Source organism: Antechinus flavipes, chromosome 1 (assembly GCF_016432865.1).
Source record: "Antechinus flavipes isolate AdamAnt ecotype Samford, QLD, Australia chromosome 1, AdamAnt_v2, whole genome shotgun sequence".
NCBI classification, from domain to species: domain Eukaryota; kingdom Metazoa; phylum Chordata; class Mammalia; order Dasyuromorphia; family Dasyuridae; genus Antechinus; species Antechinus flavipes.
The window spans coordinates 91873204-92017382 of NC_067398.1; the positions used below are offsets into that span (position 1 = coordinate 91873204).

At 34.2% G+C, this 144179-nt stretch overlaps 1 protein-coding gene across 2 annotated transcripts; it reads right to left on the reverse strand.

Annotated features, from left to right (window-relative positions):
- Positions 1-23726: 23726 nt before the first annotated feature.
- RAD23B (RAD23 homolog B, nucleotide excision repair protein) lies at positions 23727-111644 on the reverse strand. 2 transcript variants are annotated; one of them, XM_051986900.1, is made up of 10 exons: positions 111237-111644; positions 72055-72136; positions 64111-64190; positions 58551-58825; positions 40709-40764; positions 36130-36257; positions 32553-32691; positions 29275-29402; positions 28731-28916; positions 23727-25464 (listed from the first exon to the last, which is right to left on the reverse strand). In XM_051986900.1, exons 1-10 carry the CDS (start codon positions 111327-111329, stop codon positions 25351-25353), a joined length of 1281 nt encoding a protein of 426 aa, XP_051842860.1. In that variant the 5' UTR covers positions 111330-111644; the 3' UTR covers positions 23727-25350. The 2 variants fall into 2 exon arrangements, with proteins under 2 accessions (XP_051842860.1, XP_051842869.1); XM_051986909.1 differs by having other exon boundaries at positions 28731-28898; positions 111237-111643.
- Between the last annotated feature and the right edge of the window lie 32535 nt (positions 111645-144179).

Genomic DNA, 144179 nt, shown 5'->3' on the forward strand with positions numbered 1-144179 from the left:
TTATTAAGTGTCCAAATGTAAAGTACTGTGCTAGGAAATGGGTAAATGAAGACACAAACAAAAAGTTGGATTTTCTTTTTTTAGGTTTCCTCCCTTTTTTATTAAAGCTTTTTATTTGCAAAACCTATCCATGGGTAATTTTTCAACACTGACTCTTACAAAACCTTTTGTTCCAAATTTTCCTCTCCTTCCCTCCACCCTTTCTCCTAGCTGCAAATAGTCCATACATGTTAAATATGTTAGAATATATGTTAAATCCAATGTATGTATACATATTTATATAGTTATCTTGTTGCACAAGAAAAATCAGATCAAGAAGGAAGAAAAAAACTGAGAAAGAAAATGTAAGAAACAACAGAAAGATTGAGAATGCTATGTTGTGTTCCACCCTTTGTTCCCATGGTTCTCTCTCTGAGTGTAGATGGTTTTCTTCACTGAACAAGTGGAACTGGTTTGAATCCTCTCAGTGTTGAAAAGAGCCACGTTCATCAGAATCGGTCATCGTACAGTATTGTTGTTGATGCATATAATGATCTCCTGGTTCTACTTATTTTACTTAGTATCAGTTCATATAAGTCTATCCAGGTCTCTCTGAAATCATCCTGCTGGTCGTTTCTTATAGAACAATAATATTCCATAACATTCATATACCATAACTTATTCAGCCATTCTCCAACGAAGGGGCATCCATTCTGTTTCCAGTTTCTTGCCACTACAAAAAGTTGGATTTTTAAAAGACTGTTGAGCATAAACAGTGATAACTGAGGATGAGGACAAATACATAGCATTACCATGAATGAAGAGTTCAGAAGTGTTCGAGTTTAGAATGACCTCAATTAGTCATTCAGCAGACATTAGGCACCTAATATGTGCCAGATAGATGATTAAGCACTGGGGATACAAAGACAAAAAAATAGTCCCTGTCTTCAAAGAGCTTACACTCTAACTGCACTGAAGCTCTTGAGGAAGGCTAAGAAAAGCAAAATGATAGTTTATTGCTATATTGAAGAAAGAGGAGAAAGAGAAGGGACCTACTTAGGAGGGAAAGGCAGAAATACTGCTCTCTAATTTAGCTTCTGTTTTCTCTGACAAACATAATAACCTTTAGAGTGGGGAGGGAGAATTTACAATAAGGGAGAGGAACAGGACAAAAATGGATAATAGAGATATGAAATTCGAGATAGTAGAAGAACATGTAACTGGATGCCTTGCTGAGTTCACTCTACCTGGTCCAGACAAACCACATTCCAGAGTATTTAAAGAACTGATGGATGTTGTTACTGAGCCACTATTAATGATCAAGGAGAAGAGGAGAAATATTGCAAGATATAAGAAGAGTACAACTGGAGAAATGCAAACTAAGCAATTCTCTCTGGCCCAAACCCTTAATTATAAGTCTGGAAAATTGAATAGGTGCACAAGGAAAGTTAAGGGTTGACTGCCTAGTAACATCAAATGAAAAATTCCTTTTTGGGGGGATTCTTACATCTATAAATACAGAGGATTAAATAGGCTCCTAAGAGAAATTAGCGCTCACTGGAAGAGGCCTCTCAGCCTCAAATCCAGATGACTTCCAGAGACCTCCTCAGTTATAGAAGATATCAATACTGTATTAAGGATTGGACATATTTTTCAGGGAAGATGGAATCTCCTAGAGGAAAAAAACCTCCTAGAGTGTTGTCTTGACTTTATAGGCTCTTATGAGTCCTGTAATATATAAACACATACATATTTATATACATATATATGATTATATATTATGGCATAAATATATGTAATATTAGATATATAAACATATAAGTATACACACAAAGTTACATATATAAAATATGTTGTGTACATGTTATATGTGTGTGTACACATATATGTACACATATGTATGTCTGTGTATGTACATATATGTAGTTCGCTTGAATACCTACACAGCACATAAGGCCCTCACATAATTAGAAAGTGAAACACAAGCTATTTTTTGAAGTTGTGAAGGAAAATCCTCTATAGGGGCATAAGCCAAAGAATGATTTGTGAATGTCAAACATTATTTGTGTACATCCAGACCTGTCTTGGAGATAAATGAATAAATGAATCAACAATAGGGTATTTTGATGATCTGGGATCTCATCAATAGAGACATTTCTTTCAATAATGCCATTTATCAAAATCCATGCCCTCTCATCACATCTATTTTCTCCTGAAAATTTTCTAGAGGATCCAACCAACAAGATGACCACTACCCATTAGATCTTTCAAGGAATCTTTCTTTGATTTTAGCATATGCTTTGGAGGCTATTGTTGGAGAACAGCCTTTAGAGAGACATTTTGCTCTGCTAAGTCAATGCTTTAGTCAATAACATTAATCCATTAAGTTCTTGCCTTTGGGGCACACCAGTGAATTGTATGATTATTAAGATATGGCCGACTATAGGATGTCATATGTGGGAGACATTGTGGGAAGATTGCAAAGTATACCAGAAACCTCCATAAAATGAATGTAAAGCAGCAAAAAATAAGGGCTAAAACAGCTATCCTCCAAAAATAACTTGAAAAGGCCTCAGAAAAAACAGGACCTCCAGGGGCTGACTCCACCAAATCAACAAAGAGTAGGCCCTCTGTCTGGAGGCAATCAACGTCTCAACTTTCACCTTAATTTTCCCCTCACAGTTTCAGGAATTTTCACTTCATAAATTTTTACTTCCCCAAGAACAGCAGATAGTGTGGAGGAGGGGGGTCGAGAATTGGAGGACCCTTCTTTTTCTGGAATCTAGGACTCACAGTGGTGACCAGACATGATTCCAGGTTATGGTTTTGGGTGAAGAGAAGTGAGCACATGCCTGATGAGTGTGGTGCTGCAGGGAGAAAAACATTTTGGGGATAATGTGTCTGGGGGCCCAAACACTGGCTTTGGGGAGAAAGGAAATCTCTGAGGTTGAGCTATTGAACAGAATTCAGAAAATAGCAGCAAGGAGAATTTGGGATTAAAATCTGATTACAACAAGAAGCTGCTAAAAATAAAACAAAAGAAAAAAATTTTAAATGCATAAGTAAAGAAAAAAGACCCAACCAAAGATAGCTCCTTTGGTGTAAAAGATCTGGGTTCATATTTAGAGGAAAACTTTGAGATAAAAAAAACCATTTTTTCCCAGAGTAATGTTGAATGGTCACAAGCTCCACAAGAATTCTTAGAACTTCAAAAGGAATTAAAAAATCAAGTTAGAGAGATTGAGGGAAAATTAGGGAAAAAAGCCAAAAACAAGCTAAGAAAATTATGAAAGGAAAGTTAATCAATTAGAAAGAGGTCCAGAGTCTTAAGGAAGAAACTAACTCCTTGAAAACTAGAATTGAATAAGATGAATTGAATGATATAAGAAACCCAGAAATAAAACTAAAAAAAAAAAAAAAAAAATAGAAGAGAATCTGACATATCTCATTAGAAAAACAACTGATAGGGAGAACAGATAGAGAACAGACAATATAAGAATTATCAGACTATCTGAAAATTATGATAAAAAAGAATCTGGATATAATAATACAAGAAATTATCAAGGAAAATAGTAAGCTCTAGAACAAGAAGATAAAGTAAAAATCGAAAAAAAAAAAATCTACCATTCACCATCTGAGAGCCCAGGAGGAAAACATGCAGAAATGTGATTACTAAGTTTCAACACTTCCAGGTTAAAGAAAAAATATTGCAAGCAACAAGAAATATAAATTTAAACTGCAGAAATACAGTCAGAATTTCACAAGATCTAGTAATGTCTATTCTAAAAGACTATAGGGTTTGGAACATTATATTTCAAAGAGCAATAATATTGGAATTGCATCCAAGAATAATTTACTCAGCAAAGTTGAATATAATCCTGAATGAAAAAAAAATAGTCATTTGATAAAATTTTACATTTGTAATTAAAAGACCAGAACTCCATGGAATTATAGGCAGGGTAAAAAAGAGAGGCTGAGAAAGAAAATAGTGAGTAAAAATAAGACAAAGGGAAATTCATAAATAAAAATAAATTATAAATTTGAATGTGAATAAAATATTATATTTTTGTAGTGGCAAAGTACTAGAAATTATAGGGATCTCCAACAACTGGTGGTTGTGATGTATGGTTGTGATGAAATACAATTGTGGTATAGGAAATGATGAGCTCAATGATCTTATAAAAGCATGGAAAGACTTGCATGAAATGATAAAGAGCAAATTGAGTAAAAACAAGAAAACATTGTATATAGTAACCATAATATTTTTTTAAAAGAACAACTAATTTTTAACTATCATAAATGCATAAATTAAAAGTAAATGACATATAAAGGAAGATGTTATTTGTATCCAGAGAATAATTTTATACATATTTGTGTTGTGTGCATTTTTTTTTTGAGGGAGTTGGGTCAAGGTTTGAGTAAATGATGCTTAATGATGAGATTAGAAGTGATGAATTTATACTGGGAGGGGCATTTTGTTCAAACCAGGAAGATACTAAAAGAAACATAGATAAAACAGACTATTTTTTTTTCAGTTAATTTTGTGTTCGGTGGATAAGGTTTATAGTTTTTTTTGATTGTTGTCAAATTATCCATGCATGTTTTGAAAATAAAGAGCTTTATAAATTTTTTTCTTTTAAGCTGGTATTGATGTTTATTTTTATCCTAAGTTCATAGTCTAACTTTAATATTGCCAGCTTATCTTCTACTACATTAGAAACTTGTCTGCTTGGTCATGACATCTTGGGTGTAATAATGGATAGCATCATCCTATCAATGAAGAGTTCATTTTGAGGCTTCCTCATCTCAGCCTTCCCTGGTAGTATCCCAATTAATAACTTACATCTTCTAGGTAACAGGTAAGATTGAAGCACATTAAATGATGAACAGGTGGCTTTCTCTAATAAATAGGACAGAAGCCCCTCAATCAAAAGCTGTGATCCTTGAAGAGTCATCCGAATGGTATTGAGAATTCAGGTTTGTTTATCAATGGAGCAAGAGCTCCTTTACTTCAAAAATTCTTGAAAAAGGGTCATATTCTCCATTGATCTAATAGAGCTCAGAACACAGGAAATAAGATGTTGTTTCAAGCTTCAGACTCAATGAACGAACATTCTAGCTAGTAGAACATGATTAAGGGGATGTGACCTCACTATTTATCACAGTGTATGTATGGGTTGGGGATGAAGGTGAGGGTGGATTTCAAGTCCAAGGTCTTCCTCTTGATTTTTTCTTTTGAGCTGGCTGGTGAGATCTCTCAGTAGGTATGGGATCTTAGAATTTTAATCATCTTAAGCTCTCTCTGTCTCTGCCTGTTTTTCTCTATCCTATTCCCTTCTCCTTTTGTCTGTTTCTGTCCATCTCTCTCTCTGTCTCTCCCAGCAGATATAGTATCTTAATATTTTATAATAGTCTGAAAAGAGCAGTAGTTTGATAATCAGAAAATTTGGGTTTGAATCCTGGATCTGGTATTTATTACCAAACAACCCTATAAAGTATTGCAGAATTACCGAAATTTAAAGTTGGAAGGAAGCTTGGTCTAGTCCAAACTTTACTGAAAAAATCTCAATACAAAATATATAGTCATTTAGCTTTTGTTTGAAACCCTCTGATGGGAAGCTCATTACCTCCTGAAATGACTGTTCTATTTTTTGGATTGCTCAAATTAGCAGGGAGTTGGTTGTGTTTTTTGTTCTGCATCAAAGTAGATGAAGCATTGTTATCCTTATTTAATACATAAGAACAGAAAGGCTCAGAAATTTTAAGTAAATTGCCTTTGACCATATGATAAATGTGTCAAAATTGTGACTTAAATGGATATCTTTGGACTCCAGTTTCAATATTCTTCATTATATTACACTGTCTCTCTATTCATTTCATATAGTCTCCACAATACCTAACAGAGTTCTGAAGACACAGGAAACTTTAATAATTGTTTACTTGACTTCATAGGATTGTTCTTAAAGTAAAATGACTTATACATCTTACAGCTGGAAGAAGTATAATTTTCCCCCTTTCAAATTGTCTTTAAATTTAGTTTAATTTTCAATGACAAATTCTCTCCCTCCTCCATCATTGACTCATTTGGAATTTATCTCAGTATAAGGCATGAAATGTTGATCTACACCTGCCAAACTGTTTTCTAGTTTTCCCAATTGTTTTTGTCAAAGAGTAAGTTCTTGTCTGGATTTATCAAACACTAGGTTTTTGTGCTGTTTTATTTTTGTATTTTTGTTCATTTGTTTTTAAGTCATATCCAACTCTTCATGACCCCTTTTCCTGGCAAAGATGCTGGAAGTTTGCCATTTCTTTCTTTTATACCTGAGAAAATGGAGGGAAACAGGATTAAGTGACTTGATCAGAGTCACAGATACTAATAAGTATCTGAGGCCAGAGTTGAACTCAGGAAGATAACTACAGGTCTAGTGCTCTATTCATTAGACACTTAGCTATCTATTCCCCTAATCAATCTCTTTATTTTTTATCTAGTCTCAAATTGTGACAATTATGGTTTTGTAGTATTATTTGAGATGAGGTACCACTAAGGATGGAAGGGATCTTAAAAAGTCATCCAGGTTTTCTTCAGATATGTAATGTATTAATATCCTCATTTCACAGATGATACTTTGAAAGAGAAAGAAGTGGCTCACAACATATTATTACCACTATTAGGAAGAAAGGAGAGAGCTTTGATTTAAATGTGGCTACAAGGTCCTCCCTTTCCCTCTTGGCTTGTTGAAATCCTCCTCATCCAATAGTCATAGAATCTTTGATTTGGGAAGGGCTGTCAAAGGACATCAAGTTCAGTCCATATCTGGCTAATGAACTCATGCATCATCGTTCAGTCCTATCCAACTTTTTGTGACCCCATTTGGGGTTTTCTTGGCAAAGATCCTGGAGTGACTCAACATTTCCTTGTCCAGCTCGGTTTACAGATGATAAGTCCAAAGGAAATAGGGTTAAATGACTTGCCTAGATCACATAGCTATTAAGGATCTGAGGCCAGATTTCTACTCGGACCTTCCCCACTCCAGCCCAATGCTCTATCCTTAGGGCTGTCTAGCTGCCCCATTACCTCATGTAGCACCTGATTAAGTTCTCCAGAGAGGGAAAAATGTACTAGATACTGAGGCAATTCATTCAATTTTCACACAGTTCTAATTGGTAGAAATTTTATCTTTATATCAAACTGAATGCTGCTTTCTTTCAACTTCCACTCACCGATCCTACTTCTGCCTTCTGGGAGAAGAAGACTGACTCCCCTCTTCTACATAAGGAAGCCACAAAATGTTATCACTCATTATTTCTACTTCATCAAGTAATGCCTAAATCATCTCTTCTCGATGTAACTAAACATTTTTCATCTTTCATCCAGACCTTGCAAAAGATGTCCTTCAATCCTTCTATTGTCTTAGTTACCATCTTATAGATGTCTTTTAGCTGATCAGTGCCCAACCTAAAATGTGGATCTTAAACCACACCCAATGAGGCCTGACCAGGGAAGAGGACAAAGAGATGATTAGTTTCTGTATTCTGGGCTCTCTTAATGGTGTCTAGGATAACATCAGTTTTTTTGACTTCTATGTTACATTGTTGACTGGACTTGAGCTTGGATTAAAATTAAACTACATTAAATTAATGTACATTTACATTAAAATTTCCTGATTTTCTTACCCAAGGAGAAAAAATATTGTCTAGCCATCTCTCCCTAATGTTATATTTATGAAGTCATTGCTTTGAATCAAAGTATAAAATATTTTGTTATTGTTCTTATTGCTATTGAGTAGTTTGGATCATATCCAAATCCATCTGATGTTTTCTTGGGAAAATATTGGAATGGTTCTCCACTTCATTTTATATGTGAGGAACTGAGGCAGAGTTGAGTGACTTACCTTGGGCCACACAGCTAGGAAGTATCTGAGGTCAGATGGTATAGGTCTTCTTGACTCCAATCTCAGTGCTATATCCACTGTACCACCTGGCTGCTCTTTAGTTTCCGTGTTTTATATATAATATTACATTTGTATGTCTACATTCCTCCTATTATATTTTACTCTTTACCTTCTAACCTGCAGAAATATTTTTGAATGTTTACTTTGCCATCCAATATGGTAGCTATTCTCCCAGCTTAGAATCGTGTTCAAATTTGACAAGTATACGATCATATCAACCACTGATAAAAATGTTAGTGCATGAGTCTATGACAGATTCCAGGTAAGCCCTACTCTAAGCTCATATATCTTCATTAAATGTTACTCCATGAACTCAGTTATTCAGTCAATTTTCAATCTACTTAACTGTATTATCACCTAGCCTACAATCGCCAACGTTTTGGTATGAGGATACCATATGAGACATTGTTTATCAAGATTATAGATTTACAATTGGAAGAGACAAAAATGGACAGAGTCCAACCCTCTCACAAATGAGATAAAGGATAAGTTATTTGTCAAGATCAAATAGTCTGTAATTGTTAAGTCCACTGAACTGTCTACTGCACCATGCTGCTGATGTTTTGCTGAAATCTATCAATACCCAGGTGGGGAGAAATGGTCAAAATAACTAATAACCAGAGAAAATGCAAAATAAAGCCACCCTGAGGCATTTTTACTACACACCCATTAAATTAGAAAAGATGGCAAAAATCAATATTGTAGAACTCATGGGGTGACCAGCATGATAATTCACTGTTGGTGGAACTGTGAATTAGTCTACCTAGTCTGAATAGCAACTTGGAATTATGCGCAAAATATTACTAAATTCTGTATCCTTCGATCCAGAGAACCTACTGCTGATTTTATAGGAGATGAATGTCAGCAAGACAAGACTTGCATATACAAAACTATTTATAGAAGTACTATTTGTGATAATACAAAGCTAGAAATAAAATGGAAGTACAATGACTGGGGAATGGCTGAACAAAATATGGCAGCTGTATTTAATAATGGAACTTCTAATGGGTTAAGTGAGTGAATTCCCACAGGAGGTCAGCAGCCTCCTAATTCTAGGGCCAGAGAAAGACTTGAGTGGTAGAAAACTCAGAAGAAGCCTACAAAAAAGAAGACTTCTGATGTGATGAAAAGAATTATGCATGAATTCAATGGAATGCTAGGCTATAAAGAATAACAGGTATAAAAAGAGTTTGCAAAAACACAGGAGTTTTTGAAGTGATGAGGAGTTAAAAAGGCTAAGCTAGAAAAGAACTAATATATACATCAGTATTTATAAACACAATAAACCCAAACCAAATAAGATGGGCAATGTTGGTGTCATACTACCACAGTTGAAGCATATACCTGTCCTTTCTATGAACAATCAATAAATTCAGTGCCATTCAATACAACAAACATTTACCAAGAGCCAACTCTGGGCAAGGGTCTGCTAGATAGATGTTAGAAATAAAAAGGACAAAAGTAAAGTAACCTCTATACTTAATAAATTTACACTCTGATTGTGGGATGTAACATGCTAAAATAAAAATCATTAATACATAGGAGAAAGCAATATAAACTGGAGGATTCTGAGAAGACTTCATAGTAAAAGCAGCCATTGACTTGAGCCTTAAAGGATGAAGTCAAAATTTGTGAAAGTACCTTTCCAGTCATGGGAACACTGGAAAAGTATAGTTAGAGATCAGTTTGGTTGGAATGTATAATTCATAATGGGAAGTAGTATAAGATTGGAAAGGTAAGTGGGGACCAGATTATGATGACTTTTAAGAGCCAAGCTAAGGAGTTTATATTTTACCCTATAGACAAATAGGGACTCCCTGAAGGTTTTCATAAGCAGGGCAACAGACCTCTGTCTTAGGAAGATTAATTGACAGATAAGTAGATGGATCGGAGAAGAGAGAGAATAAAAGTAGAGAAACCAATTAGGAGGTTATGAAAATCTAGGTAAGAGGTAATAAGTGTCTGAACTAGGGTAGAAGTTATTTGAATTAAAGGAAAAGAATGGATTTGAGAAAGATTTTCTAAATAGGACTAACAAGACTTGAAAACTGATTGGACACAGAAATAAATAATAAGTAAAAGTCAACAATTATTTCTACATCTTGATCCTAAGTGACACAGGAGATGGTGATGCCCTCAATTAAAGCCATATATAAAAATAAATACCTTTCAAAAGGGAGCTGTTTTTTTTTTAATTAAGGTAAACACTTATTGAATACTTAATCATAAAAAAGTTTCCTTTTTCTTTAAAATAAATTTAATTTTAAAAAATTAACTGGACTTTATGCAAAAACAAATATTACAACGTTTCTGTCATGATGAGATATATATACAAAGATAGAGTTTCATATTGTGTTTCCTTTCCTGGGTAGGTATCTGAGCATTAATCTTAAGGCAATATATCCATGTTTTGTAATAGTTTTTGTTGTTCTTGCTTTCTCAAAAGTGGGGAAGAAAGGGAAATGAAGGAGAGAATTTGAAGCTAAAAATAAAATGGAATTAAAAAAATAAATGAGATATATCTAAACTATCAAATAGATTTAAGTAGATTAAATTCTAATAATGACCTACTGGCAAGAAATGCCACAAAGGAGTTTTGTCCAAGAAAGATATGCCTAGAAAAAAGAATATGTTATAATGTTATAATGGAAATATGGGCAGGACAAGAATTATCCTGACATTTCAGAATTATAAAAAGGTTAGAAACAGACATTCCATAAGATGATAGATCCTTTATGAAGGATTTACTGAATAAAAAGAATGAGGATTAGAAAGGATAAAAAAATTTAGGTAGTTAGATGTCACAGTGGACAGAATTCTCAGTCCAGTGTCAAGAAAACTTGAGTTCAAATGAATGTTCAATCCTGCAGGGAAGGGAAGAATCAGGGAAAGTTGGATAGAGCCTGAATTCTTGTCCTAGTTCCTTGTAAGACTCCTCAAGTTTCAGTTCCAAAAAATCTAGAAGAGAGAACCAGCTGAGATTCTAAGTCTGTCCACTTCCTCCTAGCCTTTAATAGGTAATTATTTCCATTAATGAGGACAGAGTCCTGGGCCAATGGGCTTTAGAACAGAGGTTACATTAATTTTTGTTGTTAGATATTACTTTGACAGTGAAGTAGGAGACTGGATTGAAAGGAAAGTGACTTGAGTCAGAGAGATCAATTAGATTATTTCTTTTTTTTTTTTTCATTTTGTAATATTTTTCCCTCCAATTAAATGTTAAAACAATTTTTTAAACATTAAAAATTTTTGTTGTTGTTGTTGCTATTCCAATTAAGTCCAATTCCTATTTGGAATTTTCTTGGCAAAATATTGGAGTGGTTTGCCATTTCCTTTTTCAGCATACTTTACAGATGAGGAAATTGAGGCAAATAGAGTGAAATGATTTGCCTAGGCTCATATAATATTGGAAACCAGAAAAATCATTCTTCCTGACTCCAGGCTCAATACTCTATCCACTTCATTACCTACTTGCCTTTTACATTCCTTTATTCAACATGAAGCTGTAAGTAGTGTCCCTTAAAGTCCAAACTAAATTGCAACCTTCTTCATGAAGTCTTTCTTGTTCCACTCATATGTAATGATCTTATGTCAACATTCCCTCATGGCATTTTACCTTGTATATTTCCAATACATTTATCATAGAATATTGTGCATTCTAGTTGTTTGTCTAGGAATCTGTGAGGCTCATGAGTACAAGGACTATGTTGTATTGGTATCTTCCCCAACATAAAACCTCGGCCTCTCTGCATGACTAATAATTTTAAAAATGCATAATTAACGCATAATTTATGATTTACATCATGCAAATTAGCTGCATGATTTCTCTAGAGAAAATGCTTACTTTTCCAAAAAAACTAATGGCTCACAGAATCATAGATTTAGAGATAGAAAGAATCTTAGAAATTATCTACTCCGATACCTTTATATTGTATGTGAGGAAATTGAGAGGTTGAATGATTTGCCCAATGTCACAACAGTAAATGGAAGAGTTAAAATTTGATGCATTTTCTGACTTCCATTCCAGTCCTATGGCCATTTACCCTCCAACTTGCCAGGTTCAACATTCTCGCACAGAAAAAAGAATCTGATGATTCACTTCATCTGTCCCTCCATTTTATTCTTTTATTTATTCAGATGGTAGACAACCCCAGATGGTTAATATTATTAGTTTTTGGAAAACAATGGAGTCACACATACAAATAACAATGACTAATTCCTCTCATTCCTTCACAATTTGAAACCCTTCAGCAAAGCACTAGAGTAGAAATGGAATATTTTAGCTTCCTAACTGCTTTGACTACAGGGTAGGTATAATTCAACAACCTTGTTTATGATTGTGTGAGCATAGTAGTGGGATACTCATGTTTCATTCTCAAGTGTCCTTCATATCCACCGTACTACTGTAGTCAAATAAATAAACAAAAAAGTCTAAAAAATGAATTATAGGTTTTACTCAGTAGGATTACCTATCTGGCCTCCCAAAATGAAGATTACGGCTGGGTCTTTTAGTTCCACAATAGGTATAGATGTAACTATTCTGTGAAAATGCCAAATATCTCTGGCCTTGGGCTAAGCCACATCAATTTAGTTAGACAAATAATGGCAGGCACATTAAATTGGTGGTTGAAACCATCGTCTGATATTTAGAAGTCCAGGAATTCTAGTCTCAAAGTTTACAATTACCAGCCAAGAGATTAAAGTTTACATGTCAATCCCTTTATAAAATTCAATTCCATTTCCACTTGGTACTTTTCATGCCATTGTTGAATTAAATGTCTTCCCTATCTCTCCAATAGGATATAGATATTTTTCAAGTCTGCTTCTGTATCAGCAAGATGAAAAGGCTATCTTAAAGTATCTTTTGGCTCTATTCTTTGAGTATAAGAAAATGTTTCCTTTGACTTCCTGGCCAGCATGCCATTAGGATCATAGGATTTTAGAGATGAAAGGGACTAATTTAGTCCAATACCCTTTATTTCAGATGAAGAAACTGGGGACAAGACACATATAAATAACTTGCCCTGAGAAGTAGTACAGTACTCTTCCCCCCATTTCATGTAGTATCTGAGTCTCACTCAGAAAGCTGAGATACTTTTCTTAAGAGTCACATGGATGGCAAATGGCCAAAGCAGAACCTGAACACAGTTCCTTCTGGTTCCAAATCTGTTCCTTGAGCCAAGGAACTTGGGCTCAAATCCTTCTGAGATTTATTAGCTAAATGAGCAGAGAATTGCTTAACCTTTCTTTCCCTTAAAAGGGAATGATGGTGCCAAAGGTTATAGAGAAGTCAAAAATGGTGAGGATTGAAGAAAAAAGCGATTGAGTAATAAGACTTCTGACCTCATCATTCCACCAAAAACTGCTCTTTTCAAAATCATTAATGAAATCTGAACTGTTGAATCCAGTGGCTTTCATGACACCATTCTCTCTTGATTTTCCTCCAACCCACCTGATCACTCTATCTCCTTTGCTGGGTCTCAAAACTGAATGTGGGAACTGAAAAATTGTGACTTATTATCAGCAAATGTTTTATTTGTACACATATTTTATATACCTGTATATTTCTTGGATGAAAAGGATGATGAGAGGAAAAAGCTTAAAGCCTTGCTCTAACAATATGTGTCCTCCAGATTTCTGTGCTGAGCCCTTTGCACTTTTCTCTCTAAGCTACTTGATTTGCTGATCTCATCAACTCCCATGGATTTAATTACTATCTATTTTAATAGTTCAAATCTACTTTTCTTGCCCCAATATCTCTGCTGATTTCCAATCTCAAATGAAGCTTCAAGTGCCATCTCAAACTGGAAGACTAGGAGACAGCTTAAACTCAACATGCCCAAATCCAAACTCATTATCTTTGCTCCTAAGCCCTTTCTGCATGTTTTCTTCTCTGCTGCTTGTAGGGGGCAACACCATCCTCCACATCTCTCAGGCTCACAACCTAGTAGTCATCTTGCATTTTTCTCTTTCACATCCAAGCTCTTGCCACAACCTCTAGATTTCACCCATACCTCATCTCCCAAATACACTCACTCCTCAGTTCTGATTACTGCCACTCCTCTGGTATAAGCCCTCATAACCTCATGCCTGTAGTACTGATATACTCTGCTGTGGGTCTGCCTGCTTCAAGTCTTACGCTATTCCAATCCATTTTCCTTTCACCCATTAAAGTGATTTTTTGAAGGCACAGGTCTGACCTTGTTACCCCTCTTAAATCTCACTATCTCTTTTTCAAATCTCAATTTCAATCTTTTCTTTCAATCACTTCTAGGATCAAATACAAAATCCTCTCTTTGGTGTTCAAAGCCCTTCATAATACAGCATTTCCCCTCTCCCCTCCTACCTTTCCATTCTTTTTATAGAACTAAGTAGTCTCAAAGAGACAGGTAGTTTCAGATCTATGTCAGCATATCAATCCAATTTGGAGTACCCAAAACAAGTTGAGTGGATCCCCTTTACTAAAAATATGTCAAGGCATTTGGCATCTCCATTAGGTACCTAGTTGCCAAGAGAAACCATTGACCATCAATTTGTCACCAAATTAACAAATTATTATTCATAAACTTGTCTCTGGGGTTCTTCGTTTGTCTCACTCCCCTATTACATTCTGAGCTAGGGTCATACAAATAAATAGGTAGGATTTAAAGTCTTCTTAACTCACAATTCAGCATTGTATGCCATTCACCTGCAGTAATGATTGACATCTATACAGTACTTCAAGGTTTGTGAAATGTTTTTACATAAATTACTTCACCCAATACTCACGTTATTTACTGTGAAATAGCACAAAAGATGTTATTTTCAATTTACAGATGATGCAACTACAATTAGCCTCTAAAGCTGGTTTCAAAATCAGTTCTGAGGGGCTGATCCAGTAGAAAATAATACTGGGTTTGGAATTAATGAAAAGTCCTGCAATTGCTCCTTATGACTTGTGTCTTTAGTCTCAGCTCCTTAATTATGAGGAAATGGAGTCACTTGACTTTTGAAATTATTTCACCACCTTTCCAAAACTTGATGACTACCATGTTCTACCCTTACAAGTCTGTCAGACTAAAAATTCCGTTCCTTCAACCACTCTTCATGTGGCATGATCTCAAAGTCCTGTAACATCCTGATTTCCATCCTTTGGCTATGTGATTATTTGTCATTTGTTAACATTGTTTGAACCTAACTTTATGTGGTTAGAAAACTCTAATCCAAAAAGTTTATGGCAAGAGTCAGACTGATCTCAGGATCACAGGGAAGATAGATGGTTTTAAAGAATGCTTAGATTCCATGATTAAATTTTTTGGTTTGGATCTACTTAAAGCTTGTTTGGAATTCCCCAAATGAGACTGATTTACCTGCTGATACACATATAAAAGTGCCCTCTTTTCTTTGAGACTACCTACTGCCTTGTTCAGTTGTTTCAGTCATATCCAATACTTCTGACTCCATTTGAGTTTTTTTTTTTTTTTTTTTTTAAAGCAAGTTGGGAGTACTTTACCATTTCTTTCTCCAGCTCATTTTACAGATGAAGAACCTAAGGGAAAGAGTAAAATGATTTACAGCCACACAGTATCTTAGATTGCACTTTGGTCTTCCTCACTCCAAGTCCATTATTCCATTCACTGTGCCACCTTGCTGACCCCTCATCTACTGCCTATGTGACATCAATCAGGCAAATGTTATGTCCTTGTTGGAACGCTACCTTTCTTTTCCAGTTCTCTCCCTACCCAAAGACAATAAATTTTTCTAACTTATTTCCAATTTGAGGGTTCATTTTCATGCCTAGATGGTTTCCAGCTTATTAATGCTTTTCCTAAAATGCATCCAGAATTAGACAAATATAGACCAGACCAAGAGAAAGTGATCCCTGATCTCCCTTGGTAGGTTCTACAGTGTCTTGGGCCTTAAGGAAATCAACACAATGGCAAATAAAATCAGGAGCATCTGAAATACCTTACCATTTACAGGGAATGCTTTCTCAAATCTGGACTGTGCATTGCTTTCTCTATCAGAGTTGAATGTTTTTGTTAGATATAACTTTCTGTTTTATGTCTAGGCTGATATTTATTATCAAAAGGTTGTTGAAATAGCATTTTTTTTTTACTGTTACTTTATTTTTTACTGATTTGCCATGTCCCAATATAAGGATATAACTATATAAACAATGAAGAACTTCCAAGTTCTTCACATAATGCCACAGAAATAAATGGAATCATCAAAGAATTGTAATAGAATACCAACTCGTTCCATGACATGATCAATAAGACAAATGCCAGTGGACAGAGTGCTCCATTGGTCTGTTGGGAGGTTGGGGACAAAAGAAACCTCTAGTATGTTGGTTAGATGCCCATGTTGAATTTAGAAGAGAGGACATGGACAGAAGTTGCCTTGAATGGAAAGGCAGTCCCTGGGGCTTGATATAAATTGTTAGAGGAAATTCTCACAATAATGAGATCTTTAAAATAAATTACACATCTTAATGCTGATTCCTATTATATATTGAACATTTCTTTACTTTCTCAAATTTGGGGAATGACCTTAACTCTACCTAAGTCACAAGTACATTTATCATTGGATGCCAGAGTGAGAATTTAATGAACCAGAGTGTGAGAAAAACGAGCCCACACTCCCCTATCCTATTCCTTAAGAGGCAAAAATCCCCAGGACTAAATCTAACCAGACTACATGCCTAGGAGATAGGGATTAGACTTGGTACCCTATGCACTGTGAGCCCTGCAGTGTTCTTCTGAGTGTTAGAATAACATTACATGATGACTGCATTACAGAACAAGTTTATCTAGCATAAATAGCTAAGGAATCCAAACAAACACTCAAGTCTAGGCTTAAGACAGCCTGATATTGTTCTAGGCCGTTAGGACTATACATGCATGGTAGGGCAGAATAAAGCAAAAATTCATTTTCTCTCTTACAGTCCACGTCACAACTAAACTATCAAGAGACTAAAAAAATTGAGTCTTTTTAAAAGTTGTATGGATGTCAGCCATGTTAGGAAATAAGTGAAAAATACAATTTCAGAAAATACACGTAGTAATCCAAGTGGCAAGCTGGGAGCTAATAACTCTGTGTGTGTGTCTACATATAACCCATTAATTCTGTTGGTTAAGTTCTAAACCTAAATTCCAAGCTCAAGCCACAGGCTGCTTAATTTTTACCAGAAGTATTAGATGTTTTTGAAATGTGATGCATTGATGTGAAATGACCCTCAAATGATTCTATGGAGTTGGCTTAGAGAAGCATGTGTAAACAAACAATAACTTCACCTTTCCCTAAAATGGTATCAAAAAGCTTCTGACAACCCTACCTATTAAAACATTCTAAGTGATAAGTTTAAAACCAGAAAACCTAGATTCAAATCCCAGGAACTTTTAACTGGATGAGAATGGTAGTCTCTGGGAATGGGCTAGAATTAACTCTAAAATCAAATACTGTTACTAATATTTACTTGGTATTACATTGGACAATTCATTTAAATCTCTGGAGGTTTAATTTTCTTAATTTGTAAAATGAGGAGGAGGGGTTGTTCTAGGTAACCTTGAAGGACTTTTCCTTTCTAAATCTATGATGCCGTACGTTAACAATAGCTCATCCCTTCTACAGTGCTTTCAGATGAACAAAATACTTTTTTTCCCCCACAATAATCCTGATAGGTAATGCAAATACTGTTTCCATTAAGAGGGAAAGAAATGAAATTTAACTTGAGAAGTTGGTAGCATTCAGATATCACTATTTCCTCCTATATTTCACAAGAGGTGGTTGTCTTGCCAATGCCAGCCTTTCTACACGGTACAAGCGATCTTATTCTGTCTTTTCTAGCAACTTGTTCCTTTTACCATTCCTACTTTCTATTTTTCAATAGCTCACTCATCTACTTGCTATTTCCCAACTACTTACAAACATGATCTATCCCCACTAGCTATCTTCCATTATCTTGCCTCTCTTCTTTGGTTAAATACCTTGAGGTTATCTGAAATTGGTGACTCAATATCCTAAATACTTCCACATTCTTCCCTCACTTTGATGCACTGACACTTCTGACCTCTTTATCATTTAAGTAAAGCTGTCTCCTCAAAGTTAATAATGATCTCTTATTACTCAATCACTTTTTTCTTCAATCCTCACCATTTTTGACTTCTCTATAACCTTTGGCACCATCAATCCTCCTCTTTTTAATGATAATCTCTTCATTACTGTGATCTCATTTAATTTTCCTTCATCTCATCAGTGTTCTAGATTTCCTTTTTCACCCAGAACATACCTGCTAACTTTCTACCTGCTTTCTCCCCAAGGAGAAAGAGCCCTCTTCTATACTAATAGTAAACTCATCTCCATGGAACCATGATCCAATGATCATCCTTAGATCATCTGCTTGCCCAGCCTCTAAACTCATTCCTAATCTTAGATAACATTTTTCTAATTGTCTGTCCCATTATTTTAAACAACATAAAAATTCACTCTCCCTTCAAGTCCTCCTCCAATTTCATTAATTACTATTACTTTCCTTTTCACTCAGACTTAAAACAATGCTTGAATTGCTTTCATTCCCACTCCCTATATCCAGTTTTTTTTTTTTTTTTTGGCAGAGGCAATTGGGGTGATTGCCCAAGGCCACACAGCCAGGAAGTGTTAAATGTGAGACTGGATTTGAACTCAGGTCCTCCTGACTTCAGAGCTGGCCCTCTATCCACTGTACCACCTAGCTGCATCCTGGCCCCAAATCAGTTTTTTAAATAAGTTCCATCATTTCTCCATTCCAAATTACCTCTCAAATATACCTTCTCTCTTCTGACACTACTAGTAACCTGGTGTAGGCTCTGTCTCATATCTAGACTCTTCAGCTGTCAAAGTGATGTTCCTAATGCAAAGGTCTGACCTTGCTAACTTACCCTTTTCCCCCTCCTCCCCAATTCAATAAACTAGTGGCTTCCTATTGCCTCCAGAGGATCATATAAAATCCTCTGGCTTCTGAAGATTTGGCCCCTTTCTTCATTTTAAATGGGACCCCCCCCCCCCATACCCCTTTGCATTTCCAGAACTTAGATAAACCTAGCACTTGGTAAGTGAAACTTACATAACATTGTATGAATGAGTTCTGACTCCTCTCTTTATAGTTAAATCGTGAGAATATACAGCACAAATATGTTTGGATGCATCTGTAAAGATAGTTGGTCCTTTAAAAAGGAACCTTAGAAACCTTCAAAAACCCAATGCCAATTATGTAATAGGTTATCTTATCGGAGACTCCTGTGTAAAATTGAGCCATGGCCAATAAAATTTGCCACTCTGGGTTTCACAGCATACATTAATTTGTGCATTGGTATAAAAGACGTTATGTCTTGTCAGGTCTTATCCCAGATAATTGCACTACTCGCTTAATCGCCTTTAATAAAATTCTAGCCACAAGCACTAGGTAAGGAGTAAGGCTTTGTTCTGGTTGTGCCGGGAGGTTCATTCACTTTATCATACTGTCTCCTTGATGAAGGACTGCTGCAGGTGCCTCTTTTGTAGCAAAAACTTATTTTCAAGGATTTCTGAGCAACTCTTTCCACCACAATGGATAAAGCCAATTCAACTTCTCTAAAAGCCTCTTGAGCTTCTTTTGTAAGCTGACATGTTGAGTTTAAAGCAGCGTCTCCCCTTAAAATGTCATATAATGGTTGTACTTGATAGGTAGTTAAGTCTAACACTGGATGTATCCATTGGACATATCCTATCAACTTTTGAAAATCATTTAAGGTGTTCAACTTCTCTGTTCTTAAAAGTTTTTGCACTGTAAGCACCTTAGGATATAGATATACTTCATATCCTAAATACTGAAAAGGAGTGTGCCTTCAAGTAAAGATAAAATGGCTAGTTCCATTTGAGATTGACTGTAGTCCTCCATCCCCTGGGAGATCATCTTTCAACCTTAAATGTAAGCCATAGAACAAAAGTGACTTGGCCCAAAATTGGAGACTCCCTATCTTAAATATTTGTAACTAGCCAAGTCTCTGGGACTCCCGCTCACTTCCGCCTTGATCTCCAGAAAGAACCAGTGACTCATTTGGTCATTAGGTGCATGCCTTACCTCCTTCCCTACCACCTCAGGAATTGATAATCAAATCAACATTATCATAGCCTCTGTTTCCAATCACAAGAATCTTAAGATTTTGGCTGCATGGTATTAGCTCCTTTTCCTGACCACCGATCCCTATCCCCTCAAACCTAACCAATGACAGTCCCTATATTTCACTGTGTCTTCTTGCATTTCCATTTTTTTGCTACCTACACTGATCTTTATATTAGACATATGAATGCTACTTACTATTAGTGAAGAAATGATCAAGGCCAAATTTTATGTATGCACCCTTTTCCCATAGTTTTCAACAGACTGTCCCATTTTTTATCTTCATTCTCTCATTATCTACAAGCATGTCTTTAATGAATGATATCCTAAAATATCCTCAGTCAACTCCATCAGACCCAGCTAGCCTCATGGCTCCTCTCCTTGGCTTCAACTGAGGATCTGAATTTTAATGCAGCCTCAGGCAATGACTCCCTGTATGACCCTGGACAAACTACTTTCCCTAGCTTGCCTTAGAGTTCCTTATGTGTAAAATGATCTGGAGATGGAAATGGCAAACCACTCTAATTATCTTTGCCAAGAAAACTCCAAATTAGGTCAGAGAGTTAGATACAACTGAGATGACAACAAAAATCAAAGCTCATCTTAAAACTCAGTGTAACTCTGTAGTATTAACAATTCTAATAATCTTAGGGATACGCTTTACAAGTTTTAAGAAACAATTCCTTTCTAATTCTCCTATCTCACAACACTTTAGCTTCCCTTGCCAGACCTTTATCCAAATCATGCTCATTGTGAGTATTCCATTATCTAGGCAAACTAGTCTCCCTTCTAAGCAGTCATTCTAAGTAGTCTTAGATGACCACTTCTGAACATCTAGAAATAGAAGTTGCATAGGCATCTCAAACTGTTTATGTACAAATCAGAATTGATTTATCTTTCTTAAACCCATCCCTCTTCAGAACGTTTAAGTACCACTCAGTATCATAGTTAACAATCTTGATTTTTCACTATTCTACATAATGTTATCAAATCTCTTCATAATTTTGCACCTTAATTTTTTCATTCTTAAAAATGCTTCACCCTTTTCCATATGGTGAATATGGAATATACCATATGGTATAATACGAATACTTATTGTTCCTCACATATACATGACTTTTCAATTCCTATCTTAAAGAATTTGCATCAGCTGTTCTCAAAGTTCTCATTAGTCACCTTCCCATTTCCCCTAACAAATTCTCATTATCTACTTTCAGCAAGATGCCTTCCCTTCTGAGATAACCTTATTTATTATTCTGTATATATTAAATAACTAGTTACATCTTTGCCTTACAAAGTGAACTCTTTGAAGGTAGGTAGACTTTCCTTTACACCACAGTGCTTAACAAAATGACCAAGGCACAGCAACCATTAAAATGCTTTTTAACTCCTCCCCATAGAATGCAAGCTCCTGGAAGGCAGCAATGATTGCCCTTTAATTTATCCTCAACACTTAGTTCCCGATATCATCTCAGCAGTAATTCACATACTTTGGATATTCCAGAGATGAAAAGTTAAAATCTCCAAAAGCTGGAATCAGATCAGGAAGGTAAGGAAGCTAGTGAGAAAATGTCTAGGGAACTGGGAAGTTTACTATTAAAATGATTGCTGAATCAGCCTAATTCTTCCAAAAGGTAATCACAGCTAATAAAGACCAGAAATGTTTCTTTCACTAAGATTCTTGCAATGTCAAATGGTTCAAACATTTAGTTTTATTAATTTAAAAAGATGCATGTTCAATTTGACTTGTAGTTGAAACATCCTAAATGGGCTGAATCCTCCATTATAGTGAACTTAAAACAAGAGGAAATTTTTTTTTCCTACTAGCAGAGATCATAAATATCTTTTTCATTCATTGAAATTTGGTGTTAAACTACATTAGGTGGGCATGTGTATGACCAAAAGGTTAATTTTTAAAAATTAGAGAAGCCAAAACATTCTACTTCTGAGGGACACTCATTCCACAATTTCAACCATCCAATTTCATTTTACTAATCTCAGGGCCAGTCTTCCTGCATATAACTATTTCACAGACGGTAGGATCTACATTGACTCACTTTCTATATTCATACATATTCCATTTTCACTCTCACTGTCTTTGTACAACTGTCCCAAATACTCAGAATGCACTTGTATCTTTATTTAGTCATCCCCACCTTTACCTTTAAAGCTCAAGTTAACTAATTTTTGGAAATATTTCTGTAAAATGTAAATGTCTTTGCCGTCTGGCCCGCTACTATAAAACAGAAAAGAACACACATTTAGGTTAACAAGGAAGCCAAAATGTATTAACTATTTAGAATTGTGCTTTTGATCTGATTGAGACCATTTGCAGTTTTTTGCAGGCAGATGATTAAACTCTGTCAAATATTTCAAACTTTGAGCCCAAGAGAAAAGGGATTTTTGAGAATTGACAAAAGTCGTATGATTTGTTCTACCAAGAATTATAAACTTCCTCTTTTTTTTGGAGAAATTATACAAAACCACTATGCAAATTTGAATACAGGGAAGGCTGAAGGAATAGTTTGGTTTATTTTAAAAAATTATTTTTTGGTTTGTTTTTAAAATCACAGAATCTCAAAAATTATTAAAAGATTTAAATTTATTAAAGTTATTTAGTCAACCTATACTGAATAATACTTGCTAAAAACATCAATAATCTCAAAACGCTTTGCTTGAAATTTTCTACCATGAGAAAATCTACTATTATAGGAAGCAGCCTATTCTTTTACTTTGGGATAGCCTTGTTCTCAAAGGCACTTCACTAGACACTCCCCCCCCCCCCCCCCCCCCCCCCCGAGGCAATTGGGGTTAAGTGACTTGCCCAGGGTCACACAGCTAGGATGTGTTAAGTGTCTGAGGTCAAATTTGAACTCAGGTGCTCCTGACTTCAGGGCTGGTGCTCTATCCACTGTACCACCTAGCTGCCCCACTAGAGATATTAATTCATTAATACTCTTTGGATACAGTCATTCAATCAGTTCTTAATCCATATAACTGTACTATAAAGCTCTTCCCACATTTCCCACAAAAATATCATGAGATAAGTCCTTGCATGTGCATAGTTGCCAAAGCTCCTTTATCATCAACAACTAATTTGCTTGGAGAGAATTGTTAATCATGACAATATCCACTGGAGCTCCCAAAAATATATCAGCAGTGATTATGACATTAAATCCTATCTTAATTCTTCAGTTCTTAACTTAAATAACTGTAAATTAAAATACTCAAGTAATCTTTCCATTTTCTCCTTCAGATGCCTCGTTTCCATTATATACCTCAAATTCATTTTCTATTGGCATAATATCTACAACAACTTAACATTTACTATTACTGTGTTGACATATATTTGATTATTGATCATTATGATATCATTGATACTTGAAATAAATAGAACAATAAAGATTTGTTTCTATTCTACTTTTCAGCATCAGATATCCTATTCCAAACAATGATTTTATTTACTTGTGGTATGCAGTAAAATACATATAATCTTAATGACAATGGACCTGAATTTTAGGTTTCTTCATTCTTTTAAACATATTAAGATGAGTATAGCTGGGATGGGATTAAGCCAACAATGATAAATACACTCACCAGTCTGCTATACTAAGAAACTTAAAATAAAATATTCACATTTTCAGATAGACATTTAAAAATTAAACTACATAATAGCATTGTGGGAAAAAAATCATAGTTTCGTTTATTTTCATAGGAGACAGAAGGTAACGAGTGCATGACATAGAAGCTCAAAAAAGCATCATCATCAAGCTGTGCTAAGGATATTGCAAGAGATTACTTCAGGGAAAAATCTGTGCAAACTTCATTTTCCTACTCAGCATCACAGAGTCAAAATAAATTCAAAATTAGTTCTTTAAATAGTTAAGTTTATGTTAGGCCAAAATATCTTTGAGAAACAAGAGTGTAGATGCCTGCCCCTTCTTAGGATCAATTACCAAGATTTACAAAGAGAAATAAAAAGAGTAAAACAAAACAAAAGAAAGCCAACACTGCTATTAAGATTTTCCTTTTAATATGCCATGAGTTACCTTGATTGTTTGTCTATTTTCCAAAGTTTTTTTTTTTTTTTTTAATCTTACCAGCTTCCATTTCCCAACCCTCCCAATAGGTTTTATCCTTTTTTTGTTCTAATGGAAGAAAAGTTGCTGGAGACAGTTCTATGCACTTAAAAAAAAAAAAAAAAAAAAAAAAAAAGAAAGCAATACATTGTCAGTGGCTTGAGTTGGCCATATACTCCTGTTTGAGAAAGGGGGAAAAGTGTTCAAGCATCAGAAAACTAGTTTTGAAATATTTCCTTCAATTTTATATTGGATCAGCTTTTTAATCAATTAAAAAAAAATAAAAATAAAAAAAACGGTAGCAGTTGGAACTCAAAACATTTCTGCTGAGGGGAGGGGAGAGAGAAGGGAGAGTGAATGCTACATTTCTCCATTGGCCCCAAAAGTGCTCAGATCACAATGGGATACACATCAAAAGCAAACATGCAATGGTTATTTTAAAACTTTTACTGCAATATAACATTGAAGTAAACAGTAATTAGGTTTCTACCATTTTTTCACCAAAAGAAAAAAAAAAAAAATCGTCAACAGGAAAATAACTTTGCCTGTATGTGTACAGCTTCTTAAATCATGTTAGAAGGGGTCTCACATTCAATGATCAAGGAATTTTAAAATAGCAGTAATGATTTTCATCAGAAAGGATTTCTCCCTGCCCCCCAGCAAGTAACATGAAAGAATGGGCTTTCTTACACTAATTTCATACATATTTGAAGCAGCAAAAATAACCACCTATAATTTGGCATTTATGTTTACAGTTGCTCCAAAAATCTTTTGAATTTCACCAAGCCATTATCCAGTGTTGCCATGAAATAGAGATTGTAGATTCTAGGTAGCAAAGGTTCTCTCCAAACCAATGTTAAGTCAAAAGAAACAAGAAGCAGGGCATTACACTAAATTTCTGGATCTAGTACACTAAAAAGAGTGAAAACCTAGGAAAAGTTACCTATAGTTTTATAGAAGGAACTAAATACCTGCAAAAGCTGATTTTTGGTTGTATAGTATTTTACACTGTGTGGATTTTCTGCATCTGCTAATTTAAAGCAGACATGCACTGTATTTATTCCTGCCCTATTTCCTATATCCCCTCCCACCCCACCCCCAACCACCTACTACCTTATACCAAGTATTATGGATATGAGCCCAAATCATCCCAGACAATCCAGTGAACAAAGTTAGTGTAATGCACTGGTGTGAAATATGAGATTAAAAAAAAAAGTCCCTTTCAATCTTCATCAAAGTTCTGTTGTAGAAGAAAATTGGCAGCCAAATTTTCATTCTTCTCACAAGCAAAATAAGCCTGTATCACAAGTCCTTCAGGGAATCCTAATGCCTTTAACTGGAAAGAGAAAAAATATATTTAGAAATGAAATCCAACATAATTGTTATAGCACATGAATGACATTATAAATTGTTACTGCACAAATTCAACTGTCATTGATCTTATGATTATTAAATCATTATACAACAATAATGTGCTGAAGAACACCAAACACTTGACTACTGTAAGCCTTATCAACTCAGTACATGGAATAGTCACTTAAACCAGAGACTACCTTTCAGAGCACCACTCTTATTAACTTTACATTTACTTATCCTATAAGGAAAAGAAAATAGTGTGGGGATCAGGATACTGGATGAACCAGATAAGTATATGGATTAGACACCCACATTCTTACATGAGCCAAGTCTGTAGTAGGCAAAAAGTTGAGGAATAGACCTATAGCAGTTTGATTTAACTTTTGCCCCAGTTGGGACTGATCTGAGACTCAGCTATTGGCTCTACAATATGGAGTTCATGAGTGCCAAGGGATCTTTTTGATGATGACTTTTGAACCTTCTTGCCACTGGCTTTTATTTGTGTTTATCTCCAGGCCAGCTTCTTTTATAATGCTTAGAGAATTGCTTCTACCTGGAATGATTTTTGTAAAATCATTGTTTGATGAAAACACATGGGTAATGGCTCTTATTCTGCCTAATTTAGTAGATTTGCATTAATACTGTACGTTAATTTTTCTTCTGTACTTTTAGAAAATGTCATTAAATGCTAACACACCTGGAAAAAATCATCACTGATTGTAATTTATCAATCTTTAAAAACTGAAATTCAAAGAGATAACTAGTTTAGTTCATTATCAGGTTATTATTGCAGCTTTTCACAAAAACATTATCTATTACAGACCAATCCTAACATCTAACAAATCTACCTATATATCTACACATAGCCAGATGTTAGCCTTAACAGGAATAGAAAAAAAAAAATGGATCAATCCCACTATCAAGTAATACAATTGATATTCATGCAAATTGACGAGGATTGCTAAAATTTAACAGAATCAACAGCTTACACACCTGGGAGATCTCTTACATAAAGAGCAGTGAAAGAATCAGATTGTAGAAAAGCAAATTAAGATTTTTTTGTTGAACTATCATAACAACTTACAACAATGAATATTTTCTCCAAAAGAATAAGTTTGCAGTATGAATTAATCATTTCTAATGAAAAAAAATTCCTTCACATTTCCCTGATGATATAAGCTTACACAATTCATTGAAAAAATATACCATTAATACTAGAAACAGTTGCAAAATAGAAAAATTGTACTACTAAAAAGACTCATCACTGACAAGACATAGTTACAAACAAGGGCTTAATATTAACATGGTTATGTCAGAATGAACATTTATTTGAAATCAGGAGATAAGGGTTCAAACTGTAGTAGTAGTAATAGTAGTGGTGGTGGTGGTGGTAATGTTGTAGTAGTAGTAGTAGTAGTAGTAGTCGTCGTCGTCGTCGTCGTCGTCGTCGTCGTCGTCGTCGTCGTCGTCGTCTACTACTACTACTACTACTACTACTACTACTACTACTACTACTACTACTACTACTACTACTAACTACTGCCTATGTGGAGCTAGAAGCACTCTCTTAGTTAAGCATTTATTAAATGTTTATTATGTGTCATGCACTGTATACTAAGCAATGGAGATACAAAGAAAGTAGGAAATATAATTCTTCCTCTCAAAGCTTTAATTCTAATGAGGGAGATTATATAAAAAGAACTATATACATATAGCATCTGTATAATGGTATGTCGAATGGAAGAAGTGAGAAAATGTACCTCTTACTTGCAGAGGTATGGAATCATGGGTATAGAATATTCAATGTTCTGCCAGACTAGACACCAGAGATAGAAAGGAGCTCAAAGAGTAAGTAGTCCAACTACTCATTTAACATATGAATAAGTAAATTCTTTTGTTGCTGTTACAACAGTATATAGGGGGCAGAGGTGGAGGGATATACCCAGAAATGAAGGTGATGTAAACATAAAATGTATCAATAAAAACAAATACAGTATGTTAAACATTCCCCTTTGAATGTTTACAATATTGATGTTTAGTAAATCCCCATTTAAAATTATGCAAAGTTCTGCTTTGTCCAAACAAAACTTTTAAATTGGTGGGGAGTATTTTCATGTTAGGCAGCTAGGTGACACAATGGACAGAGTATCAAGACACAAGTCTGAGTTCAAATTTGCCCTTAAGACACTAGCTTGGGATTCTAGACAAGTCATCCAATACTGTTTTGTCTCAGTGTCCTCTCATCTAAAAAATAAACTGGGGAAGGATATGGCAAACCACTTCAGTGTCTTTGCCAAAAAACCTCAAATGAGGTCACAAAGAGTCAAACATGACCAGAACTATATAACATGTTCATATTATTTTCAACAATGAAGATAAAGATGTTTTCAATGTAAATAAACATCTATAAAGGATTCTTAAAGCAGGTAAATTGATTAACCTTAAGTATAAAGGATAAATTTATTTATGAAGCGCATTTTGGATTATTTTATGTACATGTTATTCTACATTGTAATAAAATAAAATTAAAAATATTGACCAAAGTAGGATAATTTGGAGTATTGGCATAATACTTAGTAGGTATTTTGGCTCTGGGTCTCATTATTGACTATGATTTTCAGCTTTTCTAATAATGGTAATTACACACTCTCATTGACTTAATGACTATAATCCTGATTAACTATTGTCAACCATTTGGCTTTATAACAGGGAAAAGATGCCTTTACTAAAGTAATCCCCTCCCCTCTATTGGACATCTCTCGCCAAACATCAAACAACCACCCAATTTTCATCTAAAGCTAAAAATTGTTTTCCCTGCTCTTATGAACAACAAATTTTAAAGACTACTAGAATATTTTTGATATATAGTAATTATTAAAAATATTATTATATAATACTATTATTATAATGTAATATATAAAATACAATTATTTTAGTATGGAATGTTGGGTGTGATATTAGTTTGGTATTCAGGAGATCTGAATTTGGTTCTGGCTCTGCAGCCATAGGTAAGGAGGGTTTTTACATCTGTAAAATGTGGAAGTTAAATCTCTTAATTCTCTAACAGCCCTTACTGTTGATGATTCATAAGTAGAAACTATAAATTCAGCAAATCTAGACCTACACTGCTGTACAACTTTTTACCAAAAGGCAAAAAACCTCAAGATAGTTGTTAGTTTCATTTATATAGAAAGTCTGAAACAGTAGATAGGACTGTAGGGGGGAAAAGAACTAAAAATAACTTACCCTTTCTATAGCTTCTTTTTCCTGAGGTGTTACTTGAATGTAGTTCATGTGACCACTTCCAGCTTCAGCTATTCCTCCACTGCCACCCCCACCTCCTCCTTGACCACCAGATTCTTGAACTGGTTCATTTAGCATCTGAATAAAATGCTCTTGATGTTGGCTGATTTGCTGTGGTGCATTGGAGGACAGAAGGAAACAATACACTGAAATAAAGCATTGTTGGTCTTTCTGATTCATAGATAAGAACTATGAGACATATAGAATTTTACTAGACCTATTTTATATGCATAGCAAATTTCTAGGTAATTACTGTTTCTTCTCCACTGTTTAAAACATAGTGTTTAATTTTATGTTTTACTTGCGTATACTGCCCTAAAAGCCTTCTATTATTCAATAATGAATGCTCCTTAACTCATTAAATGAGAGGGTAAGAGTTTTAGCTTACTAGGGAATGGATTAGGGTTTCCAAGTAAAAGAGTCTTCTGCAAAGCTGAACAAACACCCTAAAACTAAAGATGACTGAAAATACTGCTTAAAAAGTCACCTGCAGTAATTGCGGGTTTTCTCGTCCTATTTGCTGTAACAAGGCTGGCAGAAGGGAAGGATTCTGTTGAATAATTTGTCTCATCTGCTGGAACTGAGGCTGGTTCCGCAAAAATTCAAGTGGATGTCCTGAAATTCATATAAAATTTCCCCATAAATCACAAGTCATAAATGAAAAAAGCCTGGTACCTTAAGGTTTATATGGATATCCAACAATGAAAACTCAAAATTTAAGTTCTTAAAAAGTTAAGCTTTTAAATCTAGACGTATAATAGCTACAAAGTTAGCATCAAATGGTTATTATCCAAATAGCACATATATTCCATTTAATTAAAATAATAGAATATATAAAGAATTTTCACTTGTCCAAGATTCATGAGAACATGTTATTTACTGAATGGCACACAAAGCTAAATGCAATATAAATTATCTTTTGTACCCTTTCTCCAAAGTAGTAAAGTACTGTGGGATTTCCAAATAGTTAAGATCTTAAGTCTTAGGAAATTTTAATTAGTGAAAAGTGGAAAAGGGATGTTTACAATAGCCAAATGTCAAAAAGATTTTTCCTCCTAATTTTTTCCTTTTGATTTTACCTGCATTGTTTTATTTTTAATTTCTTCTTAATCTTAGGTAATCAAAACGGTTTCTTACCTCTTTCTCTATAAGCCTATTTTGTTTAATTACGAAATCTTTTCATTCTCAATCTGACTGGCAATTTCTTCTATGTTCCACCAATCTGTTTATAATGTCACTTTTTATGATTAATTCAGATAGAAATCTGAAGCAAATCTTGATTTACAGCATGAGATGTTGCTCAATTCTGACAGACCATTTCCCAGTTTTCCCAATACTTTTTATTGAATGACTTCTTCATTTAAGAGCAGGGATTTTAGATTTATCAAACACTCAATTACTATGCTTATTTGTTTCTATATATTGTGACTCTAATCTGTTCCCTCATGTCAATCAACAATGTTTTTTTTTTTTGGTTTGTTTTTTTTAATTAACTAAGTACCAAAGTGTTACAATAGCAGCTTAAAGAAGAGTTTGAGATGTGATACTACTAGGCCCTTTTCCTTTCCATCAAAAAAATTTTCTTGGCAATTCTTAAATCTTTTATGCCATCACATGCATTTTGTTATTTTTTTCTAGTTCTTTTGAGCAATTCTTTGGTAGCTTGGTTGGTACAATACTGATAAAGTGCATTAAGTTAAGCAGTAATTTTTATTATTTTGGCTTGGTCTATCTATGAGCAATATTTCTATGATTATTTAAATATATTTTTTGTTTTGTGACTGTGTTAATATAGTTCCATTATGTGTCTTTGTAAATAGACTCCCAAGTATTTTATGCTGTCTATACTTATTCGTGTGGATGTGTTATATCCTGGAACTCTGTTAAAGTTAATTATTTTGATTAATTTTTTAGTTGACATGATAACAAGAGCCATACCCTAATTAATAATGCTCAAAGGATATGAATATTGGAGCTTATACTTCCTTTTCAAAGAAGGCCTGTAAACCAGTAAGTGAGGCGAAGTAGAGATGTGAGTAGGCAGTATTTAGGAAGAAATAAATCTAAGGTATTAAAGCCAATAGTAAAAAGACTCCAAATCACTAATAACTAGATAAATGAAAATTAAAAGAATTCTGAAGTACCATCTCACAGTCAGATTGACCAAGATGTCAAAAAAAGGAAAACAATAAATGCTAGAGGGGACTGGAAAACGTTCTGTTAAAGTGGTAGAACTGTAAATTAGCCCAACCAAAAAATTAATTTGTAGTTATGTCTCTAAAGCTATTAAATTGTGCATACCCTCTGATTATGTAATATTGTTATTAGGTTTATGTCCCCAAAAAGGGCAACTAGAGGAAAAGGAGTGATTTATACACACACACACACACACACACACACACACACACACACACACGATAGTAACTCTTTTTGTAGAGACAAAGAATTGCCATAGAGAAGATGCCCATTAATTGGAGAATGGTTAAAGAAATTATAGTATGTGAATGAGATGGAATACTATTGCATTTTAAGAAATGATTAAAAACTTGAATGGATTAAAACAAAGTAAAAAGAGCAGAGCAGAACAATTTATAACAATATTGCAAAAAAAAATTTTTTACTTCAATTTAGCAACTCTGATTGATACAATATTGCACCAAATTCCAAAAAGGTTGATGATGAAACATGTTATCCGTTTCTATATAGAGATGTGAAAAACAGCAGACTGAGACATTTTTTCTTTCCTTACCCCTCCCTTCTTTTTTTGGTTATAGTTGAGGAATTTCTATTGTATAACTATATATACTTATAATCAGTTTTGTATCTCTCGCCTTCTCAAAGGGTGAAAAAGGAAGGAGAGAATTCAGAACAGAAAATAAAAATGAATTTTAAAAATAATCTACCTAAACTTTAGCTCTAAATATGAATATGGGAAAGCAACTTTATAAAGAGCCAGTTGGTTAAAAATAAATTAGATTATAAGGCAGATTTTTAATCATTCTAGCAAAATCTCTATGTATGTATATTTGTATCTATAAATTCAAAAAGAAATGAACTTAAAAAAAAATCCTGTACTAAAAACAGCCACTGAGATTAAAATTAATCCAGTAAAACAAAGCTGAAAAATTAACACAATTTTAAAAAATTAGAATATGGGGAGTTAAGTAATTGGTTAATTCTAGTAGAAAATTTAAAAGAAAACATTTTAGATAAATTTGACAAAATAGAAAGACAAGATTAGATTAAATGAAGTAGACTGTCTTCATTCTAACTAAAAATCTTCAAAAAAGATAATAACTGATATTCATATTTTTATAACATTTCTCAAAACAAGCTACTAAAAATACAAATTACGGATTTTCTGAATTAATGGTTTAATTCTTCAAACACGATAAAATCTTATAACTGAAAAAAAAGTTAATGAAGTTTTGGGTTGAAGTTTTACTCAATAAGTGCAATTACTAGTACTTTGGTTGTACTGGGAGACAGAAAAGAGAAGCAAGAAAAGTATTAGAATGCAGATCAAGTTATTCTAACATGTAAAATCTATCACAAAATTAATAAAAGACAATCGTTATGAATTACAATGAAATATTATACAGACATTATTTATACTCATCTGATAGAACTTCTTTAATATTTTTGAGTACAAACCATGAGGACTCTAAAATGCTTCTGGAATGACTCATTTTTCTAAAGTATTTTCATTGAAATAAAAAAAAAAATATTCAGGAGTATTCCTTAATCCAAAAATGTTCACTTTACCTCCAGAAGTAGTAGTAGTAGTAGTTGTTGCTGTTGTTGTGGCTGCAGCTGCTGCCACTGCTGAAGACTGAGCAGCCCCTGTACTGGCAGCTTGAGGGGGATCCACCACAGCCTGACTTTCTCTATCTCCTGGGATACCCTAAAACAAACAATTTCTAAATTTTAAAATGCCTTAACATTAAATTAAGTAAAAACTTTAGCGTTTTCTACAACACTCACCAAATTGTTACTTCTATTAATGAGTAAAGTAAGTCTGTATCTATTGTCACTCTAATAAGTCTACTTAATATCAGTTCAATTAACTAGATCAAAAAGTAAGGGTGTATATTGCTAGAAGACAATATTTAGAAATTAAGATTTACAGATGCAAAAAAAAAAAACAAACCACATTTTACTTAACATCCAATGCTATCTTAAATATGGACATGTGCTCATTTTCTTTTCTTTTCTTTTCTTTTTTCCCTGAGGCAATTGGGGTTAAGTGATCTGCCCAGGGTCACACAGCTAGGAAGTGCTAAGTGTCTGAGGTCCTCCTGAGCTCAAGGCTGGTGCTCTAACCACTGCACCACCTAGCTGCCCCATTTGCTCATTTTTAATGGTAAAAATACTGGGCCTCATTTAAATTCCAAACGTAGAATATGGTATAAAAATGAGACAAATTTCAACTTAACTATTAAATACAATCCTGAAGTCAATGGAGATAATTTAAACAGCTTACAGCATACAATTTTTTGGGGGTGTTGTAACTCACAAATCTGTAGCAAAATTTAAGTCAAATTAAGGTGTTTTTGTTTTTGTTTTTGTTTTTTAAGAGGGTTGTTGGGAGGATAGAACTTTTCTACTTTGGGGACTCCTGGTATGGAAATCACCTCTATTTTTGCAGCCATAGATAATTTATTTATAACATATCTTTTGTGGGGATATGAGGAGAAAAGTTATATTCATGACACATCTTTAAAATTAAACTGAATTAAATAAGAATTGAAGTAAAATAAATCAAGACCTGATTTGTAGTGTTTGCATTTCTAGCTAGCTTGAAATCATAAGCTTCACACACATCCCTGGAGGAAAGCCATCCCATATAACAAAAAATATTTTCTTAAAGGGGAAAAAAAAAAAAAAGATAATGAGAATAATTAACAAACTTTGGAAATCAGAGAATATCTGCAATGTTCACTCTACTTTTTCCTACCATAGCCTCTTCCTATGTCTACAAAGGCGTAAGAAAATGGGATGGCTCTTATATCTCTTCTTTAGGGCCTTTGCAATTTTTTAACGCAAATTTTTGATTATTTTGTGGTACAAATCATCATATGCCCTTAACTCTGCATCAGCTCATATATATCTTCCAATTTTCACTGTAGTTATGTTTCTTAGCACAGTCATATCTATTACATTCATGACCACAATGTTTAGTCACTTCCCCCATTTTCCACCACCACAAAAATACTATATTTTGATACTTTTTTAAAAAATCAATGACTTTCCTTGGGGTACATGCCTAATATTAGACTCTGGGCTAAAATACACAGACATTTTAGATACTACTAATTCATAACTCTACCATACATTACAGGTACCTAATTTTCCTCTCACCCCTTGAACAATGACTACTATGATCTTCTGACATCACTGCTGTTTTGAACAACAATTCTTTCAACTAGAATATGGACCCTTTCCTTAAAAAAAAAAAAAAAAAAAAAGCACAGCAAACATTTAAATAAGAACAAAGAGAGGAAAGGAAGACCTTCTTGAAGGGCCCAAAAGGAATTCACTAATGGGAGAAGGGGATAGGCCTTAAAGAGAGATGTTCCATGTTGAGAGAGGCAACCAGAGATTCTTATATGTTCCAAAGCGAGGTCTTAGGTGTCAAAAGTTCTAGAATGAATATATCTGTGGTATCTATATCCCTGAACCATCTAGATTTTCCTGTTTAGCTGCCAAGGAATCTAAGACAATGTTCATTTTTGTTGCTTTGCTGGAAATCCAGACAGATATGATTCTGTTCAAATTTTGGAGGGAACAATTTTTTCACTAAAAATGTAACTAGGAAGGTATACAGTCTCAACATCCTACAAAAGGCAATACGGATCAACCCTGCTTCCATCTCTACCCAAGAATTTTTAGTTCATTTAGGGAGAAAATTTTTAATTCCATAATAGTGAAGTAAATAGGAATTTTTTTCCAAAAGAACAAAAAACAAATATGTAAAACTACAGTTTTACAACAGTGTTGTTCCCTAAAAAGATAATGGAAAGACTTTCTGCCTGCCAACCTAGGCTCTACAACTATAAGTGGGCAACATATTGAATAAATTCTAATCATCACACTAATGATGAGAATGGTAATACAGGTAAACTAAATAATGATTTTCATTTAATTTTGAAAAAGTTTTCAGCTAGCAGCTCTAATTTTCCAAAATATTCTATGCAGAACTATTATGAGTCTGCATTCTCTGAGTACCTAGAAGGTAAGGAGCTTAATATTGGGCTTAACATATTTACCAGAGATAAATAACTCCCTGGTAAATAACTTTATGATTTAGCATCAACTATTCTCTGTTATTTACAGAGAGTAACTGATGTTAAATCATAAAGTTATCTGAATTAGCCGGCCTACTTCTTTCAAAGAGGTGACCTGAGAATGTTAAAAGTAAATCTCTAAATAATGAATTCCAAAATATTTTCCCTTGGTCTGTAAGCAAAGGCTTGATAATGAACTACTAACCAGGGATGTTTTAAAGAGCGCTCTTTAATTCGAGTTGGATTAAATGGGACTAAACATACAGCCAGAGTGTCATATAAGCAAAATCATTTGGTCTGGCACTGCCAAGGCATCCACAAGCAACAACCACCACCCAATGCTTGAATTCTTTAAGTTGATAATTTGTATGGCCCAAGAATGATGTTATATATCTCCAAATGGTCCTTGGCAGAAAAAAGGTTCACTACCCCTGGAATAAATAATGAAACTTTTAAAACTCAGAGAAAGCAAGCAACTTTCTCAAAGTCAAATAAGTTGTAACTAGCAAATCTGATAGTCTATGAATCTGTACTACTTCTGGGTTCTTCTAGGAAAATGGGTAAAGCAGGAAACCAAAGTTCAATTTCTGTTCACTTTACAGAAGGCAAATGATACTTCAAACATTCATTACATTCTTTTTATATTAACATCAGATTACAAAGCCTCATTTATGTCATGTGGATTAGGAGTCTATTCCTTATAACATAAGGGATGAACACATAAGGTTCCTTCCATTTTTCATTAGATTCGGGAAGATACATTTATTTATAAATGGAGAGGCCGAGACACAGTGAAACATTTGGAGAGGGTTCAAGGGAGACATAGATGCTGAATGTAATCAAAATACAGGTGAATAATTTGACACTACACCATTTTGCAGATTGTAGCCTTTATACATTAGAAACCTTAGGAATGGTTATAATATTCATTATTTACACATATTTTTGGAAAGATAATGATTCTTCATAGTAGGAAATTGAGGAGGGAAAGAAGGGGGGAAAAAGGAACAAAGAAATTTTAAAAAGAAAGTTGTAAGATGAAACAAACTACTCACCATTAAAAGATATTCCACTGCTCTATCAGGGTTGTTGAAACTGGCTCTCAGTGCTGCAATTACTTGCTCTCGCTCATAGCCCATTGACATGATCTCAGTCACCATATTTTCATAAGATTGGCCTGTCACTAAATATGGAAAAAAAAAAAAAAGCTATCACAATGAAAACACATTAATAAGTCCTGATGTATTCAATGACTTGATAAAACCTCCACTGAAATGATAGATTTGGTAATTAAGTTTTGCTTTTTAGATTTTAAAAATTCTGAAGCTACTAAACTACACAGTAACAGAACAGAACAGAACTTTTCCCCCCAGATAAAGGATCTAGCTCGACTGTTACTACAGTTATCATGCATATGCTGTATAAAATTAATACTCTTGTTTCACACATGTCAACCAATAAGTTCATTTATAAATATTCAGCTAGGTTTCTAAGGATTGAAACTTAATCTAAGAGTTACAAAATATGTGCAGTTAGAAATCTACTGACAAAGGGAGCTGTAAGACCCTAAGATAGTTTAAAGTTCCATTTGAGTTACCTTTTAAGAAAAAACATCAAATCTACTGGCTCAAAGTAAGAAGATTTCGCTCAGAAGTTCAGAAAAAACATCTAAAGGAACCCTAAGATTTTGATAAGAAAGAAAGTACCTTTGCTCTAACTCACTAGCAGCTCAATTTTAAAAATGAAAGCCCTGTGTTTCTTTTCTATTAATCTGGCAGATGGGAAAAAACAAGTAATGTGATTTTTATATATGCAAGACAGAAAAAGGGCAACAGGAATTAGTCATTTCATATAGAAACAATGGTTTCTAGTGAATGCTAGTTGATTGTTATTCAAGTATCTAATCAATTTACTCAAACTATTCAGAGGGAAAAGACAATCAAAAGATTGTCTAACATTTCATCAGATGAAAGAATTCTGTCCAGGTTATCTCTAAATTATGGTGTTGTAGAATGGAATAGGAATATGTTTGGTGTTATCAGCATAACCTTCAGTTGCTGGAGAAAGAGTCCAGGAGCATGAACTCAGGGTCTAAGTTTGGATACACTTTCTTTGTTGTTCAAGGAAGCTAGGTGGTGGAGGTCCATGGTGAGGGAAGGGAACAGCTGGTAAGATTAGTTAGTTAAGATAATAACAGAAAAGTACAGTAAAATGTAGTTAGCTGAAACATGATCTGATTCTGCATGTGAAATTCATTCACAAATAAATTCTGGCTTCATTAGTAAAAATCAAAGCAACAAGAATTTATTAAGTGTCTGCTATTGCTAAGTTGTATGCTAAGTTCTGGACTACAAAAAAGGGGGGGAAAAGTCTCTGCCTTTTCAAGTAATTTAAAAATCTCCAAATCTTACTATCAATAAAATTCAGACTATTTGTTTCTTCACGTCAATAGAATATACTCTCTTGAGGAAAAAGACTCCTTTATGGTCTTTGTTTTCCTAGAGCAAGGTATTATCCTTATAAAGAAGGTGTTTAGGAAGTAATGAAGAAACACAGATTTATAAATGAGGAGCCGATTGGAACACAATTTTAGTGAACACAGAAAATAAATAAATATCAATTTAAAATTTTAAGGAGCTACCTCCTTCTATCAATGCAGATTGTTGTGTTATTAATGATAATGTTGAGTATTTTACAAAAAGTTTTAAGATTTGCAAAGCACCTTACACATAAATTATTTCATTTGCAGTATTAGATGGTATTTTCCTTACCCGACAGATCAGACTGAGAGGTTAATTGACTTGCTCAAGGTCTCTCTCTCTCTCTCACACACACACACACACACACACACACACACACACACACACACACACAACTTATAAATATCTAAGGCAGAACTTAATTTCTAATTCCAAATCCAATGAGCAGTCCATTAAACTAGAAGACCTCAGTGGATCTAAACTAATCTACAACAGCTTGGGAAAGAAATTAAATGACATATCTAGGATCACAGAATATATATTAGAAGTAGACTTGATCATTAAGGCTCAGAGGGGTATCTCTCTCTCCCTAAGCCATGCCCATCACTCAAGCAATATTTAATAGTACATATTCATTCGTGGAGATTGAGAAGTAAGATGAATCAGGAAGTTATATTGTTAGGAAATGCTCCTTATCCCCTTCCTCCAGGATCAAATATAAAATCTTCTGGCATTAAAAAGCCCTTTAGAACCTGCCTCACTCAACAAATATTTCCAGTTATCTTACATCTTCTACAAGTTGTTTCCATCTCTGCTCACATATTCTTTCAACCAGTGACACTGACTTCCTTATTGTTCCTCAAACAAGACACACTATTTCCTGATTCTTGGCATTTTCCTTCACTGCCCTCCATGCAAGGAATTGTCTCTTTCTCTCTGTCTCTTGGCTTTTCTTCAAATTCTAGATTTTCAAGATCCCCCTTTATTCCAAAGTCTTATCTCTGCCGATCATTTCCTATTTATCTTATATGTAGCATGTTTGTACATAGCTATCTACAATATGTTTTTTCCCCTTTACATTGTAAGCATCTTAAAGGCAGGGGCTGTCTTTTGCCTTTCTTTCCCCTGCACTTGATACAATACTTGGCACATAGTAGACAGATTTAATGACTGTTCTACTTGTGTCCTAAGAAGTTCTAATGGAACTAGACTAAACTTCAGAGACTTCACAGAAAGTACAAATGATATTTAGTGTAAATTTCTTTCTGCTTAGAAAAGGACAGATTTGGTTAAGATTTTATTAGTTTGTAGTGCAGCATAAAACAGAAGTGGGGGCAAAGAACATGTAACCATCTCCATTTTTATCCATCTCAAAAAAAGTTGAAAACAGATCTAAGGAAAAATAAGGATAAAAAACCAGAAGCTCATAAATATTTTTTAATTTCTACAGTAGAAAAATTAAGGTAGTGTGCTATGGGAATCATACGGACTTTTTTCCTCTGGGAAAAGGATGCTAAGGAAGTGATATTAAGAGTCTTTATACCTCCTGGGCAAAATATCAAGAGAGGAGGATGGAGAGAAATAAGTACTGACTAAGCAACATTCAATTTCCAACGATTATTTTCTGGCTAGGAGATAATTTGTCATTTCATGGCAGTTAAAGTTCCCAAATCTTTTTCTATGTTGTTTGATGAAAACAGAATGTCATTCTCTTAGATAACTAACAACAGCTTGTTGTGGTGGACTTTCAACACTGATTAAAAGAAGCCATGGCTCCCAGAATTCTGAATAATAAATATTAAGCTTTCTCATCAGTAAAACAGACCAATATACTTGGACTACTTTTTTCAAAAGATTGTAAAGAACCTGCTCCATAAACTTGAAAGTGTTATGTAAACATGAACTGCTATCATTATCACTATCACCATTACTAATATTTGAATACTTACATGACATTATGGTAGATGCAATAATAATTTAATCAAAGATAGTGTTTATCATGAAGGCAATGAAGTATAATGGTAATGACAAAAATGAATCCTTATAAGGTGTTTTAAGAAATTACAGAACTTTTCATTCAATAAATTCATTTCAGTTCATTTCATTCAATGAGTTCATTTGCACTCAAGAATAAGGTAGTACAAATATCACTATCCTCATTTTACAAACTGCGGAAATAGGCAATTGGGAAAAGGAAAGTCCAAGGACTCAAAAGCAGATCTCTTCATGTCAGACCTTTAACAAAGATAATAAAATACAACAGTAGCTACTGGTGTGTGTGTGTGTGTGTGTAGAGATATATATATGTCTGTATATCTGAAGCATATGATTGGAAACATCAGAAGTTCTTTCAATAGTCTAGATGTGAGAGGATAAGAATCTGAAGTAGAGTGGCAGATGTCTGAGCAAAGGAAATGTATTGGAAAGGTATCAACAAATAATCTTCAGGTAATGAGGAGTGTCTATTTTATAACCATGACTACCTTAGATAATTGTTAACTGTATAATTTTACTATTACATATGGCATGGCAAAAGACTTCTTTTTTGTACAAATTTTACCTTTTACAAAATAAATATTAACCTCAAAAGTTCCAATAAGTTACCAAAATAGAATGACTTCTAGGCTGGTTTTCAATTAAAGAAGCAGCATTTTTTGGGAACAATCTTGTATATTTGGCAAAGAAATTCAAAGACTTCCCTTTATTCACTTTATAAGCTCTTATTCCCTTCAAGAACTACTCCTTGAATGTAAAAATAGGACTCTTCCCAGGCATTAGATTTTATGAAAAAACAATATCTGATTTTTATTAACACCTTTTATTTTTATGTAATACATAAGATTTTAGATAGCAATCTAAACCACTCTTTTAAGCAACTCTTCTTGTCAAGAAATGTGATACATTAAAATCCTCATTTACAAATTGCATAATTTGGCATAAGATATTTGTTTTAAACAATGCATTCACAAAAAGTTTCCTTTACATGGTAAGGTTCTTTAGGAGGAAAAAAAGATTTATTTACAAAACTTTTATATTATTAAGGAAATAAAAACAATACTGTATTAATCAATATTGACATATAGAAGACCCATAAAGAAGTTATCTGTATTTTCCCATAATTAAGAAAAACAAAGGAAAGCAAGCAAAAACTCACCAAGAGCACTTGTTGCATCTTCAAAAAGGTTTGACCGAGAGGAGTCACCAAGGGTGCTGTAACAAGAAATTTTATGTTTAAAAATGTATAAAACCGAAAATCAATTTACAAAAGCTACATTTAAACACCAGGAAGAAAAAAGTTCCAACTTAATTAAATGACAAATACTCTCTTTAGAAATAAAATTAAGGAAGTATAAATTCTCCTACAAAGTAAAAATTTCTTTATAGACTAATAGAAAGGTTTTATTTGTCTCATCCCCTTTCTGGGAGTTTTTTTGACGTCCTTCTAATAAAGGCATGTTCAATCTAAAAAGCTATCATTCTTTCACATGATCTAAGAAATTAGCAAATACTGTCTATGTACATAATATTTGCTGAATTACTAAATTAGGTAAGGGCAAATGGATATGAGTCAAGTTTCCAAAAGGGATTTACAATATAGTTGGAAAAATAAGACAAGCCTATAAAAATTATCTAAGACAAAAAAAAAAAAAAAAAAATAATTCCCTTTTCAAGAAGTTTACAAGATGAATTCTCTTCCCTCAACAGAATATGAATAGATGAGTATGCATTCATTTGTTCGCATGTATGTAGGAGAAGAGAACAACTTATAAGAATTAAGGAAGCTTATTTCATGGGATATGACCTATGACATGAGCCATGGATGAGAACAAGGAATCCTAACAGAGGTGGACATTTCAGGAGTGGGACACTGAGTTGGAATACTATATTTAGAACAAAAAGGCCAATTTGATTGAAACATTGTGTGTGAAAGGAAACAATATAAAAATAAAATTGCAAAGGTAGAGTGGAGTGATAGTGAGAAGGATGTTAAATGACTTGTATTTTTGTTCTAGAGGTAACAGGAAGCCAGTGAGGGTTCTTCTGCAAGAAAAGGAGGAGTAAGACTTCTGACTGAGGAAGATTACCTAGGCAGTTTTGTAGAAAATGAATTACAAAAGCTTCAGGCTAGAAGGTGGAAGCCCAAATTAAGAGGCTATTCCAACAATCCATGTAAGAGGTGACAAAGGTTTGAAATAGGTTGGTGGATGTAGAAATGGAGAGATGAACAACAGAGGTATGGAGACAGAACTGAAAAGAATTAGCAATTGACTACATATGAGGATGTCTCCAATCAAGGTAGTGAAGTCAGACATATGAAGGGATGAATAGTGATACCCCTTAACAGAAGTAGAGAATTACCAAAAAAAAAAAAAAATTTAGGGAGAAAAGACAATGAATTGTTTTTGATGTTTTGGGTTTGAGATACCTCCAGAACCTGTATTTGGAAATGTACCAAAAGACAGCTGGTGATAAAGGATTAGAATTTCAAAAAGATAGGGCTAGATATATTCAAAATTTTATATCTTTTAGAGTTATTTTCCTGCATCTTTTAATTAGCTTATATCATTTAAGCAAGTTTTCCAAAGGTGCTCCAAATTCCTTATGTTTGTCATTTGTTATGACACAACAAAGCTTTAAGACATTCATGTTACAATTTGTTCAGTCACCTTCGCCATCAACACTACACACTAGTCAATGCTACAGTGGTACTTTGCATAACTGCTATATTTACTTTTTAAACAATCTACTTGCTCAGGCTGCACATTATATAAAACCAAAGTGGTTCCTTCAAGTCAAAGTTTTTAAAACCTTTTGCCCATACAATGAAATCCATCTTTCTTTGTGTAAACTGCTTAATCGAGGTCATCTCCAGAAAAATCTTCTTCAGCACAGTGGCCCAGTATACATATAGTATTCTATTTGATGCACATATTTCCTTATAGCAGTCAAGTTTATTTATCGCACCTATTTAATACACATTTATGTTAAAGCATTGTGATGTTTCCTTGAATGTCAGTAAGATCTGTGGACAAATGTTTCTGCCACAGCACAATGAATACAAACAAATCAATCAACTTTTCAATCCCCTAAGTAACCCTAGAAGACTAAGTTACAGATGAAATTATCATTTTCCACATAAGAGTTCTCTGTACACAATGAAAACATAAGTTTGAAATCAATAAAATAAAATAAATTCTACCTTATTAGAATAAAGTATAGTCCCCTTATAATTAGGACATAAATCAGAGCAAAGTGTCTCTTCATGTCGCTGACTTTGACGTCATATATTGAGAAATCAAAGAGAACTATATAGGAATAGAATTCTTTTACAAACCAGTTATGCTGGACAGAGTTATGTCCATTCACACTTACTCTTCCCCCAATTTATTTTCTCTGACAGGTATGTATGTTTTTGAGGACTATCATTCTTAAGGAGATTGAATCCTATTTTCACTATGATGCTTTTTAAGTACCTTCAGTACCTCAGAATTCCAGCTTCTTCAGAATCTGAAATCAAGCCAGTGAATGTAAAATCAAAATATTCTTTATCTCCCAAATCATGTTAAAATATTAGGTTTACTAATATTAATGTTCAAGTCATTATAACAGATATAAACACAATCCACTTAAGATGTTCATGCCAAATTTTTGAATATGAAAATACTAAAAGACTCTGCTTTATGTTAACCAGAACTAAAAAAGGGCCATATCAAAAATCTCGTCAATAAGAACTAGATAATTAAGTACCTGTTAATCCCTTGCACTAGGAAAAAGATGATCACAAAACACTCATATTCTAGACATAACGCCCTTATTAATGAACTCAACTTTTTTGTCAAATTACTTAGTCACAATAAATTTACAGTTTGTTATATCCTCCAGATCTCTTATACAAGAACAATAGTATAGACATATCTTCTCTGTAACAGTACCTAAGACTAAAAAGTATACCTGACAATTATTCTTTAAATCCAGAATCTGGCATCCATGTGTATGACCACTTCATTAAATGTTTTACATGTTAATTTGGTAAGTATAATATCTTTGCTTTCATCTAGGACAGACAAAAATGAACAACTACAGAAGGTCAAGGAAAAACTCATGGGAGCCTCCACTCAAAACACTCCTCCAATCCAATATTTATTATTACTCCATTGATTCAACCAAGTTGAAATGTATCTAGAGTAGAACTACAATTCTGTAATTGTTCTATTATGTAATTCATGTCTCGCTACTTTGTTGAAAAAACTTATCACAGACTCAAATGTCTTATTAAAAATCCTGATTCATAGTTGTTTTAAAAAATATTTTGCTGAGGTAATTGGGGTTAAGTAACTTGCCCAGGATCCCACAGCTAGGAAGTGCTAAGTGTCTGAGGCCACATTTGAATTCAGGTCCTTCTGACTTCAGGGCTGGTGCACTGTGCCACCTAGCTGCCCCAATACAAATTGTTTATAACATTTCTCTGATTTCTAAGTCTTTCAATCATGTCAAAAGAAAAAAGGAAAACAAAAAGAAATGTGTTACTCTTGAATCCACGTTTGCCTTTTTGTAATAATAACTTTCATTTAATAAGGTTTCACAGAAATTGTCAAAAATGGAATGCCAAAGTCACTAGTACATAGTTTGAAGTAAGAAAAGGAATGCAATAAACATTTAAGTCCCTACCATATATCAGGTATTGTGCTAAGGCCTTTCAACAACTCTAAAAGATAACTTCTATTATTTCCATTTCACACTAGAGACAGGCAGACAAAGGTTAAGTAATTTAGAGGAGGATCTCATAGTTTAGTGAATGTCCAAGGCTGGATAACCTTTCTCACAATTTTCAGTTAACTTCCTAACTGTTTTTTCCCCTTGATTTCAATTCCATGAACATCATGCCTCCCCCTGGATAAACTCATTATCTGAAACTTCATTTTCCTAAAAACTAATCCAACTTTGATACTCAAATTATCTTCTCAGCACCTTCTGCCCAAGGCTCACTTCACAGAACTTTCCGGTTCTCTGTTTACTTCCCTTAAGCTACTTTGCTTGCTTGAGGACTCTAGGATCATGATGTCCTTAGTTGGACCCTGTCTTCTTGCTCCCTTTTCAGATTATGTGTGTGCATGCATACTGTCTTTCACCATCTTAACTCTCTTAACCTGAATATCAGGTGCTGATACTTCTGTTGCTGCTTTTGCACAGGATAAACAGTTTAAGTAGCCCTACCTACTAATGAGAGTTTGGATAAAGGCCATAGCTATACAACTATGGCTTGTCCCTTTTCCCATTACTATTTATTAATTCTTTCAATATTTATTGAAGGGTCACTTTTCATTTGGAAAAGTCATTTCAAGTTTATGCATTTTAGGTCATATTCTGTATCAGAGGATGTGTAACTGGAAATATTAAATAAAAATCAATGGTGTTACCACAAAGTCTTTAAAATTTTAATACTTTTATTAATATTACCATTACTGTGAATAAATGAAATTTCAACTTAACTTGAAATTCGACAACTTCTTCAACTGGGCATAGCTATTTTCCCAGCAGTTCTCCCCTTAATGGTCCTTAGACTAGTCAAATTAGACTTCTAACTATGCACCTGGCATACTACTCTGTGTGCCCTCTTCTAGGACTTTTCTTCCAGATGGAACATTTCTCCCTCTTCTGGGGTGTGTTCAAATGTCTCTTCTTCAGTATACTTAAATGATCCTAGATGGACTTAATGATACCTTATGTAAAATCTTCTGGAGAGCATTATTTTATATTGATATGTGTACCTTCTTTCCCCACCCTCTCTTTCTAACACTATTTACACATCCATCTATATGTTTTTTCCTTGATAATACATGCTTAAGGGCTCGAATATGGATAGAACATATATATTTATAAATGAAATGAAGGGAAACAGGAGCAATTTTAACAGTGCAAACACCAATGACATTTTATTGCTGCCAACCCTAAGGAACACCGGAACTTTCCTTCTAACCTTTTATATGCATTGCTTCTTCATTAGAAATGTTAAAAGAGAAAGGATGGCTTACTTATCTAAGTTGTATTCCCACTGCTTAGCAAATTGTAAACAACTGATACTTTTTCCATTCATTTATAATACACTGGACATCTGACTCAAGAAACAAAAAGTCCTTTAAAAAGCTTCTACCAGCATGCTATAATAACAGTCTAGATGTAAAGTAACAAGAACCTGTATTAGAGTGGTGGCAGTGTCAGAAGGGGACACACATGAGAGATATTGTAAAAGTACAATCAACAAGAGATTGGATGTGAAGGAATTGGAGATGTGAGGGAATTCAAAATGACTCCTAATATAAGCCTGACAGCCTGGTGTCATACTGAATAGTAAAAAGGAAGGTGGCGATGGTTTAGGGGAAAAGATAATGAATTCTTTTCCTAACATACTGATTTTAAGTTGTCCGCTCTGACATCCAGTTTGAGAACTCTGAAAAATATTTGGAGATATAATATTGGAGGGTCAGCAAAGAGTTTAAGACAGTAAAGTTAGAGATGGGAATCAGCATAGAGATGGGAAATAATACGATCACCAAGTAAAAAATTTTTAAAAAGTAAAAAATAATAAAAAGAAAAGAAGGCCCAAGATAAAAAAAAATCTCTGAGGAACACCTATGATAGAATGTGATTTGGTGGAGGAACCAGTAAAGAAGAAAGAGAAACAGTCAGATAGGAGAACCACAAGAGAGTGGCTAAAGAACATCAAAGTAGAGTGATCAATAGGATCAAAGCCTGCAGAAAGGTTAAAAAAAAATGAAGACCTGAGAAAAAAGCCACTGGATTTGGCAACTAAATGATCATTAAGAGTAGTTTCAGTGGAACAATAAGTTTAGAAGCCAGACTGCTATAAAAAGTTAAAGAGGATGAAAAAGAGAAAATGAAGTCTGAGTCTGAGACACAGAATGAGGGGAGGATAGAAGTTTTTTTTTGTTTGTTTTTTTGGGGGGAGAAGAGTTGGCAGAAGAAAATCAGTCATAACAGAGAGAATTAAAATAAATTTAAGAGTGGGGATGAGAAATTCTGGGAGATGAATGACTATAAACCACTACAGAGAATTCCCAATCCCTCTATTTTTGTCTGCCTGCATTTTTGATTTCCTTCACAGGCTAATTGTACACTATTTCAAAGTCCGACTCTTTTTATACAGCAAAATAACTGTTGGGACATGTATACATATATTGTATTTAATTACCCTACACTTTAACATATTTAACATGTATTGGTCAATGTGCCATATGGGGGAAGGGGAGGGGGAAGGAGAGGAAAAAGTTGGAACAAAAGGATTTGCAACTGTCAATGCTGAAAAATTACCTTGCATATCTTGTAAATAAAAACAATTTTTATTTTTAATACAATATTTTAAAACAATTTATAATAATTAATAATAATTTTTTTTAAAAGAGTGGGGATGAGAGAGAAAATATTGGAAGAGATTGGATGAAATGAACTGATTTCATCATGTAAAGCTGGATAAGAGGAGAGAGTAGCAGGAAGGTGATGGACAAAAGATGAGGAAGAGGGAGTTCAAAATAAATGAGACAAAGTTCTTAGGTGAGTGGGTTGAGGGGCAGTCATGGAAAGTATGAGGGATATATTACTCAAAGACTCAGGTAGCAAATAAATGCTACTTGTTGAGCAGTAAATTGTAGGACTTAACACTCTCAGGTTTTGGTCTTATGTACCCTCTTATGTGCCTTATGTGCTTCTGTTAAAAGGCAGCTATAAAAAACTTAAAGGCTAATGCTCAGTATTCTAAATCTCTCCTATAAAGTTTGAATCTTACATGAATGAAAACCTATACTATTTGGATAGAGGAAAGAAGGCAGTGACAGTGAGGAGTAAGAAAGGAGATTCTAATAATCTCCTTTCTCTCCTTAAAATTGTCTCACACTACTAGTCAATTACTCTTACTTCTTATTAAAAAAAGAAAAGCTTTTAGTAACAGCTGCTTCTGGTTCAAAGTAAATATATAGGGTGCAGTAACAGAATATTATGTAAGGCAAACAGTTTTCATATCTCAAAATATATTTAAGTATAAGATAGTATTCAACTACAAATTTGATTCCAAAATTAAATGATCAAGGACCATTTGCAATAAAGTATTCGTTCTAGAAATGATTAGGAAATTCTAGAAATAATTAGGAGACTAAGATATTGTTTCTTATTAAAGCTTTTATTACAGTCTTTAAGCTGAATCTAACTGAGGAGAAATAAAAACACACATCTATCTCCTCCTCTCCCATACCCACCAATCAAGCAACAGGGAATTTATAATTGGTATATCTTTAAACATAAGATGTACATAAAACTGAAAAACAAGGGAAAATAAAGTATTTAGACACCAACCACAATACAGACATTCCTATTTAAGAGCTAACACCAAAATTACTATTTTATATGCAAAACTTGTTGAAATGGAATTATGTTGCTATAGTAAATAATAATAAAAAGTTAACTCTTAAAAAGCCGAGTCAAGAAAACTTTTTTTTTTTTGCTAAGGCTCATTAAAGTAATGTTAATTATTTTGGTCTTTTTTAATTAAAAAGAAATATAAAATGTTTAATTTAGAAAGGAGTGGGCAACATAAAATGTTATTCAATAAATACCCAAATTTACATTATCAGATAAATTAGAATTATGAAGATGAAAAGCAGATTCTGAAGCCCTAATATAAATCAAGCATTGGACATGAAGCAATAATTAATAGGAAATTAGAGAGAATGCTGTAGAAAGAGTTTGCTCTTCAACGCAAAAGTTACTGAGATAATAAATATTTTGCCTGTGTGCTCTAAGGGTATGTAAACACAAGAAGGGGTTTAATAACATATTCCCAATCTGGCTGTAGTAACCATAAAATAATAAATTTGTTAAGTTTGCTCAAAGTAGAAAGAAAATCTGGTTTTCAATGTATAAATCAATATCTTCTAAATTACCATGTGTAAACTAGTTAAACTTGAGATGAACGTGCTTTGTTAATTTTCTAGGAAGAAAATCTTGAGAAAATTCTCAAAGTATTTAATTTACTCTGTCTCCACCCAAGAATAAAAGACTTCCATCATTTTACCAGTTGTTTGGTAGTATACAAGAAACATTTTCCATAAAATAATCATCAACTTTAGCAAAATACCAATCCACAAAATCATAAACTATCACCACATTTTGGAGAAACAAATTTTATTGGTATTCAATTTAACAGCTATTCAAAGACAAATGCTGAAATACCTCATCAAAAGAACTAGCCTCGTTAAGGCGACAAATGCAGCATAGGACTTCAAATTTTAAAAAATTAGGTTATACACCTTCATTTATTCAGTCTCCGAGCAATAAAATGTTTCACAAATTAATTTTCTAGATAATTAAAGCTCATTATGTAAAGTATCAATTTAAAGAATTTAATCATTAAGATACAGTTTTAGACTTGTATCTTGTATTTCCCTAACTCTTAAATAGAGTATACCTAATCTTTTTTTTTTTGACCTAGGATAATAATGATGGACACCTATTATTATTATACTGTATTGGGACTTGAGGAAGAATATAGACACAAAAATAAGGTCTGCAGGATAATTTATCTTTAAATTAAAAAGTAAATTTTTTCCTTTCTGTTCTTTTGCCTGCTTTTTATATTGTTGTTACCTCTTGCTGTTAGCAATGTTCCTACCAAAAGGAGCTGATTTATAAGCAGGGTGATTAAAACTGTGTCCCAATTGAGCAAATAGGTTTTGAGTAAGAATATGAGGAATTTTCCAATAAATAAAAGGCATGAGCCTTACAACACCTATTTTGGCTGCTCAAAGGCCTCTTTTCTTTTCTTTTCTTTTCTTTTCTTTTCTTTTTTTTTTTTTTTTTTTTTGCTTACTGCCAGGTTCTTGGTGGTGTTCCGGATAGCTGAGGTTGCCGCATAGGCGGCCTCCGAATAAGTGAGTTATTACTGTATCCACATCAGCAAAGCAATGTTAGTATGAACTGTTGGCCAGGATGTGGAAATATCCTCATTACATAGAAGTGGACATCATAATGGTATTCATTAAACTGAGATTCTGTGTGCCCATAAAGTCTGAAAGATAGCAAAGACAAATAAATAAATAAATAAAGACCATTCAGAGAAAACAGAAGAAGTGACCTATAATGAAAGCTCCCCCAAATGAAAATAATTCTATTACAATGGAAGATGCCAATTCTGAAAACATTTTAAAAGCATCTATATCTTAAATAAAAAAGGAAAATCAAAGAATAAGCTAAAGTTAGAAATGTGAGACATATTCCAGTATTGCCGAACAGGAAATGCAACCATTTCAAAATAGAAAGGTAGTAAGCAAAATAAATAAATAAATAAATGAGTACGCAGGCAAATAAATAAATAAATAAAATGTTGTCATGGAAAAAGTGATTCATTTAATTAGGTTTAATTTAACTGAACAAATATTCATAGCATTGTTAAGAAACAAAGATAGATTGGATAAGATAGGGTCCCTGCCCCACTGAAATTCATTATTTCAGTAAGGGAATAGTACCTAAACAAAAGTAACTATGATATAAAATAACAAGATTAAAGGTATAAAATAAAGTGTTTATCCAATACAAGTCAATTGAACTTGGAAATATCATTAATCAGTGATGGGGTGGGAGACCAAGGTAGGGATATTATTTAAAGTGGACTTTAAAATAGAGAATCAAAAGACTGAGGGAGGAGACCAGAAAGGTAAACTAAAGAATGTGAATGAAAGCAGGAAAATTATGAGTACAAAGAGAAGATTATAATATTAAATAGTTTTGCTATAGTACACTATATATGGTGGGAAGCAAGATGAGTTAAGTCTGGAAAGGAATATCACCAGATTGAGGGATGGAGTAAGAGAATAAGCATTTATATAGTGTTGATTTGAATCAGTACTGTGCTACTAATACAAATACATTTGATTTCCCAACAACCCAGATTATGTGCTTAAATTGTCAAGAACCATCAATGTTAAGCTAAAGAAACAGAACTTTAAAAAGTCATGGATAGATTTTAACATAAGTAAATGACCTAAGGAAGAATTGTCTCACAATGTTAAAGAATGGATTGGAGTATTTGTAGAAGCAGAAAAACTTTTATGAAGTTAATAGAATATTCCAGTTAGATAATAATTAAGGCCTGAACTAGGGTGGTTAAAGTGGAAATGAAAGAAATATGTGAGAGAGTGTGTGGAAACTGAATAGACTGACCTTTGGAAATAGTGACTATGTGAGCTGTGGGAAAAAGTCAACTAACAAAAGTTTCTAATGTGGGAGAAACAGGTGAAGACTAGTATCATAGACAAATTATGGGAGTCAGGAAGGAAGGAAAAAACAAAACAAAACAAAACAGAAAATGATGTGGGGGGAAAAATGAAGTAACAAGAGGTAAAGGAAAAGATGGTGACTATTCAAATCAAGGAACCTGTGACTATTTTCAACTAGGGTGAATGGAGAATTCATGAACTTCCCTGCGCCTCAGTTTCAGCTTTAAAATGAGAGTTGGTGTAGATAATCTTTGAGGCCCTTTCTAATTCAAATGACCTCATAGTATAATCAGTTTTAGATATGCAGAACTTGAGATGATTGTACATTTTATATATATAGAGAGAGAGAGAGGGCGCGAGTGTGCGCTCTATAAGCAGTTGACTGGTTCTGGAGCAAAGAAGAAAGATTAAGGCAGGAAATATAATAGATTTGGGAATAATATAAACAGAAATCATAACTGAAACTGATAATTTGTACATGCACTCAAGAAAAGGATAATTTGTTGATGATGTTTTAAGTTTTGGTCTTTCCAAAAGACAGAAACTTGGTTCTCATAAAGATGACAACCACTGATCTTTTTAAATACATTGCTAAATATATTATGATTATACTTTACTAAAGTTGGGAACCTCTAATATTATAATTTAATGTGTTTTTCCCCCTATATGACTGCCTTCTGTAAATCATATACAGAACAAATATCCTTATCCAGGTAGGGAGCAGGGGAGAAAATACTTCAAAGTAAGGAAAAATCTTTGGACTGTGGATTCAAATATTAAATAGCCCTATCATTTATTATATAAGTATGGCTACAAAATAGCCATACTTATATAAATCTGGTATAGCTATGAACTGACCCACACCTAGTTTTAAAAATTTGAAAATATATGAAAAAAGTTATACAACTGTTTTCATCCTCTGACCTAGCAAACTACTATGTATAATCCCCACAAGTAAATAAAAAATTGGAAAGTCTTGTACATACCAAAATAGATGAAACAGTATTTTCTGTAGTAGCAAAAAAAAAAAAAAAAAAAAAAAAAAAGTGGGCCCACAAAAGTTAGTAAATGGATTAAAGAAAAATTGTGGTCTATGAACTATAGATTATTAGGGTAAACTAAGAGATGGCAAATGAGAAATTCAAAGAAAACCGATGCAAGAATGAAAAATTAAGCAAAACCAGAAAAAAAAAAAAATATATATATATATATATATATGTACACTACAACTTTGTAAATGAAAATGTCACTAAAATAGTTGAACTTGAGTTCCTAGAGAAGTATATAAGAATACAGAACTTTGAAGCTCTCTTTTGGTTAGGTGTTTTTCTCTGTCACAAAGGAAGGTGGGGGACACATAAGGAAATGAGTATTATGTGAAATAAAAGATGTGATTTTGTGGCTGTTAAACAGGAAAAATAGTATAGATGTCCCTTCCTTGAGCTTAAAACTCCACTGTAAAACTTCAATGAAGGGATGAAACATCATAGGTTTAGAGCTGGGAAAGAGTTTAGAGACCATTTAATCTACCTCCCTCATTTTACAGTTAAGGTAATCTGAGCTAGAAAGAGAGATGAAGTGATTTGCTCAATGTAACACATACATACAGTAAGCAACAGAGGTAAGATCTGATTCCAAGTTCTAACCCAGAACCAATACTCTTTTCCAGGATACAATGCTATTAGAAGCATACAGTGTGGCAATAGCATAGCAAAACATAGAAAACCCAAATGCTAAAATTTGATAAAACTTACTCTCCTTACAACCACTAATTCTCTTCTTATCATGTTAATTAACCTTCAGGTTCAAGAACACAGACCCTATATTTAACTGATGTGAAAGTTCGGCAAGTAAAAACAACTTAAAACATATTAATATAAAAACATAACAATACAAAAAGCTCTTGAAACATATGATCTGGATACATGGTGATGATCACAAAAATACACAAGAAATTTAAGTCAGTACAACATAAGCCAAACTCTTAGTCTACTACATATTAGAAAAATAATTAACATTTAGAACTGTAACTATAAAAAAACCTAAATTAGGACAATTTCAAAACCAAACATTATCTTAAAAAACTATATATATATATATATATATATATATATATATATATATATATATTCTAATTCAACCCACACATGAAAAAAATTGCAACTATAAGAAACCCAACAAATGATACTCTAAAACGAAGTTACATTAGCACTGTGGAACCTTATTTTTATGAAGTTCATGAAATGTGAAATCTTAGCTACATTTAAAACAAAACAGAACATTAAATACAACATGTTGTTCTAAGCCTTATTGATTTGATACCCTGTGACATTTACTTCCTTAAATCAAAGCTTTTTATAGAGGAACCCATGAAACAAGTACCGAAAAATCAAATTCTTTATGTTACAACCAAAAAGTGATAGCCTGAGAACTGGAAGTTACTTTACAGGCCATCTAGGACAACCCTACTCCCACACTATCCCTGTCATTACACATATAAGAAAAGTAATGTAAGGAGGTAAAATGACTTCTCTCAGGGCCCATGGATAGTAAAAAATGGAATCCAAAAATGCGAACTCAGTATACTTTTTATTACATCAAGCCTAATCCCATAAGTAAAATAAAAAATAATTAAATTTATTTGTTTGTTGATTTAAATTTTACTAATTACATTTTCCCCCAAGTGGAGCATGTTTTCAAATTGTTTTAAGTGCCATGCTCCTGTTTTGTGGCCCAAATGAATATAATATGGGATAAGAGTAGCTAGTCGACCTCATATCTTGAAGATCTCCAATAAAGAAAAATTCATTCAGTCCACCAATAGAAAATTCTTGCTATTATTAAGAATTTTTCCCTGATGATGTCTAACCTTCTTTGCTTCAAATTCCAACCTTTGTTCTTAGCTCTAATTCCTCTTCAAATATTATCTTTTCTGGCTACTTAAATGAATCTACATGCAGACCAGCTTTTAAGTCTTCAAATAACATATTTTCTAGTCTCCACATCATCCCAGGTGCTCTTACAGATAGGCTCCTATTTATCTATGAATATACTACATCCACTACTAAACACCACAATCTAGATGGAACCTGAACATAGATGAAATTCTCTTTCCATTTGGACACAACTTTCTTAATGCATTCCAATATTCTTTTCTGCTATCACACTGCTTATTCTTATTTAGTTTGAACTTTTTTTTTTTGTATAACTGCTGTCTAGCCATGGCTTTTCCATTCTTCATTGGTTGATTTGAGAAATCAGCATATGTATGTTTTTCCTAATTAAATCTCACTTATTTATAATTCAGTCTACTGTTGTAGATTGCTGAAATGTTTCTTTGTCATTTGAAGATTCAACAACTTGCCATCTAACTCATTCAAGTCACTGATTAAAAATGTTTACGCATAAAGTCAAAGAAATTTCTAGAATTCTCAGGCCTTCTAGTAGAAATCTGGCCGTTAACAACCGAGTCCAGTCATTCACTCTGTACTTCCTACAACTTATTCATAAACATAGCATGAAAAGACATTATAAAATTTCAAAGTTAGACATTTGTATATGTTGTCAGATACAGTAATATGATGCTAACACATTACCATTAAGAAATAAACTGTTAATTTTTACTGCTACAAGTGTGATGAATTTACATGAAGGTTCTTGCTTGGTGACCCTTGTGATTAATAGCATTCACTTTTAATATAGGCTGGAATGAAAAGAACAATTTGTGGTCATGGAAAATAATTTTCTGCACATAAAAACTTTTTTAAAAATGAAATCATTTCCATGCCCACCTTTGCATTTCAACTTAATAATCCATTTGTTACTGCATCTCTTTTTTTCCTCAAGTAGTCATGATCTAGCTATCTATGACACCGTAGGTTCACTGCTGTGGAAATAAGTGGAAAAACAGAGGATCATGAGAATTTTGTGGTGCAAACAACAGGTACTAATGGACTTGAACCTTAATTCTACTATCACTGCTAATAAAGAACAAAAGAATAGAATAGGTTAAAAAAAAGTAATCAACTGGGCTGTTTTAAAATTCCTTTTTGGATTTCAGTTAAATCCCTAAATTATTCAATTTGGAACCATATAAAACTTGTTCAAGAGTACAAATAACAAAGTTTTGATAATAAGAAAGAGAATATGATTTTTTTACTGTACTGCCACACCCTTCAATCAGTTATAGCCACCAGGAAATAAAGTGAGAACCACAGGAACCCAGTCAGAGAGATTTGATTGCAGGTGGGTATATTCAATGAAAATCCAATCTTGGGTTTCAACACTTAAGGCCATCATTACAATGATTAAATTGTTTCATTAATTTGTCAAGAGTCATTTATTTATTTTTCCATTCAACAAATCAATAAGAAATTTCCTAGAATACCATATTAAATAATGAAATTGGGGGGGCAGGGAACGACACCAAAATTTTCTGAAGATATTTAAAATCTTGGCCTAAGAAATGTATATATTTTTAATAGTAGTCTCACTTTCCACCTAAATAATTTTCTTTCTGCTACATTCACATTTCAACTTTCCTTTCTTATTTCCTGGCTTCTTATGCTTGAAATCAAAACCATCCAACATTTTTCTGTACCAAAAACAAATTTAAAGTTAAAGAGGTTGCTGATCATTATCTTTACATTAACTTGTCTCCATTCTCTAAAATGGTAATTTTCTCCCTCCAATATTCCCAATATTCACAAAGACAATTAACTAACTTGCCCTGTTTTTGTGATTCCTTTCTGAAAACAGCTCTCATAAACATTTACAAGTATCTCATGGACACTTCAAGAATCTTAATTTTGCTAAGGGGACTACAAAATATGAAGAGATCAGTAAAACACAGAATAGTCCGTGATGATGAGCAAAGGAGAAAAAATAGAAAAACCTGAGAAAATAATATAAGTCATAGATGAGCACCTGAGCTGTACTTTAAGGGAAGATAATTAACTCTAATACAAAGGAGAACAGATTTCAGGAATGAGGATGGGTGGGGAGAGGGGAAGGAGAATCATCTATGCAAACACATGGAAGTGAAGTAAAATCTAAGAATAATGCTTTAAGTTCAGTTTGATGGGAAAAATCTAGGGAAAATAATGTCTTAAGAGGTAGATGTGGGAACCAAAAAGAGAGAAAGCAAAGGAGCTAGTATTTTATCCTAGAAGCAATTAAGTGTTACTGAAGTTAATTATTTTTGAGTGGCTCTCTACAGTTTCAAGGATAAAATTCTTAGTTTAACATTTACTGTTTTCTAAAATCATGTTTTACTCATATAAACTTTACATAAGCATGAAAAGTTGGACAATCTATGGACAATTCATACACCTAATATAGGTCTTTAAGTACTGTATTTTCTATGTTCTTTCCTTGCCACTTAAAGAACTTTAAAAAAATGAAATTTTATTGGTGTGCATCATAAGCTCCTATCCATCATGACTATGAAATCACGCTCTTTGAGTTACCATGACTGAGGATTTCATCACAAGATAATCAATATTCCACATAGCCTTAGAGAACTCATGACCTCCTAAATGAATTAATATTAATAAAGTGAAAATTCAAAAGTGCAACTTTAGTGGAGAATAACTATAATAAAATAATGTGAAATTTGTATTCTACAATTTTTCTTAAAAAAGACTATTGGTGAGTGGGTAAAGATTTATGTTGTTCTTCCCCTTCTCCACTTAACCCAAGCCTCCAAAACATTTGTAGGCTTAACGAATTCAGTACTCTGAATTTTCTCTGTCTACTGCTTGGTTCCATTGAAAGTATGAAATATTTCATATTTAAAACTCCATATTGAACATCTCTTCCTAAATAGTATTACTCAAATTAATTAGATCTCAGTTAAAAATCCTTAAATCAGTCTCTCAGACCTTATATAATCCTTATTTCAATTCATTCTTTATACTGTTGCCAAATTAAAACTAAACTTTAAAACTTTTTATTTCACTCCTCAGTTCAAAAAGGTCCTGTTGGTCTATTATGTAACATCCCAAGTCCAAATTCTAAGTTCCTCTATCTCTAGTCAAACCAACTCAATCTTCTAAGAGTTTTATAATGTCAAATGAAACATTCTAGCCTTAAGTTTTCTCATGAAGAATGAAAATAACACTTCAAATCACATTTATTAAAAAAAAAAAAAAAAGAAAAGAAATGTGGAACTCACAGTGCTACACACTACAAAGTGATACTAATGATCAAAGGAGGCAATGCATATCAAAATGTATTTAAATAAGTAAAGTTTCTACATAAAACAGAAGCCATTAATATTTCATTACAGCATGTCAAAGTTTTATAAATTTCAAATTTGCCACATCTTTTGAAATCTTAATCAAAAAACAATGACACTAATATCTCATAAATTTCTATTTTTAAATCCTATGTAAATGAAGTTAGCAATGACATGAAATGAATAGCAAACAAAAGACTTAATTGTCCTTCATTTAATATTCTCTATTTTAAAGTGGAAATACATCAAATAACAGATTTTATGTAAACCATTGGGTAAAACAAATGTATGATCAAAGGGTACTAATACTACTTGATTCAGATGCAATGGTAACTATAGATCATTTTAAATGTAATGTCCCCATAATATTATTTTTAGAAATCATTTTAGGGGAGTGAAGAACCAACTACCTATATATGAACTTTACCACAAGTTTTGATTAGTTATACAAAAAACAAAATAAACTCAATATTCCTCCATCTTCTGGTGGTGGTAAGAGGGATTTGAACACAAAAATTTGTTCTGAAAATGTCCTCAACATTTTTACAAGTCTTCACATCCTTCCACCTTGCAGAATGCCAAACCCAATAGTTAACTGTATGAGCATAAATTCACAGAAACCTGTTAGTTTTCAATTATAATGATTCATAAAAAAGGAATATACAAAATCAAATTTAAAAGGGACAGACCAGGCCAAAGGATGAATGGTTCTAATTTTTTATTCTTTGCAGTTTACAAAATTCTTTAACTCATACATTATCTTGTTTGATCTGTGATAGGCTGTATCAATTATGAGAAATTTAGAATATATCTATGACTTATTAGATCAATTTAAAGGCACTTCTCACAAGAGTTTTCTCACATACTTTTTGAGGTTAAATGACTTATGCAGAATAACAACAACTATGAAGCCTTGGAGATGAGATTTTAATACAAATCTTTCTGGTGCCAATTCTAGTGCTTTATTATGCCATGATGCCTAAAAACTTTAGTTTACTATTATTTCTACTTTATAATTTAGAAAGGAGATCCAGGCTTCAAGGTCACACAGTCCAAAACTTGATGATGGCAGTTAAAATAATTTAATTTGCACAGTATATACCAAGGTATTTGGGGTCTCATATCCAAGTGCAAATACGCAATGAAGTATTTGGCTCTAAAATCCAAAAATTGTATCTTGAAAGCTTTTTTCTACCCTATCATTAATAGATGTCCTGAGATTCTGCTATAAAATTAAATGCTCTTAATAGTTCTGATGAAGATTTAATAAAAACAGATGATATATTACTAATACAGACCCTGACTTGCTATTATATTTCTATTTAAATTCTATTTAGTGAATCTTCAAAAGCTCTTGTAAACTAATTAATGTTTACTTCCAACATATTAACAAATCCAAACTGAAATTAGATGTCAAAACAAGCTTCCTCATTTGGAAGAGTTTTGATATATAATTTCCCAGAGGGTGATCATACCTGTCAGATGATGTTGGACTAATACCAACAGGAGCTTCTACTGGTTTCTCTGTAGGTTTCTCTTCCTTAGGAGTACTAGTAGGTATAGGTTCACAAGCTGCTGCAGCTGGTGTTGGAGTGACAGATGTAGGTGTAGGTGTGGGAGCCAAGGCAGGGGAAGGAGTTGGGGCTTGAGCCACAGATGCTGCTGAAGATGAACTAACTGTAGTAGTGGTAGCAGGATTTGATTGTTGAGTTGTAGCTGGTGATGGTGTTGACGTAGCTGCTGCTTTGGGCTAAATGGATAAAAAAAAAAATCAAATCTTAAGGAAAAAAATCCTATGCTATTTTCTCCATTACTTATATATTTATATTAAAGTTTTGTCCATTGCTATAAGAATCACCACTTAGAAAGCATCACACAATAAAAAGCACATTTTAAACTTTAACATGCATTTTAATCCTCCAACAAATGCTACTGAGAAATAAGCAAACGTATTATTGGACAAAAATACAATTTAACCTCTACCCTTTGAGAATCCCATTAAAAGGCAACTCAATTTTGAACAATGAAAACACACAAACATATCATTTAGATGAAGTCTCAAACATTCTGCTTATTTTACTCAAGATCGATTAATACACAAAGAGACTATCTATGTGAATAGTATATACCTTTACTAATACTGATCTGCATTAAATTCTCCATGTCTATAGTGTTCTGCTTCAGTGAGGTTTTATTTTTTTTTTAAAACCATTTAATTCTGAAAGGTTACCAAATTAAAACAAAGTTAAACCACTGCTTTAAATTGTTTAGTATCTGCTTCTAAAAACGAAACCTGTATTTAACAAAATTTGAAAATTTTAAGGTGATATCAAACAAGAGTTTCTAGAAGAAAAAAATTAATCTGACCTGTCTTTTATTTAAATCATATGTACCCAACCCATGGACAAGGATTAAGCTTTCATATCGAGAATTTCATTAGTAATAGGGATAACTGTTGTGGAATACTCACTTCCTAGTCCACTCCTCAAACACCATACAGAATGTACTCTGTAACTCTCATTGTTATAAAGGTGCATAGCAGTACTGAGGGGTTAAGTGCCTTGCTCATATCACATAAGTAGGTGTGACAAGGAAGTCTTGAAATCCATAATTCCATGTTGCCCTTTTAAAATCTAAATCTAAATAAATGTTATTTAACATACTTAGTAATTATCCTATATTACACTTTCAAATAGTAAAAAATACTAATATTTATTGCAGACAATATTCCTTGAGAAGTTTTATAAAATATGTTTAATTCAATATTTTTGAGAACCTATGGTTATACAGTTGACTATCTGTCCTTACCATCCACCATCCCAAACTAGAATAACTTAAGTCATCTACACATCGGACATGTCCCTACCATCCCAAAATTAAAATAACTTAAGTCATCTACACTAGTAATCTAGTCTTAATCTGACAAGACTTGCCACAGCTCCTTTGTCATAACCTCCAAACTCCATTGCCATAACCTTCAAAAATGAATGATGAGTCAGTGTCATGATAAGAAATGAGGTGACAGGATTAACCTACCAGATGTCATTAAATATAAATTTATAGTTGGTTTGTCAAAATTAAAGCCTCAAATAATCATGCTCATATTATAAAGCAGAGTTGTTCCTCAATTAATCAACATTTTTCTGAAGTGGAAATCAGAAGGCATCAGGAAACAGGACAAAAATATAAAACAATCACACAAGGTTCTGCCCTTCAAAAAGGACCAAGAATATACATGACTCTCGAGAACCAAAGGTAACTAAGGTCAAGAGTCACAAACATCTTTTGTTTCAAGTAAGCTATCAATGGAAGAAAAAAAGTAGCTCTAAGTCTTGTTTATTCCAGTTGATAGACAATGGGTTAACTAATTTGTACTCTCAGATTCAACTATGTTAGAAATTTATGGGAAAAATATTTGTATGAAAATCCATTTCCTACCTCTATGCCTTTGCAGAGATTGTCTTCCATGCTTGGAAGGCTTTCTCTCTTCAACTCCCACTCATCAAACGATCAGTTAGCATTCTCCAAAGCACAACTTAGGTATTTGTTCCCTTAGAAAGACTTTACCAGTCAATATATGCTGTCTGTCTCCTCATCCCCTGGTTTCCCCCAAAATCCTTTGGATTTATTCTGCATATGTTTTGTACAGATTTAATTATATACATATTATGGCCCACCCTTGAGCAAAACAGAAATATCTTTAGAGTAGGCACTATTGTCTTTATATAGCTAGCACAGACTGATTTCAGATGCCCAAATGCTTACTAAAGTGACCTTCTTCATCAAAACAGGTAGCTGTCCAATTATCCAACACAGTTAACTTTGCACAAAGTAAAATCTTAACTCCTTCTAGAGTTCTTCTACAAAATTAATTATTTTGAATAGCTGTGCTTTCTTTGAAGCACCATAATTTAAACTTTACAAGCTGCATAGGCATCTTTCTAAAATTCAATTCATAATAAATGTGTTCCTGAAAGATAATGCGGAATGTTGGAGGGGATGTGGGAAAACAGGCACACTGATACATTGTTGGTGGAATCGTGAACACATCCAGCCGTTCTGGAGAGCAATTTGGAACTATGCTCAAAAAGTTATCAAACTTTGCATACCCTTTGATCCAGCAGTGTTTCTACTGGGCTTATACCCCAAAGGGATACTAAAGAAGGGAAAGGGACCTATATGTGCCAAAATGTTTGTGGCAGTCCTGTTTGTAGTGGCTAGAAGTGGAAAATGAATGGATGCCCATCAATTGGAGAATGGCTAAGTAAATTGTGGCATATGAATGTTATGGAATATTATTGTTCTTAAGGAATGACCAGCAGGATGAATACAGAGAGGACTGGCAAGACTTACGTGAACTGATGCTAAATGAAATGAGCAGAAACAGGAGATCATTATATACCTCAACAATGATACTGTTTGAGGATGTATTCTGATGGAAGTGGATCTCTTTGATAAAGAGAGCTAATTTGGTTTCAATTGATCAAGGATGGACAGAAGCAGCTACACCTAAAGAAAGAACACTGGGAAATAAATATAAACTGCTTGCATTTTTGTTTTTCTTCCCAGGTTATTTATACCTTCTGAATCCAATTCTCCCTGTGCAACAAGAGAACTGTTCGGTTCTGCACACATATATTGTATCTAGGATATACTATAACCTATTTAACATGTAAAGGACTGCTTGCCATCTGGGGGAGGGGGTGGAGGGAGGGACGGAGGGGAAAAATCGGAACAGAAGTGAGTGCAAGGGATAATGCTGTTAAAAGTTACCCTGGCATGGGTTCTGTCAATAAAAAGTTATTTAAAAAAATAAAATAAATGTGTTTCTGAACAGAATAAAAATAAAGTAACAATTTTCTGATACTCAAATTAATGTGCATATTAATTATACTTTATAATACAAAACAGTTTCCTTCTACAGTAAATTTACATCTAGACATTAAACTGATTTTCTATGAAAAATCATAGGATCACAGAATTCTAGGAGGAAGGTATTATTTGAATAGCTGTGCTTTCTTTGAAGCACCATAATTTAAACCTGCTACATAGACATCTTTCTAAAATTCAATTCATAATAAATGTGTTCCTGAACAGAATAAAAATAAATTAACAATTTTCTGATACTCAAATTAATGTTGTGCATATTAATTATACTTTATAATACAAAATAGTCTGCTTCTACAGTAAATTTACATCTAGACATTAAACTGATTTTCTATGAAAAATCATAGGATTACAGATTTCTAGGAGGAAGGTATCTTACAGATAGATGTAAAACTGCAAGTAACTTTAGTGGCATCCATTATAATCCCCTCATTTTATAGATGTGAAATTTACATGTCTCAAAGACTTCTATGTCATTCAAAGTCACAGTGGTAGAATAGGATACCCACCTATGTACTCCCTTCTAAATCTAAAAGCACAGCTTTTTTTTTTCTATGTACTTTGCTCACTCCAGCCCTGGAGTGAGAAACACCTGGAGGATTTTCAAGTGCTGCCTGTGACATATGCTGGCTGTGTGACCACAGGCAAGTTACTTTATTTTTTAATATTTAAAGCCTACGAATTAGAGATGAGCTAGCAACCTGAATGAGGGAAGGTAGAATTCCTCTTTAAAATACAAGTCCCCTACCTTCCAGAGCTGAATCTCTTTTCTGAAGCTGGAGCTTCAACTCTCAAGTTCTCTGCTGCTATCAACTCCTTTCTTTTCCAATTATTTGTTTTGAAAACCATATAACTGTCTTTTATATACATGCATATAAACTAAAAATAAAAAAATCTTCTCTCTTAATTGCAAACCAAGCTTTAATGAACAGTTTCAGTTGAAGATATCATGAAGATGAAGTCATAGATACTTAAATTCCAGACAAATGAGGTATTATTGTAATACAATACAAAGTGAGAAGGAAAATCCAACATGCTATCAAATTATAATGTTATGACAGAGACTGTCTTATTTAAATTTTATGCCTCAAAGTGTTCTAGCACAGCACTCTGCACTTAGTTGGCCTTTAAATTTGGGGGGGAAAGGGGTAATGAATAGGTCCATTTCTATTTTTACACATTATGAAGTTAGGACATGCCTATCTGTTATTCCCACCTAAGGAGTTTGTCACACAATATATTCTCTTTTCTTAAAACTTAACAGTAATTATTGGGCACGTATACGAAACACAACAAAATCAATTTGTTAATATAGTACTGACTGATTGGATCCATAATTGGAAATGTTACACTGCACTCAAAATTGATGTTGCTTTCTAGTACAAGTATTCAATGAAAAATTTTACAGTGTAAGTTCTGCGGAATATTCTGCAAAACAATTTTACATTTAAGCTCATTTCCTTTCCCTTATACAATCACATTTCTTTTGCCCCCTGACCTCCATCAACCTTTTTTTAAAATTTTCTTATTAAAGGTTTATCAGTGCTTTGGAGAATTATTTTCTAAGAATAAAGTGTATGAAAAGTACTTTCACTCAAGTCCCATCTTTTTGTCATTCCTGAAAAAGGAGAGATATTGGAGACCCTGTTTTGTGGAAAGTTTTTTTTTTTTTTTTAAGACTGTAATTTCTCCTTAAAATTCATTCTATTAAATTATAAATAATTTTCTTGCTTAAAGCTTAAAACATTCTACTTATTAATTTTTTTGGTCTATTATCTATTTTTAGTTCCCATATCTGGTGTAATTTGTTTTGTCTTCAAATTAGTGAGACAAGTAAGATTTAAGCCAGATTCTTTAATTGGCCTGCTAATTTCAAAAATAAAAAACATCTGCCCCCATTTTATTAAGCTTACCCTTTTTCATGGCTATACAGCAAATTCCTCTACTTCAGCAAAATCCATGACCTCAGAAGACTTGCCAAGGCAGTACACTAACTGTAAATATGTAAAATCATTAACTGTATTATTACTCTGTTGTTAACTGTTATAGTCTGTGACATATTTATGTCTTTATTGTCTTCACTTATACTGAATAATTTAATACACATGCGTGGCATACTCACACACAAAATAAGAGGTCAAAACTTACTTTTGTCACCATAACCACCACAAAGTTCTTCTCATCAATTTTGTATTCTTTGAGAGCAGTATCATCGTTGAGGATTTTGCCTAGTGGATTAAAAGAAATTCGCTGAAGTAAATTAATATTTTTTTACCTTAGAGACTTATCTTAAATGCTGATTAAGCAGAGTAGCCCAAATGATTAAAGAGGCATATATAATGAAAGCACAACTAACTGGAAAAGTCTTTTAAAATTCCCCTATGTGAATGAAAACCCAACAGCCTCAAACATTTAAATTTAGGGCTGGAATGGGGTGGAGAACTCAGAAGGAATTCAAACAGTATCCAACACCATGTTTAAGATAGCTTATCCTGAAGGGATGGCCTTACTTCCACAGCCTCTGAATTAACAAAGTTATTTATTCTCCAAATAAGCAAAACGGAACTGCACTTCATTACATGCCATTATCTAGTCTGGTCAGCTATAATATAATAAATCATAACATAACAAAACTAAAATGTATGTTATTTAGTTAAAACATCTCATTTTTAATTTTATGAAATCCAAATAAGTCAAGTGACTAAGTGGCAGAATTGGGATCAAAGTTCAAAGAGCAACTACCTGCCATATTGCAGGCACAAAGCTAAGGTTTTTACAAAAATCTCATCTGATCTGAGGTAGATGCCCAGATGATCTCCATTTTACAGTAGGGGAAATGGAAGGAAACAACAGTTAAGTGATTTGCCGGGGTCATAAAGCATCTAAGACTTGGAGGCTGGAGTTTGAATTCAGATCTTCCAGACTCAAGGCCCAATCAACTGTATTACCTGCTGCCCCAAAAAGTGTCCCTTAATCAAAGCTTCATGTTTCTATACTAGAGTTCAACTTCTTCAATCCTAGACTAACAAAACAGACACAGAAGCAACTACTTAATAATTTCTCACTTATGGGAATTATAGCATACAAAGGGGGAAAACTGTCCCACAAACTCTTCTTTCAGATAGATAGATAATAGTATAAAGAATGAATAGAGAAGGCATACATTAACAAAGACCCACAACCTCCAGAGAATTTATGCAGATTTACAAGAATGCCATATAGATCAGTGACAAACATTGGCATGATTAGGCCTCCCTTTTTTGCTTCTGTACTGCCTCTAAGCTGCAATCCCAAATTCAAATGGCTCATCAAACACTGTCAAACAAAAAATATTCTTGGCTAAATCAATGCTAAAGATTATTTTTACCCTGAATACATGAAAGATGATTGGGAACAAAGTGGCCAGGCTTATTAGAGTCAACCTTCTCCACTTCCTACAAAACCCATTCTGACTTCAATTTTAAAATAAAGCAGATTCTTTGTTTTTCATTGATATTCTGATGCAATTTCTCTATGTGATACAAAGAGTAAAATAATTACTATGTTAGGACAAATTAATTTGGCTTTCTTCACATAGCTCTATCTTTAAAATTTGTTGCCCACATCCTAAATGTAGGTTCTTGACTTATACTCTGATTACCTAATAAAAACCAAGGAATGATCAATACTCCTAAGGAGTCCAGTTCTGCACTAACCTAAATGCCCTTTCTTTCACATGGAAAACTATTATTTTAAACAAATCTTAACAGAGTGGAGGAAAAAAATCAAACAATTTGAATGAAAAATGCTTACTGCAAAGTTTGTTTATTTGGGGGAACACCAATTTTCAAGTAAAGTTTAAAATCTTACAAAGGAAAAAAACAATACCTCATAAGAGGCAGTATGGTACAGAATGTGGAACTGAGTTGGAGGACCCGAGTCTGAATTCTAACTTTGCTATTACCATCTATAGGACCTTAGGCAAGTTAGCTGTTGGTCCAGATTTATACTCTATAATTCTTTTATTTTCTATTTGGACAATTATATAAGATGAATAAATTCAATTTTTATGAAAAGAGTAAGGACAGGAGGAGAATTCTTCACACTTAAAATGAAACATCTATAAGATCCTTTCCAGAGATTAAAGATTCTCTTTTCAAGAGAATCTATAATCTAGAAAATGATGGAGCTGGACTATGAGTTTCTACGGTCCTTTCCAGCTTTTAACATTCTGTGTAATTCTTTCCTACATTATTTCATAACAGAAAACATTTCAATGGAAAATACATTTAAAAATCTTAAGGATCATTTAAGTATTTTCTTCACCACTTTTAACATCTAATTTGATTTAGAATTTTGTTAGGCGGTTAGATAAAAATAGAATTTTATTACATTGTCGTTAGTGGCATAAGGGAAATGAAATGAAACAAAATCCATTCACTTTATTGTTTCCTAATAATTGGTTTATGGTTAAGATAGCCTTAAGAATACAAAGTTGAAAAAGACAGCTAAAATAAAACATTATAATCATACAGTTCCAATCACATAATACCAAGAATAATTGAAAATTAAACTATCCCAAATAAGATAAACTACTAATATATCTTTAAAATGTATTTACTCTTGTTCTCTCATTTACTCAACAATGTGAATAAAAATATTCTGTGATACACCATAGTTTCAGCAAAAACCAAATAAACTAAAGAGTAATTTACAACACTAAATACAATTTTTGCTGACAACCAATATATGTCCCCCCCAAAAATGTAAAATATTTGCCCAATGGCTCTAATACAAGGTTGATGGAGCTATAAACCAATCCAGCAATTCTGGAAAACAATTTGGAACTATGCTGAAGGGATATAAAACTATATATATGTCCATGATCCAGCAGTGCCACTACTGAGTCTATACCTCAAAGAGATTATAAAGAAGGGAAAAGACCCACATGTGCAAAAATGTTTGTCGACAGCTAGGTTTTTGTGGTGGCAAGGAATTGGAAATTGAATGGAAGGAAGCCCATCAATTGGAGAATGGCTGAATAAGTTATGGCATATAAATTTAACAGAATATTATTGTTCTATATGAAATGATGAATAGATTGATTTCAGAAACGTTTCAAATGACTTAAATATGAACAGATGCTTAGTGAAGTGAGCAGAACCAGGATAACATTGTACATATAGCTAAAGCAAGACTGTATGGTGATCAACAATGACAGACTTAACTCTGCTGCAATTCAGTCATCCAAGGCAATTCCAATAACTTTGGATAGAAAATGCCATCTGAATCCAGAGAACTATAGAGACTGAATGAAGATCAAAGCATATACTATTGCCATCTTATTTTCCCTTTTTCATGGTTTCTTTTCATTTGTTCTGATTTTTCTTTCCCAACATGATTCATATAGAAATGTTAAAAATGAATGTACAGCTGCCATCAGATTGCTTATTAGGATGGGGAAAGGGGAGACAAAAGAGGAAAAAAAGATTTGGAACTCAAAATATTACAAAAATTAAAGTTGAAAACAATCTTTACATGTAATTGGAAAAATAAACTATTAAAATACGAATATTTTTCTTTTTTTCGCTGAGGCAACTGGGGGTTGAGTGACTTGGCCAGAATCACACAGCTAAGAAATGTTAAGTGTCTGAGGTCAGATTTTAACTCAGGTCCTACTGACTTCAGGGTTGACTTCTACCTACTGCACTGCCAAGCTGTCCCCAAATAAAAATGCTTTAAAATAAAAAATAATTGAAAATGGAAAAAAAAATTTGCCCAATGCAATAGCCAAAAGTAATATGGATAAAGATTCTTTTTCTTCTCATCTACTCAAAAGCTAATCTTCCTGATATAAAAAGGTAAGCTAAAAACAAACCATGTCACACTTCCTAAGGAAAAATGGCAGATGAATATTTTCAATTAAAAGATTTCTCCCCAAGCCTTTAATGGCATATGGTAAAAAAAAGAATTAAATGGAATCGCTTTTCTTATTCTTCTATTGCCCTAATTATTGACTATTTCTCTAATCTAGTGGTATGACCCCATATTTCTAAGTATAATAATATTATGAAGAGAAACTTCATTTTGCATATAATCACAAAAACGAAAAGGTTTTCAGAAATCATTTAGTCCGACCTATACCTAAATAAGAATCTCTTATAAAATAACCAATGAAGTGAGGTATAAAAAACAAAAGGATTACTTTACCTAAAGAAGAAAGGACTAAAAGATGGGGAAGAGAATGTAATAATTGACCTTTGAAGGCTCTCATATAGAAATAAGATTAAATTTATTTGGCTTAAGATCATTGGAGAACCAGGAACAATGGACAAAGTCACAAAAAGGCACATTTGGGTTTAACTTTCTGTTAATGTTTTCTTAAAGTGGAGTGAGCTGTCCTATCCCACTGGAGGTTTTCAAAATGAAGACTGGACAATCAAATTCTAGGTGCCCTTCTTATTTAGAAATTTGAAGCAAATGGCCTTTTGGGGTACCTAACAAATTTTCAAAGTTAGTCAGCATACGTATCCCTTAAGTTAAAAAAGGGGAGGGAGGTTTATATAATTCAAGCTATGTATTTATAAGAGATCTATAACAAAATATTCTTTGAATTAAAATTTTCAAATGGAAGCAGTTGAAAAGTTGATGTGTTTCAGAAAGACATAAGTTAAGAATACAAGAGTGACAACTATTAAAAAAAAAAAAAAAAAACCATCGAAGGCACTGATGGATTGAATGACTTGTGCTGAAAACATTGGGAAAACCCGAGCTTGAAAGAGTACCTACAAAATATTTTTTTTTAATGACTATTATATTATTTTAAAAAGATACAGGCCAGAACTATCACAGATTTATAGAAGATAAGATTATAACAATTTGTTAGGAAAAACCAAACAAGTCTGGAGCATACTCTTAACCTTTAGGGTTGTGTCTGGAAGGGAAACATGATTAAAAAACAAAAAAAACTAACATTTATATAATCCTTTATATATACTAAACACCAATTTACTTTATTTTTATGGTCATTAAATTTTATAATAATACATGAAAAAACATTCATTTTTATTGTTAAAATATTCTTCAGATCTTCTTTTGCTTCTACATTTTAGTTTAAACAAGATTCAATTTTTTAGCCTTTCTGGAAGTTTTGCTTTCAATATTAGAAAAATACACATCTGTCGATAAATCCACAACTATTTGTTTCAAACATATTCAAAAGCAATCAACAAATTTTGGTGTTCCATTGAAAAGGGTAAAGATCCACGCTTTTTAAAGAAATATCCTAAATACTCAAACTCACAATAATAGAAGATCCAACAACTAAAAAATTCAAATTCTTGGGGACTAGATAAAAGATTGAAGTAGTAAAAAATAGCTGTTTGAACAGAAAAGGAAACCTGTTTCCAGAATGAAAGACTGGATCTGAACTTATCCCTGCAACTTTGAAAATTAAGTACTTGGAAATTTCTGTCATATTTCAAGTATATGATTTTTAATTACAATAACCTCGGAACTCAGCAAAAGTGATCAAAAGCATAGGAAGATTGCTATAACTTAAAGTTATTTAAAATGGATAAAACCAATCATTACCTCAAAGTTACATGGAATACAATATACTCATTACATGATACAGATAACTTTATGGATACTGCTTATTAAATACAAAGGATATGAAAAAGCAAAATTAGAAGTATAATAAAAATAATTTATACAGTGCTTTGAGGGTTTAAACACTGATTTCTTCATAATACTTTGTGAGGCAGATACTTTTATTTTCTCCATTTTATAACTAGTGTAACTAATGTGATTCCCTCCCCCCGATATTTACATAATTATTAATTTTCTAAGGGAAGAATCAAATCAAATTCTGCTGATTCCAAAATTCTATTATATTAGGGCACTACCTTTTGGAACTGGTTGCTAGTTCCAAATCTGTTGTTAGCCAGGCATGTGAGGATGTACAAGTTACTTAACTTGCAATGTCTCAGTTTTCTCCACATGTAAAACAGTAACTTTCTACTTGTTTCCCATAGTTGTTTTAGGGATAAAATAAGTTAATGTTTTTGGAAAATTAAAGTAATTTTATGGAAATAAAAAGAAATGCAAAATGCATGATACTACCCAGGGTATTTGATAGTCCCATACCACACAAAATGTCTGAAATGGTAATTAAATCTAGTTCTTCCTGACTATGAGGCTTGTTCTCCTTACTATAGCAGTGTGCTGTTTAGATTCAGTAGTATCATGCATTTTGCATTTCTTTTTATGAAAAAAAATAAAAGCGGGACAACACTTGCCAGATACTGAATGGCAAAAGGGATTTCATCATTGAGAGAAATTTCCTACCCTAATAAAAGCATGACTTTAGAAAAACTAACAAGACCCTCTGAATAGAGGCTAAGGGAAATTATAACTTATTGAAAGCTATATTAAATATTATATATATATATATAATATGTAAGTTGGTTGGTTGAAATGAGCAGGGTCTGTAGGTACTTTTGAGATGCCTTGACAAAAGCAAGTAGGAAGAGAACTAAGAATAATATCCCATTTCCCACTAAAGGCCAGAGACAGAGTACAAAAAATACACGAAAGTCTTCTCTTAATGTTCTTAATTACAATTGAGTGCACTAAAAAATAAGAGCTTCAGCTAAATGAATTAAGGTAATCTGAATTTAGGTGTGATATAAAAAAAAAAATCTTCTGTTAAAAATAATGTTATTGATGTCTTTCATTTATAAATAAGTTTAAAAAAAAGAAATACATCAAGTTTTTCTTCCTAAATGTTAGTCAATGCTGGGATTTCCCCCAAAAGCTAAACCAGATGTATGAAGTGTTTGGGCAATTCACTCATATTTTTGTAACTAATCTGCAAAATTTTTACCTGGCTGCAGTAATGCTATATATGTTCAGAATAAATATATTAGATATGTTATATCTATTAACATACACACACACACACACACACACACACATTTACTACAGAAGGATAGGACATATTCAAGGAAAAATAAAAGGCTAATAATAACTTAGAAGTTATATGATCCTTTATACATACTAAACTATATATATATATATATATAAATTATTCTAACAGTTGTATTCTGTTATATCAAAAGATTCATTTATTGGTTTTTTTTTTCCTTTCATTGGTTCTCACTCTGCAATGTCCCAGAAAGAAAATACAACTTCAAACGGAGGTTTTCATTGCAAGGAACCATAGAACTAAGTAAGACAGAAGGGATAGAAAAAGGAAAAGGGAAAAAAAAAAATCTCATAGTCTTGTTTCTCTCTATTCCCAACACCACTTCTTTACCAGGGGTCATGTTACACGACCGCAGATTCTGAGAAAAAGTCTGTGTATTCCAACTGAAGAACAGCAAAAGAAAATTCAAAGTGATAGTTACCCTGAGGGAGTCAACAAATTTGGAAGGGTAGCCTACCAATGAGGAAGCACATTCAATCCTTTTGATAAAACCAAAGTTCCAAAAGAGTAGGCCATCATAATAATTATTAATTAATTATTAATAATAATAATTCGGTGATATAAATAGTGGTCCCAAAAGACTTGATACAGTTTTAAGTTTTGACAGCTTAATAGTTTAAAACTTCATTAAGACTATTTAGAGACATGCTAGATGCCTTGCCATCCTTAAAATATTAAATCAATATTTTCCAAAGTCATCAATCAGGTGAAAGGGCAGAAGATAGAAGAGGAAAAAGTACTGATAAAGAAATGCTGAGACAAAAAGTAAAGTCAAAATAAAATTAAGGCTTTAACACACCAATAGCAAATAACAGGAAAAGACCTTCTTAAAGAGAGTTAATAAATCCTAAAAGATGTGTGTGTGTAGAGGACACACACAACACACATCTCAAAGCTTTGCAACAGCAAGATTCAGATATAAATGGTATTTCATATTTTCTAAATTGCACAATAAACCCTACCTAATAATAAATACACTCCATTTGTAAAAGCATTGCTTTGTGATGTTAAAACTATTATTTCTAAGTGCCAATTCTTTTAGAGAGGAATGGCTTAAGGATAAACATTCTCAATGTAAACAATTTATAGATTGTTTTAATCATTTGTAGAATATAATTAATTACCTGCATAAATTAATTTTTGGCCTGCTACTGGAAAGGCATCCTTTCCCTTTTCAGATTCAATCTTCTCTTTCAGTGCTTTAACCTAGAGGGAAAAGAAACAGTTAATTTCCTTGCTTCTATCCAAAGTAAGAATAAAATCATAGCATTAGATGTGATATAAACATTTATTTAATTTTATGAAAAAGTCACATTATTTTCTAATTACACAGAATACTTAAAAGTAGAATATCACCTTGTCCAATTTGTTGATTCTTATAACTTCCCAAATCTGTTCTAAAAACAATGCATCTAAACATATATTGTGTCTAGGATATACTGCAACATATCCAACATATATAGGACTGCTTGCCATCTAGGGGAGGGGGAGAGGGAGGGAGGGGAAAAATCGAAACAGAAACGAGTACAAGGGATAATGTTGTAAAAAAAAATTACCCTGGCATGGATTCTGTCGATATAAAGTAATTATTAAATAAAAATTTAAAAAAATAAAAATAAAAATAAAAAATAAAAAATAAAAGCAATGCATCTGGGGTACAATAATACAAGATTATTCATTCTGAGTGAAGCCTAAACCCAGGTTATTATTAGCTTTTTATTTTTCCTTGAAGATGTCCTATCCTTCTGTAGTGAAAGAATAGTGTTATATACTCCAGAAAAATAAAGGACAGAATAGGATCTTGTATTTTCCAAATGTTTTTAAAAACCTCATTCACAAAGAGAACAATTAACACATTAACACAATATGACAGAATCAACTTTTAATGAATACAACATTTAACCCAGTTCCAGAATACTTATGTGCCAATATGATTTTTTTTAGCATGACTATACATTATAAATAGGAAGAAAGACTATTGTAGTTATATTATAGAAAGGGAAAGTGGGAGAAATTGTGAATCTTTGTTTAAAAACTAACAAAAACAACTTTGTTTACTTCTAAAAACCACCTTGAGATATGATCATTGTCATTTTAAAGGAAAAGAAATTAGCTGGAATTACACTATATATTTTTAGTAAAATCTAGTAATAGGTTCTCTAATCTGAGGCCATCACTTGACTTTAAACCAATCTTTGTTTAAAAACTAACAAAAACAACTTTGTTTACTTCTAAAAACCACCTTGAGATATGATCATTGTCATTTTAAAGGAAAAGAAATTAGCTGGAGTTACACTATACATTTTTAGTAAAATCTAGTAATAGGTTCTCTAATCTGAGGCCATCACTTGACTTTAAACCAATAGTGTCAAGGTGAAATGGAAATAGGATCCCATAAATAAGGATTCCTTAAGATAGAATACTGACTTAACAGTATTTTATCTGTTTTAATGTATTGTTTATTTTATTACTTTCCAAATTCATTTTAATCTGGTTCTGGACGTACTCAGGAGTGTTATAGGCATTTATTCCATTTAACTAGCAAAGTAATGTGACAATCTTTTAAACACTCAGAAACATTTAGCACTAATATGGTATGAATGTCCAATTTGCCCAGAACATAAATAGTTGAATTAAACTGAAGAAATTTAGTGGTTGAGAATCAGTTAGAAGAGACTTCAGAGATTATATCTAATCTAACCCCTTATTTTACAACTAAGGAGACTGAGGCCCAGAGAAGTTAAGTGACACTTGGGGCCATATATGTAGCAAAACATCAGAAGGCAGACCAGGCCTTTGACTCCACTGTTTTTTGTTTTGTTTTTAAATGTAGTCCCCACAATGCCTCTCATTTTGGACTTGAAAATGTAACTCGTTCTTAAAAATCAGGTTATGTGTGTGTTTATTATTTTAATATTAGATTGTAAGATCACTGAGCTGTTTTTCATGGGAGGGGAGGGGGAGAAGGGAATCAAGAATAAATACTGGCAAAATGACCCAAAGCAGACCAAAAGGTAATGACTATGGTTGGATTCATCTAGTATTTATTCCACAAATGAACTGTGCAAGTACAGCTTGCTTTTTGTTTCTCATTTTTTGAAAAGGAGTGCTCTAAAACACTAGAGAATATAATACTATGAAACTTTACCAGAGGGCACTATGACAACAGGGAATTACCAAGATGAAAATTCCTAAAATATCTATCTGACATTGGGATAATACACATATACAAATAATTGCAAGTTCAGATCTGTCCTTAGACACTTAACACTTCCTAGCTGTTAGCTGAGTGATCCTGGGGGAAGAATCAATTGCCCAGGGGGATGAGGGGATTGGAGGGGGGGAGAGAGGGGAAGGTGGAAGAAGGAGAAGTAGGAAAGACCCAAAAGTTACTGAAGCTTACATGTTATATAAAAGAATGTGTTATATTCTCTAGTCTCTCTGAGCACTCCTATTTAGAAATAAGAAACCAAAATCAAGATGTACTTGTATAGTGCAACTATGGAATTCAGCTAGAATGAATTCAACCATGGTACCTTCTAGTTTGTTTTGGGTTTTTTCCACAATATTTATTCTCACTACCTACTACAAGATGAAAAACTTCGGGTGTATATTGAGTCTTGTCCCTAAGACTCACTCCCCATTACTTTTTACAGGAAGAAAGTTCTTGTTTCTAAAGGAAGGGAAGGATTTCAACAGGTGGAAGAAACACAAAGTATTAGATTTATAAGTCAACTTGAGGGCCATCTAGTCCAATTCTCTCATTTACAGACAAGGAAACGGAGGAACAAGAGGGTTAATTAACTTACTCAAAATTCAGGTTTTCTAACTCTAAATCTAGCACTGTTTTTTGCCCGAACCACACTACCTCTAAAGACAAAAAAATTGCTTGAGTGAATGCACAAAGGCAGAATGATATCAGGGAACAGTTAACTAGCAGTTCAGTATGGATAAAAGCAATATATAAAAAGAAGTAACAACAAGAAATTATGCTAGAAGCAGGCCTTGTATATTGAAACATTTTATCAAGTACACAACTCAAGAATAAGAGTTCTTGAGAGACATGATCATACTTTTGCAATAGCGTAATGATAGAAAAAATGATGGCCAAAAAAACTAGTTGAAGAAGTTTTATAATAACCCAGGTAGTGATGAGACATAAGGCAGTATCATTGGGAGTAGAGATGAGATAGATAAGAAATATTATAGAGAATGGAGAGGACTCATCAGTAGTTAGATAGTAGCATAAAGGCAAACAGACTTCACTGGTTTTGATGAGATTAGATTCAAGGAATCAAATGATGAGATTATATTCAGGGACCCATAATGATGAGATTAGGGTTCCTGGTGGTCAGGAACTTAGATGATGAGGTTAGGGGCAGGTTCCAAGTTCAAGGAACCAAAGAGGTTTGGCTCCCCTAAATTCCCTTAGGATTCAACGCAGAATAGGGAGTTGTGGGAACCCCATTTCATACATTGCAGAGGTCTTTCATAAAGGAATTTATGAACCTAAAAAGCTAGACTGATAAAAAGTTTATTCTTGGCATTGGGAAGTCAGCCTTTGCTATGCATGAATAGAAAGACTGAATTCCTTAGTAGCAAGGCCCAGGCAGAGAAATTTCAAATAGAGATTTCCCAACAGCAATACAAAGTCTTGTTTGGGAAATAGGTGAGGGAGATAAAGAGAGGGTAATGCTGAAAGAGAATATCATTTCAGTGGGCAGAGGTTTCTTTGGCATAGCGTGGCATGCATGGCATGGTGTGTTAGGTCCTCTGCAAGGACTGAGCTTAAAAATTGGCTCTTTTCCTATAAGCTGGGCTTGCTCTTGATGGGAGCTGTTGGTGGAGTTTGAGCTGGAATTTGAGACTTGAATGAGATTATAATCTCCAACTCTGGACTCAACTAGCCCCACCCTAGATAACAGAATGAAGCTGTTTGTCTCATTTCCCTCAGATGGGGTCTTTACAAAGGCCAGGATTCAAGCAGACTCTCTTTCAAGGAGCTTTTCAACTGCTTTACCTCATGGCTCACCCCTTAGGTCAGAGAGAGAAAAAGAGAAAAGGTTTCGGGGCTCCCCTAATCAATTTGAATCTATAGTTGATTGGTTGATGATAACCAATAGAAAAAAATTGTTCTGAAGAGGAACAAAATTAATTAGGTTAGGGCCACTTTTCCAGGGCTTTCAAATACCATGCTAAAGTGTTTAGACTTGATTTAATAGGCAGTGAGAAACTATCAGTTTTGACCAAGGAAGCAATGGAATTGTTGTTCCTGAAGATTACTCTGGCAGCAGTATATAGAATGCATTCCAGTGGGGAAAATATTGATGCAAACAAGCCAATTAAGAAACTACAGTCCAAACAATGATAATGAAGACATGCACTAGATTAGTGGCAATGTTAACACAAAAATACAGTTTTCATTTACTGAGAAGGAGAATTGATGGGAATGACTTGGCCATTCATTGGTTATAAGATAATAGTGACATGATTTTGGCAAAGTTGGAGACAAACTGGTTTCAAATCTGAATTAACAACAGGAAATTCACATAAAAAACAATCAATAAGTAACTAACATTAATGTAAATATTTAGAAAATGTGATTCAATGACATTAAGTGACTTGTTTCTGAAGCTATAATGCTAGCTCAGGTCTCTGCTAATTTCAAAATCAGTCAGTTCCACAAAACTATACTATCTCTCCAAATATCAACCATAACTTGCATAGATATTCGAAACCAATAATTATCTTTCCATTAGTATGTGCTAAATCATGAAGAAAACATAACCAAAAACAAGGTTCCCTGAACTCAGAGTTCACATTCCAATGAAGGAGACAATATGCAAAAAACTATGTAGATACAGGACATATAGAGTATAAATGGAAAAATCACATGACAAGTTACTAAAAATTTGAGTATGAGAGAAGTTGGGACTGCTATATATGTTTTAGAAATTAAGATGGTGACTAGTAGGTTCTAGCAAAATTATAGCTAATATGTAAAGTTAATTATTACAACTACTTAAAGACTTTTCTAGGCGAGTCAAACCACATAAGTTTAGAAAGAAAAATTGTCACATGTTAAATTGTATAAAAATCCAAGAATTGGGAGTTATATGAAAATTCTCTAGACTATTAAAAAAATGCATACAGAAAAATTCTTTATGTTTCCTTGAGCTATTAAACATTTATGTGTGTGTGTGGGAGGAGGGGAGTGGGGGGGAGAAGTTTGTATTGCTTTGGCTGACTATTAGACCAACTGTTTACTCAATTATATATCATAAGCTAACACTCTTCTTCCTTGTCTACAGAAGTGAAATTTCCTTTCTTACTATCTTTATCTGATAATCTTAAAAGCTATGGGGTGGAGAAGTTATGAGTAGAAACTGGAAGGGTAGGCAGTAGAATTGCAACTAGTTAAGGACCCAAAGGAAATAAGAATGAGATATGGGGAAGGAAGGAATTCTATAGCAAAGAGCTCAAAGGCAAAGGATAGAAAAGAAAATTGGAGGGAACAGAGGGATGGTGCCCAATAGCTCAAACTAAGGCATGCAACATCACATAAACCAACTAATTTATGACATGCCTTGAAGTTCTTTTTATAGAAACCTGTTACAAAAATACCAAATTATCAAAGATACCACAAAGATGAACTATTTGAAGTATTCTAACAATAATTTGTCAAGTATTCAGCCAAAATAAGACTATCAATTTTCAATAGGTTTACCAAATTCTATCTGCCAGAATAACTTCAAATGTGTCTTTTCTTCTACATAAACCTTTCTGCTACAGAGAAAGGTTTTAGGGGTTGAAAAAGGAAGAAATAATAGGAAAAGGAGACAAAAGATAAGAAGGGAGATGGAATAAAATATAATCTCAAATACAGGTGGAATTTTAACGCTTAAAGCTTTTGAATACAGAATTATTCAATGACAGCTAAATTGTTCATTGACCAAAAAAGTCAAAAAATTAAAATAGTTCTCTCTTCTAGTTGTCTGGGTCTAATGCATTAAAATATGTTGAAAATACATTATAATTTCAATTAATGATTAATCTATTCTCTTTTAGCCACACTTGCTCTTCGTCATCCACGTCACTCAAAGAATGGAAAAAATATCTAACAAACCCATGCTGGATCAAAGTATGGGCCTAAATTACATTATGTTCTTATAATCATTCAACTAAGATACCTTCCAACAGTTCACATAAATAAGACACGAGTTTTACTGGCCAAATTTAAAGAAAAAATGTAACATGCAGTCCAAAAGGGGGGGAAAAAAATCAAAAAAAGATGATGGCATTTAGAACTTTTAAATCTAGGCTAACCCTCTTATTTACAGATGAGAAAATTAAGGCTCAAACAGTTAAATGAGGCAACACATATAGCAATTATAAGTTAAATAGAGTAAAAGAAACTTAAGTGATCTCAGAAACCATTGAGTTTGACAGTATCCCCAATAAGTTTTAGTGAATGGAAACCCAAGACATTTCCTAAGATAGACCATTTTTCCCCCCAAAAAAATTATTAGTTTTTCCTCATACTACTCCTAACTTCCACCCATTTCTCTTAGCTCTGCTCTTTATAGGCAAGTGGCAAAGGGCTATTTTCTATTATATTCTAACATGCCAATCTTTCAAATACTTACTTGAAAGATTGATAACCTCTCTCTCTCCCTCGTTTGTTTCTCTTTCTTAGACTAAATTGTTCAGTGGATCCTCATTTGATAGAGCTTCTGATTCCTCTACTGTCCAGGATGAGTCTGAAATTGCCTCTTTCCTAAAAGATAGCACCAAAAACTGGACATAACACTTCTGACCAGTATAAGACTCATTTTTCCTCTCAAATACATGACTCCCTCGATGTAGCCCACAGTAGCACTAGAATTTTCTGCCTGTCATGTTAACAATAGTGGATTACAGAGATTTTCAGTGTTAGGACCAATATTCTATTCTTCTTTATAGTCCAAAGGACAAAGTCACTCAGTCCCATCTAACATCTAATATTTATTAATAGAAGTGTAGAACTGGACATTTTTCCCTAGTACACATTCCATCAAAGATTTTTATCCATCCTGACATGTTCCCTTTAATAACTACTATTTAAGTTTAGTTACTCTACTTCATCTGTTCAAATCCATCTAACTACAAATTACCTACTCCATCTCTCTTCGATCTTATCCTGAAGTATAAGCATGAAAAATTCTGTCAAATGATCTACTGAAATTTTCAGCAACCTCCAATGTACTATCCTAGCTACCTTGTCAAAAAAAGAAAATGACATTAGCATGTTCTTGATAAAGTCACATTGGCTTTTAGCGATCATTACTTCCTTTTCTACATGCTCACAAAACCCTCAATTTAATGTCCTAGAATTTTTCTAAGACTAGAAATCAAATTCATTGGCCACTACCATATTTTTAAAAAAAATTTTTTTTTAACTGGGTAATATCTGCCTTTCTCCAATCTTATGGAACATCATAATCCAAACTCTTTATAGGATTACCAAGGCTCAACAATCTCCTCAGTTTTTTTTTTTTTTTTTTTCCCTTGGAAGACCAGCCTGAAGTTCATCTAGAGCTAAAGACTTGAACTCATTAAAGGTGCTCTCTTACCATCTCCTCACTTATGTGGAGTTTCAACGACCTTATATTAAGCATTTTTGTTTTATCCTTCCCAAAGATCATCCTTTGAAGAAAAACAAAAGGAAAATAAGAGTTGACTAGTTTAGTCTACTATCATTTCATCCACTTTGAGCAGCAGGGATACCAAATTTTTTTATCCTCTTTTCATCCCAACATTAACTATAGAACTCCTTGTTTCCTTTAGATTCTATCACTAATCTAAGATTTTTTTTTTTTTTGGGGGGGGGGGGAGAAGAGGGTCTAACAATCCTGAAAGCACTTATTTTCATTCTCAAGTTACCTTTACGTTTATATATTTTAAGAGGATGAATCAGTTTTTGGAATAGCTACTCTGGTCTCTTTAGAAAATTCTCCACCACCTTTCTACACTCTCATCCCTCCAATTCCCACATAAACACCATTTCTTTTGTTTTCATTATTGAGAGACTATTATCCCCTCTGCAGAACATCCTTACCCATAATCCTACTTATCCTTTCTTTGGAAACAGCTCTCTGGAAAAAAAAAAGTATATTATTTCAGAGAATTTTTTTTTTTTAATTCTGTCACAAATTCTGTAATCATATACTCATTTGTCCCTTAGGTTTCCATAATTTCTTGAAAAAATCAGTTCTCCTTTTAAAATCAGATCCAAAATAGTTCCTCTTTCTGGTCTGCTCCACTTTTTGGACAATAATTTTAATGAGGGAGGTGAAAGTTCAACTATACATCGTCTCTACTGTTTACATTTTTTTGAAAACCTTGACAAGATGTACTGCCCCCAGAAGAACAGTTGGGATAGTGAATGGCCTAGGAGTCATTATATGTTAACATTCATTGAAAGAACTACACAGATTTAGCTTATTGAAGAAAGCTTTATGGGAATTCTACACTTAGCATCAAGCCTTTTAAGGTCTTTCTGGTGGAAGAGGAGTCAGACTTTTCAGGTTTGTCCCTGAACTTCTTTTTAAAGCCCCATGAAAGGAAAAACTTCTTAAAAGAACTAGAGTTTCAAAAAGTAGAACACAGGCTATTAAATGAGATATTATCTAGGTGTCTGAGTGGAACCTGGATGATCACTTGTCAGGTAAATGACAGAATTAATTCCATTTCAAATAAAAGACAACTTTAAGTCTGTATATTTTTGTATTTTGTATTCTGTTCGAAGTAGTTTTCTCTAGGAGATTCAATTTGTCCACTTGTAAAACAGTAACAATCCTATATGACAGAGATTCTGTGAAAAATTAACAAATTTATTCTGAATAATCTAATGATACTATGAATTAGGATTCCTAAGAATTAGGAAACCTGTGTTCTGTTGTAGCTAACTACTTTACTTCTCTAGAACTGATATCCCAGCATTAATTTGAAGGATACTCTTAAAAGTTTATAGTTCTGAACAAAACCTATCTTTCTCTTTACTCTTTCCCAGGCCTTCTAATGGCTCAAGTTACCTGACCCAGATGTCATTAAAATGACAGAAATACTATTTTTTCCTCCCAACACTGGACCTCATGAATTTCACTGTATGAGTAATTAAATGAGTAAATTAAATTCTAATTTGAATTAGAATAATTATATAATGCTGTAGGTCATAGTACTATAAAGGTCTACTTCAATAATAGCAATAATGGACAGGCTGTTAAATCTGTCTTCATATTAGTGAATACTGGCTAGCAAATTAGGCTTAAATTAAATTAAATACCTTTAAATGATGAGTGCTTAATGTCAACAACAGCAAACATTTGGAAAATTGTCAATAGATGCAAATAGAGAGAATACAACAGAAATCGCTTTGTTAACTAGCATTAAAGTCAACTTAACACAAGGTTTTGCAAAGATCGATGTTGAAAAATTATTCATGCATGTTTTAAAAATAAAGTGTTTTTTTTTTTTTAAGTCAATTTCTTTACAGGTTCTGAGAAAGAATCACTTACAAAATACTAGCTCTTGTCTTTGATGAGATCTGTTATCTTACTAAGAAAAAACAATGTGATCACTACCAGTACAGAATAATCCCTATCTGCCCTCTCAACCTCTACAATTTTTCCTGAGTTTTTTTTTGGGGGGAGGGGGAAGTTTGTAAAAAACTTCATAGAAAATAAAATAAATGTGCTAATAATTTTAATACATTTGATTCTGTGGATACTACTACAGCACTAACACTTCAGACTTAAATAGCCCTCCTTTTCTAATCATGAGTACTTTAATTTTTTTTTTTTTTAATGAAGCTTTATCTAGTGAAATAAAGTGGTTAAAATGAGGGGAGATTAACTATGTTCAGAGGCCACCAATTCAAATTTTGGATATTTTTGTTAAGAAACATATCCTAAGATCATGTCTAAATATGCCTTTCACACTTTACACTCACTGATCCCCAACTGCCCCCAGATACAAAACAGTTCTAATACATCTTTTATACGAAGCCCTCTTAAAATAACCAAAAATGAAGCTGGATACAAACCCATTTATTCCATTCAGATATGAATGGCTCACTCATGCCCAGCCATGCTTCCAGTATTGCCATCAATTGGAGAATGACTGAATAAATTGTGGTATGTGAATGTCATGGAATATTATTGTTATATAAGAAATGACCAGCAGGATGAATACAAAGAAGTGAAGTGAAGTATGTGAATACAAACAGGCTTGGAGAGACATATATTAATTGATCCTAAGTGAAATGAGCAGAACCAGGAGATCATTATACACTTAAACAACAATACTATAAGATGATCAATTCTCATGGACATGGCTCTCTTCAACAATGAGAGTATCCAAATCAGTTCCAATTGATCTATAATGAACAGAACCTGCAACATCGAAAGAACACTAGGAAATGAATATGGACCACAACATAATATTTCCACTCTTTTTGTTAGTTTGCTTGCATTTTTTTTTCTTTTCAGGTTATTTTTACCTTCTTTCTAAATCCAATCTTTCCTGTGCAACAAGATAACTGTGTAAATATGTATAGATATATTGTATTTAACATATACTTTAACATATTTAACATGTATGGGACTAGGGGAGAGGGTGGGGGGAAAGAGGGGAAAAGTTGGAACAGAAGTTTTTGCAAGGGTCAATGTTGAAAAATTACCCCATATGTATGTTTTGTATACAAAAGGCTATAATAAAAAATAATTTTTTAAAAAAAGCTAATAGTAAACAACACAGCCTGTCAAGGGGGTGAGGGAAAGATAATAAAACTTTGCTAAATTAACAATTAGGAAAGAGACATAATACTGCAAGTGTAAGTGGGCTTGTAAAGTATACTCCATGAAACATTTCCTCCAATGGTTGTCCTAACTTCTTGTTCCTAAATACCATTTAAGGTAATGAATGGCAGCCATGGATAGATATTCTCTGGGCATGAAGAGCAGCAACTGCAAAACAGATTATTATTTTCCTATATCAAACTTTAAAATTGCAGAGAAGTTTTTTTAGCTCCAAGCAGACTTGTGTTTTGTTTTTTTCCCCCTTTTTAGGGAAAAATGTTTAAGGAGTAATGAAGCATCCTTTCACTCACTCAAACTATTTATATAACTCCAATCTCATGGTAAGATGAGATGCACCACCTAGTATATGACAAAAGGAAACTGATTATGAATGTATTCCTACCTTACTATTTCTGACTTAGGCTTTTTAAATTTTTTTTTTAAACTAAATGAGTGAATTAATTTAACAAGTCACTTTTTATTGACAAAAAAAACTCCCACATATTTTAAGGATAGCTAGGTGGAGGAGCAGTGAATAGAGAACCAGCCCTGAAGTCAGGAGTTCAAAGTTGGACTTCAGACACTTAACACTTACTAGCTGTGAGATCCCATTAAATGATGATCCCATTTAACCCCAACTGCCTCAATAAAAACAAACAAACAAAAACACACATTTTTTAAAAAGAAGTTTACTTAACCAAGGTTAGAAAAACTATATGATTTTTTTTTTTGATAAGAGGATGGAAAGTAATACAAGAAATCCATAACTTATCAGTTGTCTTTCAAACTTATATGTATATCTATTATCAAAGGATTATGTCTAAAAATATCATAAATTGTAGTTCTTTCCAATTTATACCAAAGACATATAGACCACAATGTACCATACAAAAATAAAAAGATTATATGTAAAAAGATTCTTTTTTCAACTAAGTCTAGGACCAGAATTCTACTGTAAACCCAGCTAGAACAAAAAATTTTGTTTTCCTTCTTTTATCGTTCCTTTACAGTTATTTCTCTTTACTTTTTTGAAACAGACTTAAGCTTTCTGTTTGGCATTTATAAGTTTGGGCATTTTTGCTATATTTATTTTTCAATTTCTTCTCTGTTCTGATTTAGTGGATAGATTTTATTTATCTTTTTCTCCCTTTTTAATGAAGTTAACTAAAGGCTTACCAATTTTGTTAATTATTTTTTCAAAATACCAGTTTTTAGTTTTATTACTCTTATATTATTTTGTTTACTAGCAGCTATTATTTGTTCATTTTCTTTCTCTGTTCTATCCACTACTGCAGACACTGCTAAGTTTCATAAGCATGTATCTTTTTTTTCTTGTGCTATCTTGTATTGATTACTATTGCATTATGGTCTACAAACAATGTTTATTATTTGTACTCTACATTTATAATTGCTGTGCCTTGCACATGGCCTATTTTGGAAAAGGTATCACATCATTCTAATTATATATTTTAATGTTCCATTTACAAGACACCATAGGTCTTCAATTACGTTTTCTAACAATTTTCTTTAATATTTTCCCTTTTTATTATTTTTTTGTAAACACAATTGTAAATATTAGTTTTCTATTATTAATCACTTATCTTTTTTTGCAATTCAATTAACTTTTCTTTTACAGGTGGATATATGTATGTTTGTTTCTATAAATATGCATATATATGTCTACATTTAGTACTGACATATAATCGTTTTTCTGTGTATGACTGATACAGGAATTTTTCATTTTTTTCAGTCTTCTTAATGACATTGATTGATTTCTAGTTGTTTTTTTTTTGGGGGGGATTCACCTATCTAATACAGAACATATTTTGTTTTAGAATCTCATAAAAAAGGGAAAGCAGAGAAAAAATTTTGTATTATCTATCTCACATAAGGGTTTAGAATTCAAGTTGTAAACAACAAAACATCCTGCCCCACCCCTCCCACTCCTACCTTTAGATATATAGTGGAGATAAACAAGTCATTCTTCAATAGAGAAGTGTTCAAAAGTTACAAAGACTTCTCTTAAGAAGTGCCTACTGGATAATAATCATATGAAAGAATGTTCCAAATCATAGTAAGAATAATCCAAGTCAAAATATTACACTAATTACACTACGAAGATTTTTTCAGTGAAATCCATAACAATGTAAAAAGAGTTGTTAGCAAGTACAGAAAATGTTACCATTCTAAACAATTACATGCAGCTAGAGAAAAGCTTATCAAGTTTGTCCATCTGACACAAATATCTTGGGCACTACAAATTAAGTCCAGAAATTAGTGGTTCATTACAGATCAAAAAAAGGAAAAATACTCAAAGATAAAAATTTACTTCTAACAGATATTCTCCTACCTGTTATCTATTTAAAACTTAACTTGTGAAACATTATGATCTTAGAACTGAAATTACTGAGTTAGGTGGTGTGTTTTTCTTTTTTTAAAGATTCACTTCAATATTCATAGTTTACAAGGGATCTATAGATAGATTTGAACTTGGAGGGGGAAAAAATCACATCTTTATTCCAATACAGTTAATTTCCTTTGTATTTTGTTATATGCATATAAAAATGCAATTCTAAGAAGGAGTCCATAACCTCCACCAGACTTCCAAAGGAGTCATAGAAGTGGTTAAGAGTACTTACTCTAATGTTAAAGAAGGGAAAGGGATCCACATGTGCAAAACTATTTGTGGTAGCCCTTTTTGAAGTGGATAGAAACTGGAAACTGAATGGATGCCCATCAGGTGGAGAATGGCTGAATAAATTGTGGTATATGAATGTTATGGAATATTATTGTTCTATAAGAAATGACCAGCAGAATGATTTCAGAGAGGCCTGGAGAGACTTACATGAACTGATGCGAAGTGAAATGGGAAGAACCAGGAGATCATTATACACAACAACAAGACTATATGATCAATTCTGATGGACATGATTCTTTTTAACATTGATATGATTCAAACTGGTTCCAGTTGTGCAGTGATGAAGAGAGCCATCTACACCCAGAGAGAGAACCATGGGAACAGAGAGTGGAACACAACATAGCATTCTCACTCTCTCTCTGTTGCTATTTGCTTGCATTTTCTTTTCTCAGTTTTTTTTTTCCTTCCTTCTTGATCTGATTTTTCTTGGTACAACCAGATAACTGTATCAATATGTATACACATATTGTATCTAATATGTATTTCAACATATTTAACATGTATTAGACTATCTTCCAGATAGAGGAAGAGGTGGAGGGAAGAAGGGAGAAATGTGCAACAAAAGGTTATGCAAGGGTCAATGTTGGAAAAATCACCTGTGTATATGCTCTGTAAATAAAAAAGGAAGGAGGGAGGGAGGGAGGAAGGGAGGGAAAGAAATATGTATTGTAGATATCGAAGTACTTTAGAATACCTACCCTAAGGCATGACCGAGAACATGAGTTCTGGGTATTTTTACCCAGTTGCTGGGTAACCTTCCAAATCTGCCTCTACTGTGTCTCCCTCCTCCCCTCCTCTTTTCCTCCCCCCCTCCCCCACCTCCCCCCAACCAATCTATCTTCACTTTTGCTTGGAGAACCAACTTCAAATGAACTATTATGCTCTAAAGACACTGTTAACAGACTTGCCTCACTAATCCAGTGATTTCACAAACCAAAACACTGTTCCTTGGACATCATTTTCGTTAACATTTTCCTTCCCAGTTACAATGTAGAGTCTTTCAACAAGGGCTCTCTTTTTGTATTTTTATCTCCATTGTTTAGGAACAGGAATTGGCACACAGTAAAGACTTAATCCTATCATTCCTTTTACAGGACTTGTTTTTTAAGAACTATATGAAACATCTAGGTTCTAATTCTTAGATCCCATTAGTAAGTTACTTAATCTCTCCAAACCACCAATTCCTCACCTGAAAAATGGAGTTATCTGTAGTATCTGTTTTGGGAATTGTTGCAAGGATATAACAGATCGCTGTAAATTAGTTTCCACAGCAGCAAAAGATTTGCAGTAAATACTAAGGAAAGGAGTTGTAAAATGCTAATGTTCATTTATTTATTGGCATAGGGCTAGGTTGAGCACCTTGAGGATGAGGAGGTGTCAGTGGTTATACACAGGAAAAAATGTCAAATACAACTATATTACAGAAAACCATGGGCTTATAAAAACAAACCATAGCTTCCTCTCTTTAACTGCATCCCTTTTTGGTGAGGCATACCCAGAAAATCACTAGGCAGATTAAACATCAATTGCTGGAAAACAATTTTTTAAATTTTTATCCCATTGGGGCAAAGTACATATTGTGATAAAAATTTCTGAAGCCTGAATTATCTATGGCTGATTAGATGGCCTATTAATAGCACAACTTCCTCACATGACACAATAAGCAAGGTATAGTATAGATTATAGAGATATAGTATAGATTACTACAGTAATCTAATATTTGATAAATCCTCCCCCCACCACCCCCCAAACTCCAGCTTCTGAAATAAGAATGATGTGCAGTCCCTTTTAGAATTGATTATACCTTTCTTGCTGATTCCCAACCCCTCCTAGTAGAGGCATTATTTATCCAGGAAGCTAAGAGCTTTTGATTCACAAATCCTGGTCCCTTTGAATTCCAATAGAAGATCTGGGCCTGTCCCAGTCCCACCCAGAACTGAGCCAACTTGGGACTCCACCCACAGGGGCCTTTAGCTAAATTTCTCATTATAAAAGAGCCAAACTAAAATCCTCTCTTTGCAGAGGTTCCAAACATGCCAGCCTGGCATGCCAAGTATCTCCATCCGCTGGAATCCTGTTTCCAGTGTCCTCTTATCTCTACCTTCACCTATTTCCTTAACTATACTTTAACCTTACTTCCAAACCCCATAATAAACTTCTTTTATCAATCTAGCTTTCCTGCCAGTAAATTCCTTTAATGGGGACTCCGCAGCCACTAGATCTCATTTAACTCCATATCCTTGTGCCAAATCCAAAGGGGTTGCAGAAGAGCTCTATTTGACTCCCCGTACCCCAAACTTGCCACTAGACCTCAATTAAATCCTAATTTCATTTAGGTACCCCATATCAAGACCTCATCAACATCATTGTAGAATATTCCCCAAATGACTTCTGAATAAAACTAATATTTTTAGAAAGGGGCATGCCCTCTCATAATTTAAATAAGTAATTTTATTTAAATAAAAAAAACTTCCTGATGACCTCATCTGTTTTTGTCTTCTCATATCAAATACTTAAGATCAGTAGTGATATTTTCTCCTTAATCCAAGAATGGATTTTTCCTTAAAATAAAGGAAAAGGAAGCAAGTTTTCTTACATGGAGTTAATAAAACATTATCATTTGCATAGTTTTATAATTAGCAAATACAATAAGACTGGAAAAAAAAAAAAGAAACAAAGCATAACCACAGGTAAAAATAAGATTAAATACTTCCTATTTTCTGATGAGTCATAATATAATTAGAAATAAGAAAACACCAAAAAATTTAAATCAAAACTAGTTTCAGTACAGAACAGGATATGAGAAACTCAGAAATGTAAACATTTCAATAAACATAAAAAAGAAAAAATTAATTTCTGCAATAGTAATAGGATATTCAAAAAAGATGAGACTATAACTTATCACATTTCATAAAAAGCTTGTTCATAGAAAAATACAATTATATATATATATATATATAAAGAATAAAAATAAATTGAGTTTACAGGGTAACGAATTGCTTTTATGTCCACATATTTAAATGTTTACATTTATTCAGTAGATTAGGATAACTTTTTAAAAATTTGAACCTTGATTGACTAACATTGTATTATTTTATTCATTAATTTTTTAAAGTAAATATCTGATTTGAGTGTAAGATTTTTTTTATTTAATAATAACTTTATATTGACAGAATCCATGCCATTATCCCTTGCACTCATTTCTGTTCCGATTTTTCCCCTCCCTCCCTCCACCCCCTCCCCTAGATGGCAAGCAGTCCTATATATGTTAGATATGTTGCAGTATATCCTAAATACAATATATGTTTGCAGAACCGAACAGTTCTCTTGTTGCACAGGGAGAATTGGATTCAGAAGGTAAAAATAACCTGGGAAGAAAAACAAAGATGCAGATAGTTCACATTCATTTCCCAGTGTTCTTTCTTTGGGTGTAGCTGCTTCTGTCCATTTATCAATTGAAACTCAGTTAGGTCTTTTTGTCAAAGAAGTCCACTTCCATCAGAATACATCCTCATACAATATCGTTGTTGAAGTGTATAATGACTTAGCATTAGTTCATGTAAGTCTCTCCAAGCCTCTCTGTATTCATTTTGCTGGTCATTTCTTACAGAACAATAATATTCCATAACATTCATATACGACAATTTACCCAGCCATTCTCCAATTGAGGGGCATCTATTCAATTTCCAGTTTCTAGCCACTACAAACAGGATTGCCACAAACATTTTGGCACATAAAATGTTTGTAGCAGCCCTGTTTGTAGTGGCTAGAAACTGGAAAATGAATGGATGCCCATCAATTGGAGAATGGCTGGGTAAATTGTGGTATATGAATGTTATGGAATATTATTGTTCTGTAAGAAATGACCAGCAGGATGAATACAGAGAGGCTTGGAGAGACCTACATGAACTGATGCTAAGTGAAATGAGCAGAACCAGGAGATCATTATACACTTCGACAACGATATTGTATGAGGACATATTTTGATGGAAGTGGATTTCTTTGACAAAGAGACCTGAGTTTCAATTGATAAATGATGGACAAAAGCAGCTACACCCAAAGAAAGAACACTGGGAAACGAATGTGAACTATCTGCATTTTTGTTTTTCTTCCCGGATTATTTATACCTTCTGAATCCAATTCTCCCTACGCAACAAGAGAACTGTTCGGTTCTGCAAACATATATTGTATCTAGGATATACTGCAACATATCCAACATATAAAGGACTGCTTGCCATCTAGGGGAGGGGGTGGAGGGAGGGAGGGGAAAAAAATCGGAACAGAAATGAGTGTCAATATAATGTAATTATTAAATAAAAAATTAAAAAAAAAAAAAAAAAAAAAAAAAACATTTTGGCACATACAGGTCCCTTTCCCTTCTTTAGTATTTCTTTGGGATATAAGCCCAATAGAAAGACTGCTGGATCAAAGGGTATGCATAATTTGATAACTTTTGGGGCATAATTCCAGATTGCTCTCCAGAATGGTTGGATTTGTTCACAACTCCACCAACAATCCATCAGTGTCCCAGTTTTCCCGCATCCCCTCCAACATTCATCATTATTTTTTCCTGTCATCTTAGCCAATCTGACAGGTGTGTAGTGGTATCACAGAGTTGTCTTAATTTGCATTTCTCTGATCAATAATGATTTGGAACACTTTCATATGAGTGGTAATGGTTTCAATTTCATCATCTGAAAAGATTTTTAATGAACTATACATCAAAGCCATGATAAAAGAGATGGGGGGAAGACAGGGTTGAGAAGCCTAAAGATCTGATTTCTGCCCCAATATCCCAGAACCAGAGGGTAGAATAGAAATCAATGATCATCACCTGAAAGAATAATTCCAGTAACATTATAGCCAAATTCAAAAAGAAATCATTTAAATACTATGAAGCCACATTCAATATCACATACAATTTAGTAGTTACCACACTAAAGGGTTGGAGGGCTTAGAATGATACTCTACAATACAAAGCAAAGGAACTAGGATTACAACCAGGAAAACACCCAGCAAAACTGAGTAAACTTCTTCAGGAGAAAAAAAAGGGCATTTAATAATAAAGAACTTCCAAGCACTCCTGATGAGGACCAGACCTAATGAAATAGAGGACTTTTTTTATTTCTAGCCAAAAAAGACACAGAACTGAATCAGAATCTGACAAATACAAGATTCAATAGAAGCATAAAAAGGTAACTGAAAGAAATCATAAGGAATTTAAGCAAATTGAACTGTTTATGTTCTTATATGGAGAGATGATAAATATAACTCCTAAGAATTTTATTATCATTAAGGCCATTAAAACAGACAGGGCAGATATGAGATGATGTTGGGATGATTTCTAAACAGCAACAACAAAAAAGGGATGAAGAGGGGGAAAAAAGGCATAATGGGGGCAATTTTCTCACATAAAAGAGATGTGAAAGCTTTTATGGCAGAAATGAATGTGGAGAGGGAAAGCAGAAACATATGAATATTAATCTCATCTGAACAGGTTCAAAGAGGGAAGAATATAGAGTGGTAACACAGTACTAGTCATTAATTGGTTCCAGAAGGTACAAGTACCAAAAACAAGTACCAAGCGAATTTTTCCCATAAGGAGTATATTTCCAATCCATAGCCTAATAATTCCATCTTACCCAATTTCTTAAAAGAGCAAATGGGCTTCAGCTACAAAGAAACAAATCTCCCGAGGCTCAGGCCCTGGCCTGGGCTCCTGCTGATAACACTAACTACTTTATGTTCCTTATAGTTTTGGGAGTGTGGAGACTATATTGTGAAGTCACATCTTGCAGGACCTGTCCAGTGACTACCACACACAGTCTCAGCATTGTGCACTCCAAACGGACAGTGCTGCACTGGGGAGCAGTCTAAAGTAGTGACAGTGGCGTTGGGCAACACGCCTAACCAAACTCACTTCCTACAGCTCAACCAAGACTTACAACCAAATGTGATGAGTGCTGAGTTAATGTCAAGTGCTGGAGCAATCTTTCCTCATTGAGAACTATGAAGCAGATGAGCCCTGAAATGCCACTGAATACATACATTCACTCTGGTATTAAAAAAAAAAAAAATCTATCTTATCCCAGAATAAAGTAGGAGGAAGCAATTAAAAGAAAGGGGGACATTTCTATTAAATTCTATTAAATTTAGATTCTATTAAAAAGTTATTAGAAATAATCCACAACTTTAGCAAAGTTGCAGGATACAAAATAAACCCACATTAAGTCATCAGCATTCAAAATCCAACAGAGTTATAAAGAGAAATTCCATTTAAAGTAACTACTGACAGTATAAAATACTTAAGGAATCTATCTGCCAAGAGAAAATCAGAAACTCTATGAGCAAAACTACAAAACACTTTCCATACAAATTAAGTCTGATCTAACCAACTGGAAAAATATTAAATGCTCTTGGATAGGGCGAGCAAATATAATAAAGATGACAATACTACCTAAATTAATCTATTTGTTCAGCACTATACCAATCAGACTCCCCAAAAAACATTTTAATGACCTAGAAATAATAACAACAAAGTTCATATGGAAAAACAAAAGGTCAAGAATTTCAAGGGAACTAATGAAAAAAAAAAAAAAAAATCAAATGAAGGTGGCTTAGCTGTACCAGATCTAAAATTATATCATAGAGCAGCAGTTACCAAAACATTTGTATTGGCTAAGGAATAGATTAGTTGATCAGTGGAATAGATTAGGTTCAAAGGACAAAACAGTCAATAACTATAGCAACCTATTGTTTGACAAACCCAAAGACCCCAGCTTTTGGAATAAGAACTTACTGTTTGACAAAAATTGCTGGGAAAATTGGAAACTAGTATGGCAGAAACTAGGCATGGACCCACACTTAACACCGTATACCAAGATAAGGTCAAAATGGGTTCATGACCTAAACATAAAGAATGAGATTATAAATAAATTAGAGAAACACAGGATAGTTTACCTCTCAGACCTGTTGAAGAGGAAGGAATTTATGACCAGAGAAGAACTAGAGATCATTACTGATCACAAAATAGAAAATTTTGATTACATCAAACTGAAAAGTGTTTGTACAAACAAAACTAATGTAGACAAGATTAGAAGGGAAGCCATAAACTGGGAAAATATTTTTACAATCAAAGGTTCTGATAAAGGTCTCGTTTCCAAAATATATAGAGAATTGACTCTAATTTATAAGAAATCAAGCCATTTTCCAATTGATAAATAATCAAAGGATATGAACAGACACTTCTCAGACGAAGAAAGTGAAACTATTTGTAGCCAAATGAAAAGATGCTCCAAGTCATTATCAATCAGAGAAATGGAAATTAAGGCAACTCTGAGATACTACTACACACCTGTCAGACTGGCTAGAATGATAGAGAAACATAATGCTCAATGTTGGAGGGGATGTGGGAAAACATGGACACCAATACATTGTTGGTGGAATTGTGAATACATCCAACCATTCTGGAGAGCAATTTGGAACTATGTTCAAAAAGTTATCAAACTGTGCATACTCTTTGATCCAGCAGTGTTACTACTGGGCTTATATCCCAAAGAGATCATAAAGAAGGGAAAGGGATCTGTATGTACACACATGTTTGTAGCAGCCCTCTTTGTAATGGCCAGAAACTGGAAACTGAGTAGATGCCCATCAATTGGAGAATGGCTGAATAAATTGTGGTATATGAATATTATTGTTCGGTAAGAAATGACCAACAGGATGATTTCAAAAAGGCCTGGAGAGACTTACACGAACTGGTGCTGAGTGAAATAGAGCAAGACCAGGAGATCATTATATACTTCAACAACACCACCATATGATGATCAATTCTGATGGACCCGACCATCTTCAGCAATGAGATGAACCAAATCAGTTCTAATGGGGCAGTAATGAACTGAACCAGCTACACCCAGTAAAAGAACTCTGGGAGATGACTTAAGAACCATTACATTGAATTCCCAATCCCTATATTTTTGCCTGCCTGCATTTTTTGATTTCCTTAGGCTAATTGTACAATATTTCAGAGTCCGATTCTTTTTGTACAACAAACCAATGGTTCAGACATATATACTTATTTTATATTTAATTTATACTTTAATATATTTAACATGTATTGGTCATCTTGCCATCTAGGGGAGGGAGTGGGGGGAAGGAGGGGAAAAATCAGAACAAAAGGTTGGCGATTGTCCATGCTGTAAAATTACCCATGCATATAACTTGTAAATAAAAAGCTATTAAAAATTAAAAATAATAAAAATAAAAAAGGGGGAGACAAGAAAAGGAAAGGTGGTGATAAAATGGAGGGTGGATTAAGGGAGTGGTCAGAAACAAAAATCATTTGAGGAAAGAGTTTAAAAAGGAGGATAAAGAAAACTGGATGGAAAGAAATTCACAATTATAACTATAAAAGTAAATGGGATGAACTCACCATAAAAAGGAAATGGATGGCAAAATGGATTAGAAAAGCAAAATCCAACAATATGCGCATTTATAAAAAACACACTTAAACAGAGAGGTTAAAATAAGGGGCTGGAATAGGATCTACTATGCTTCAATGGAAGTAAAAATTGTAAGAATAACAATAATCATCTTGGATTGAGTAAAAACAAAAACAGATTTAATTAAGAGATAACTGGGGAAAGTGTATTTTGGTAAAAGACATACCACAGACAACAATGAATTATTAATAACAAACATGTGTGTCAAATAGCATAGCACCCAAATTTCTAAAGGAAAAGTTAAAATGAACTGCAAGAGGAAATAGTTGAAATTATTCTAGTGGTGAAAGGGACCTCAATTTTCTCTCAGAATTAATAAATATAACCATAAAGTAAATTATGGCGATGAATAGAATTCTAGAAAAGTTAGCTAGCTATGGAAAAAGAATATACCTTTTTTCTTGCCTGTACATAGCACCTTCATAAAAATTGGCCTTGCATTAAGGTATAAAAACCTCACCAACAAATGAAGAATAGCAGAAATATCAAAACATCCTTTTGAGATAGTAATACAATAAAAATTACATTCAATAAGAGGCAACTGAAACAAAGATTAAAAATTAATCAGAAACTAAATAATCGAATCCTAAAAAACAAGTGGATCAAAGAACAAATTATAAGATCCATAAATTCATTAGTGATAACAACATAATCAAAATTTGTGGAAATGCAACCAAAGCAGTACTTGATGAAAAATTCATATCAATATCCAGTTGAGGAATTGGGCACACAAGGTGTGTGCCTCTAATCCAATTATTTTGCAGATATTCAAGATTAGGTAATTCAGCCTAAAAATCGGTAGCTTAACCCCTTTATCTTCTATCTTAATTCATTAACTAACATTTCTTAAACGTATATTCCCCTCCCCTACTAGATACAGGAATTGAATTAATAAAATGTAGTATAAAGTGCATTAAATCAGAAATCAAGAGATCCGAGTTCTAGTAATCCAGTCACTAACTAGCTGATTAGCACAAAACAAGTCAATCACATGAAACAATTTTTCATCTGTAAAATGAGAGGGCATGATTAAACTATCTCCCAAGTCACTTCCAAATCTTAAATTATCTGACATTAGATGCTAACATATAATGAAGTTCTATGAAAGTACAAGAATGAGCTTATAAAAAAATTAAATAATATTTTGCTGATGAGTAAGGTATTTACATGCTGGAATCTGGCTATTACTCATCACAAATAATGCAAAAGGATAATTTCAATGTAAAACTAGCAACAGAATCCACTATGTCTGATTAGCTTTGGACCGATATTCCTTAAATAATAGCCCAGAAAAAAAAAATTACTTCCATACTTTATATATACAATAAATATAGTAAAATTAAGACTTTGCTTAAAAGAAAAAAAGAATAAAAAACATTCTGTTGCCAGTTATTTTGTGCTGCTGAAAATAAATGAATGGCTTACACTAATACCTCTTGCCCCCTCCCCAAAAAAAAAGGGCAAAGAAGAAATAACCTAACCATAGAAACTCATGGCAACAGGGAATACATGAGTTTATCTTCAGTAGGATACTTAAGTAAAAAAAGCTTCTACCCCAAAAAGTAAAGTGAAATGTCTCCTTGCCCAAAATTTATGGAACTCAAAAAAGAATTTAAAAATCAAATGAGACACTGAAGAAAACCTTTTTTAAAAATCCGATAAAAATCAATTATCAAAAAAAAAAAAAAAGTTAACAAAGTAGATAAAGAAAGTCTCAAAGATGAAATTAACTCTGAAAATTGCAATCAGGAAAGGGAAGCCATTGAAACTATGAGACCAAGAAATAACAAAACTACTATAAAAGAATGAAAAAATAGAACAGAATATGAAACATCTTATTTAAAAAACACATCTGGATAACAGATCAAGAAGAGAAAATATAATAATTGGACTACCTGAAAATTGTGACCAAAAAAAGAACCTTGACACAATAATGCAAGAAATAATTAAAGAAAAATTGTCCTGGACTAATAAAACATGAGGGGAAAGTAGAAATAGAAAAAATTCACTAATCACCACCTCAATGAAATCCTTTGTGGAAAACATATAGGAATATTATTGCCAAATTTTGAATCCCACAGATCAAAGAGAAAATTTTGCAAGAAACAAGAAAAAAATGTCAAATAAGCTACAGATATAAATAGAATTGTACAGGACTTAGCAGCAGCTACAATAAAAGATTGTATACAGATACAGGAATCACATCTATGATCAAAAACACTAGGCCAAAAATTATCCAATGGGAAAAAAAAATGGGTATTTAATGAACTTGGAGATTTTCAGGTCTTTCTACCAATCAAATCCAAACTCAATAAAAAACTTAACATATAAGAGCTAATACCAAAGATAAAATTTAAGGAATTTAACATGAACAAATTGGAATCCTACAATATGTTGCTTTCAAGAAAACACATTTAAAGCAGAATGACTGATACAGAGTAAAGGCAAAAGGCTGGAGCAGAAATTTTAAAAAAGCAGGGGTAACTATCCTGATCTCAAATCAAGCAAAAGCAAAAATTGATCTAATTAAGAGATAAGGAAGGAAACTATTATCTTGCTAAAATATAGCATGGATAGGAAACAATATCACTATTAAATATATATGCACCAAGTGATATAGCATGGAAATTCCTAAAGGAGAAGTTAAGAGAGCTCCAAGAAGAAATAGACAGCAAAACTATGATAGTCGGAGATTTCAACCTTGCATTCTAAGAACTAGATAAATCAAACCACAAAATAAATAAGAAGTTAAAGAGATAAATAGAATACTAGAAAAGTTAGGTACCATAGATCTTTGGAGAAAACTGAATGGAGACAGAAAGGAGTACACTTTCTTTTCCGCAGTTCATGGAATCTATACAAAAAGTGACTATATATCAGGATATAAAGACCTCAAAATCAAATGCAGAAAAGAAGAAATAGTAAATGCGTTCTTTTCAGATCATGATACAATAAAAACTATATTCAATAAAAGCCAGGGGGAAACAGACCAAAAAATAATTGCAAACTAATCTCATCCTAAAGAATGAATGGGTGAAACAGCAAATCATAGACACAATAATTTCAACCAAAGAGAATGACAACAATGAGACAACATACCAAAATTTGTGGGATGCAGCCAAAGTGGTAACAAGGGGAAATTTTATATCTCTAGAGACTTACTTGCATAAAACAGAGAAAAAGAAGATCAATGAATTGGGCTTGCAACTAAAAAAGCTAGAAAAGGAACAAATTAAAAACCCCCAATGAAATACTAAACTTGAAATTCTAAAAATAAAAGTTGATAAGGAAAAATTTAAAGTAAAAAAACTAATGAACTAATAAATAAAACTAAGGGTTGGTTTTATGAAAAAAAAAAACACAACAAAATAGATAAACCTTTGGCAAATCTGATTAGAAAAAATAAAGAGGAAAATCAAATTGTTAATCTTAAAAATGAAAAGGGAGAACTTTCCACTAATGAAGAGGAAATTAGATCAATAATTAGGAGTTATTTTGACCAACTTTATGCCAATAAATTTGATAACCTAAGTGAAATGGAGAGATACCTACAAAAATATAGGTTAACAGAAGAGGAATAAATTGCTTAAACATGAACAAATTGTTTATATTTTTTTATATGGGAACTGTATACCATATGTTTAAGATTGACATCAGCAATAGGATAGCTCAAAAGAAAAATCAGGTCAGAGTTAAGGTAAAAATAGTAATTTTGTTATACAAATGAAGTTCAGAGGAAGTTCAGTAGACAGAGGCATTGGAGGGCAAGGAGGGCTTATAGTTCTACTCACATTGGGAAACTAATGGTACACTACATATGTATAGCACCCTCCAAAATCTAATAAAAAATAAGGAGAGGGAAGGGGGGGGAGAAGGGGGAGAGAAAGCAAAGGGTGAGGGAAGACAAATGAGGGATCCATGGGTGGGGCTAAGTTAAATAATAGCAAAGCAAGTTAAGGAATAGAAATAAAGCAAAGATTAAGGAGGGATAAGGGGTGTAGGGGTGTGTGTGTGTGTGTGTGTGTGTGTGTTTGCATGGGGGGGGCAGGATGTGTATGTACACATCTTCATATGTATACGTATATACTTTAAAAAAAAAAAACTATATATATAGCTTGCTTGGGGAAGATGGGTAGATGAAAGGAAATAAAAAAGAATAAAGAAAATATATGAAAGGTTTCCCATTTTCTCACCACATCTTGTGAATGAGATCTTTCATACCATTCAATGTCCCCTTGCTGATTTTAGCCCAGTGCTTTGCATGTAGTAAATACTTAATAATTCTTTTCCTTTATTCATTATTATTACAATCATAAGGTTCACAAGGGCAAGATCATAGCTACGTTCCTATACTAACTTACAATAAGCACTTAAAAGTTTAGTTGAAGTGAATCAAAATCTTAGGAGCTTGTGAAATAACTGGGTTCATTTTCAAATCCTGGGAAAGGAGAGGTAAAGAAAGGAAAGCCAAAAGCCAAAAGGAAGATTTTATATTTGATCCTGGAAATAAGAAGGAGCTACTGGATTAGATTAAATTGGGAGGTGGGCCTAGTCAGACAGATGCTTTTAGAAAAGAGCTTCTTCGAACAATAAAATTAGAAGTCATTTCTAGTCATAAGAAAAAATGCTTTAAATCACCATTGATTTAATGCAAATTAACACAACTCTGAGGTACCATTTCACACCTCTCAGATTGGCTAAAATGACAGGAAAAGATAATGATAAATGTTGGAGAGGATATGGGAATACTGTAACATCAATACACTGTTGGTGTTCTGAATTGATTCAACCATTCTGGAGAGCAATTTGGAACTATATCCAAAGAGCTAACAAACTGTGCTTTCCCTTTGATCCAGCAGTGTATCTACTGGCTCTGTATCCCAAAGAGATAATAAAAAAGGGAAAAGGACCCACATGTGCAAAAAGTGTTTGTGGCAGCCCTTTTTGTAGTGGCAAGGAACTGGAAACTTTAGGATGCCCATCACTTGAAGAATGACTGAATAAACTACGATATATGAATATAATGGAAATTATTTCAGAAAAGACTTGCATAAGCTGATGCTAAGTGAAATGAGGAGAACCAAGAGAACACACTGCACATAGCAATAAGATAATGTGATGATCAACTGACTTGGGCTTTGCTCTTTTCAACAATGGGGTGAATCAAACCAATTCCAATTTACTTGTGATGGAAAGAGCCATTTGCATTCAGAGAACTATGGAGCCTGACTGTGGATCAAAGCATAGTATTTTAACTTTTTTTATTGTTTGTTTTTTTTTCACCTTTTGATGTGTTTTTTTTTATACAGAATGATGAATATAGAAATACATTTAGAAGAATTGCACATGTTTAACCTATATTGTATTGCTTATTGTCTATGGGGGAGGAGGGAGGGAGAAAAATTTGGAATATAAGGTTTTGCAAAGGTGAATGTTGAAAACTATCTTTGCATTTATTTAGAAAAATAAAAGGCTAATAATATATATTTTAAAAAAGGATTTCTTAATTTTTTTTCCTACTTGCCACCCCTTCCAGCCTGAGAAAATGTTATGTGACCACAGGATATATAGGTATATAAAATAGGTGTAACTCAAACATTTACTAATAACAAATAATAATTTGATAACCCCCCCCCAACATTCAGTTACAAGACCCCTTATGGCGTCAAGAACTACAGTTTAATAAACTGGGTTTTAGAAAATCATTTTGTCAGCTGAAAGGAACATAATACTAATAGAAAGCCTTAAGGCAAGAAGACCACCCAGGCAGGCTATTACAATAGTCACACCCGAGGTAATAAGGACTGGCATTATGGCAGAATCAAAAGAGAGAATACCATATATACTCTTAAGATCAAGATTATAAGATTTGAGAACCGATTGGACATAGGTGAATGAGACCACCCCCCCAACACCCTAGTCTCCCCCCCACAAACATCCCCCCAGAACTGAGCAGATAGTAGTAACCTCCATAGTAATAGAAGTTAGGAAGTAAGGAAGGTTGGGAGAAATGATGAGTTCAGTTTTGTACATGATGAATGTGAAATAGCTATGGAATATGTAGTTTCAGATTTCTAGTAGGCCTTTTGGAAATATGGAGGAAGTTGGGAAGAGACTGGCTACTGGTCATTTATACAGTACAGATGTAGCTATCATCTGTATAGAGATAATTGAAAACACGAATCACTGAGACAGTACAGAAAAGGAAGAAAACACCTTGGGGTCACCTTCAGTTAGTGTGACGCAAATGACAATATTAGAAAGGAAGATGTCAGAAAGGCAGGAGGAAAAAGTGTCTCAAAAACCTTGAGAAAAGAAAATATCAAGATGAGGGAGATAGTGTTAAAGGCTGCAGAAATGAAAAATAAGGATTTAGAAAAGATGATTATATTCGGCAATTTAGAGACTACTGGTAACTTGGAGAAAATAGTTTAGTTGGATGAGGCTAGAATTAGATTGTAGAGAACTAAGAAAAGTGTGAGGAAAAGAAATAGAAGTTTAATTACACATGGCTTTCTCAAGGAGTTTAGCCACAAAAGGGAAGAGAGAAGAATAATTATGGGGTTGGGAGAGACAAAGTGCATAGATCGTAGATGGAGAAGAACATATTTATAGGTGGTAGGGAGGAAGCAAGTAAGAGTGAGAGAATGAAGATAACAGAATGGGGATATCACAAGGGACAATCTATTTAAGACAAAGTGAGGTATGTGTGTTGGGGGTAAGGGGAAGATAACCTCCTAAAGTAATCTGTGAAGAAAGATGAAGTGGTAAGTCATCTGAGTCACGGTGAGATGAGAGAGTGGGATGAAGATCTTTATCTTGGACAATGGCTTAGAATTTTTTAAATTATAACTTTTTATTGACAAAACATATGCATGGGTATTTTTCAACACTGACCTTGCAAACACTTCTATTCCACATTTTCCCCTCCTTTTTCCCCTAGATAGCAAGCAATCCCAAACATGTTAAAGTATATGTTAAATACAATATATGTATACATATTTATACAGTTATCTTGTTGCACAAGAAAAAATAGATTTAAAAAGAAGGTAAAAATAACCTGGGAAGAAAAACAAAAATGCAAACAAACAGAAAGAGTGCAAATGCTATGTTGTGGTCCGCACTCATTTCCCAGTGTTCTTCTGATGGATGTAGCTGGTTCTGTTCATCACTGATCAATTGGAATTGATTCGGATCCTCTCATTGCAAAGATAGCCACTTCCATCAGAATTGATCCTCATATAGCATTGTTACTGAAGTGTATAATGATCTCATGGTTCTGCTCATTTCATTTAGCATCATTATCATGTAGGTGTTTCCAAGTCTTTCTGTATTAATCCTGCTGGTCATTTCTTATAGAATAATAATAGAATTTTTTTTAAAGTAAAATATGAAGCAAAGTTTTTAGCTGAGAGATTGGAGGAACCATGAAAAGTTTTAGAAAGGATTAAAAAAGATTTGGAAATTAATTAGGGAGATATAAAAAGATTGACTTTTCTTAGTGGGATTAGTTGAGGTTATTGAATTTCATTTTCTTTAAAGTATGTTTTCCTACTTTTTCCCCTATTCCAACTGCTCAACTTTAAACTTTACTGGAATTTTATATTTTTTGTACCTCTAATGGCAAATAAAATGTGATGACAGTGTTGTTCATTTTCTTTCACCTGAATTAGCTAATTATGCTCTCTGGGGAATCAACAGAACAAGTCTATTCTCTTTTCTAATACTGAACAAGTACTTGAAAACATTTATTGTCTTCCTTTAAATCTTCTCTATTCCAGGTTAAGCAAACTTGCTTCCAAAAAAGATCCTAATAAAGTATAATCTCAAGTCTTTCCACATTTTAGTGAACTTATTTTGAATGCTGAACAAATTGCTATGTATATAATATTCCTCATGTAATCCAAGGAGGGTACTATATAGAGGAACTATCACCTCCCTAGTTGTGGATGCCACATTTCCTTTTATAGCACGCTAAGGTACCAATAACCTTTTTGGATACCTTATAATGCTGATTCATACTGAAACTTCAGATCATTAAAGTCACCAGATCTTTTACAAACTGTTTTATCTATTTCTCTGACCCATTGTATTTAGAAGGCTAATTTTTTAAAATTTAAATTGCAAGTCTATGACTTTACATTTATTCCTATTAAATTCTGTTCTATCAACTTTGGCCCAGTATTTTCACTTATAAAGATCTTTCTAGATCATGAATCAATCACCTAGTTGTAGCTATTCTAATTTTATTTCAATTAACATGATACACATAAAGCTCTTAAAATCTTCTGACTTCCATCTTAGTTTCCATGGTATTTTTCAACCTAGAGTTGCTCCCATCCCCCAGCAACTGCTCTCTTATTTCACCATTCTTCTAGGTCCAGAATCTTCATTTGACGAAGACCCTAGGGCTAAGGATAGTTTACTTCTCTCCCATTCCCCCTTTCAGATTCTGGACCAATAAATGAACAAATAAATGAATAAATAACCGGAGCAATAAAAATACATCCTAGATAACTTCACTAAGTGAGTAAACAAATTCAAATAAATCACTATTTCAGTATATTACTAATAAAACCAGCAAGAAGAGACATAAATTCCATTGAAGTAACTTCAGAATATATTAAGACATTGGGAAATCCATCTATCAGGACATACCTAAGAATTATATGAACACAACATAATTTTTTTTTTAACAGAAATGAAGTCAAATAACTGGAGATTAGTCATGGTTAGTTTCTGCCAACATAATAAATGCTAATATAATAAAAATGATACCATCACCTAATTGAAAGATTCTGTCCCATACCAAATTACTAAAGGATTATGACTTTATAGAAACAAGATAAAAATATTAAAATTAATCCAAAAGAGGAAAAGGTCATGAATTTAAAAGGAAATAATAAAACCTAGTAGTTTAAAATGAGGGGGAAAAGAAATGGCACCAAATCTCAAGCTATACCATCAAGCAATAATCAAAATTTTTTTAAAACAGAAAGGTTGATTAGTGCGACAAATCAGCTACCCAAGATAAGGAAGCAAATAACCAGGACCTCCAATTACTGGGGAAAGGACCCACTATTTGAACAAAATTGGGAAAGATACACAAAATAGTTGACATATACCACACACACACACAAAAAAAACTCCAAATGGATACATGACCTAGGCATAAAAGGTATAAATAATAAAGTAGAGAAAGAAAGAAGGAGATAACCTTTTACTACTAAGGTCAAGGAAAGCATTCTTTGTTGGAAAAGGGAAAAGATTACAGTATATAAAATCGACAATTTTGATTACAGTATATTTAAAAATCCTCCACAAATAAAAATCAATGCAGTTAAATTGGAAAGCAATGTGGGGGGCAGCTAGGCAGCACAGTGGATAGAGTACCATCCCTGAAGTCAGGAGTACCTGAATTCAAATCTGGCCTTAGACTCTTAACACTTCCTAGCTTTGCAACTCTGGACAAGTCACTTAACCCCAATTGCCTCAGGGGAGGGAAGAAGGAAGAGAGGGAGAGAAGAAGGAAGGAAGGAAGGAAGGAAGGAGGGAGGAAAGCAAAGTGGGAGTAATAACTGAAGCAAACATCTCTAAATTAAGGCATGAGGCAAAACTATCTAAGAAGAGAAAATAGGGCAATGTGTTGAAAAGGCATTGAAGTGGGTTAATGAATATTGCATCCAAGGAACAGCCATCAGGATAGGATAGCTAGATTGAAGAATTCATGGAAGGAATTAACATGCAAGACTTGAGAAGTAAAAAATAGCCAAGTTAAGAAAATGCTTAAAAAAAAAAAAAATCACCTTGACAATGAAAATGGACAATGAACTGAAATGAGGAGATTTGACATAGGACAGGGAGACCAATAATGATCTAGTTGGTGGTCCAGATGTGAGATAATGGGGACATAAATGTGAATGGTAGCTATGTAGATTTAGAGAATTAACTGTGAGAGTGAGATGATGTGAAAGTTGAAATGACAAGATCTGGCAACAGATTGGATAAATGGTGTGAGAAGAATGATACTGAAATTTCAAGTCCCATCAAAGAAGAAATACTACCAAAAACAAAACAAAAAAAAAGACAATTGGATATTGGGGTGGGAAAGTAAGTGAGAAATAGAGAATGATGTCTAGGTTGCAAGTCTGTCATATATATGATTGAGAGGATGGTGTTGTCACTAATAAGTAATAGGGAAATTCGAAAGGAGGGAAATTATTTGGGGGAAAAGATGAGATTTGTTTTGAACTTGACGAATGAGATGTATTCAACTGATCTACAAAACGCAGTTGGGTGTTTGGAACTGTAGCTCAAGATAAAGACTAGGACTGAATATTTAGATTTTACAATTGAAAGACAAAAAAAAAGAAAAGAAAAAAGAAGAGGGAACCCATCAATTTGGAGACTAGCTGAATACATATATGAATATAATGAAGTATTTCATGAAAGGAACAAATTCATAGAAATCTGGGGTTACTTAATGAACATCATGATATGACTACAATATTATAAAGCAAAGTGGTTTTGAAAAACTTAAAAGCTATGAAATTACCCTTGTAAATAAAAATCTATAAAGAAAGGACTTTGTATTTGTAGATTCTAACTAGAAGTTTACTGAATAGGGGAGTGATACATGGACTAGGACAATTATTTTGGCAACTATTTAGAAGGTGCTTTGGAAAGTGAATAAATATATTTAGGAAGTTAGCTAGATAGCAAAGTGGATAGAGGTCTATCTCCCCAAATTCAAATCTCATGTTCGACATTTACTAGCTATGTGACCCTGGGCAAGGTAACTTAACTGTTTGCCTTAGCCCTCATCTGTAAAATGAGCTGAAGAAAATGGCAAACCACGCTAGTATCTTTACAAAGAAAAAATCTCAAATGAGGTCATGAAGAACTGAAAAGAAAGACCAAGATAAATAACAAAAACAGAGACAATTAGGAGGCTATAACAATAGATGAGACAAACAGGATGATAACTTGAATTAGAGCTGTGTCAATATAAGTGGAGGAAAAGAAACAGGTAAGGAGATATTAAGGCAGATTCAAAAAACTTAGCAACAGATGATTTCTGTGAAGGCAAGAGAATGAATATGTCTGAGGTTGAAGACCTGAAGGATTAGAAGAATGGCGATACTCTTGATAGAAATTTTGGAAGAGGGATGAATTTAGAAAATAAGATGAGATACCAATGGGACATCCTGTCTGCTAGTCATTTATGTAATAGAGTTCAGCCGAAAAATAAGCTTGACAATTTGTTGAACTGCCTAGATAACAATTTTATCCACAGAAATGAAGAAATCATCCAAGACAGAAAGAAATGAAGAGACAGCCTAGTAGAGTGTCTTAGGGTAGTCCCAGAGTTAGAGGGAAGGACATGGATACAGACTCAATAAAAAGGGCAGAATGTCACAAAATCTATATTCTTAAAAACAACAACAAAACAAACAAAAACCAGATTATAAAAGAATAGTAGCCAGTTAAGATAATTTTGATTTGCAAAGTCATCCACAAGGGCCTGCAAATTGACTTGCTCTTTCTAAAAACTATAAAGCTGTTGCTTTTGTTGACATATAGCTGGACAAAATAGCTTCTAATGATTTCCTTTACTTCTTTTAAATTTTAAAATTTTTCCTTTCATTTTGGCAATTTAGTTTTCTACTTTCTTTTTCAAATTAGTGAAAGGTTTCTCTTTTTAACCAGTTTTGTTTTTTTTAATTGCTGAGGCAATTGGGGTTAAGTGACTTGCCCAGGTTCACATAGCTAGGAAATGTTAAGTGAGGCCATATTTTAACTCGGGTCCTCCTGACTTCAGGGATGGTGCTCTGACCACTTGTCACTTAGCTACTCCAAAAGTTTGGGTTTTTTTTTTTAAGCTCTGTTAGAATCCTTACAAAATGATAAGTCAGTTGCCTAATTTAGCATGGTACTTAGCAAATTCTCTAGCTCACTAATCTATTTAAGTACTCATTGGAGTTCACACTTTTGGGAGATTCACAAGTCAGTATTAAGTATGAGATTCACAAGTCAGAAACCAATAATCCCATTCTCTCAGAGGAGGACTCAACCTTTGGGAGATCATATATAAGAAGCTGACAGAGACTCAATCAGAAGTTCAGTTGAAAAGATTGAGAAGGGAGCGTCAGTCCCTTCAGAAGAAGCCCACTCTCCAGGGCAGAACCAGATTCATTCACTTCATCTCACACCACCGTGGTAGTTGGTCTCCTGCACTTCCCCCACTGAGACCAAGGCTGATCTGAAAGGCTCTCCAGAAAACTGCCCAGCCCCAGGCAAGGAGACAAGACTCGGAAGGAGAAAATAAACGTTTGGATTTTATCAGCTGGCTGTATTTGAGGTGATTATTACTTTGAACTGAAACTAAGGCTGCTCCAGAAAACCTCCCCAGGAAACCTGCTCCCAGGGAGAACGATAATATACAAAAGAAGAGAACACCACAAAGCTCCTATTAGTTTTTTTAGTTTTCAATTTTGTTAATTTCTTCTTGAATTTTCAGGATTTCTATTTTGGTATTTGAGCTTTTTTCTCCCTGTGCCAGAAGTTGGTACAGTACATAAGAGTGACAGAAAGACTATTCTCTAAAGTTCAAATCTGATCTCAGACCCTATGCAAGTCATTTACGGAATGCCTCAATTATCTCATTTGTAAAATGACCTGGAGAAGGAAATAACAAACCATTCTAGTACCTTTGCCAAGAAAATCCCAAATAGTCAGTCACATGACTGGGGGGAAAAACCCCAAAAGAACTTTTTGAAGTATTTTTAGTGGCATTTGCAATTGGTTAACCTGTCCTTTTCTTTTTTATTAATAAAAGTAAGTAGAGATATACATTTTTCTTAAGGACTATGAATATAACACAAATACAAAATGCATCAATACACTTAAAAAAAAAAAAAGGGAGGGGGGGGGTGCACCTAGGTGGTTCAGTGGATAGAGCCCCAGCCCTGAAGTCAAGAGAACCTGAGTTCAAATATGGCTCCAGAAATTTAATGTTCCTAGCTGTGTGACCCCGGGAAAGTCGCTTAAACCCAATTGTCTCAGCAAAAACAACAACGAAAAAAAAAAAGCCTAAAACCTAAAAACTAAAAAACTAAACAATAGCAGCTTATTGATTTGATTTTTGTCTCTAGTTGGAAGTAACTTCTGGTGTAAAGGTTAATTCTATCACCTTACACCTGAACTCAAAATCTTTATAAGATGCAACATGCACAAACTATATCACTTTTGTTCAAAAAGTCCATTTGTCACTTTTCTATACCAAAAACTTTTGTCTGATACTTGAGAATATATACATTATTAACAGAGTGAAAAACACTGCTAACAAGCATATAGATTATGATGATAGATTTAGAGTCCTTATTAAGAAACTGGTGCTACAGCCTCAATTTTAAAAATGAGATTAAGACCAAAACAACTAAGTAGCTTGCTCAAGGTCACAGCCTCAATAAATGGTGGGTTGCAATTAGAAATTACACTTCTAAAATGTTAGGTTTAATAGAGGTCAACAACCTTCATTTCTCATCTTAAATTAACAAGTTAAATGTTTGCAAAGGGCTACAGGCATCCCTTTGCAATATTCAGATGAACTAGTTGAAAAAATACATAAATATTTCATTTATCCTCTTTTTAGTTTTTAGGAAATCAAAATTCCTTGTATAACAACTTTATGCTGTGCAACTGTCAAAGCACATTCCTTACAAAAAGTTACTTAAAGTATTTTCCCCCTTTTACAGTTGAAGAAACTGGGGTTCAGAGACAACTAGTAAACTTCTAACCAATTTTTTTTTTAATCAATCTCTCCTTAATTCCTATTCTCATTACCCTTTTCTGCAAGCCAGAAAGGATTCTAAGGCCTTAAAATAATAGCTAATAGGAATAATAGGTCAGGGAAAGGGAACACTACATGGCACAGTTTGAACAAAAGTGAAGAGCTGAAGATATAGATATGGGACGCATAAAGCTATTTCCAATTCTTGCAATGCCCTCCCCCTCTAGACATCTTTAACATATTGAATGACTATATATCCTTTACAATAGCATCAAATTTAACAGAAACTATTACAAGATCTACAGCCTTACTGGCTGTTTACTGATTTTAAAAACCATATAGTAACATCATTTATATTCTACATAATTTTATTTTAAATTATTTTGTTAAATATTTCCCAACATATTTTAATACAATTCAGGTCCACTCCATGTATTGCAAGCCTGCAGGGGGTAGGAAATAATTATAAAGGAAATATATAGAATTCAGGGGTAAATAAGCATACTATTCAAATTAACTTACCCATTTTTTACAGAAATGCATTGTAAACTCTAGAACTGATTTACTTTCATAAAGAATCGACAGTCAGAAATACAAAAAAACAGTGTGTTTATTTGTGGTTTTCTAAATCAATATGTAGTTGCAGGGATCCCTTTCTATTTGTTTTATAGCACTGCTTTAGAGAACCTATCAAATACATTGTCCATAAAACATTACCACCCTTCCATATTTCAAAAAAGCATCTTGCACCTCTTTACTCATAACTTTTATAATAATCTTTCTACTGAACTACAAGCTCTATGAGTACAGAGATAGCATCTTATCTAAATAGTCTCACTGCAAGTTCCTAACCTAGTACTCTACATACAGAAGGGACTTAATAAAATATTTGTTGAATTGATTTTGTTCATACCAACACACACAAGCTATTTTTCTACCTGTTAGAAAAGTAAATAAAGAAATAATTCAAGGAAAATTTTCTTAAGTGATTCCCAAATCTATTAACAGGGAATCAATTATTTCAAGAGAGAACAAGGGAACTGAACAAGCATTTAACAAGTAGCTAGGTGCTCCCCCACATCCCCATTTTACAACTGAAGAAACTAAAAGAGGTTAAATGACTTGCCTAGGCTTCTACCACTAAGTGGTAGCTCTAGTCCCAGTGCTCTATCTACTGTCTGCCAACTACAAAAAAACTTTTAAAACACAAAAATCAGTCACAATTCCAGGTTAGGAATTCTTATATTACACATTTTTATATTAAGCAGCTGGGCAGCAAATTAAATGGACTGCTAGGTTTGGAGTCAGGAAGTCAGCCTTCCCGAGTTCAAATCTGGCCTCAGGTGAGTTCAAATCTGGCATACAAATACATACTATCTGTATGACCTTGGACAAGTCACTTAATCCGATGTTAATAGAATTAGAACCTGTTTCCCATCTGGAAAATGAGCTGGAGGGGGAAATGGCAAACCACTTGAGTATCTTTGCCAAGAAAATTCTAAATGAAGTAACAGCTGAAGAATAACACTTCTATACACTCAGTAAAGGTTGGCCAGGATTTTAAAAAATATTTAAAGCAATATTATATGTACTTAATCATGGACCAAGAAGGGTGACTGTTTAATAAAAATTACAAATTAAATAACCAATTTTTTTTTCATTAAGGAAAAACAAACTTATCTTAACATTAGGCTACCAGAATTCATTCATTCAGTCAAGCTTATGGTCTGCCAGCCATTAAGGGAATTCAAAGATATAAAGATGAATGAGACAACCTATGACATTAAGGAATTTACAATCAAAAGGAGTAAAGATATGAATAAATACAAGTTAGAATGTTACATACAAAAGTAAAAATTGCCATGAGATCAAATAGGAAGAGATCACTTCCACACGGATGAATCGAGGAAGGCTTCATTCCCATTTGGTATGGTATACACGGTTCCAAAGCATACTTGGTAAATCTATATTCTCAAGACTTCCAGACCTGGAATAAACTTGTGGTGACTGCACCCTCTTAGTTGTCACAAATATTAAAACTGCAATAAAAACGTATTACAGTAGATTTTGATGTACTAAACTATGCGAATATTAGGCAGATTAGTTTACTCCTGATGACTGCTGCTTATGTTTTTCAAATAGTATATCTACAAGCTCAAAACTCTGATAAACGGTGAAAAATGAGAAAGGAGTATCATAATGTAATGCAGTTAGGACACAGGAAATTTAGGTTCTAGTTCTGAATTTTCCATTATTCACTTTACTTCTTCCATGTCCTAGTTCCTTCGTTTGTACAAATAAAGCGTAAATGATCTCTAAAATCCCTTTAAGTTCTAACATTCTGATTTTATTGAGGCCGTAAAATTGTGTAGAAACATGAGGCTCTGCTGAAGAGGAAAGAATACTTGTATAATTTGTATCTGATTCAGAAAGGATACAGATTTACAGTCACATATTCTACAAGGAACTGGACTAAGGTTTTCATCCCTGGGGTTTGAGGCTTAAGGAGTGTTTTATTTATCTATGCACACCTGGAAGGATCTAGCGAACACAGCAGCTGCACGGCCTGGGACTGGAAAGCTACCTTCATCACTTCTCTCCCAACTTCTGATTACCACCGCAACTTGATCCCAGTTAAACAGGTTTTGGAGTCTCCATTACCAACCTCTGATATCCCAGCTCCCAAACAGGTCCTCCTGCTGCAGCAGCAATAACAGCTAACTTCCCAATCCCACCCATAGGACTCCCACAGCCTCCGGGCCCCACCTCCAAGCACTCCACTTCCCCGGGCTCCCCTCCCCCAGAGCAGACCCGGGGCTCCGCAGACTCTCCACGCCCTCCCCCTAGTCGCGTATTCAGCACAACCATCTGCCCCCAGGTTGCATCTCGCGGTCATTTCCTCCCTCCCCCTCTATGCTTCTCCGGTCTCAAGCCTGAGTCATAGGAACCACTTGAGCATGGATTGCTCCCCCCACGCAAAGGCAATTCTGAGTCTTCTGTTCCCCTTCCCACCCCCCTCACCCAGGCTCGGGCCGCATTGCCCACCGCCTGCTGCTCCTTAGGAGTCTCCAGTTCCGCGCAGCCGCGGTTTTCCTTCCCGTCTGCCCCTCCTAAATCTCTCGTGGGGCTCTTTCCGAGCGTCCGATACGACCCAAAAGGCTGAGACGAGCCCCGCGAAGCCAACTTTCCTCTCCCTCCAGCACTTCCTTTCCTTCTAAAGGACGACCCTCCCCCAGTTTCCCGCGAATACAACAGCTGGGGCCCCCTTGTCATCCCCAGGGACAGGGGTTGGGGGTGGGGCGAATAGCCCTGCGTCCGCGCCCGTCTGACGAATCTCTCCCGCCTAGCAGCTCGCGCTTCTCCTAGCAGGAGGCGGCGCGCGCCCCTCACCCCACTACCCCCGCGCCCCAGCCCCCGCCCGAGCTCGCGCGCTCCCCGCCCCTCCCCCCATTCGCGCGGGCGGCCCTCTACTTCGTACCGTCTCCTCAGGGTCGATGTCGATCTTGAAGGTCTGTTGCTGGAGGGTCTTCAAAGTGATCTGCATGGTGTCGCCGCCGCCCCCGGACGCCATGGTTGCTGTGGGCTCGGTCGGCCTCTCGGGCCCGCTGGGAGGGAGGTCGAGGTGGCTGGTGGGGTTGGTCACATTCACCCTGCGGGGCGGCCTCTCCCCCGGGCCTGGGCCGCCGCCGCTCCCGCTGTCGCTTTCCCCCGGCGTGATCGGCCGCGATCGCCTTCTCCCCAAGGCACGGGGCCAACGGGGAGTCCGTCCTCAGAAGCTGCGGGCAGGTCTGGGAGGCAGTGAGTGAATCCGCTAGTTCATCAGGGCCTGGTCGCCACCATCATGACTCGCTTCGACATCCCCCCTCCCCCTCCCGAAGAAGTTGGGGGAGGGGTTAAGAGGAGGGTGTCGGGAAGCGCGCAGGCGCAGGGGAGGCAGGAGGGTTGTGCGCACGCGCAGCACGTAGTCCCCGTTCACGCAGGTTCCGAGACTGGGGGTGGGGGGCGGGGTGGAGTAGCGGCTTCTGGAATTCCGGCTGCCGGGCTGGCACCTCGTGCTTGGGATCCCCTGCGTCCGGAGGGCTTGTACTTTTCTCCACTCCGCCGCCTTTCTCTATGAAATGGTGGAATCGAGTGGGAGGGCGATCCAATAGCTAGCGAGGTCTCTGAAGTTAGGCAATTAAAGGAGTTTCAGACTTCTTGTCACTTGCTTTGACTGTTTCGCCTCCCCCGCTCTCTTTTCCAGACGATGTTGCACAATTTACCTCCTAATGAAGTGCATTCACCTCTCCACTGTGAGTGGTATACTAAGCAGTCGTGGGACTGGGTGCAGGAGAAAGGGAGGAAACTGGGCCACGGTTTGTGTTGGGAGCTAAGATTAATGTAAAACTGGAATAGCCTCGGTTCTTTACACACTCCTTCATTTAACTCACAGAAGCTTTTCTAAATTAATCAACTAGCAGTAATTAAGCGCCTGCTATGTGCCAGATACTGTATTAAGCGCTGTAGATGCAAAGAAAAGCCGTCTAATGGAGGACACTTGGCAAACATCTTTTTGCAAAAACGTTAAACAACTAGGTACAAAAGAAATAACTAAATTGGTAATTTACACCTACGTAAGATTATAAGCATTTATCAGATGTTCTCATTGAACCTCAAAGTAACAATATTAAGTAGATAGCCTAAGTACAACTTCCCAAATCCCATAACTATTTAAGGCAAAGCCAAACTGAGCAGTTAGTTTGTTTCTGTTTTGCTCATAATCTGACTTCACAGGAATTCCCCTCATCCTTTCAGCCTCTATTTTTTTTCATCTCCAAAATGAGGGGTTAGTTTTTAGTCAATGAATTCTCATTTAAGAACCTATTATGTGCCAGTCACTGTACCTATGTGCTGGAGATACAAAGAACTAAACAATCTTTATTCAAACCAGTATATTTGGCTGTGTGCCAGACATTATTCTAGGCACTTGAGATTATAAATTAAAAAAAAAAAATGGAACAAAATAATCCCTCTTCTCAAGGAGCTTAATGGGGGAGACAAATGGATAATATATATGCCATAAATACAAAATATATACTATATATACAATATATACATATGTTAAATATGATACAACATACTTAAGCATACATAATTAAGCTAACAAAATAAACAATCTACAGAGTATAAATACAAGTTATTTAGAGGGGAAGAAAGTTTGGTTTTGAAAGTAGTGCTTGATTTCAATCTTTAAGGAAGATATGTTTTTTAAGGCAGAGTTGAGGGAGCATATATTAGGAATGAGGAGCAGCCAATACAGAAGGGTGGAGAAGAGAAATAGAATGCCCTATGTAAAGAACAGAGAAGGCCAGTTTGGCTAAACTATACAGTGCAAGATGAGAGTAATATAATAATAATAATTAGAGTGTAATAAATAAAATAAGCTAGAAATCTAGGTCCGGGTCAAGTTGTGAGGGACTTTAAAAGCCAAACACAGATGTTTCTATTTGTTCCTACAGGTTATAGGGAACCACTGTTTGATTAAGTTTAAATTGGTGTTTAAGGAAAATCACTTTGATAACTGTGGAAGATAGATTGGAGTGGTAGATTGAGGGAGAACAATTAGGATGCTATTGCAATGGACTAGGCAAGAGATTCTGGCCTCAACTATAGCTATGGCTGTCTGAGTAGAGAGTATAAATTGGGAAACATGTTGTGGAAATATAAATTTAATCTTAGCAACTAAATGAATATATAGGGGGAAGAAGAATGAGTAAATCAATGTTAATACTGAGGTTAGGAATCTAGAAGATTAGAAGGATGATACCTTTAATAGAAATTTGGGAGGGATATATTTCTTTTTTTAGAGAAAAGATCATGAATTGCATTTTAGGACACTTGAGTTTGAGGTGTCACTTGGACATCCAGTTTGTAATATCTGATAGTCAGTTGGTGATTTGGAATGGAAGCTCAGAGAAGAGATTGGGACTAGACATATAGATCTATGAGTCATCTGCATAAAGATAATTAAACTCATGGGAACTAATAGAGATCAACCAGAGAGAATAGAAAAAGAGAAGAGAAATGAACTCAGAACAGAGCCAGTGAGGGGATATAATATGAAGAATTGACAAAGGAGACTAAAGGAGTGGTCAGGTAGGAGGAGGAGGAGAACCAGAAGAGAACAATTACTTAAAATCCATAAAGGAAAGAGTTTTCAGAAGAAAAGAATAGTCAACAATGTCAAATGCAGTGTGTGTGTGTGTGTGTGTGTGTGTATGTGTGTGTGTGTTTGTGTGTGTAGACTGAGGAGAGGTAATCAAACTTGGTAATTAGGAAATTGTTGACATTTTATGACAGAACAGTCTCAATTGGGTGATGAAGTAAAAAAAAAAAAAAAAAACAGCCTACAGAAACTTAAGAAGTAGATAAAACAAGAGGAAATAGAAGAAATAAGTACTAACTTTGTCTAAAAGTTTGATTGCACAAAGGAGAGAGATAGGACAATATCTTGAGAGAATCTTAAATGTCTAATGAAGGGTTTTTGTTTTTTGAGTGGAAATGGGTATGTTTGAAGATAGGGAAGCACTGGATAGGGAGAGGAAGGATATATTGATGAGAGAAAGAATGGATTGAGTAGGAGAGCAGTCTGCTCTAAAGGTAGTAGAGGTGTTAACCTTGACAAGAAAACTATTTCATTACCAGATTGGAGGAAAAGAGGAGAAGGTGAAAGAAAAGGCAAGACTTATGAGATGAGAAAAAGGAATTCATTAGGATTGCTTTTTTCCCCCCCTCAGTAAGGAGAGAGAAGGCTCTCAGCTAAGATGGTGGGGATAGTGGAAAATATAAGATATGAGAAGCTAGAGGAGGGAAGAAAGTTTGAAATCGCTTTTGTGGGGAATAAAATCAGGGATTAATTAGGGGAAATAAGTTCCTTCTAACTTTCAAATTCTCTTCTACAGTTTCTTTCCAGAAATGGAAAATACTTTTATGGGGTTATGTTGTTAAAAACTACAAGCTGAATGGCAGTTTTGAGCAATGTTAATTGCTCGGCTTTAATCTTTTCTTGTGGTTTGATTAGACCAAGGGGCAGAAATTAAAGTGTTCTGCTATTTAAAAATATTTGGTAACAAGCCAAGTATTTCTATAGACTAAAGTCCACAGGGCAATGAATTGTTTGCAAGAGACAAACTCCTGTAAAATGAATAGGTCAGACTAGAGGATCTTTGAAGTCCCATACAACTAAATCATATGAAACCAATAAAAATAGGGAAGTATTTTTCTATTGCTGCCAAATTTATGTCCCCCCAAGAAGATAGATGAATGAATATACAAAGGTTATATATGCATAACCTAGCTAATACCAGAACATCTGGTTCAGTGATAATAGTAGCTGTCACTGGAGCCTTACAATAGCCCTATAAAGTAGGTACAAAGGTTGTATTATTTCCATGAAGTATGAAAGTTTAGAGAAGTTAAGTGATTTTATTTATGGTCAGTAAGTAAGTTTCTGAGTTAGGATTTAATATCGATTGGTTGGTTTTTATCTTTTCATTCTCAGAGAGGACCAAAATGATATCTCTATGTTACAGTAGCGTTACAGTGTGTCCTACTATGGCTGATCAGACTAATGCAAGCTCAGAATGCTCTGCCATAGGTCAGACACAAATTAATGTTTTTGAACATTTGGGGTAGCTTCTCTAATTTTGAACATCTCGCATTTCTTTTAAGCTAATTCAGTTCTGTTTTACTCATAGAGTACAGCACCTTCTCTGAGGGCATACCATGCATCACGGGAAGTCCAGTGTCTTCCCATGTCATATAATCAATATTAATATCAGGTCTCCTAACTCTCCCTTCTCTAAGCTACCCTGTCAAGTTTACTAACAACAACTTTTCAGAATTCTGAGATGGAAACGATTTAACCTGTTAGTTTATTCATGTAAAGTTTATACTTTCCCTTTGTATCATACTTCCCCCCTAAAATTTTGAAGTTTATAATTGTATCCGACATTTTTGTGATTCTGAATTCTTATGGAATTTTGATTTTTTTAGATTGGTGCCAAGTCTGTAAATAATTTTTTCTATCAAAATGCACACTAGATCTTTGTATTCAAATGAATAGCTTGATATAGATATATAGATATAGTGATTGGTTGCCTCTTGTGTCTCAAGTACATCTTGGTTAGGTTAAGATAGAGTTGGTAGCATGACCCAATGAAAAGGTCATTGGGTTTGTAGAGAGAATTCCTGAATTTGATCCCAGGACTATTACTTATTTTATGTGACTCTGAGCATGTCACTTAACCTCTCTGGATTTCACTTTCCTCACCTATAACGTGCAAGAATTGATTCTAAATTTGGTTTAAAAATGCTTGTCAAGAGTTAGCCATCCTCTTTTTTTCTTCAGCAAGGCCCCTTGAGGGGATAGGCACCATGTGACAACTGAATCAAACTATTTTTACCACTTTGACTATCACTTCTCCTCAGACCCTAGTAGAGATAGTCCAGCATCTACAACCCAAAAATTCCAGGAATAACAATGTTTCCTATATTTCCAGACTTATTCCTGTAGCTACCATAAGAACAAAACATTTCACAAGAAGAAGGAGCTCCAATATTACTGTCAGAATCAGTAACACCACCACTAACAAGCAAGTAAATCCCATGATATCTAAGAGTAGCAACTCTCCTCTCCCCACACTCCCCCATCAAGAGCTCATCTCCTGAAATCATTATCCAGGGAGGCAAACTTTATGGAGTTGAAACCTGGCGGTTTCCTTTGTAGATGCTATTGCTTCAGCTACCTCAAGAGCTATAGCGCTATAGCTTCAGAAGACCCAGTCTTCTGAGCTTTATCAATTGTTTCAACATCAGAAACCAGGATGATTTTATCAAATGAAAATGATATTTTAAAAAATACATTGCTGTCTGCTTTCTTTCTATACAATAAGGATCACTGGACTTTTCTATCTGATTTGCAGAACTCATTTTTGTGTATTGTTTATCCTATTAGAATATGAACTCCCTGAGTACAGGAACCATATTGCCTTTGTGTACATATCTTCATTATTTCGCCAATATTTTGGAGCTAGCAAGCATTTAATATATGATTTGTAATTCATTTGTTCACTAAAAATTCAATCTTAAAACCATGTATTCTCAGACAGCCTCATTCTCTCCTCACCAAGGCTTTACTACATTTTACATATGTTTTTCTCTATGATTGATTCAAGTACTGTTTTAAAAAATGATTATCAAGAAGATGGGTTTTTTAAGTTATTTTATTTTGCAGAGAATTGTCTCCACAATGACCTCATAACAATACTACTCCCCAATACAACTCATAATTCAAATGTCTTGTTGAAAGCTAATAATTCTTAACTTTTCTCATACTATTTTGGCTAATTCTTTTTTGCACTCCTCCCATTCTTTTTTGTGTCACTATGATTTATGCTTGTAGCATTTCCACTGAAATGCTTGTAAACTTTTTGAGAGCAGAGTTTATAGACCAAGTGCTCTGCATACTTTCTTGCTCATAATTAACATATAATTTTATTCAACAAACATTTATTAAGCACATATAATATGGAAGGTACATTGTTGGGCTCTAGAGATTCAAAAGTAAAACCAATACCTGCCTTCAAGTCGTTTACATTCTAAATAAACATATAGGGGCAGCTAGGTGGTCAGGTGGATAAAGCATCAGCCCTGAAATCAGAAGGATCTGAGTTCAAATGTGACCTCAGGCACTTAACACTTCCTAGCTGCATGACCCTGGGCAAGTCACTTAATCCCGTTTGCCTCAGTAAAGAAAGAAAGAAAAAAAAATGTAGACAAATAAATGCAAAGTTATATGATGTAATTTCTCGAGAGTAATAATAAATAATCAGAAAAGGCTTTATCTTGGAGATTACACTTGAGTTATGCAATGATAGATGCTAGGGATTCTTGAGAGATGAAATTATGAAAGGAAGAGCTAGCAAATCAGTTTGATTTAAATGATAAGTACAAGAAAGAGAGTAATATGAAATAACTGGAAAGATGGGTAGGAGTCATAGAAAGCTTTGAATGCCAAAGTGTGGATTTGTATTTTATTCTAACTAAAAGCAATGAAGCACTATTGAAGCTTTATTGAGAAAAAGAGTTGGAGGATGACATAAGCAGACCTATGTTTGAGATATATGGATTTGGCTATCATATAAAAGTTAGATTAAGGAAGAGAAAGACTAGTAGCCAAAGGACCAGTTAGGAAATGATTACAATATTCAAATGATGAGAGTTGGGCCTGAACTAAGGTGCAGTAGAGAGAAGAGGACAGAGGAGAAGTTAGAGTTAGAATTTATAAAACTTATCTACTAATTTAATATGGGGGATAAAAGGTGAGTGAAGAGTCAATAATAATTGAAATTTATATAGGACTTTAAAGTTTGATAAGTATTTTTTATTTATACTTCACAAAGTCACCATGAGATAAATACTACAATCCCTGTTATACAAATGAAGAAACTGTGACCACAAAAAATAGAACAGAATTTGTGAAACATAAGAAAAACGACAGATCCTGGAGAATAGATCAAGAAGAAAAAAATAGAATAACTGGACTGCCAGAAAGTTGTGACTTTTGAATCTTGAACAATATCCAAGAAAATTGTCCTGGAGTGATAGAAACATGAGGGGAAAATAAAAATAGAAAAAAATCCACTGATCACTACCTAAAGGAGATCTTTTGTGGAACACACACAGGAATATTGTCAAATTTTGAAACTTCCAGATCAAAGAGAAAATTATGCAAAAAACCAGAAAAAAACAATTCAGATATACTGGACCTATAATTAGAGCTATATAGGACTTAGCAGCAGCCAAAATAAAAGACTAAAGAGTTCTAGAATCATAGCAGTCAAAAGAACTATATATAATCAGAAATCTTAAAAGTCTTCTCTACATGTCACTTATTTTAAGTAATAAATTTTGTGTATTTTAAATTAGTAATTGAGGTTTTCTCTATTAATAAAGTATACTGATTCTTTTTCATTTGAATTTTTATAGTAGACATACATCAACAATTCTAGTTCTTTAATATCACAGCTTATCTATAATATTGATCAAAGTTTTATATAATTCAATTTAAATTTTGTGTGTGTTTACACTATATGTTAGTATGATTGCCCATCAAAATGAAGAGATAGCTCTTTAGAAGAATTCTTTGAGCCTATGTGTTACAAATAAACCACTGAGGGACAATCATACAATATACTAATAGCGGCTCTTACTAATGAATTAATAAATAGCTTTTGGTAGTCCATAGTTAACAAATGGCTGTTATACATTACACAAAGTACATGAAAAAACTAAGACTTGGATGGTGAGATGATTTATCCAAAGTCACACTCAGATCCAGTGCATCTTTATTGCCTAAGGCTAAATTCAGTTTTCTTCTCCCCTGTACCATCCTCTCTTTAATAATAAGAGTATATAAAAAGATTCTAAAATACAGACAGCCTATAGTTGTCAAATAGTAGAGCATTAACAATTCCTGAAAGCTTGGGTTGGTTGGTTGCTTTGGGTTTTTTTTTTGGTGAGGTGGGAAAGTAGGAACATATGTTTTTATTGTTATAGGGAATATATTTTCTTTCCTTTTAGTTGTTTTTCTCAAAACTGTTAAAATCAACTACAGAAAAACAAAGAGATAGTGTAATTTATATGGGATACCTTTTTCTGACATTGTTAACATTGAATGTAGTCCCTGTCTGGGTTACTGCAATTAATTAGAAAAGAGATAATCACTATGAAAATTTCTGATTACTAGAAAACTTCATCAATGTTTTCTATAATGTTTTCAAATAAATATACGAATATATTGAAAAGATACTATAACTTAGTCTTCATATTCCTTATACTAATGGCTCCTCTACTTTTTTCAAATAAGCTCAGACTACCTAAGTGGTGTGCCAGTACTAAAGATCTGGTACCACCAAGCTAAAAACAAGGAGATTTTGAGGAAAAAAAAAAAAAAGTGGGAGTAGTAATCAGTGAGAAAAACAACCCATTTATTACTAAAGGATCAAGTAGGGAAGGTGAAGCACATGACTGCTTCTAAAATTTTAATGAGACTCAGGTCTAGCAACCTATCACATCATTACTTCCCATCTCTGATATGTTACCAACTATTCATACTATGACAAGCATTCATTCTCATATCTGCCAGTGTAGAACAATTGTTCAATAGTAGAACTGAGGGAGAAAAATGCTAGTGTAAATTTTGAACTAGAAGGTTTTTTTTTTTAATTCAGCAACTTAATTTCTGTCATGCAAATGAATATTCTCATGTTCTGTTTTTCATTTCAGGCTGTTTTATTTGTATTCAAACACTATTATCTTAATTTAGTTGTGTTTTATGCCTTTCTGTTTTTTGTTGAGCAATAAAAATTATAAGAGACATTTGTTATGCAGGAATGAATGTCTATCTCCTTTTTAGTTAATTTGGAGGAATTGTATTGCATTGACTTCTATAAAGCACTTCATGTGACTATCGAAAACAAATATTAGTAAAGTATTCTGAAACTTTAACATTATTTTCAGGTGAAGCAAACTGAAAAAGTAATGAATAGGTTTTATATGAAAATAATGCTAAAATATATCTCCTTAATATAACATACTAGCAAATAAACTCCGTGGAAGGAAGGAATTTCATTTTTTTTTCTTCAATGCCTTTTTTAGTTTTTCAGCCTTTTTTTTTTTTTTTAGTTTTCCTCAATGCCTAAAACTGTATTTAGCACATAAGAAGTATTATCAATTTTTTGTTCAGTTGTTGAATCCAATTGACAACTTTTAACTAGCCAATTAATCTCCATTTAATTTAATTTATAACATAGTTTAGCTTTAAAAGTAGGAATGTACATTTTAAAATTACTTTTAGTTAACTTTTTTCATTATTGCTATTTACCATTTACAAGTAATGGTAAATATATCAGTGACACTGCTGATTCATCACATACTTAAAGTGCTTTACACATAGTAAATGCTTAATATGCTTGTGAGATAGCATCATGTAGCTCATTACACCAAATATCACACATTATACCAAATATGTTAGACACAGTAGTTAGTCAGACATGTATTAAATATTAATAAGACTTAAAAAAAAAAAAAAAGCTTTGGAGTTTATATGACATCTGTCATTCTAGCACAACCTGTAGGGTAGGGTTCATTACTTACAATTACCGTGAGATTGTGATTGTCTTTCTAGTTTCCAAATTTAAGGTTCCCATGTGGTTTTTCCATTTTTCTGGAATCCTGAGATTCTTCACTGCAAGTTCCATGTAACTGAATAACTAGTAGATTTAGATTTCACACTGTCTGTTAGTGAAGAATTATTGGAAAGGATTCCCAATCTCAGTGGTTGGTGTAGCTATCAGTAGCACCTGTGGTTGTCACAGCTACATGAGAAAGCCAGGAACTCTGTTAAGGAAAAAACCAAGAACTCAAAAAACTGTTGGCTGTTTTGTATGAGACTCCAATGTTCTTGGCAGAAGGTTGCATTTCATTGAAAGAACTAGTGACATTCAATCACTGGTCATTTTATACACATCAGTATTTAAACACTTCTTCAAAACATCTCTAGTCCTGCTATGCTGTTTGATTGAGCAGCTAATTTAAACCTTAATAATTCATTCAGAAATATCCAAATTAAATTATCTAAATGGACTTTTCTTAATAGCATAGATTTCAAACATTCACTTTTATAGTTCCTGCCTATCTTAGGCTAACTCCACCCTGTTTAAACTGGTTGAATTAGAAGAGTCCACTGCCAGAATTGGAATATTATCAAATCTAATAATTTGGGAGCAATGCATTGTTACAATGCAACCTTTCACTTTTGAGAAAAATGGTTTAGCTTTCCAATTTAAGGATTTGAATGGAATACATAACTACTTATTGTAAAACACAAGCCACTATTAATATAAGCATAAAATATCAGCAGAAAGAGCCAAATGGCTCAGTATGTAGAGAACTGGGCCTGAAGTCAGGATTATCTGAGTTCAAATCCAGCCTCAGACATGTACTAGCTGTATGATCTTTGCCAACTCAAATGTCTGTTTGCCTAGGAGGCATCTAGGTGGCTCTATAAATAGAATGCTGACCCTGGAGTCAAGAAGACCTCAAACACTAGCTATGTGACCCTAGGCAGTTTCTTACCTACCTTATCATTCCAGTCTCTTTGCCAAGAAAACTCCAGGGACAATATGTCCACAGGGTCACCAGGAATTGGACACTGCTGAATGATTCAATAACAAAATAATTGCAAAAATGAGGAGCCTTGAAGCTGATGGAGTAAAGGCAGGCACTTGCCTGAGCTCTCCCTGAACCCCCTCCAAGTACCTTTAAATAAGGACTCTAAACAAATCTTAAGAGTGTCAGAACGGACAAAAAGACAGACTGAAACAATTTTCCAGCTAAAGACAATTTAGAAGATTGCACCAGGATGGAAGATCAGCACAGTTCAGTATAGCCGTTCTAGCACATCCTCTGCCCCTGCAAACCAGGAGTGGGCTTTGGGGCCTCTGAATCAGTGACAGCAGCAGAGGTTTCCAGACTCTTAGCACAGAGGCACCAAGGACAACTTGGAAGGTAGGTAGGAAAAATTTGTCTCATTATGATAAAAGGGACTTGGGGAACCAGCAAATCCGGAGTGTTCCTTGGGAGCCACTGAATTGGCAGTGGCAGCAGCAATAGCAGCAGTAGCAATAGCTTCTGGAGGTCTAAGCCCACAGATGGTAGGGGGAGAGAGGTGTTGAGCAGGTGGTTATAAGGAGTCTCTTTACTAGCATGGAGGAAGTACTCTGTTGCTTTGCCCACAATCAAATCTGGGGTGTAGTCCTGGCTCACAGTCTCAGGGCAAGGGGGAGCCCACTGGACAACCTGAGTGGATTGGGGACTCTTCTCACAGTTCTAGGACAGAAAGGAGTGGTCACTTGTGGTCACTTACTAATCAGAGCATAGGCCAGGAGAGTGGTAAACACACTTCTAGGTCTTACCACTTTGAAAGAATTGAAAACTTATAAACTTCTAGAAAAAAAACAATTCAAGTATAGGTAGAGGTCAGTTAAGTTGTCTTTTATTCTCAAAGAGGACCAAAATGACATCACTATGTTAGCGTCAAGTTTTGGTGTATCCAACTGTAGCTGATCAGACCAATACAAGATCAGAATGCTCTGCCACAGGTTGGACACAGTCCATTTGGAGTGGCTTCTCTAATTTTGCACATTTTGCATTTCTTCTGAGCTAATTCAAACCTCCTCTGATGAGGGCACATCATGCTAGGCAATCCTGTGCCAGTGTCTCCCTTGTCCTACAATCAGTTCTAAAGTTCTTGAGATACCTGGAGAGTGTCCTTGTGTCTCTTTTTCTGATGACCTTGTGAGTGCTTGCTCTGTGTGAGTTCTCCAGAAAATAGTCTTATTGGCAAGCGTTCATTTGGCATTCGAACAATGTGGCCAGCCCAACATAATTGTGCTCTTTGTAGCAGAGTCCTGAATGTTTGCAAGTTTAGTTCAAGAAAAGATCTCAGTGTCTGGCGTCTTTTCCTGCCAGGTGATCTTCAGAATTATCTTAAGACAATTCAAATGGAACCGATTCAGTTTGGCATGGCACTGCATGTTTCACAGGTTTCACAGGCATACAACAATAAGATCAGCACAACACTCTGTAGATCTTCATTATGGTAGTCAGTCTAACATGTCTCCTCTCCTACACTTTCCTTTGGAGCTTCCCAGACACAGAGTTAGCTCTGGCAATGCATGTGTAAATCTCATTATCAAAGTAGACATCCCTGGAAAGTATACTGCCAACGTAGGAGAACTTATCCACAGCATTCAAAACTTCACTATTTGCTGTAACTGATAGTTCCTCATATGGATGGTGTAATGCTAGCTTTTGGAGTACCTATGTTTTCTTGGTGTTCAATTGTTAGGCTAAAATTAGCACCAGCAGCAAAGAATTGATCTACACTTTGTAGCATCTCAGCTTCAGATTGAATGCACAATCATCTGCAAAGAAAAAAATCAGGCACCAACATTCCCTCCATTTACTCTGTATGGTAGCTGAATTTGATTCTATGTTTGTCCTTATTGAAGGCTGAAAATATCAAACTATAAAAAGCACACGAGTAAGCATGTAGGCTTGTTTCACTCCATTAATGAGTGGGAAAGCTTGAGACCATTGCCTATTGTCCAGAACCAGGGCAAGCATGTCATCATGCAGTTGACCTATTATGCTGATGAACTATTCTGGGCAACCAAATTTTTTCAGCTTTTTGTTGATAGTAACAATCCAAAACATTTTTATGAGGCCTTGAAGGCTATGTGTCAAAGACTTATGGTACCTCTTAAGTACTCAGTGCTGCTGGTGTCACATTAATTAGTGATAAGGACATGATGCTAGAGAGAAGGGATAAAAACTTCCATAGTATTCTCAGAAGACTGTTAATGCTGAAGCTATTGATCATTTACCTCAAGTTGAAATCAGTCACTCCCTAATTGAAGTTCCAATTGAAGAAGAGGTTACTTTGTGTGGCAAAGCACCTAAGCTGATTCCATTCCAGATGAGATTTGCAAAGTCCATAGTTTATATAAAAGGTGACTGAAAATTTCCAGGTTACATGGCAAGAGGAGTTTATAACCTAAGAGTTCTAGGATGCTTGTATTGTCTATCTTCTAAAGGTAAAGGGAATAGATAGTTTGTCCTCTGACAATCATAGGAAAGTCTCCCTCTTGGTCATTGCTAACAGAATTATTGCTAGAATCCTCAAAAGGCTAATCCTACACCTGGGAAAAAGTTTATCTTCCTGAAAGACAATGTGGCATCTGGAGGGGCTGAGGAACAGTTAAAATGGTATTTTCTGCCTACTCTTCCAGGAGAAATTCCAGGAGCACAACAGGGGTCTGTATACAACATTTGTAGATCTGACCAAGGACTTTGATAGTGTCAGTCATGAGGACTTATGGAAAATTATGTCAAGTTTAGTGAAGTCATGGTTAGAATAATAGAAGATTTAGCAGCTTCTACATTAGAGGGTCAGAGGGCTTGGAATATGGTATTTTAGAGAGCAAAGGAGGTGGGATTACAAACAAAATCACCTACCCAGCAAAATTGAATATACATCTCAAAGGAAAAGGCAGATATTCAATGAAACAGAGAACTTTCAAGCATTCATGATGAAAAGAGCAGTGCTGAAAGAGAATCTGACTTTCAAAGACAGGTCTCAGAAGAAGCATAAGCGGGTAATCAAGAGAGGGAAACCATAAGAGACTGAGACTAATATGCTTATATTCCTACATGGAAGGATGATACTTGCAACTCATAAAAACTTTCTCATTATTAGAACAGTTGGAAGGATTATATATAGACAGAGGAAACAGGTGTGAGTTGAAGAAATATCTAAAAAAAATACAATTAAGGAATGACAGAGGAATGTAGTGGTTGAGAGGGAAAGAGAGAAGTAGAATAGCATAAATTATCTTCCAAAAAAGAAAAAAAAACTTTTACAGTGGAAGGGAAGAGGGAAAGAGCTGGGCAAGCGAATGAACCTTACTCTCATCAGAATGGCCAACACATGATTACACAATCATGTACCTTTCTTTATATTGCTTTTTTTTTTTTTTAACTTGGAGGGTATAGATAAAAGTGCATATAAGGGTTATGACTTGTTTTATTGGAGTTAGAACAGACTTTGATAAGGTCACAAATCCATTTGCATATTTTAATTAATTTAGTAATTTAAAGTGATTTTCCTAAACACACATCTAACCATATAACCCTCTTACTTCATAAACCGCAGTGGTTCCCTGTTGCCTCTAGGACTAAATACAAAATCTCCAGTGCTCAGAGAACTTCATAACTTAACCCACTCCTTGATTTCCAGTGTTTTTGTATCTTTCTCTCTTTTACCTATTCTTTACTCTAGTGGCACTGGCCTACTGACTGTTCCTGACACAAAACACTATCTCCAGGCTTTAGGTGTTTTTGTTGGCTATCCCTAAAACTTGGAATGCCCTCCTTCCATTTCTCCTTATCTCTTTCCCTGGTTTCCATTGCTTCAACTTAAATCCTAACTTCCACAGATAGCATTTCTAACCCCTCTTAATTCTAGTACCTTCCCTCTCAATGATTTCCTGTTTATCCATTTTACAATGTTTTTAGTGTTTCCCCGATTTTGTGGGGGATTTGGCATTTGGTATATTGGTTCATTTGATGTATTCCTTCATTATATTCTTAGCTCCTTAAGGACAGGGAATGTCTTTAGCCTCTTTTTGTGTCCTCTTGGTACAGAATAGACTCTTTAATATTTAAAAAATTGATTAATAGGCTAATTAAAGGCATAACTTAGATCTTTCTAACCAATTCATTATATCCACATCAGAATTTCAGCCACTATAGGGTTTGGTCTCTCAGCTATATAGAATATTATTGTTCTAATAGCAAGAAAAATAGCTCATTAATATTGCTTTTTGTAGATTATAATTATTCTAATAGTAGTAAGAAAAATAGCTCATTAATATTGCTCTTTGTAGATTACAATACTCTTTCCCCCACAACCACCCAGTGATGTAAGATATGATAAATATTATTCACATTTTAGAAATTGTGTAGGTCAGAAACCATTTAATAAAAAGACTGGAGAGATATCTAGAAGCAAAGCAAAGTTTATAATACGTTCTCGGGAGAATCCGGTATCCGACCCATAAAGCAGACAATCAAAGGGAGGAAGCACCATAGCGGGCAGGGTCCATGCTTTTAATCCCTAACGCAAATTTCCCCTCCCACCACTGACTCTCATCCTTATTGGCTGAGGATCTTACATTCTAAACGGGGGAACTACCCAAGAAATTGAATTTGACCAATAAGTACATAGGTGCCCATATTTGACTGAAATAGGGAGGATAACAAGAAAGAGGACTTAAGTATGCCCTTAGGGGGATAGCAGGGAAGAGACTTTAAATAAGCCCTTAGGAGGATAGCACAGAGGAGACACTTTAAGTATGTCCTTGACTTAATGCTTAAAGTCCTTCAGGCCTACTCAAACTTTGAAATAGATGAAGCCTTACTCGATTTTCACAACTGTTTTGAAAGATCTCACCTTATCTCGTTCAAAATGAAGAAATTGAAGTCCAGAGAGGTAAATTGTTACCCAAATTCATGTACCCAACTAGTTCTACTCCTGTGGGCCAGATCTTTTATCCCCATTTCCTTTTCTTGTTTTCGGTATACTTTATGACTTCTTTCTACACTTTAATTTCTAATAGTTGTTTTTGATTCAATCCATCCACAGCTGCAGTGATTCACATCAATTGAGAGGACTAACTTTGGGTATTAGTTCTCCTTCCATGTGACTTTCTCTGACTACGTCCTCAGCTGGTCTTAAAAAGTCTCCCAATTTCACTACTGATTCAGTCAAAGAGCTATGTGAATCAAAAATAGAACAGAACAAGCTTACCAATGTTTTCAGCAAAATACAATTTCATAACTATTTACTGAATACCCATCTACTAGATACTAAAGTGATTCAGAGGAATAAGGTATATTCTGACTGGACCCAGATAGCTCTGGAGGAGAAAATGAAGCAATTGACCTTGCACAGCCCTATCTTACTTAAATCCAATTCATTTGCATATTATGGTATCATCTCCCTGATGTCATGATTCTCTTTGATAACAAAGGACAAACAATTTCATGAAACTAAAGCTTTATTTGGAGAGCTTACATAAGGTAAGTTAGATAAGGTGGAGATAAATATTAAAAGTAAAGTGTAAGCATAGTGCAGTAGAAGTAAGAAAAAATTCACTGAGAAGAAACTAGAAAGTCTTAAGGAGACAGTATTAGAACAAGGCCTTAAAAGATGAACAGAGTGAAAGGCAAATTAAAGTTCTATTGCTTTGAATAGTATATACTACTGGATGAGGGATCTGGGTTCTGCTTCTGCTTCTGCCTTAGCTATTTGACTTTTTAAATTTCTTTCAGATCTTAAAAATCTGTCTTGTAGTTAATGGGGTGACATTAGTTCCCTAGTAGAAGTATTTTGAGCAGAAGTTGCCTCTTCTCTTTCTTCATTTATCTCTTTCATATGTTTGAAATTGTGTTAGAAATTGTCTGGCTCCCTCACACTTCGCTTTTATCCAAATGGGTCTACTTGACATCAATTGTAGGCTCAGAATATGTACTAACCTCATTATCTTGAGACAACAGTAGTACCTGTGGACCTTCACCCTGTGAAGAAGCCCACCAATTGTATTTAGATTGATATATTATTGCCAATATATTATCCAAAAATAAGGGGAAAACCCTAGCTAGAGACCATAGAAAGATAGAATTTTAGGATCATGGAATCATAGATTTAGAATAGGAGGTCATTGAGTCATGAGGACCCTCAGGCCCAGAGAAGTTAATGGATTGTCCCAACTAAAATCCTATCTTCTGCAGGAAATCTTCCTTAATCCTTCAATTCCAGTGTTTTCTCTCTTTTAATTATTTCCTATTCATTCTGTATATAGATTGCTTTGTATTTATATTCTATATGTAGACAAAGCAAACTATATTAGATATTTAGATATTCACAAATATCTACATATACACAAAGCAAGCTGTATAAGGGCTGGGGATGCAAAAAATATTTTACAAAAGTAAATATGCATGCTGTCTGTCTCTCCCCATTAGAGTATAAATTTCTGGAGGGCAGGGACTGTCTTTTATCAATTTTTATATCCCTAATCCTTAGCAAAGTGCCTAGTGAATGGTAAGCACTTAATGTTATATTGCTTGACTAATTAGTCACACAGCTGGAAAGTTCCAGACAAAATTTCAGTGGATGTCTTCCTCACCTCCAAATTCCAAGGTCCAAGGAGGAGAGGAGAGGAGAAGGCTGCAAGCAAGAAGTCAGCACCCTGTAGGACATGAGGAGAATTTCCAAATTATGAAAACAAAATGAAATGTTGTGGGAGTAGGGAGGCAGGCAGGAGCTGAGAGACAGAGGGAACAAGGAATCCAGCACAAGAAGGCCCAGACTCCAGGAGACAGATGGGGCCAAGAAATAAAGATACTGACTCCACCAACATTCTCCAACTTTGTTATTGAGACTTTTCTCTTTCTAAAGGATGAGATTATTTATACAGAGATAAGGAGGGAGGAGTGGGTGGAGAATTGAACTCTTTGCTGAAGGAAAAGAAGACCAGCCCTATTCCCAGAGGTGAGTCCTATTTAAATTTTTGTATGCTTGAAATAAAATATTCACAGTACTTATTAGTTGTTCGTAGGTGAGCTAACTTAAATATCCATAGTGGAACTACTGAAACTAGTTAAATTCAAATATTTCATCCTGAATTAGAGTAAAATATAAGACATGTTGATAATTTTAGAAGTTCCTTGTGATCTATCCAAGGCTAAGTCCAGAACTTTAGTTCTCAAAATTCAGGTTTTTAATAAAATGATTAGGGAGTTTTGGGAAGTATTAAACAATGGATCATGTTTAAGGAACTTGTCATAAAATTATAACAGTCTGCCCAGGATCAGACAGCAGAAAAAGCCCTGACCCTTCTATGTGTAAAAGGTCTGAGATATGAGCAGGGAGAGGAACAGAACATTCAGTCAGATGTCTCTGAGCAATGTCTTCTTTCACTAGGGAAGAGGGATTGAGTTTAATGAATTTAATCTGCTAGATTCAAAAGAGGAGGTGGCTTTTGGCTAGGCATGTGCAACTGCAAGCTTGTTGCCCATAGTCTTTAACTAGACCTATGCAAATCCAATATTCTATTATTGCAGGTGTATTTTATGAGATACTCAGTGTTCTGGGAAGCCCACACAGAATTCATGAAGGAAGAGAAGGGTCAGGGTGGAACATGCAACATGAAGACCCCATCTTAGAAGAGGCTATCAGGGAAAATCTTAATGTTTATTCCTTAGAACCTGTTATTCAGCATTCTGGCTTAATTCTGTCCTACTTGCTTTGTTTTTGTACATGCTGGCCATCACTCTGTGGCTGGTCCAGATCTACTGCTTCATCTCTACAAGCCTAGATTCCCATGTCTCTACTCCTAGATCATTCCCTACCTATCAGCCCCTTCTTCCTTCATTCCACCTGTGATCTTACTGCACAATTAACTCTAACATTGAATAGATGAGAGCTATATTTGCATCAAGAAAAAAGCAGTAAAGTATTGTTGTGACATATTGAAGAATTCCTAAAATTCTTAAAAGTGCTCAAAAATCTCCTTCAGAATTCCAACAAAAGTTTCCATCTGCCTTTTTATAAATTTGAAACTAATAAACATCAGCTAAGACAAGCATTTCCTTATGCACTATAGAACAGATAGATATGCCCAAAATTTCAAATATCTATTCTTGTTCAGTTTGTTTTTCAAATATAAAATAAATTTAGCATTTTGCTTTCAAAGCTGTCTTGATTATCTGTGATTCCTATAAATTCTCATCTATGCATTTCAAAAAACATTTCAATGACATACTTGTCTTTCTTTTCTCTTCCTTTGGCAACCATAATCCTGCCTCCTCTCTTCTTCCATGTATCCCTCCCCCCAAAGTAAAAACAACCAATCCCCCAAAACCTACAACTTTGCAATAAATATGAATAATCAACTAAGCAATTGTCTACATTTATTGTTTTTTTTAAAAAAGGGAAAAAAAATCTTATTCTGTAACTTAAAGCCAACTTTCTGTGGGAGAACCCCTAGTCTTTTACTCTAGGAAGAAGAATAGTAAAAAGAATATTTTCTGGAAGTCAGGAAATCTAGATTCACTATTATAGTAACTATGAAACTGGCCACATCTCTTCCCTTTTAAAGGCTCATTTCTAAAATGAAGGGATTGAACTAAATAATTGGTAAAAGTCCTCTTGCCTCTGACATTTTGTGATGTGTATGCAATAATATTTTCTCCCAAAGGAGAGAAAAGAGGTTTAATTAAGAGGATGACAAGGCAGATGGAAACTTTTGTTGGAATTCTGAAAAAGATTTCTGAATTCTTTTAAGAATTTTAGGAATTTTTTATTATAGTTAATGTCCCAATAATACTGCTTTTATTTTTCTTGATGCAAGTATAACTCTAATCTATTCAACCTTATAGTTAGTTGTGTAATAAGATCACAGATTCTTTCTAGAATGAAGAAAGAGGGAAAAAATTAAAAGAAATAGAGGTGTGTGTGGGGGGGTTAACTATGAAGAAAGAGAAGACAAAGAAGTTATAAGTGAATATTAAATTGGAAGGAACCTTAAAGATATCTACTCAAAAGTCTTTTTAAAGTAACAAACTCAGTCATAAAATGTGGGAAGGTTGGAACTCAGGTCTCATGACTCCCATTCCACTACTCATTCTTCTTCAGGTAAGCACTATGAGGGGAGGGTTTTGCTAATAAGTGAATATTAAATTGGAAGGAACCTTAAAGATATCTACTCAAAAGTCTTTTATAAAGTAACAAACTCAGTCATAAAATGTGGGAAGGTTGGAACTCAGGTCTCATGACTCCCATTCCACTACTCATTCTTCTTCAGGTAAGCACTATGAGGGGAGGGTTTTGCTAATATTGTACTTCTTTCCCATGTCCTACATATTATTCTTTATTCTATAGGTGTACGGTGAATATTTGTTAAATTGTTTCTGTGTGATAAAGATTACATAAGATAGATTTAACAGATTTGTGATTTGTTAATAACAAAGGAATAAAGAAATGGGCATTGTCCTCTTGAGAGGAAACAAAGGGGGCAGTGGGAAAGTGATAGTGGATCATATAGTTCTCCTCTCTAGCCACCAGATAGCACTGTTGGCTCATGAGAAGATTGGTTACTCTTTCAGAGTGGATGTCCAAGGCAGGAGAAGACCATGAATGCCACCAGGCATAGCTAGTAATGGATTATGGCAAGTTGGATTATTTTTGTATTTATTCTGGAAGTTAAAGTCAAAACAGAAGTTCTTATTTCTTACAGACTCCAAAATGCATAAACAATACCTTACTTTGGGAATGGAAATGTAAACAGAAGCACAGTTCACAAATGAGCAACTTGTTATGTATTACAGATGTCTATAGTTCCGACTTGAACAATAATATGCTATATCATTTTTATATAGTACATGTAATTGAAAAAAATCTTCATTTAGTGTATTCCTTATTGATGCTATGTAGTCATCTGGAAGAGGGCATAATTAAGACTTAAATTTCTCCTTAAGTGATGAAGATAAAACATTTTGTTAATTAGCCTTTCTCCTACTCCAGACATAAAGGATTCAACTATTAAGTTCTGGCTCTGTCACTTTCTGTCTGTGACATTAGACAACGTATTTGACTTCTTTCCCTCTTACTTGTCACTTGTACTACTTATCTCACAGTGTCTTATAAGAGGCTGGTATAACCCTGTATAAATGTGGACTGTTTTCATTAAGGCACCACATTTTTGGAATTATTTTTCTCTCTTTATTCATTGTACCTAAGTTTACAGGCTCCTAGAGAACAGAATTAAAGTCAAGTCATGAATAAAATATTTGTATCATACTGTTAGGCAATCTTAATTTTGGATACTATACTGTCTTGGTTGTGCTTTGTGTTAATTGGAAGTTCATTGTCATTTCCTTGGTGCTTTTAAAAATAATAGAAAACTGGGCAACTAGAAGGTACACTGGATAGTGCACGAGCCTTGAAGTCAGAGGGTGACCTGAGTTAAAATCTGTCCTCAGACACTTAACACGTCCTAGCTGTGTGACCCTAGGCAAGTCATTTAACCCCAATTGCCTCAGCAAAAAAAAAAAAAAAAAAAAAAAAAAAGGATAGAAAAGTGACAAATAATTAGGGGTTAAAAAGTTTAAAATAATTCAAATGAAATATGATCATGGGATCATGGTTTAGAAATGGAAAATTATCTAATCCAACTGCTACATTTTACAGAATAAAAAGTGAGACATAGGAAGTTTGTTATTTGCCCAAAGTAACATAAGTAATAAGTCACAGAACCAGGATTGTCCTTTAAATGTTTGACAAAGATACACTTTTAATATATAAATAATAATTTAAAATATAGAATTTAAGTGTCTACTATATTCCAGGCATTATACTAAACACTTCCAGATATCTCATTACAGATGACTCAAAACTCTGAGATAGATGCAGTTATTTTTTTTATATTTTACAGTTGAGGAAACTGAGGCAGATAGTAGTTAAGTGACTTACCCGGGATCACACAGCAAGAATCTGAAGCTGCATTTGAATTCAGGACTTCCTGACTCCAGTTCTAATATTCTAATGTTTAGTCTCTACCTTACCTATCTGCTTCTAACAGAGTGCTTTATAATAGTAGGCACTCAATGATGTTCATTGTATTAAAACAAAAGATTTGCTTTGATAAAGAAAGAAAATCTATTTTACTCTGAAAGTTTTGTTATTTGTAGAAACTATCTTTCTTGGTCATCACTTTCCTACACTTAATTTCATAATCCTTTTTGTCCTATCTCTACAACATATGTATCATTTTCCACCTATACTACCCTCACTCTGATTAACTTTTTTCACCTCTTGCTTGAACTATGGCAATAGCCTCCTAATAAACTGGAAGGCTTCTTCTTCTCTCCAGTTTCTTCTCTTGAGTTCATGTTACTCAACTGCCTAAATAATCTTTTTAAATGAATTACCTGATATCATCCTCTTGACCAAAACCTCTTAGTGACTTAGTTTTAGAATGACATGCAACCCATTAGCCTGGTATTTAAAGCCTTCAACAGTATGTCCAATCTATCATACCAGCTTTATTTCACACTATTTTCCTTCCTACATCCTATTTTCCAGTCAAAGCATATGATTGGATGTTTTCCAGTGGAGCCCTAGCCTCATGACTTCAAAGAAAGCCATCTCCTATGCATTCCTCCTTTTTCACTACTATTTAAGTCTTTCTCTTGAAGACAAAACTGAGTGATACCTGCTCTATGATGCCCTCCCTGATTCTCTCATCTGAAGTCATTGGTTGATTTTATTTTTTTAAATTTAAAAATTTTTTTTTAAATAACTTTTTATTGACAGAACCCATGCCAGGGTAATTTTTTACGGCATTATCCCTTGCACTCACTTCTGTTCCAATTTTTCCCCTCCCCCAGAAGGCAAGCAGTCCTTTACATGTTAAATAGGTTACAGTATATCCTAGATACAATATATGTGTGCAGAACCGAACAGTTTTCTTGTTGCACAGGGAGAATTGGATTCAGAAGGTATAAATAACCCAGGAAGAAAAACAAAAATGCAAGCAGTTTATATTCATTTCCCAGTGTTCTTTCTTTGGGTGTAGCTGCTTCTGTCCATCCTTGATCAATTAAAACTGAATTAGATCTCTTTATCAAAGAAATCCACTTCCATCAGAATACATCCTCATACAGAATCATTGTTGAGGTATATAATGATCTCCTGGTTCTGCTCATTTCACTTAGCATCAGTTCATGTAAGTCTTGCTTTGGTTGATTTTAGAAAAACATAGACCTTCATGACATAATGAATAGTGAAATAAGCAGAACCAAGAGAATATTGTATATAATAACAGCAATATTGTTGGAAGAATAACTGTGAGTGGAAAATATCCTGAGTATTATAAGTATTTGAAACAATTACAAAGGACTTATGAAGGAAGATGTGGTCCACTTCCAAAAAAAGAACTAATAGAAATATGCATAGTATGATTTTACATATATACATGTATGTTACTATGATGACTATATGTATAAAATAGTAGTCTTCTCTGGTGCAAGATGAGGAAGGAGGGAGACAGTTTGGAACTTAAAATGTAACTTCTCCAAAATTGAACTTAAAAAAATAAAATATTTTGTCAGGATCCCTACTTTGCTCTTATGCTGTTATACTTTGTGTTATACTTAATAATGTTCAATCTTTACACTTTACTTAACTTTAACCTTCTTGAGGACAGAGAGTGTTTTTCATCTTTGTGCCTCCAGTATCTAACACTGAATATATATTGAGAATTGACTTGAATTTATATCAGTATTATTACCACTTTTGAAAGCAAACTTTGTATAGAAAGTGTATCTATGCAATTTGTGATTAAATATCCCTTGTTTATAAAGAATCATATACCATTTTTAAAAAGAAAAATAATTTACTGTCCTAATGATCATAACTCATTAAAGTGGTGCTTCAACAGTCCTTTGCTTCTATTCAGTAGTCGACTCATTTCGACAAAAACCCTGTTTCATCATTTAACACTGCTCACACTTGGTTGTTGTCTTGATTGAGAAGTCAGAATATGAAGTTGGCTAGTTGTATTGTCCATCCCCCAGTATTTCTGCTATTGCCTTTGACTATGGGCAGCTCCATTCTGGGGAAGACAGTAGTGTGCAAGATTGTCTGGTTGAAACTCATGATGCTGATGTTGTTACTATGATGAACAGGTTGTAGCTGTAGCATATAGTCTCCTAGATCTCAAATTAATAGGAAGGGGCATGGAACGACTCTTGTGCTCAGAAGGACAGGCAGCTGGACAACATGGTGGAGAGCCCAACATTCCTGGCAGCCCTGAGCCATGGCCAATGAAAGGCACAAAACCATAGCCTCTGCCTCCACATCCAGTCCCTTCCCTCTCCCACCCCCTCAAGGAAGGTAGGTATGCACAGGGTGGAGGGAGAGTATAAAGGTTATGATTCCTCTTAAAAAGTAAGTTGAGTCAAGAAGAGAAGAACTTTGCTGGGCTGAACTGGGCTGGTTTATTTCTCTGCTGCTGCAAACCCCATTTACCTCTTTGGGAAATTAAATGGTGAAGAATGGTTAGGTTATGATTTGGAGATGTACTCATTTTGGGAAAAAAACCTTTAGTACTCAGTATTGTATTCTAAAAAGCTTATCATCATGTGAACCTCGTGAGAGAATATTGATTAAATATTGAAATTGGATTTAATCTCAGCAAATCTGTAAAGACAGAATGATTAATTGTTTTAGGACAATAATAATTTTAAGAGACATGAGATAATACATATTGAGAGCCAGAAGCACCCCTAGCCTCTAGTCCATGCTCCTCATGTTATAGATGAGGAAAATAAAGCCAAGAGAGGATAAATGATTTCAGCATGGTCCCACAGGTCTTAAGCCGCAGAGCTGGAATTGGAAACTAGGTCTGTCACTTGTAGACTAGCAATCTTCTGCACAACACAATGAAATACAGCCATTTTATTACAATTTTATTTTTAAAAAAAAGTGGGGCAGCTAAGTGGCTCAGTGGATAGAGCATCAGCCCTAAGTTAAGAGGATCTGAGTGATAGCAGATACTTTACCCGTTGTAGCTGTGTGACCCTGGGCAAAGTTACTTAACCCTAATTGCCTCAGCAAAACAAAATAAAAGTAAGGTTAAAATATTTTGCTGTACTAATTGCTTATGGCAAAAACTGTTGGCTTTTTGGATAATTATCCACAAGAATAATCCAGTTGGATATTTTCTTTTGTTTTAATGTGCATGCAAGTAGAAATATTGCTGTAGAGATAAAAGAATTGATAACCACATATTCTTTCTTTAGAATTGTTATTTGGTTGTCCATTGGGTCATCTCTGTCTCAAATCTGTAGTTCTTCAGGTAATAAGAACTACTTATTCTTTGTTGGGAGAGCTAGATTTTCCCTCATCTATAACAATAATTAAAATATAGAAACAAAATAATACTCCTATGTGTATGCTTTATATTTGCATATACCTTCTAGAACTCACAATTATATAGTTTTATGATTGATAGGCATTTTCTTCAATGACACTACATATTAGGGATTGAAATTATCCTCTTTTTATAAATGGGGAAACTAAGGCTCAGGGAAGGAGAACAACTTATTCACAATCACTAATAAATATAAATACTTATAGCTAATAAATATAAACTGCTTACTCTATCTGGGCTATGTAATTCCTCTCTCCTCCCTTCTATTAATGTGGATTTCATGATTTTTATGCCACTTCCTTTTAGTCACTATAGAACACGTGGCTCTTTGGAAATTTTCATTCCCTTCCCACTGCCTGATGTCATGGTCTTCAAGAACAAGGACAAACAACAACATACATTCTCCCATAGTCCTTCTTCCCAGCCGACCTCCTAACAACCAATTCAAGTTCTGTTTTTCGATTCCTTCTACTGCCAAAGAGATATGAATCAAAGGAAGATCAACTTTTACTTTATTTCTGCAGAACCTCAACCAAATCCTATGTACTTTGTATATAATTAGTGCTTAATAAATATTTATTTATGCTTAATAAATATATATTTATCCTGTTGTGCTGGAACCTCAGCTCTAGGCTGTAAGAACCTCCAACAACAACTTTGGTAAGGAAGAAAATTTATAGTCCTAACTGTAACTGTGTAGGGAGGAAGAAGAATGCTTAAAGATTCCTTTTTTCCAGGACCATGGGAGGAGGAAATGTATTTCTTGTTTTTCCATATGTAATTCTAAATACATTTTCCACAAAAACATTTATACATAGTGTTTTTTTTAAAAATAAGACTATTAATAATATATTTCTGGTAAACTTTGGGTTAAATAGACTTTATGCATTGGTCTGTTAACCTTGCCATTACGTACCAACATTCCAAATTCCAAACAGCCACATACCAGATTTACACCATGGTAAGTTGAGAACTATCTGTCTTTTCCTAAGACAAGAGAAAGCCAAGTATGACATTCAGAGTAAATGTTATCTCCATTATTTAAAGGAATGAGCCAAGGAAATGAAACCATACTTTAATGTTTCTCAAGAAAAAAAAAAAGTTTATATATCGTGTCAGGTCTTTGGCCCAACTAGTATTTCATAGAGCACGTCAGGGGATTTTGTGAAAGAAAGAGCATGGTGTATACTCAGATGCCAGTTTCAGAGTTAGAAACTCCTAAATAGTCTTCCCAAATTTACCATGGTTCTAAATAGTTTCCTAAACTTTATACCCTAACCCTTGTCTGAGTAAGTGATTATTCTAATATCAATGTAGAATAGCTTCTATTGGTCTGGACCACCAGTTATTGGTCAATCTTTGGCCAATATTGATTTCTTTTGAATGCTACTAATAAAAATGATCTTTTACCTATGGCTTTCTAAATGCATCTAATGATCTACCTCTAAAAGGAGGTGAAAATAAAATGCTTGACAGAATATAATTAAAAGTGTGTGGGATAGAGATGGAACATGATTTGCTATAAAAAAAAAATAGCCTACAAAATTCTGCCTCTTCTCATGTTTTAAACAAAGATATTCTCAATGTTAAAATACCACAAAATTCCAAATCTGATATCTTGTTGTGGCTTGAAGGTTATGTTCCCTTTTAAAGAGAACATAAGCTCTGGCAAGTTTTACCAAACTAGAAAGGCTTTGAGTAAGGCCCTGGAGACAGACTGTCTGCTTCCCTTTTCCTGCCCCCAGTATGACCCCTGAGCAGATCTCAGTAGGATTTCTCCTTCTTTGCAAACCTTTCTATCAATGAATCCTTTCCTTTTCCCTCTCCCACTCCCACACTCCAACAAAACACCTGCTCCACTTTGATCCTTGGGCTCCTTTCCCCCTTCCAGCGCCCCACCTGTTGGGCAGGTTTGACCAGTCACAGATTCAATGAGCAGGGTGTTACCAACCAATCACTCCCATGAGGTGGAAGACCACTGTGCCTGATTTCTCATTGATACTGCAGAGGCACTTTTCAGACCCCCTAGCATTGCCATATGCCCTGTTGATACATCGTGAGAACCTGTGGGTTCCTCCATCTATGTTGCCACTAAAGTCTAAGGACCACCAAGTCTTTCTCCCTGCCCTACAGCTAAACCTGTGTATAGTCTCCTCCAATTAGAATGTGTGCTTCTTGAGAACAAGGATTGTCTCAATTTTTCCTTTTACTTTCTCTTGCGAAACCTCAACATATGGATTTCAATAAAATAATTACTTAATAAATGTTTTCATTAATATGTTAATTGCCAAAACCAAGCCTATCTAAATACAGAGAATTTCCTTACCAGAATATTAATTACTGTTCAGATGTTAGTCCTCAAACTCATTTTTCTAGTTTAGTGTAGGTCTTTTTTTCTACTGCTTTCAGTGGAAAGTAGAGATTGCAGAGAAACGTAGAGATTGAAACTTTCAGAGATTCACCTAATCTTTCTGTCCTACATGACTAGTCTAGGGAATAGAGAACGTCATGTACTCACAATTTTGCTTCATCTTCTAAAATTGATGCAGCATCTCACACATGATGCAGGATGCTTATAGACATCACCCATTCCAGTCCCCAAATTTGATTGCATATCCATGGAAGTACTATATTTAGTCTTTCCAACCATATTATAATAGTCATGTTCTGTTCTTTATCTTCTCTTTATATGGTTACCACTGTTCTTTCTCATTCAATCAGGAACAAGCTGTGTCTTCTTCCCTCACCCTTGAGATAACAGGCTTGCTACAGTATATTGTTAAAAACAAAATTAACATGATTGCAAAAACAAAACAAAACAAAAATTTTAAGAAACCTACTTTCCATTGTTCCTGAGAGTCACAGCTCAAGATAGAAGAGATGAAGTTTTTTGGAGACGGTAACCTATGACATAGACAAAAATACCAAAATAGCCCTCAGTCTCTCCAATTCCCCCATGACTACTAAAATTAGAAAATAGGGCAAAAGTAGCTATCACATAATTCTTAGTCTACAAACACTAATATAATTGTTGGTATTATTAATATAAATTGGGTGACTTTAAAGAATCTGATCTATATCCATATTAGTAATCTTGCTATAAAGTATACCAGAATATGTTTTTGGATGGCCATACATACATATGTATATTTAATACATACACACAAAAGACTAGTATACCAGAATATGTATCTTTGGATGGCTATACACATGAACATACACCCCTATTCCCCCACAAGATCAGGAATGGAGTCAACTGAATTCATACATAAAAATATAATAAATGCAAAACAATTATAAAGACATTTACATCATTTAAGACTAAGATGTGGGAAAGAAAAAAAAATCATTGATAATTTTTATACCCAAATTTGTACCCAAAAATCATAACCAAAAAGTTAATAGCATATAGAAATCTGTGTGTCTATCTCCCTACTTTATTTAGTTTATATGTGCATAAAGGGCATTTTTTGCTGGAAAAATGAAAAGGAAAAAGTTTCTGCAGATGATTATGGAAAACTATATATTACATAACTGAAAAAGAATAGTAAAGCACCCAAGACCCCTTATCATTCATTTTTTAAAGTCTTTGACTCAGAACAAAATGCAACCTTAGAAGCTCTTCTTCACAATATTTTGCTTATGTGTTCATTGACATTGTGCCAAACTATAATAAAGGCAAATAAAGAGATCATTTTTGTGCAATAAGAAACTGACTATTCAGTTAAGCAAGTATTAAGTGCCTATTATTTAGCAAGGGCTATGCTAGACACTGGGTCTTCAAGTTTATGTTTATACAGCATAAATAAAAAGTTAGTACATATGATAGATATTAACACAGAGAAAGTAATCGAATACATGAGACGAGGCATTAATAATTGAGGGGATGAAAAAACCTTCATGCAGAAAGTGGTGTCTAAGTTACATATTAAAAGAAGAAAGGGATACTTTAAAGCAGAAGTAAAGAAGTAATACATTCAGGGCATGAGGGACAGCCAGTGCAACAGGTTTAGAATATTGTGAGGGAGGAACAAAGGGAAGGTGAATTTGGCTGGATTATGGTGTGTGGGAGTGGGGAATAATATGCAATAAACCAGGTTGGATTAGACTGTGAAGACTCCAAAACCTAAGCAGAGGCAAGAGGAAGATGCTGAAGTTGGTTGGCCTTCCTAAAAAATAAAGTGTTAATCAGTATATGAAAATGTCTTGTGTAAGATGGAAACAAGAGTATTCTGTACTGATGGTGAAATTTTCCACAAATTAAATGCTACTAATTTCACTTAGACCCTGCAGATGAACACATCTGCAGTGAAATATACATCATTATGAAAGAGATAATAAGTGTAACAATTCACAATGCAAAGACAAACTGGGTGAAAAAATATTCCTCGACTATGACATACAACTAATACCAAATTCATGTACCATTCAAAATGTATTAGAAACGAAATGCAATGAGCTGACCCTAGAATAGAGTAGTAGTAGAAGATCATGTCTAGATAGAATTTAGGAGTAAGTGCAAAGTACTGTATTTGATAGTATAGATATAAGTACAAAAATAAATAAAACATAGAAACCAGGTTTTTTATAATGTAACTTCTTGTTACCTTTCCTGCATTATTTCATATTTTCCCTTCTACCTACTCTATTTCTTTTTCTTTTGCTGAGGCAATTGGGGTTAAGTGACTTGCCCAGGATCACACAGCTAGGAAGTATTAAGTGTCTGAGGTCAGATTTGAATTTAGGTTCTCCTGACTTCGGGGCTGATGCTCTATCCACCATCTACTCTATTTCAATAATTATCTTCATCTAACTGATCTCCATTTATGACATCATCTCATGCTCTCATACCGTCTCTCAATATCTTCACTTTTTAAAACTTCTCTTCCAGGTTTAGCTGAGGTATTGCTTCCTTTTCACAATCTCCCCTAATTGCATTCTACCCTACCCTGACAGGTTTTAGTGATCTTAAAAGTATTTCATAATACTTTGCCTTTCTTTATTCAGGAAAAAAATGTGTATCTCTACTGTCTCTCTGCCCTCATCCCCATCTGAAGAATTCATTTCAACAATTTAATTTTGATAGAATAGTTTCACATACTTTACGTTCCAGCCAAACTAGCTTCATTCCTTTCAGGTGACATTCCATCTCCCACCTCAGTGACTTTGCATAAACTGTACTTTCTACATAGAATGCTGTCCTTCCTCTCTCTCCTTTGCCTTTTAGAATAGCTTGTTCCTTTGAAGGTTCAGCTTGAGAGACCAGGTCCTCTATGAGGTCTTCCCTGAAGTTCTTCCTGATTAGGGCTCCTCTTTTCCTTTGAACTTATTTTGAATTTATAAAACTTTTATTATTTGTATTGCCTTGTGTATGTTTTTTCCATGTGTATTGTATCCATGTGTATGTAAACTCCTTGATGACAGGGTAAACCAAAAAATTAGTTCTTAAGAAGCATATAGTCTATTTAAACGAACTATTATCTAATCCTCAGGGGGAGTGGGAGAAAAGAAACAAGCATTTATTAAGCTCCTACTATGTACCAAGAACTGTGATAAGCATTTTACAAATATTATGTGATATCTACCACTACTTATTTATATTTTTTTTAATCCAAGTACGACTTTTACTTTTATCCCTATTTTTATCTCACTATATCTGACCCACTTTTGAGTTTGTCAAGATCTTTTTTTTGCATCTTGATTATCATCTAATATATGATTACTTTCATGTTACCTAGAAATTTAAAAAATAATTCCATCTATGCTTTCATATGAATAATTTAATTAAAAAATATTGAATAGAATAAGGTCAAAGATCCCTTTCAGTTGGCATCAATTCATTAATGACTACTCCTTGGGTTTGGTCATTCAATCAGTTCCAAACTTAACTAATTTGTACTAACATCTAACCCACATCTCTCCATCTTCTCCACAAGGATAGCATGAGAAACTCTGTTATATGCTCTGCTGAATCCTATATACTATATCTACAGCACAAAGGAAAAAAAAATGTATTTTTACCTAAAATTTTTGGTTCAAAGTAGTTGTCAGCATAGGCTCACTGTATATTATAACTAGTGCACATTCATGAAATATAAAATATTTGTATCAATGAATGATTTGTTTCACAGAAGGGGTGGCAAAGTGGGTGGTGTAGACCAAGAAGGAAAGAACAAGGTTACAGTGAATCATCTCTTAAAAAGAGTGAGTAAATAATTCTGCATTATGGTTGAATACAATGCTTTGTATAATTCTGTACTCTCAAGAAAGACAAACTGAAGCCTTATTGATGCTCAAAGTATTTAGCAGATGATCTCACAAACAAGTTGTGATGAAGCGTCTATCCTTTAGGAAAATCAGCTTAATTCTTTATTAATTCCAATTGTTTGAGTAAGATAAGAGAAAATAATTTTCTATCTCTGTTTTAAAACTTTGCTATATGCTGTGTAAACATGTTCTTTTAAAAATATTTTGGCATGGCCAAGAATCTTAGTGACTTTTAGACCTTTGATGATAAGCTGAGCTGTTAAAAGTGTAAAATCTGCAAGTTTCTAAAAGTGTTTAATGACTAAAGTTTATTAATTGTGTGCTTGTTTCCAGAGAATTTATTTAAAGAGGGAACTAAGAGTACCTACTGAAGCCAGCTGCCAAGTAAACAGCTGATTGGAAAAATATTTTAGGATTATGTGGAACAGCAGTATCATGATAGAACATCTTTTTCTATTTCCTTTCTGATCATCCATGAATTACTTCTCAGGAAGCAGGACAGGACTGAGCAGGAACAGTGGCCAAGAATCCTCCGTGGTTTTGGCTGAGGTCATAGACCAAACTGTTCCCATTAGGCAGGACTGTTAGTCAAAATTTGATTCCAGAAAGGGTCAATTATTAGCTGAAAGAACATAAAATATAAAGCAAATCATGACAAGACACTTTCAGAAATCAGAAAAATATGTAGGTCAGAAACAAGATATCTACAATATGAAACCATCTGAAATTAAGGTAAGGGTTAAAATGTTAGGATGGTTGATTAGGTGAAGAATTTTGATCAATTTGATGAGTTCTCTAACTATTTTAATGAGATGACATGGGACATGGGGTGGGGAAGCATCTGAAGATCCAATCCTTTTCATACACAGAAAAACTGGATATCCAAAAAGATCTGGACTAGGACAGAATCCCTGCATCCTTGAGGACTCTTGTGTAATTTTAAATTCACCTTTCTTGTTTCTCTGAACAGGCTTCTATGAATAATAATCATTCATGTTCATCTCATACTTTAAGTTATTCAGAGCACTTACTTCACACTTCATGAGGCAGATAATGCAAGTATTACTGGTCTCTTTTACAGATAAGAAAACAGGTTCAGAGGAATTAAATTATGGAAGTCATAGAACTGATATGGGATTGGAACCTAGGCCTCTTCACTTCAGACCTAGTGTTCTGAGGTCAGATGGTCATGAAATATGTCTTGCATGAGAAATAGAAAGATTTTTGAAGCCAGATTTTCCCAAAATGTCAGCATCTTCTGCAAATGCTTTTGATATAACAGAAGTAGTTGAAGTGATTTACCAACTGGAGTCAATTCTACCCTGAAGGAAAGCCATGATTACATTAAATAATGATTAAAAATAGCTATAATTTAGTGATGATTTCAGTCAAGAAATAATTCTAGAATCCTGTTATCTGCTGTGCTAGGCCTAAACAAGATGAAAAGATGAATGAGAGTAAACTTTTTTTTTTTTTTTTTTTTTTAAGAA

Excerpts from the sequence above, each read along its gene's own strand:
- RAD23B (XM_051986900.1), bottom strand. The coding sequence starts at position 111,329 with ATGGCGTCCGGGGGCGGCGGCGACACCATGCAGATCACTTTGAAGACC. Across the intron at positions 40,765-58,550 it reads AGTCCAACATCATCTGACAG|CACCCTTGGTGACTCCTCTC; the intron begins GTATGATCACCC and ends TTCTTGTTACAG. Across the intron at positions 25,465-28,730 it reads AAAAAGAAGCTATAGAAAGG|TTAAAGGCATTAGGATTCCC; the intron begins GTAAGTTATTTT and ends TTCTCTTTCCAG.